At 35.8% G+C, this 109,756-nt stretch overlaps 1 protein-coding gene across 4 annotated transcripts; it reads right to left on the minus strand.

Annotated features, from left to right (window-relative positions):
• Window positions 1-2,328: 2,328 nt before the first annotated feature.
• LOC145686168 (uncharacterized) lies at window positions 2,329-88,752 on the minus strand. Of its 4 annotated transcripts, none has more exons than XM_081759181.1 (10): window positions 88,514-88,751; window positions 79,764-80,243; window positions 73,690-74,323; window positions 69,693-70,121; window positions 62,158-62,316; window positions 50,037-52,835; window positions 40,679-40,959; window positions 38,120-38,211; window positions 31,590-31,762; window positions 2,329-2,639 (listed from the first exon to the last, which is right to left on the minus strand). In XM_081759181.1, the coding sequence occupies exons 2-10, from the start codon at window positions 79,961-79,963 to the stop codon at window positions 2,487-2,489; spliced, it is 4,920 nt and encodes a 1,639-aa protein (XP_081615307.1). In that variant the 5' UTR covers window positions 79,964-80,243; window positions 88,514-88,751; the 3' UTR covers window positions 2,329-2,486. The 4 variants fall into 4 exon arrangements, with proteins under 4 accessions (XP_081615307.1, XP_081615308.1, XP_081615309.1 ...); XM_081759182.1 differs by having other exon boundaries at window positions 88,593-88,747; XM_081759183.1 differs by lacking the exon at window positions 62,158-62,316.
• Between the last annotated feature and the right edge of the window lie 21,004 nt (window positions 88,753-109,756).

The following is a 109,756-nucleotide window of genomic DNA, read 5'->3' on the forward strand; positions in this document are numbered from 1 at the left end:
TCATCTTCACGTTCACTGGACATAGATCGGCGGTGCAATTTTTAAAGGTGACCCTATAATTTTGTGCTTCAAGGTATGTACAGGAGTGCGACATACACTATGTAATCAAAAGTATCCGGACACCCCCAAAAACATACGTTTTTCATATTAGGTGCATTGTGCTGCCACCTACTGCCATGTACTCATTATTAGCGACCTTAGTAGTCATTAGACATCGTGGGAAAGCAGAATGGGGCGCTCCGCGGAACTCACAGACTTTGAACGTGGTCAGGCGATTGGGTGTCACTTGAGTCAGAAGTCTGTGCGCGAGATTTCCACACTCCTAAACATCCCTAGGTCCACTGTGTCTGATGTGATAGTGAAGTGGAAACGTGAAGGAACACGTACAACACAAAAGCGTACAGGCCGACCTCGTCTGTTGACTGACAGAGACCGCCGACAGTTGAAGAGGGTCGTACAGTGTAATAGGCAGACATCTATCCAGACCATCACACAGGAATTCCAAACTGCATCAGGATCCACTCTAAGTAGTATGACAGTTGGCGTGAGGTGAGAAAACTTAGATTTCATGGTCGAGCGGCTGCTCACAAGCCATACATCACGCAGGTACATGTCAAACGACACCTCGCTTGGTGTAAGAAACGTAAACATTGGACGATTGAACAGTGGAAAAACGTTGTGTGGAGTGGCGAACCACGGTACACTATGTGGCGATCCGATGGCAGGGTGTGGGTATGGCGAATGCCCGGTGAACGTCATCTGTCAGCGTGTGTAGTGTCAATAGTAAAATTCGGAGGTGGTGGTGTTATGGTGTGGTCATGTTTTTCTTAGAGGGGGCTTGACCCCTTGTTGTTTTACGTGGCACTCACAGCGCAGGCCTAGATTGATGTTTTAAGCATCTTCTTGCTTTCCACTGTTGAGCAATTCGGGGGTGGCGATGCATCTTTCAACACGATCGAGCACCTGTTCATACTGCACGGCCTGTAGCGGGATGGTTACACGACCGTAACATCCCTGTAATGGACTGACCTGCACAGAGTTCTGACTTGAATTCTATAGAACACCTTTGGGATGTTTTGGATGGTCTAATATAAATTTCCTTTGGGATGATGATCCAATATAAATTTCAACAGGATATGATTATGCAGTAGTTGTCGAAGCTAGACCAAAAAAACACCTAACAGGTGTAATGAAGTTGATTAATACTTATTATATATATATATATATATATATATATATATATATATATATATATATATATATATATATATATATATATATCCAGAATGTAAAAAACAAAAAGGTACGGCAAAATTTCAAGGGTAGATTCCTTATGGGTAGACAAGCAAAAAAGTTTATATGAGCATATGCCGGGAAATACATCGTTACAGAGTTACGGTCATTGAGCCGCCTGACGTTGTGAAATAGTCACATTTTGGTCGCCCATAAATGTGATTCAATAAAAACCTCAATAACTCAACCCATAATTAAGCTAGGAAGATAATTGTGGTGTCAATGCGTTCTTGAAGAATTAAACTTTCCGTCGATATGCATTTTGTGCATGTGGGGCATACCATAGCGGATGGTAGAGGATAAAGTACGTGCTTTTTCATTTTTTGCATCAGGATTTTGATAATGACATTCCTTCCCCCTTGGGAGTACACTCATAAAAATTGGTATATGGCGCAATGAGATAGTCCACTATATGGTAATAGCCTGTATGTGTACTTGTTGCTTATATCGAGGAGAAGGGTAGGGCAAGTTTGGCCATTTTTTTAAAGTCTCAGTTTGAAAATTAAATTCATTTTCAGGACAGCTTCATATGAGACTTCTACGCAACAAGTACACATAAAGGGTATTACCATATACTAGACTACTTCATTGCTTCACATACCAAATTTTATGAATGTACCCCGAAGGGAGAACGAATACTATCCCCAAAATTCTGATGCAGAAAGCGAAAAAGTACGTATTTTAACCTCCCCCGTCTGCTGTGGTACCCCTCACATACACAAAATGAATATCGGCAAAAAGCTTCGTGCTTCAGGAACACATTGATATCAAAATTATCTTCCTAACTTAATTAGAGGCTGTTATTGAGGTTTAAATTGCGTCACATTGACACCGTCAGGTGGCTCAATAGCCGTAACTCTGTAACGATGCATTTCCCGACATAAAGTCATATGAACTTTTTTACTTGCCTACCCATAAGGAATCCACTCCTCAAATCTTGCCGTACCTTTTTGTTACACCATTTGTCAATATTAATGTTTCTAGTGTAAAATAATCTTGGGATAGTATCTGGAATAATGATCATAAACACTAATATGAATTTGTATATATTTATTAATTTATTACCATAATATAAATATATCTTGCACTGGTTAAAAACAATTCCATTGAATACCGCAAATAGGTTTCCAAATTTAATAGTTATAGCTTCACAACCAACTCATCCTGACATATATCGAATTTCTCTTCGTTGATTAGAACTTTTTTCTTCGATTTCTTGCTTTCGGCATTGTACGGTTTTCTTCATTTTCATTTGCTGAACGCTGCGACTGCGTACTTCGCTTTTTCGGTGATCTACGTGATCTTTTGGAATGACGATTTCCCTGGGTAACACGAAATGTGATACACTGGAACGATACATAAATAAAGGCTCTTACTATTAGACAGCAAAACCTCCTTATATTTAAAAAATAAATTAATTAATTAAACATACGAAATAAATAACTAGAACATGAGTTAATCTAATCCTTTTATTATTTTTTATCACTATTAAAATTGCTCTCTTGAAATAAATAACGAATCTGTATGCGCGACCACGTCATGACCTGGAAAACGCGGGGGAGAGAGGGACTGTCTGAAGTTCCCTCTCTCCTAATAGGACCCCAAATTGTGAAGGCAATTTTCTGTCTACCCTTTCTTTCTTTTCATTACTTTTTAAAAAAATCGTATAAGGGGAACAGTCATAACTAAAATTTTACAGAAGTAGGAGAAAACTGAAAATTTATATTCTTGTATTCCTTCTAAAACTGTACTAGATGGCTAACAGTTTTTGTTCTGTAACGTACTGTTTTGGAGATTGTACATTCTGAACACAGAGATAGAAATGTGAATTAAATAAACATATACAATTTTCTTGGTTGTAAAATTGGGCTTTTCTATCTTATATTTGTGATACTGATTTGTATGGAATTTTGGTGAGCTATATCAAATATTTCTACACTCCCCCCCCCCCCCTAGAAGCAACGGTTCCAATACGGAGATATATAACGAGTTTGTTCTTGCTTGTCACAAAACCGAATTCTGAATAACTACGTTTTTTTTTTAAGTAAGTACCGTTTTGAAATAATAATAATGATAATAATAATAATAATAATATAAACAAGTATACTTTTCCTTTTACAATAGAGCGTCGATTATCCGAAGTAATTGGGGGACATGGGTGTTCGCGAAACGATTTGTTCGGATAATCGAACTGTACATGTTTATTTGCCAAAAAGAAGTACTGTACAGTATATTTATTCATAAAAAGAAGTGTGCTGATTGTTGAAACACAGCGACTGGCGGCTTGGCCGGTCAGCAGCGCCTTATGAAGGGCCCATTAGAAGCAATGTTCCGTCAGCGGTGGCTCAGTGCGGCGACTACTGTGGGAAACTTGGTTTGGGAGTGAGGGGGATGATGGACGGTAGGGTGGGAGAGTAACAGGTGCGAGCGAGTACACAGTTCGGTTAAGCGGTCGTTCGGTTGACCGACGTTCGGATAATCGACGCTCTACTGTATTTTTTATTTTTTCACTTCTTTTATAAACAAGTATCCTATTATTTTTTAGCAGATTTTAGCCCCAAGCTGGGGAATATTCACAATGGTATCAAGGAACTACGTGCTAAGCTTCGTCATAATCGAATAATTCTTATGTGGTTTATGTTGGAAAATTGTGTTGCATGTATAAGTTTCAACTCACAACATGAACCGCCACATTTTGGTCGCCCTCATTTTACCTTTTTTTTTTTTCTGGATTGCAACCACAAATAATAGGGTTACAGGAGTTATTGTGGAAAACGGACAGATACACACATGCCGATTAAATCAGTGTCGAGTTTCACAATGTTTACTTCAGGGTTGTAACGAGCTCAGCTCAAACTTAGTGTAAAAAATGAGTTAACTCAAGCTTTTTAAAAGGAACGCGCTCAACTCACGCTCAATATTTTGAGCTAATGCTTAACATAAGGAAAACACGCTCTGATCATTTAATAACTAAAAATACTTACAATGATGCAGATTGAGAACGGTCCGCATTACAGTTAGAAATATTAGAGTAAAATACATTACTTTACAAAGAAACAATAATATTCAAGGAACTCATTTATACAACCAGCAAATCTGTAACTACATTACTAATGACCTCCATACGTATATCCATAAGAGAAGCACTCTACACTTCTTATGTACCGAACACCTCATAAGCCCTTGTCTGAAGTATTGTAAAACTGTGTGAATTCGACGCCGTTACATTATACCAGTCGCTTGTCTTTGTTCCATCGGCACTTGCATTTCCCTGTATGTTATGAAACAAATATCCTTGCCCAATATGTTGAGCGAAATGGCAGTTTGCTAACAGAATAAATATATTAAAGCATCAAGAGATCTGTCTGCCCAGAAATAAATACTATTTTGCAGCCATATTTTGTATGCTGGGCAGTTCTTAACATGTACGAAAAGATTAAATCTGTCTACATTATGCAGTTTCAAGTACCATAATAAATATTTTAAAAATTGATCACTCTATTAATTTTTACAGATTTTTAAAATAAAATACTATTATTATATACATTGGCAGCATATTTTTTTCTTCTTTTTTTACAATTTACATTTTGTGTAGCAAATTTAAATTTTGTATCGCATTTTCTGTACTATAATGAATAATTATAGATTCATAAACGAAGTTCAACAAATACGAAAGTATTTCGTAAATCGATTCATTATGAACGGAATTATGATTTACTAGACAAGCTTTATATTTTTTTATACTATTTGTCAAGTTTAGCGAAATGAGGGTTTTACCACAGCTGCAAATTCAACAATTAGGCCCAGAAAAACAATGCATTGGCTGTTCTTCCTTCAGACACACACACAAAGAGAAAGAGAGAGAGAGTTCCTTTGGTCGGGATGTTTTTTCAGTTAGGTTCGTGGTGTCTCGTGAGGAGAAATCTTGCTAATACTGTATGTTGCTTTTTACAGAATGGGTAAATGGGCATCCGGTATATCAGTAGTTCAAATAAAAAGCGAAAAGAAAAGAGAAAGACGAGTGTATTTTTTATATTTTCGGCGCTGAAGAATACCGTTATTGCATTTTACTAACCATATCCAAGCCCCATTCATGCTACACCATCTATCGGCTAGGTCCAATATAGTTTGAATTTGTTTTCTCTGCTGCCAATGCGCCTTTTTTGCAAGTGACATTTATTTTTATTACACATTCAAAAACAAGGGTAGGATGACCCGAAACCTGAGGTCTGGATGATGACCCATTAACAATAAACCGACAAAGGGAAGAAAAGAGAGTGGAAAACTCTTGTAACTCAAACTCGAGGCATTTTTTCTTGTAGCAACCAACCCTTCAAAGAAAAGTTTCTTGAAATAGTAATATTTTTTCAGCTTACACGGGTCACTATTTATATTTTGAGCCTTGGCAACACTGATTGTAGTTACACGCTCTTTTTTATTTAAATAGAAACGTTTAACATTATTGAACATAACGTACTTCAAATGCTTAGTCAATACCTTATTTGTGCTGTTTACGTTGACCTGAAGATTGCGTGGCAATAGAAAAATGGAATTAACTCGTGAAAATTTTCGTGCAATGATTTATTATAGGGATGCGCACGAGTCGAGTTCAGACAGAATTTTCCTGAGAAAATTCGAGTCGAGACACAGCTCTTCCAATAGAAAAATATACGTTTTTCGAATCGAGACACCACTTTCACAGCACATTTTTGAGACGAGACAGCCTGAAATCTTGTCTCGTGCGCATCTTAATTTATTACGATTTTCGACGTGGATTGCTGCCCGTCTGGTTGGAGCTTCAGTAGCAACAGTGGCGAACATCGTGGAGGTATCGAAAGGCACTGTGTCCAATGTCACGAAGACATACACAATTCATGGGCACAACAGTGGCGGAAAAACAATCCTGTCAGATAGGGACCGGAGGGCAATAAAACGGATTGTAGCAGCTAAAAAGACCACTGCAATGAAAAATACGTCTGAACTCAATTCCGGCCTACAGAACCCGATTTCATCGAAAACAGTGCGACGGGAACTTCATAAAATGAAAATTCATGGCAGGGCCGCTATCGCCAAACTCCTGGTCACAGCAGTAAATGTGAAGAGGCGTATCCAGTGGTGCAAGGACCACAAGGCGTGGACGCATGAGCAGTGGAAACATGCAATGTGGTCCGATGAATCAACCTTCATCTTGTTTTCAACAACCGGTCGTGTTTACGTCTGTCTGTTCCCAACTGTAAAGCATGGGGGTGGTTTTGTTACAGTGTGGGCAGTGATATCGTTGTTTTCTGCAGGTCCCATCATAGCCCTGCATGGAATGATGAATGCTAAGGCGTATGAGGCCATTTTGGGGGACCAGGTTCTACCCATGGCCCAAATTTTGTTCCCTGATGATAATCATATCTACCAAGATGATTTGCACCTTGTCACGTTGCAAAAACGATGAAATTATGGTTTGACGAGCATGACCAGAAGCTATCACACCTCCCCTGAGTCCCACAATCACCAGATCTGAACATCATTGAGCCATTGTGGTCTGGGTTAGAAAGGCGTGTTTGGTCTCATTACCCTCCACCAGCATCCCTTAAGGAACTGGAGCATGTTTTGGAAGAACAATGATACAAAATTCCACACACCACAATTCAGGAGCTGTATACTTCCATTCCACGTCGGGTTCAAGCTGTTTTGGATGCAAATGGAGGCCCCACACCATACTAGGTATGATTTTCACACTTTTGCAAACATTTTAGTATCGAAATTTAACAAATTCTACTATTTAGAGCTGATGTCTGTAGTGAAGAGGTGAAATATTAAAGTAGATTTTTTATTATAATTCCATATGGTACTATATTTGCTATAGCTAAAGTACACTGATACAATTTTTCCTACAATCTATGATTTTTTTAAATTTGAAATTTTGTAATTTTTACAATGATTGATGTATGATACCTTTGATGTGACACAGAATTCGCATATTATATATATATATATATATATATATATATATATATATATATATATATATATATATATATATATATATATATATACAGTGAAACCTCTCTAAAGCGGACAGCCGTGGGGAATCAAAAATTGTCCGCTATAGAGAGCTGTCCGCCTTAGAGAGGTTTCGATATTTTCTTACGTAAAATAGTAAATATGGTGATATGTAATTACAAACTATTGAAGGTAATTTATCAAACCGTTCTATGACTGTGGGCATGTCGACATCTGCGGATTCTCCACAAATCCCTTTGAAAGAAATTTTGTGTCTAATCCGAAACTTCTCTAACCACTCGTTCGAGACCTTGAAATCTGAAACATTCATTTCTGTTGCTACCTCCAAATTCTTAGCTTTTAGCATCGACCCTAACACAGGAATTTTTTTCATTCTGCACTCTATAAAAAAAATTCACTTGCACACCAACTTTGTTCAAAGCAATGAGACACTATTTTCATTGTAATTTTCACACCACAACTTTATTAACTTGTCTTGGTTTTATATTATCTGAGGTGCTTGTGTTTTACCGATAAAAAAAATTTCAGCTATCCTTCGCACACCTCAGTATTCTTCGAAAATTCAAACAATTCGATTTTAACATTGGCGCTTCTCGTGACATTTCGAAAGCTCACAACAACTTACACCTTATTGCTTATTCGATGCAGAATGACTTAAAAAGATTTCCTTCTACAAATAGAGGCACTAAGACAATATGCGAATACGCGGACAAAAAATACCAAACATGTCTTCTGCTTGATTCCAGCGGAACAGTAGAATGGCGTGTCATCCCAAATGGCAGGCAACTGTCAATCACTTTTGATTCTAAAACACGTTGGGTGGGAGTGGAATGCAAGCAAAGGAGGGAGCGGTGTTGTTAAACAAAGACGCTTCATCTGAGTTTCTAAACAGCCAGTTGACGAGGAAAAATGTTATTACAATGCTTCCCTGGTGATATATGTATGCATTTCTGAAAATGTATTTTTTCTGTACTTTTCAACTTGTTTCTAGAGAAAGTGTCCGTAATATGGAGGTAAATAATACCTATAAGAGACAGAAAAGACTGTCCGTGTCCGTACTAGAGAGAGTCCGCTTTAGAGAGGTCTGTCAACATGGTTTTTTCCTATTACAGTGTTTGGGGATTACAAAATATGTCCGTTATGAGAGGTGTCCGCTTTACAGAGTTGTCCGTTAGTAGAGGTTTTACTATATATATATATATATATATATATATATATATATATATATATATATATATATGTGTGTGTGTGTGTGTGTGGCAGAGCCTGTATTTTAATGTAGCAGAGCCCGTAATTCAATGATTAATTTTATGTATACAGTAAAACCTGTCTTCAACGGACCCTTTATTAAACGGAAAACTGTCTTAAACGGAAATATTTCACGGACCCATGAATTTTGGAGAACAAAACGTGTAAAACTCCCTTCATTAAGCGGAAACTGTGTTACGCGGACAACGGAAAGAAAAATAAACATTTAACGGAAAATTCTGAGTTCCGGACTACAGCCTTTAGAAGATGTTTAGACATTCTGTGAGACATATACATTACACTGTCTGCGATAAAATGTTCGTGTTGACCTTCCCCAACCACTACTCATGTTCATCCCCACAAATTGTCCTTAATCCCCGCAACTTAATCAAGAATCATACGGAATGTCGGAAAGAAGAAAACGAGATACAGGAAGAAGAGGGATACGATACCGAGTTCCAAGAAGAGTGTAGAATAAATACATATCAAGATTCTCTCAGAAGTTTAAGAAGTGCAAAAATTTGCCTTACGAAAAAATGATTGATTCACTTAGTATATTTCTCAGGCTAAAGTCAAGCAGCAGCAATATACACAGAAAACCCTGGCTATTAGAAAAATAAAGAAAACGTGTGCATAGCATATTTTGTATTCATTTTAATTTTTTGTGTATTTATTCGTAGAAGAAAGAAGTACTGTAATCGAACAATGTAGTACAGCAATATATTTTCTCAGTATGCCCCTTTATAAGCTTTTTTTTTTTTTTTTTTTTTAGAGAGAGAGAGAGAAAGGAAAAGTCTACCTCCACTAAGCGGAAACCTGACTTTAACGGAAATTTTTGCAAGTCCCGCTCGATTCCGCTAAAGACAGGTTTCACTGTATTTTGAAATATCAGTTTTATTAAAGACTAGCAGCGTTCACCCCGCTTCGCTGGGGTCACCCCGGAACGCAATAAACCTTGTTAATTAGATAATTTTTACTTTTTCGCTTTGAAGTGATATGATAAAAACCATAGTAGATTGCAGTAAATGTTAACATTATATCGCCTGTCATTTATGTTAACCCGCCGAGTGACACGGTCATGCGGGTTGCATATAAATACGTTTATTTTTACCTATGATGAACTAACAAAGGATTTGTACGTTATGGACACTTGAATGGTCAATTATCTCAAGACACTGGTAATTAAAAATTAAAGTGATATGATAAAAACCATCTAGGGTCCAAATCCTAATAACCCCCCAAAAATGAAAGAAATTGGTTCAGCCGTATTAGCGTGATGAGGGAACAAAGGATTTGTGCGTTCTCTTTTATATATAAGACTAGCAGCGTTCACCCCGCTTCGCTGCGGTCACCCCGGAACGCAATAAACTTTGTTACTTAGATAATTTTTACTTTTTCGCTTTCAAGTGATATGATAAAAACCATAGAAGATTGCAGTAAATGTTAACATTATATCGCCTGTCATTTATGTTAACCCGCCCCGCTTCGCTGCGGTCACCCCCGAACGCAATAAACTTTGTTACTTAGATAATTTTTACTTTTTCGCTTTCAAGTGATATGATAAAAACCATTATAACGCCTGTCATTTATGTTAACCCGCCGAGTGACACGGTCATGCGGGTTGCATATAAATATGTTTATTTTTATACCTATGATGAACTAACAAAGGATTTGTACGTAATGGACACCTGAATGGTCAATTATCTCAAGACACTGGTAATTGAAAATTAAAGTGATATGATAAAAACCATCTAGGGTCCAAATCCTAATAACCCCCCAAAAATAAAAGAAATTGGTTCAGCCGTATTAGCGTGATGAGCGGACAAAGGATTTGTACGTTCTCTTTTATATATATAGATTTTAATTTTTGTTTGGTGAAGGAGAAAAACAATGAAACAATGTATGTCAATCTAAATATTCTTACTATTGCAATTCTCACGAAATTTGTACGACTGTATAGTCAGCTTTTAAAATCATTAAAGCACATTGTTCGCTGTCTGGGAATTCAGAACTGAATTCAGAAAATGTGTTAGTGAGAGCAATCTACAGAATGCACTAAGTTGCAATTGTACAATTATTGTGAACAGGAAACACATTCACGGGTATGTAGAAATTGTCTAGAATCATGAGTTCAGAGCATTCCAAGTATTGCACTGCCGTGTCGTGACAAAACGCTGTAACTTTGGCGAAGAAGTTTTGCGAAAATGAGCCTTAAAGTTTTCGTCCGAAAATGTGATCTGTATCGTGTAGAACCAGTGTAACTAGGCAATAATGGTCAACCAATCAATTTTCACCAAATTTAATCACACAACATGCATTTACGTAACATTACATGTAACCACGTGTTTCCAAAGTCAAGATACACTATTTCTACACGATACAGATCACATTTTCGGATGAAAACTTTAAGGCTCATTTTCGCAAAACTTCTTCGCCAAAGTTACAGCGTTTTGTCACGACACGGCAGTGCAGTTGTTCGCGACACAAGGAAGCGACCTTGTTTTCCGAAGAAAGAAGGGCACACGTGCCTGACGTCAGTTGACACAGTCAAATTCCTTGGGACAAGATTTGAACAAAAACAGAGGACGAGAGGGCTCGAGACGGAGAACGACTCAGAACTACGGAGAACACTCAGAACGACTCAGAACTACGGAGAAGACTGAGAACGACGAAGGAGACTCAGAGAGCCAAACTGAGAAATTGAAGAAGTTGAGACTGGAGTCTCAAATAGTTTAAGTTAGCGGACTAACGTTAGTGTTAGTTATCAATTCCATTGGACACAGAGCTTAACCAGATCATCGTCACCAATGACTGTTGTGTCTTAACCAGAGAGACACAATCCCGAAAAGATATCAACTTGGCGATATCTACTACACGGAGACCAGCCCAGGAGAGGACCACCGAGGACCACCAACTGAAGTTAAAACCCAAGGTATGTGTAACCTTATTAACAGTGATCAATCGCTCAATGCTTGGTATGCGTTGCTCTTCTGGTAAATATTCTAGATACCCGAATTTGAACATCACATAATTACACTGCAACACAAGTTATGAGAAATATAACCGTCAAACATTAAATCGATATCTGAGTTGTCATTTCTTGGTAATTTCCTATAAACACATGGTTGAATCATTAACCTCTCGCATTGTAATTAGAAACGTTCCCACTCATTCTAGATGGTGAGTGGAAGGTGATCTTCTCAGTTCAACATTATCATCCCCGTTTCAAAGACACGAACTGAGGAGGTTGTCAATATATATATAAAAGAGAAAAACTATAGTATAAATTTCAGCTGTGATATTTGGCTCTGAACGAAGTTGTGTAATTTTCAAAAATTCCACACAAAACATGTTTATGCTACACTCAACCATATGTTTTTGAACTAAATACTTAACCAAATTGAATTATAGAAAACACTGTTTTAATTTATTATTGCTATTTTACTGATGAATGAGCTTACTACATTCAAATGAAGTTAATTTCAAAAATGAAATAAAACTGATCAGCTAGGGCAACCATAAAGCATAAAGAGCAGTAAAAGCATAATGGAATTTTAAACCTATGCTTGATACCATATCTATGATTTTGATCACTTTACATATCCAAATATGCTAATTTTATAAGCATAATGAAGCATAAATTACAGAAAAAAAGCATAAAGCATAATGTTTAACGCTTTTTATTCCAGAACCTTGTGTATGTGTACAACAAAGAAAAATATGTTAATATATTTTGTACCAAAGAAAAAAAAAATAATCAACAAAGACTGTTATCAATGCCACAAACAATGGAAATCAACTGCCAATTGCATTTACGCGTAACAATGGAAATTTCGAATTCCTCCTCTCTCTCAGCACCTTCGCTCACAAGGATTTTTTGTGTCCTCACTTTGTCTTAAAAGGCAGGCAAGACTGGTTGTGCTTATTCCAAGATACCAAAATCAAAAGTATATGCAACTCAGAGAGTAAGAGAATTCCCAACTGACCATTTCAAAGTAGAAGCGGTAATCTACTTTGTACTCGTTTTTCTGGATTTATTAAATATGAGAAGAAATCTACTGCGCTGCCACATGTTTCTTCTTCGAAACACCGCTTAAGGAAAACTTCAAAAATGAGAATGAAGCAGGAAACAGTGGCAATAGTTTGGATACCACTCTTCCTCAATTGTTGCAGTGCATGGGGACCAATCACGAGAACATCAAGAATATGGTTACAATATTTGTTGCAGTTGGTATCGCTCTTCATGTTTTTAGGAATGAATAGTTCAAAAATTGGATTCAATCATCTACTAACATTATAACAGACCTTAGTGAAAGTACATTAAGAAAAATGTGCTAATGATGATTTGAATGAAACAAAATCGAAGTGTGAAGGAAAGGATGTTTCTGTTGTCGTTGACGACAGTACTGACATTGAAAACAGTAAAGTTGTAAATGTCCTTGTCCGTCCACTTGGTGAAAATACTGAATATTTTCGACTAGTCAGAACAAAAATAGTGCAACGGTGCAACGCAGATGAGATATTAAGACGCTGTACTTGGTGCATTAAGTGACATTGGTGTTAGTAGGAGGCATAGTTCTAATATCTGATAATACCCCGTACACGAACAGCACTTCTATGCGCTTAGCTGCAGTTACTCCTAGATTAATGCATTCTACTTGCTGGGCACATGTCCTCCACTTACAGTGTGTGTGGAAGAGAATTAGAAATAGTCAGAAAGCAGCTGATACTTTTATCGCATTAGTTAAACAGCTTTGACCAAAACATCAGTCCGACGGGAAAGGCTGTTTAAACCTCTTGTGAGAAGCAAAAAAGATTACCAGTTTGCCTCCAGTGCCAGTGATAACTCGTTGGGGGACTTGGATTCAGGCAGGAAAATTTCACAATGCTTATTACAGCACATTGCGAAAGTGGCTAGAAGAGGAAGATGAAGAAGGTAGTTCTGCTGTGACAAATCTCAAAGAACTAATTGGAAATGAAGAACAATGTCTTAAGTTCCAGCTTAATACCATAGGTAAAATTACAGATGCCGTATGTAAGCAGATAAAAGTCTTAGAAGTCATAGTGTGGATGCAAGTCCAGTGTGGCTTATTCTTTCATCAGTTCAAGAAATTCTTAAAAATTCTGGCGTGCATTGCAAAAAGCTTGCAAGTTATATGAGTGGACATCACGCTGTTACCAAATTTTGGAAACATGTTCAGTGTCTGGATCTCACCGCGCAAATCCAAATATGTTTGCAGAAGGTCTACCGACAGAATTGAAGCGTTTCTCTCAGGCGGATATACCTTTGGAAGAATGTGCATGTATCGTGTAATTCTTCAAGACGAAATTCCTTCCATTTCTCTCTTTTCCTTCTGGAAGAAACACCTGGATAAGATGCCAAATTTGAGTACCTTGGCCATGAAAACATTAACCCTGCCTCCTTCTAGTGCTTCAGTTGAAAGGAGATTCTCCACTCTAAACTGGATTTTAAACCCACGCAGTTCTTCGTTTACGAAAGAAAATCTCGAAGTTCACTTGCGGCTTGCTTTTAATAGGGAAGCTAACAGAAACCTGATACCATTAGTGACAGCGAGGATGAAGAAGATTGAACACAAGCAAATAAAACTTTTGCTTTCAAATATTTGTATTCTCTATTTATGTTGGCATTTTACGTGCAATTTGTTTGAATTCTGAAGTATGTTGTATTGATATAACTTTTAGTGGAAGAAATTAATACTTTCATATACACTTTTAATGCCTGTGTAATAAAAACGAGTAAAATAAAACAAATATGTAATAGAAATGGGTAGATATGACGTATAATTCAAGGAACAGCACATTAAGGAATAATTTAGGAGAAAGCATAATGTAAGGAAAAATAAAGCATAATATACAGCTGTATACAGCATAAAGTCGGTTGCCCAATCACACCAACAACGAATAAAAATAAAATAAAGTATTAAAAGAAATAAAAAGTTAATAAGGCATTGGAAAATATGAAACTGATTATTATAATTGAAGTGAATCCTGTCTCTGCACGCTCATTAACTTTTCGGATGGAAGTGGCAGCAAATATAAGAACATAAAATAAAATAAAACATTCGCAACCACAAAACAGACTTTAAACTAGAACCATTTGTTTGCCTTTTGTCATAGGAAGAATGTCTACGATGAATAAGAAGGCACAAAAAAGCGTGAAGTAACTAAAGCCAGCTTGTGAAGAACAACAGGAGATCAAATGCTTAGTGTAGAGAAAATTTCGATTTCTGCAAATAAAATATTAAATATATTACCTATTTTCTTGTTCCACAAGAAAAAATTGTTAGTCATATCGACGTTAAAACCTGCGAAAATACAACCTATTAAAAAAAAAAAAAAGTCATAACGTAATAATGTGATTACATAATGAGTGCTAATTTTCACAAATTGATGGTTAGAATCAGTGGCGGAGTAAGGGTGGGGCGAGCGGTGCCCCCGCCCCGGGCCCCGCTTTGTAGGGGCCCCGGACGGTACCGGTAGGTAAAAAATAATTAGTAAAGGAACTTGTTAGCGTGAGGTTCAAGGGCCGTCAAGGTTTATAATTTACAGCTTCCTTAAAAGTAAAAGTTAATATTGATTAAGTGTCAATCAATAGTACACCAAATAATAGATGAAACAACGCAAACATCTGTCTTATAAAACTAATCTGTGCCCGATTTCCGTATAAGCTAAACAACATATAGGTTAGGGCCTCATTCTCTTGGGGACCTGCAAAGAAATTAACGAAAAACTGAATGTAGATTAAAAATAAAATAACAGTTTTATATCTTGTGGGCTCCCAAAGAAATTTAAAGGATAAGCTGAATGTAGGTGAAAAAATAATAATACAAACGTTTCACTCTCTTAGGGGCCCCCCAAAAAAATTAAAGAAAAAAGCTGAATGTAGGTGAAAATAAGTAAAATCAGTTTCACTCTGTTGGGGCCCAAAAGAAATTCAAAGAAAAAAGTATGTGATTAAAATATGAATAAAATAAGAATTTCACTCTGTTCAATTACTACAGAGAAATTTAAAGCAAAAATCTAAGTGTAGATTAAAATATAGTAAAAGAAAAATCGAAGTATATTGTGTTGTCTACATTCTGCTAGCTTGCTTCCTGAAATTTATTTATTTGCCAGTTCAAGGGAAGGGCACAAAGAGGTGATGAACGTACAGATGGTGATCAGAAAAATGGAAACACCTGAACGAAATTGCAACTTACCAGATTAATATGGTGTCGGGCCACCTTTCGCATTCAGAACAGGTTTGATGCGACGTGGGATGGAGGCATAGAGGTCGTGAATGGTAGCAAGTGGACTTTTACACCATTCCTCGTGCAGGGCGTCGGCCAGTTCTGTGAGAGAGGATGGAGGTGGAAATCGTCGCCGGAGTCGTGTTTCCAAGACGGACCACAGATGTTCAATTATGTTGAGATCTGGGGATTGGGCGGGCCAGGGGAGGTGTTGAACTTCATCCCTTGTTCCTCAAACCACGCTGCAACAACGCCAGCTGTGTGAATGGATGCATTATCATCTTGGATGATGGTGTCATTGTCCGGGAACAACATCCGGACCATAGGATGCAAGTGGTCTCCTAAAATTGCGACATAATCGTTGGCAGTGATTCGTCCGCTAAGTGTGACCACAGGACCCAATGAAAAACCATGATATGTTGGCCCACAGCATCACCGAGCCGCCGCCATGTTTCACAGTTGGGCGGAGACACTGCAGATCATAAGCTTCTTTGGGCGTTCTCCACACATAAACACGGCCCGTGGTTGGGAATAGGATGAAGGATGACCCATCCGACCATATCAGACGTTTCCAGTCCTCAACAGTCCAAGCTGCATGGTCGCGGCACCATTTGCGGCGTGCGAAAGCGTTATGGTCCCTGATGAGCGGTTTGACCCGTGCAACACGACACCGTAAGTTCATATCATGTAATTCGCGGTGGACTGTGATTGTCGAAACAGGGTCGGGGAGGTACTGATTGAGTTCCTCCGTCACTTGCTCCGCAGTGGCACGACGGTTCTGCGTGACAATGCGCTTTAATACCCGACGTGACCTGTCATTCATGATTTTCTTCCGCCCACTGTTCCGCTTCCCCGATGTGGTTTTCCCGTGTGTTGTGTACACTCCTGATGAGGATCTTGGCTAGAAGATCGAAACGTCACGTATAAATGAGTTTTTATATTAAATAAGTGCAGTCTTGTTCAGCAGTGTGTTTATTTTTCTGAAAGATAACCAAGAAAGTTATGTCGCTTTTTGTGGACGTCTGCGTTCAAATGGACCTCGTAAGGTGAGTTGAATGCAAATGAAGATAAGGCAAAGATCAGTTGTTTGTGTGGGGTATATCCAACACACTACCTGGTTGTGGCAGTTCAGTTACACAGTGAACTTGCGTAAGGACAGAGTGAACATGGGACCTTCACAGAGCGTCCTAAGGGCGTATATACTGTACGAGTTCAAACTGGAGTCAAACGCCGCTGCAGCGAGGCGGAAGACATGCCAGGCCTTTGGTAGACTACGTGGTTAGAACAGCAATGGTTTAACATGTTTAAGGATGACGACTAAACATTCGAAGGCGGACCACGTGCCGGAAGACCAAAACATCAACAATATGAAGATCTTCAGGCAGCAATTGAGGCTAACAGTGGCCAGACATGTGAGGAACTGGGACTACAATTCAGTGTGAGTAGAGAAACCATTCGGCAGCACCTGCAACAACTTGGGAAGCACTACAAGTTGGGTCGATAGATCCTACATGATTTGACTCTGGGCCAGAAGGCAACGCGAGCAGACACCTGTGTTTCTTTGCTATCTCGTCTGAGGAAAGAGCCATTTCTGGACAGAATGTTGACGTGTGATGAGAAGTAGGTCCTGTACGAAGCTCCACGGCGCTGTCGTCATTGGTAGCATTCCATGAACCGGTTTCAAAACAGCCGAAACCAGCACTTCAGTGGTACTCCTGTGTGTTTGGTGGACTGCTCGCGGCATCGTGCATCGGGAAATGCTACCAGCTGGTCAATGCATCAATGCAACTGTGCACTGTCAGCAGTTGAGCAGTGTTCAAGAATAACTCAAAACTCTGGAGCCAGCACTTCTGAATCGCAAAGTGGTTCTCCTGTTACAGGACAACGCTAATCCCCACGTGGCTAGGATGACCCGGAACACCATTCTACTCCTTGCATGGGAAACACTATTGCATCCACCATACTCCCGGACATTGCACAGTCCGATTATTACCTATTCCATATCTTGGACAATCACCTTAGAGGACGCCAGTTCAAATCCCTAGTAAAGGTGCAAAATGCACTTGATATCTTCTTCGCTTCACGACCTACCAAGTTCTACCGCGATAGAATCCATGGCCTTCCAGAACGTTGGCGGAAGGTCATCGCTGGTGATGGGGACTACTTTTGATTTTCCAGGTACGTCTTAGGTGACATGTGGATGTTCAGTGTTGTTGGTGAAAAAGTGACAGAACTTTCTTGGTTACCTTTATATTAGGGTACTAGCATTCTGTTCCTAACTAAAAGCTCTTTGGTGGAGACACTATAGTTGCTGATTTGCTTGTTTTCCTTCTCTCTTTTTTCTTTTGTCCTTTAGAAGTGGAATTTTCAACGAGCGAAACTCTTTTTGCTTAGCAGGTTTCTCCTTTTTTGCTCTTGTTTCTTGGCGTACAAGTTTACACTTCAGCCCACAAATTTAGAGTGCATAAGATGTTCAATAAGAAAACAAGTGTTCAAATGTTCAAAAGAAAAGCAAAAACGTGAATTATGTTACATTGGTTCCTTCTATATTTAGATAGAAATAAAATAAAACTATTTTCTTACTTTGCCAACTTTGAGCAGCAGCTAAATGATGAGAGCGAGGAAAGGTTAAAAGCATGTTTGTTGCTCTGATTTGGCTTTGTTCTAACCGAATGACCTGAATGGCATAGAATTGTTTATATATAACCCGTTCACTAAGGTGTGCTTAGAAACCTAAAGAACAACTTGACTTTTCCCCACAAGGTATACTGAAATATGTATTTTCAATGGGGCTTGAAGCTTACAAAAGTTTGGCAACCGCCCTTCAGATTTTGATAACACTACCCGTATCTGTCGCATGATTTGAAAGGTCTTTCAGCAAAATGAAGCTGATAGGACCATACTTACACTCCACTACGAGTCAAGACAGACACGAATCCGGACATTCTTTCTATCGATAATGGATTTTGATAATATAGTTGATACTTTCGCAGCTACTAAAGCAAGCAAGGTAGCATTCTGAATGCTGGCGGACCACAGGCTAGGTAGTGAAACTATTGCTGAAAGTAGTTTCAGGTTTTAACTTAAGACAATAAAAATACAAAAGTATCAAAAGAATAATAAAAAGCCGTCAAGATCTGTCAATTGACTGGTGATGGATGGTAATGAAAAGTAGGATGGCACACAACCCATAGTAGATTTCTGTGCTCACATATTTAATCTATGATATAGCCCTATCCCCAATTATTCAATACATTCAGGATTTTTTGGTACAGTATATTCTAATACTAAGTGTGTTAGTAAGTGGTCATGGAAACAGTCATAAGTGGCAGAATATAAATATGACTGAATTATTAAATACAAAATAACGGAATCATAAAACAAGGGTGAAGTCTGGAAACAATAGTAAAAAGAACAAACAGGAGAGAAAGATTCTAATGCTTAACATTTTACTGATATTTCGGCAAAAGCAGTGGCACTAAATAGATCGTATATTATCACTGGGGAGAAACCTAGTAAAAGATAAATGAAGACACGCAGGAGAGAAACCTATTCTAGCCATTATTTAGGCCTACTAGTTCGGTAAAAAAAAAAAAAAAAAATGTTTAAGTATCATGTATTATCACTAAAGAGAAGATGAATGTTACAGTGAATAGGGCTGATTGTATGAGAAAAATCTAATCAAATAAAACCCGTGTAGCGTAAACTCGAACAGGTGATAGGCTATGAATAAACTTATCATATGAGAAATTGCACAGGACAAACACCAAAGGTGAGAACCGAACAAGAAAATTCTATTGAAAAATGAGAACTTACATTTAAAAATCACAACGGTTATATTATTATTTGCATATTTTTCAATATCAGCTCATTGTTACATTTTGTACATAAATTTGTCTCTAAATGTATTATTAGGAGCATTACTTAAACTATTCTATCTAATTACAGTACGCTTTTAACCTAGAATAGTATACCTTAGGTGTCGGATAAATTCTGGATTCTTTGTTGTTATGTTTTGTTTGTTCTTAAGATTATTTCATTTCTGTCATGGGTTGTAGTTTCCGTTACACTTGTATCCCTAATCCTTTTTCTGTCATGCTCCTTGTTTAAAAATAAATATATACTATATAATTATATATGATACATATGCTGAATGTCACCCCCATTTATTTAACATATCCCAAATTAAGATGGTTTAAACACACACACACCAACGGGAAAGGGGGAGGAAGAGTAAACAAAGAATAAGTATGCAAATGAATGTCAAAAATAGCAAAGCATAAATCATGATTGTTCGAGAAGGGGCCCCGATCTCTACTTCACTGGCCCCGGGCCCCAGTTTGCCTTACGCCGCCACTGGTTAGAATTTCAGAAACCTTATCCTGCGTTGAGTTTGAGTTAAAAGAACATTTTAATAAGCTTGTAAAATGACCAGTAAGAAAATTCATTAAAAAGCAGGAAAAAACTTAAGAAGTAAAAGATAGGGGTTACAGTATTAAACTTTCTCGCTCCAATTTCTTAAACTAAATGAAGTTATGTTGCACTTATTACCGAGACATTTATTTGTGAAACACGAAATAAATTAAAAGACGTTTTCAAAAAGATTCGTTTGAAGAAAATTCACCCTTTCTCGAATTTTTCTAGGTATTACTTATGCCATTTATTAGGATTATTAATGAGATATTTCTTTGTGAACTACAAACAAAATTGCAAGAGTCATGTTTGAGGAAATGTATAAAAAAATCACCACGAGAAACTATCCCTTGTGAATATTTTCATGACAAGCAATTTATGTATCTTCATAGGGCTATTAATAAAATATTTATTTGTGATATATAAACAAAATCGCCTGATTCGTTTTGAGAACATTATCCGAGAAAAATTCACTTTTAAGAGTAGATTATTCCTTATAGATTTTGCAGAAAAAAAATAATTATGTCATACTGTCAGGTTGTTACTGAAACATTTACAAGTAACACTGTGTGCATAAAGAGTATGCGTGTTATCATTACGAAAAGACAATTTGATTATTAACACTGTACTTTGTTACATATACAGTATACAAATAAGCCTATATAATATTTTTTTTTTAGTAAAATAAAACCTCTTAATTATTATTGGAAACAAATGACACTTTTTAGCGCTAAAAAAGTTACTTTCTTTTTTCTCCAAAACTAGGAGTAAGCGTTTTTCGGTGATTATTCCTCGATGGTACATCGGATTTTTGATTTCGACCTATGTTGTCACTCAGCACGACATACTCTATCAGCGTGCTAAGTTTGGTTGAGATAGGCCAAACGGTCTAGGAGGAAGCGTTTTTCGGTGATTATTCCTCGATGGTACATCGGATTTTTGATTTCGACCTATGTTGTCACTCAGCACGACATACTCTATCAGCGTGCTAAGTTTGGTTGAGATCGGCCAAACGGTCTAGGAGGAGTTCGCGGACAACCAAACGGCTAACCCGAGTATAAGAGCTTCGCTTCGCTCAGCTCAACTATACATTAGAATCTACCCTCATGCATATTATCTTGTTCACTCGGTGTATTTATCAATTGTGTATAATTTATATCTAGACAATATTTCAGTTCAACAGAAATTAAAATTTCAGTTTTTATGATAATTTTATGATAATTATACGACAACCAAACGGCTAACCCGAGTATAAGAGCTTCGCTTCGCTCAGCTCAACTATACATTAGAATCTACCCTCATGCATATTATCTTGTTCACTCGGTGTATTTATCAATTGTGTATAGTTTATATCTAGACAATATTTCAGTTCAACAGAAATTAAAATTTCAGTTTTTATGATAATTTTAGGCTATGTTTCATTAACCATACTGTGCTATTGTCTTCCTAGTATTATAGTGAAGAGCTTAATGCGGATATAATTCAGTATCAGTTTCACTTCAATAAGTAGAATGGTTCTCGTACAGCATTAACTTTTAGGTTTACAAATTAATTAGTTTTTCTCCATTTATTTGGAAACTACGTATGTGTTTTCCACTCATATATATTATTTTGTTCAATTCAAATAAATAAATAAATAAATAAAGATTGATAAATGTCTCGTCTTTGGACATTTCATTTTCGCTAAATTCTAATAATATTGTAGACATTATGAAATATGAACGAAATCGGCTGTCATTTTTGAGAAAATCGTGCGAAAATAAATCACCCCGAAAAAGTAACTATTACTTCTTAATTTTTCCGAAAAAAATGGCTTATACTACAATATAGGGTTGTTAATTTGTGTACAATGTATGAAATGTACACAAAATCGTTACAGCCGTTTTTGAGAAAATCCCAATTTTTATTTACATCCTTCAGTAAACTAAAATTAGTTTTGGGGCTAGGAACAAAATAAAAGCTTAAGTTTCAAATTTGGTGCAGATGTGTTAAACAATAAGGCATTTAGGCAAATGTATATACATCGAAATGAACGACCGGACAGACGGACATTCTTTAAAAAAACAATTTTTTGGTATGTAGGGACCATGAAGCGTGTAAATCCGTTGAATTCTCGATCGCCATAGATATTTCCATGAACGCCATAGATTTTTCTCTCCTATTGTCCTTCGAAAGTAAAGGATTATTCAAACAGGGTTTTGGATCATCTGGCAAATTTTTGTTTCTCGGTTGCCGACAGTGTTTTGTATTATTGCTCAAACATTCCGATTGTCGCCTTAGTCTGAATATCTTGCATTTCTTCAGCCTGTGTCTACCCATGGAGCCAGGGTTTGCCCAAGTGGGCCCAGCCCGAAAAAACCCACCGGGTTTTTTCGGGTTGGACCCACCTGAAAAAAACCCACATTAAAACCCACCTGGGTTTTTGAGCTTTTTGTTAGTATATTGTTGATACAACTAAGGTGATTACATTGAAAGCGATTTTTATCAGATTTTGGACTTTCCTGGGCAAATTAGATGCTTTCACGTTAAGGTATACAACAACATAAGACTTTTATAAACTTCTGAATGCACTGAATAAATTTAAAAAAAATAATTTTAAAAAACCTTAGCTTGAGGTAATTATAGAACAAATTAATGTATAGATTATGCTTGTAGCCTGTTTGAAGTAAGATATGCAATTTTATATTTTAGAAAATACTTTCCGTGAAAAGTGTGCTCGCTGACTCGGCGACGCCGAGGGACGTTATCCCTCATCGAGTTTAAGGCCATAGGTGCTGGTACTACCAGTAAATATGTAGTGCTCGGAGTTCCGAAGATTACGTAACTCTTACTATTTCAAATGCTGAATTCAAACTTCCTTACTAGTGGAAGTTTCGATGTACACCAAGAAAAAACTGCATTGCGGTGCGCCGAAAAAAAGGAAAGGAAAAAAAAAGTCGCGAAAGAAGTGCTCGGGAAATTCCTGCAATTCAACGCACAAAGCGTCGCAATTGAATAATTCAACAATAACACTATTTATTTTACGCTGGAAGATATTGAATTTCATTTAAGACATTTTGAAACATTTACTTTATAAAGTATGAATTATGTCTGTGTTAATTGTTTTAAATTAATTTTATGGAAAGAGCCGTCTTGCAACAAGTGTTCGGGAAATTCCTGTAATTGAACGCACAAAGTATCGGAAGTGAACTCCAACCAGAGGCGGCGGTTAGATGTTAAAAGTGGGGGGCAAGACATGATCTGAATATTTGATATTAATTTTAGATTTTCTGGTTGTTTGTAACACTTTGACGAGAGGTTGTATAACTATTAGAATAGTGTCTTTTTCAGTTATACCGTATATCTTGTTTCATATTTTACTAAGTAAATTGACAAGGGCAACGCAAGTAGATAGTAGCCCTTTGAACTCTTAAACAACGAAGGTGTAAGAAGAGATTTGATTCCTTGCTCATGAATATCTGTCTGGAAAATTGTGTGATCAGATCAGGGGCCTATTTAATAACAACGGTGCGAGCGGTCCCGGGTTCGATTCCCGGTGGGGGCACTCGCTCGAAAAAGTGTAAAACGCTTTTTCAGGCCAGCCACCCTGAATGAGGTTTTCCTGGTTTTTCCTCATTCACACCAGGCAAATGCCGGGGTGGTACCTAACATATAGGTCCCAGGCCGCTTCCTTCCTTTCCCCATCCTTTGTTCGTTCCCTTTCCCCGGATTGTGTGCTCGCCGAGGGACGTCATCCCTCAAAACGTGAAGGGCTAAATGGCCTTAGATGCCGAGAGCCCAGAAATCTAAATCCTAACCTATTCAATAACAAATTTGCAAAACAAACAAACAGAAAGGATAATATTAATCAAATAATCATAGTAATGAATAATGAGGCTTGTTTTGCAAAAGTTATATTGAAACTGGAAATTAATGAACAACTTATATTTTTAATTCCACGAATGCTATTGTGTGCTATTTACTTTTAGAATGACAGTGAATACTACAAACATATACAACGACGTTTAAAGAAATACTTTTGAAGCTTCCCGAAATATGTTCGTTCACATAAGGTACAGTTTTCACTTTCTTGGAATACGTCAAAACTCAATAATACTTAGAGTCACTCCATATTCCAGTTATACAAAATAATCCTAAAACCTAGAATTATGCTGAATTCACTAAATTTAGTGTAATTGTATATACAAAACTGCATATGTACACCCCTAAACTCGTATATTACACTGCAAAATTAATATTCCTTACTGAGCTCCTTCGTGGCTAAGCGGTTAGCGTACGTGCCTTAGACGTGTGAGACCCGGGCTCGATTCCCGGGGAGCTCACGTGGTTCGGACTCCACGTTGATCATTAAGTCCACGTGTCATATAACTTCGCTGCTGAACAGGATATTAAACTGAAAAAAAATCAAATCAAAATATTCCTTATTATTAGAAAAAAGAAAATACATTTTAGGAACTGTCGACTTTTGTGCAATTGAAGAATAACTTGTGAAGAACTTCTTTTTATGCGAAATGTTATCTCAATTAGTTCTAGAGCAGCTGACTAACATATCGAGCCCTTGCAAGAAGAAATGAAAGTATGCTGGAATTGTGGCGCTCCAATAGGTTATTTTTGGGCTATTTTTAGTGGCAGTTCAAACACAATTCCTATAGCTTTCTTTATTTCACGGGAAGACAACCAATACGTACTCATAGAACGACAAATACTTTATGGCACCATTTTTATTCTATAAACCAATAATACATACAAAACTTTATACTTCCAAATGAAAATATATACATTATTGGGTAATTTCAAAAAAGTGGAGGGGAGGCAACTGCCCCTCCTAATCGCCGCCCATGACTCCAACAATAAAACTATTTATTTTACATTGGAAAATATTTATGTCGTATAAGACATTTTGAAACATTTATTTTATAAAACACGAATTATATATTTTTGTTTTAAATTATTATATTTGGTCTTCATATTTGGCGAACGTCACTGAGGCTCCTGGGATGATTCGATCTACATTTGTTCGTTCGTCTGCCTGTACCACACACACTACAGGGTATCACTTTCGGTCTTTTAAGTTTAAATTTTCAGGGTACAAGCACGAACCCACTAACGAGAACACTCAATTTCCTGTAAAGATTTTGGCGGCATACCAACGTAAAATTTCAAAATGGCGGCCATTCTTTTTTGAAAATAGCGGATATCCACGCTACAAAGTGCAATTTCTGGTCTTTTTAAGTTGACATGTTCAGAGTAGAAGCACGAGACACTCTAAATTAGCTCTATATACTTTGGCAACAATCCAACGTAAAATTTCAAAATGGCGGCCGTTTTTTCAAAACTGCAGTGAATAGAAAATTGTTGTGACAATGATAATCTTGAAATATAAATCAGATTTTAACACTTTCACCCCAAAAACATTGAAATATTTCGAAAAAACCCAATTAAACCCCAAAAAACCCAATTAAACCCGAAAATACCCGAAAAAACCCACATGGGCCCAGGTGGGTTGGGCTTTTTCAAAAAAAAAAGGGTTTTTTCAAACCCTGCATGGAGCAGTTTACTATAGCGCAACGTGTGCTAATTGTGAAAACTTTTTATCAGAATGGATCGCCTCATTTCGCGTAATGCTAACCAGCAATGGCCCCCGAAGTCATGCAACTTAACTCCTTGTGACTTTTTCTTTGGGGTTCTCTCAAATCATTGGTGTACGTCAATAACTCCGTTCCATCCGTGAATTAAAGGAGGAAATTCAACGAGTCGGTGGCGAAATCTAACTGCAAACTTGTCAGGCAGTCATAGCGAATTTCACGAACCAGGTTATTGCATGCCAGCGCAGTAGAGGTGGTCATATGTCTGACGTCATTCACCATACCTGAAATCGGAATGTGTGATGAACATGTTTATGAATTTTGTTAGTGTGTTTTGAAAAAAATAAAGTTCATAATTTGATGTAACAAAACCGGCATGCTTTTTGAATAACCCTTTAAAAAAGAAAATCTAACTAATGCATAATTTATTTCTTGCAAAAAAATCTAATTCAATTCAGAAGACGCTAAAAACCTCAAATTTACAATGGAAACAAAAGAAAAGAAAACATGTCAAACATCTTGTCCTAGTACTTACATTATGTTGCTACATGGAGAAATTCAAAAAATAATTGATATTTTAAAATACCGAGATAATTTTTATATTTAAAAAAAAAATATGATTAATTCCACCAACTTGAACAAATATCTCTTGAAACAGATGCGCTTTGAGTTGCCTCAAGTTATTTCTAGCGATAACCTTCTGATCCTGCATCATTTGTTTAATAATAAATTAGTATTTGACGTCTCTTCTTAGAGATGGAACAACAGCAAACGTACAAATGGACGTTTACATTTTTTGTGAAAATAACAACATCCGGTGTTGAGCGTGAAACTGAGCGTGTTTTAGCTCAAACTCACCTATATTTCGAGCTAAACTCAACGCTCACATTTTCAAAATGAGTTAGCTCATGATAACACTCACGAAAAACGAGCGCGCTTTAATGAGCTAGTCCATATGTAAATCATGCTCTAAGTAAAATATTCAGTTCCAGCAACACTGATTTTCGTATCAAAGAACTGCGTTCCGTGAGACAACCGCTGATTATGATTTTTAAGCATGTTAAATGTTGCTAACTTACTAAATAAAAATATCAATAAACACTGAATATTCATAAACAACGTGCAAATAAATGTTTTAGTTCAAATAAATTTTGATTAGCATTATTGTCGACTGGTGCCAGTCCGTCTTGGCTACAGCTGATGTTTCCGTGTAAAATGGCTACCTTGCTGTATCTGGAACTTTGGCAAATAAATAAATAAAAAATAGAACTGCAATGAAAAGATGCTTTGTTCCACGACGAACTAAAGGATTAGATTTCTCATCAATATTCACCAACACATAGAAAGAGTAATTTTATCTTTCTTTTGAGCATAAAAAATATATTAAAATGGATTTTCCCTTAAGTTACCTTTTATAGTCGGGAACAAATAAATATACGCAACCGGGAATCGGTTACAAAATCTTTGCGGCTACTGACTTATTGCCAGATTACAAACCATAAACGAAAAACAAGATATACAGTATCGAAAAAAAAAAATCTTAACAAGGCAATGAAACTGAAACCACAAAATGTTTACATTCAAGCATGTCACCCTAACATTTTATATCACCATCTGCCCGTCGTTCGGGCACTGATTCAGCAAAGCTAGCGAAATAGATGGAATCCATGGTTATCCATTGTGTCTTCAGTTCCCTCTACAGATCACTTATGTTGTTAGGTCGTGTCTCTTGCACCTTGTTTCTCATGAAATACCAGGCATCTTCTGGGAGTTAAGGCCAGGGGAATTACCTGGTCACTCTAAAACCTTAATGTTATGACCATTGACAAACCCTGTCACGGCCTTTGCCTTGTGGACAGGGGCCGCCTCATGTATAAAATAATCATACTAAAGAATGATCAAAAAATTAATATTTTAAAAATGTATAAAAATGATACAAAAAATAGTGAAACATCTTACGTTTGCAGTTTAAGAATACCTTTGATGCACTACTACAACTGAAGTTTCAAAAATTATTATCCGTGATGTAGGAGATAAACAAAACTATTGTGCTTTTAATATGTTGTACTCTAAAGCTTTAGAAATGTGTGTGCCGAAGTACACAGAGCAATGCCGTTGATACTGGCTATGGTACTCTGTGATTTGGAGACAGCAAGAGAGTCCGAATTATGAAAATGGAGAAAACTGAAGTGTCCGTAGCAATCAAAACTTTCAGATGAAAGATCTAATACTACCGGAGAGATACACGCTGATACATTTAGTAGTGCCTCCTCCTACCAAGTGATAAAATACTTGTTAAAAAAAAAAAAAAAGTTGTGGTGGGCAAAGCTTGCATATGAAAGTGGTACTGGTACTCCAACAACAGCGTGTACGCACGAAAGCATTAATGTTTTGCATGATTTGGTAATGAGTAACAGAAGAATAACAGTGCGCAAAGTAAGCGACACCACGGGTATATCCAGTAGTACAACAGAAAAAAATTGCATGAAAACTAGGGTTGAAAAATTGTCCAGATGGAATTCAGAAATATTAACTGTGGATCATAATGCCAAAGAGTGCAAGCATCAGAGACCAATTTAGTCCTGCTCAAACGTAATCCTGAGATTTAATTGCAAGATGCGTAACCGCTGATGAGACGGTACATCACTTTGAACTTGACGACAGGGAGCAAAGCATGAAGATACAGCACCACCCCGCAAATTAAAAACTCAACCATCCGCTGGTAAAGTTATGGCCACTGTGTTTTGGGATGAAAAGGGAATTCTCTTCACTGATTATCTTGAACACGGACATACTATCACGGGACACTATTACGTAAGGTTGATTCCCAAATTATAGACAGCAATTAAGGAAAAAGGCAGAGGCATGTTATGCAGATAAGTCCTCTTGCATTAAGATTATGCCCCCGATCAACAGAAGTCACCACACAATGGCAGCAAGTGAGTCTGCAGGGTTTTGACTACTCCCCAATTCTTCCTCCCAGCAACTTCCATTTGTTTCCCCAAGTTAAAGCAGCACATTCGCGAGAAGGGGTTTAAAAACTATGTGGCTTAAACAATGTTCTAGAACATAAGTGGACGAAGTACAATTCTGTAATGAGTGACTTGGCGGAAAAATAAATTTCCTTTTATATCAGGAACAATAATTGTAGAACATGTCTGATATATAATTACTTTTTAAAAATGAACCTGAAGGTTTCCTTTTTAAAATTCTGTAAAGTCTTTACATAATGGACAATTAAACTGATGGGCAAAAAAGCGTTGAAATTTTGTACTATGCAAATATCAGCACGGGGACATTATACAATCACCCACATAAGTACCTGGACCCCAAATAACGGAATTATAACAATCAGGGGTTCATGTACTACGTGGGTGACTGTACGGCATACTCTGTGATACCACAAGATTAACAGTGTTGCTGAACAAACATAAAGTTGTTTTGTTTCAAATGGCACTACATCAAGTTATTGTATGTTCCAAATCAACACGTAAAACATACAATGTCGTATTTGTCATGCAGTGTTGCAAACTATGGGCGGTATAGTATCACAAACATCCAAATTTTGATAATAACACAAATGAGACAGACGGAACAATGCACATCAAAAGTACTTTAATGTCTAATACTGTAATCATGATATGACGGATTTCGAATGAATACGATCCCTTATTTCAAAAACTGCTTACATAAGTACCTCATTCAATTTGCATAGATGGTCTTCAATAGATGTGAAGATCATAATGAGGTTTACAGCAATTTTTAAAATTATGAAATTACTTATTGTTCCGAGAACTTACTGTAATTACACTTACCAAAAAGTATGTTATGGAAGTAAATAAAAATTGAATTAAAACTATATGCCATTTTAAGCAATATATAAAATTTTACCATTGTTTGCACATCTCCAGAATGGTATGAGATATTAAGTTGCCGTAAACTGCATTATGATCTTTATGTCTACTTACAACCATCTAAGTAATTCGGTGTGATAGTTATCTAACACTTTTTCAAAATAAAGTCATTGAAAAAAATCAAACTTTCAATGCTTGTAATTTCATTTCTACTTGTTCGAAATACGTCATATGACGATCGTAGTATTCGACATTAAGATACTTTGGATGTGTATTACCCCAACCGTCTCACTTGCATTATTGCTGTTGAAGAACCCTCCAAAATGTGGTTATTTTTCAATGTCTGTGATACTGTAGTCCTTAGCTTGCAACATTGTATAACAAGTGTGGTATTGTATGTTTCTGGTTTACATGTAAATTTGCAATATGTAATGGCACTGCAATATGTAATGATGTAGTGCTATTTGAAAAAAATACAACTTTGTGTTGGGTTCGCAATATTGTTAGCCTTGTGGTATTGTAGAGCTTTTTGTCTATTAGTTTAAAAGTTACCACAGCGTGTATATATATATATATAAAATCAAACTAAGGTCAGTAGTTTATGTTCTGAATTTTTTATCATTGATTTACAGTAAATTCTTTCTTTATTCATCTAGTTTCCTATCAATAATATCTTCTAGGCGCCGCGATGGTTCAGTGGTAAGAGTGTTCACCTCAGGTGCATGGGGTCCTTGGTTTGATCCCAGCTCGCGCTAAGTAAGCTTTGTGGTGGACAAATACCGTGTATGTGGGTTTTCTCGGGGTTCTCCCGTTTCCTCTCACTTTCTTCATTTCACTATTTGATTCATTTCTCATCATCACTGTCTCTTTTAGCCTAGCCGTCATAATCGTGGGACGTAAAAATTAAAGCTTTCATTTTCAATATCTTGCCAATGCTTTCTAGATGTATCTGAAGGAAAAAAATAATTAATGTGGCTTTCACAGAAAAATCAACCTAGATCACTACAATTCCGAAATTACCTTCGTCACTCCGTTTGCTATGCAGAATAATACGAGGGTCGTTCAAGTAAAATCCGGGACTTCTTTCTTACCAAGTTTAAATGGACGCCTAGGCTGGAGGTTTTGTTTGCAGTAGAAACTGGCACCTGTGTCTTGTTACTGACGACGCTCATTTCCCGCGCTTCTGGATAGACCGTTATTCAAGATGGTGGACAAAAATGTGAACGTCTACGTGGAACAGCGTGTTGTGATGAAGTTTCTAGTGAACGAGGGCATAAAACCTGCTGAAATTTACAGAAGACTTCAGGCTCAGTACGGTGATGAGACACTCAGTTGCAGCAAGACATTTGAATGGTGTAAGCGCTTCAAAGATAACCGTATCTCTATTACTGACGATCTCGGTCGTAGTGGATCACAGCCAACAGTAGTCATTCCTGAGAACATTCAGCGCGTAGAGCAGCTGATCCTGGATGAACGCTGGGATAAGTGTATAACTGTAGCTGGAGGATATGTGGAAAAATAAATCCACTTTCCACATTTTGAAATTTGTTTTTCTATTTGTTTTTTAAAAGGTCTCGAATTGATTTGAACGACCCTCGTACATTTTCGCTATTAAACTCATTAGGAAGATAGCTAAATAACTTTTAAGTAGGTAGTTTTTACTCTTATTACCACAGTAGCCTTTTTCATTATCCTTCCTCTGTATTATTGTCTTTGATGTATCTCACACATTATGCAATTCGAGATTATTACTTTCAAATAATCCAACAGCAGATTCAGTTTCAATACTTCTAGAAAATAACTCATTACAACATATATTGACAGAAATAGAAATATATATAACATTCCAAAGCACGTTAATATGCAATGTTATCACTGGTCGTATCCTTTATTCTACACAGAAAACTTAAAACAATGAAATAAAATCATACCTGTTCATCCAAATAATCCATTAAATCTCCCATTTTAATTTTAAAGCCATTGGTTTTGAGAGACCCGTGCAACTGTTCTAGCCAAATAGGTTCATAATGAAGAATTTTCTTATGAAGCTCAGGGTCTGTCGTTATAAAATTTCGCACGATTGCCGGAAGATTTTCGGTAGAAACTAGGAGAGAGAAAAAATAATAAAATTAAACTTTTTTTTGAATAAGTTACAATCATGTTAATATAGTTATTTACTAACAGCAAGCCTGCAAATTGCACTTTTTTTTCATAAAATAAACTAAAAATAAATTGTGAGGAAAACTCGGACGAAAATCCACTTCGGTTGTCAATGACCCACAAAGTAGATGCCGAACTTACATTACATTATTACATACATCATACATTTGAAAACAACTTACAGTACTTTCAACATAACATCCATTCAAGTTTAAGCACTTATTATATCAGTTCACAAGGTTTAAAACTCATTAAAAAAAAAAAAGCCTTGGAAATGAGCCAGCCTTTAACATAGCCAATCTTAAAGCGAACTGTTATTGTTGAAGTGGAACGATAACAGCTACTTTGCATGTGCCTGAAGAGTTGGTTGTCGCTCGTTGTCGCTGCGCGCCAAATACGAGTTATAAGGGGAACGATAACAAAAAGGTGCGAACGTTTTTGGGTGCATCTAGCGGTAAGCTGAGCAGAATTGTCTTCAACAAACACCACACTAGAAGTCAGTATGCCCTAACGCTTGTTCTGGATAGCTCATCTTTTTGTAATGTTTTACAACAGATGTTTGAAGTAATTGTAGAATCACAGCCAGAACTCACTCTCTTGCGTATTACGTCATTCGCTGAGTAAAGACTTGCCACAGACAAGTGCAAATGAAGGGGTCATGTGAAGGCAGAATTAGTGTGAACGAGACAACCCAGCATTAGTGAAGCCAAATGGGATACATTACAACAAAAGAACTTCAGGACAACACTGGCCAGTATCATAAATCTTGCTCTCAGCACTTTTTTTTTTTTTAATATTGTAAATATTATTTTATATAAATATTTCATCACAATATCTGTTTCTTTTGCGATTGTCAATAACAAAATAGTTTGTGCAAATATTTTACCACTGAGGCAGTTGGTACAATCACATTCACTAGAATACGACGGTTACATCATAGCCAGTCACAATTCTACGAAATTGTTCTCCTTCCTCGGCATAACAGGAAATGAAGTCCAAAACAGAGTCCATCCGGTGTGTTTTGTGCTTCTCAAAAAGAAGTTTCTGCATCCAACGAGAACAGAACTGTCGGTAGCCCAATTTTTCTGTCACCATCGCGTACAAAACACCCTGAGAAATTTTCGAGAGGTACGGCGAAAGTTCAGATGCCATGAGTTATCAGATTTCACGAACCTTTTTGTCAATTTTCTGCACGAGTTCATCACCGTTGACTATCGATGGGCGAACACTTCTTTCCTCATCATGTACATTAGTACGTCTAACTTTAAACATGCGACACCACTGACATACGGCACCTTCACTCATCACGTCTGATTCGTAAACATTATACAGCTGCCGAAAATTGTATCATTCACAGAAAACGCATACTGCACTCACTTCACTTCGCGGGATTTTCTACTATCGCAGCATACATTTTGACCTGCTTTAGCGAACGAACAAACTACAACACGAACTGCTCTTTACACTGCTCACTGCGTAATGACCTACTACGCACAGCGCCACAAGACGAAGCATGCTATCCCCCTACTATTTTTTGAAGATGCACAAACGGAGTGTATTTTTTTAATTGCCTTCGTACTTTAAGAGAACATTACCTAGCTCCATTCTAACCAAAGAAACCCAGAGAAATAGACCATTTTTAGCTTTTCAAAATGTTAATCCAATAATATGTTTAACGTTTTCGAAATATTATACTCCCAACTATCTTTGTATTGTAAGCTGCTGACAATTGATCGAAACTACAAACGTGTTCAAATTATTAGATTCACGCTCGAAAAATGCAAAATTGATGTAGGAGTCCTAATCTCAGAGTTCTAGAACATTTAATTTAATGGTTAAACCACCAATATCAACAAGTTATACTCTGAAGTGTTGTGGTTGCTGTCGTAAGAAGTTAACGACATTCAAAGCGTTCAACAGTTAGAGTTGGAATATCTTTAATAAACCGTGAAGCATCCTACTTCAGTCATGGTCTGAGGTGTGATCTCTATCTTCGGGCCTGGAAGACTGTATATAGTAGAGAGGACAATGAAGCACGACTAATACCTACAAGTTCTTCAAGAAAAACTGCTTTCCCAGACAGCATTCTGGTTTGATGACGTACAATTCATCTTTATGCATGATGAGCCCCATGGCACCGGGTCAAAGCTATGACAAAATTCTTCGAGCACAACGAAATTAGTGTTCTTTCGTGGCCAAGCAATAGTCCTGCTATCAACCCCGATTGAAAACTTTTGGAGCTTTATGAAAGAGAAGCTAGAGAAGAAGCACGTTAGAACCAAACTTCAATTGATCAAGGAAATCAACAATTTGTGGTATCACGATCATGATTGAAGGCAAAATGTGCTAAACTCGTACATAGGGTGCCACAAAAGATAAAAGACTTAATAAAGAATAAGGGTTTTCATAAGAAATATTAATCTTTGAGTAAGAGATAATTTTCTTGTAAGTATTCAATTTCATTTTCTGTTTCTAATTTGGATATACATACTTTATAGTAATTATCTTTGAATGTTACGTACGCATTTGTTTTACAGATATTGAAAAGCATATGCCACACCAACCAGGAATTAGGACAGAGTTACAAAGTAGTAATTTGGACTAAGTTCGAACACTGTATTTTCTCACGTAATATTGTAAAAATAGTAAAATATTCAGAAACTGAATGCTGAGTCTAATAATTTAAACATGTCTGTAGTCACAATCGTAATTTACGATTGGAAGTTATCTGTTATGACAAACAAAAAAAATGGTATGATACAAATCTGTCGACAAGCTTCTTTCCTCTCAAACTGTAATTTTGACAACTGATCGAGGAAAAGGGATTATGGTCATTTTTTTAAATAACGCTGCGAACTGTACATATAATTGATATATATATATATATATATAGATAGATAGATAGATAGATAGATAGATAGATAGATATAGATATATATATAGATATATCCCAAATTATATTTACTGTGTAGAATTAACGATTGCGATTAATCATGTTATCATTAATTTCAAATTTATTCAGCATTATGTTCTTTATAACAGCCAAATAACTGGTATTAAAGGACATTAAAAAACAGTTATTAAGGAACATGAAAGAAATTTAAACTTAATTTAAATAAATGTTCCTTTAGTAACTATTTTTCATTCTTGATGTGAATTGTATAGTATTCTGTGTGTTTGTAAAAATAATACTACTTGACAGAACGTGTCACTGACTTTTTAAGTGATTTAATGTTAAGGTATTGTCAATTCAATCTGGGTATTATAGCCTTGTTTACAATATGGAGACCAACACTTAGTTTTGATGATTATAATCTACGCTTAAGACGTCACTTGGCGATCAGGTTTTACATCTGAATTTCAAACTCATTTCACTTCAAATATTCGAGATACTTATAAAAGCTGTTGCAACTATTACACACGAATGGTATGTTTTGACAAAATGAAAATTGAAGGTAAAGCGCTGAAGAATTCTAAGACAAAGAGTGCTGCGGTTGGCAGACAATGTATCAGCGCATTCTGCCAATGCATTTAAAAGCACTTCAATAGATTCGAAGTTTTACTGCACATTCCCAGATCTGGGACGAAGTGACATTTTCTTCTTTTCGAAAATAAAATGTCCACTCAAAGGATGCCAAATTAATAATAGTAACATCACATACGATGTTGAGCAGCGGCTTTAGGCTCAAAGTGTAGTACTTCAGCGGCTTACAAAAGATAAAAGACTGCTACCAAAACCGTCTGAATAAATAATGAAAGTAAAGTATTATGAATTGCATCACCGTTCATGGAAATAATCATATTGAAGAAAAAATTACAACTTAATAACTAAAACTGAAATATAACTTATCTTCACGATCTTATTACAAGGATGAGTCATAAATCTTCAATATTCTGGTAGCTACACAACATGCCTGTATTTATTACGAAACAATGAAAGCAGGTTAACACTCAAAGTATAGCCCTTTGTGTTGGACTGTCTGCAGCCACCTTTCCTGCCACTTCCTCGATTCCACATCGATACTACATCTTGTCCTTAGGAGTAAAGAAGTCAGTTACTGCTGTTTCCACCTCCTGCTGGTTGGTGAAGCATTATGATTTCAGTAAGTACGCCATGGGCACAAACATGTAGTAACCCGAAAGGACTATCTGCCAGGTGTGGCGTCAGTTCGATGCCATCAAGCTCCTGAATTTTTTGTTGCGTTTTTCGAACTGAGGGTGGTTTTGCGTTATCCTCTTGCACCGGGGCGATCTTTCGGTCCACAACACAAGATATTTTTGGTGTAGTGCAGCATAAATCCGTTCCAACTGTCCAGAATAAAGATCGGCATTGACGGTATGATAGTTAGGCAGGAACTCGAACTGAATTATCCACTCGTAGTTCTACCGCACATGAAGCATGACTTCATGCTTGTAACGGCCCTGTTCGACGAACGGTTCTGGAAGATGCCCCTTTGCTCAGTTACTATTTATGAACATTCAGATTTAGGAAAAAAACACTCTTTTCGTTCCATGTGAAAATTCATTGCAGCAAACGCGCATCATGCAATCGTCGTGTGCTGATATTTTCCTCAATGGCGTGTCATATGACTTCAGAATTTGTTGTTATGGGAGAGCTGGACCTTAGCTGATCTTCATTTTTAGAACCTGCATAAAATTTTGGAACCAACGAATTGCTGTGTTGTGGTTCACTGCACTTACCTTTTCAATTGACAAATATTTTGGGTGGTTTCCAAAAGTTATACCTGAATTCGAGCTCATGCAGTAATAGGTCACGTATCAGACATTGTTAAGCACTCACCGCCAGTCACTAAAAACAGACTGAAGATACTAACGGAGTGGCTGTCTCCAAGTTAAACAGTTCGCTTGTCGCACTATATCTTGGGCCAGTTTGACCTTAAATTTACGGTTGTTCACGGCATATACACGCGCCTGCTGTTTGGGTTGTGGAAATATTACAAGACTTATGACGCGTCTTCGTATATTCATATTCAACATGCAATTATTTTCTAACTTTCTTAAACGATGGAGATAGCGGAAATTAAAATATACTCCTAATGGTACATTCACTCGAACAGAAGACAACTTTAAAGAAATATTACATTTAATTTTTAAAAATACTAAACTCAGCACTTATATACAATTAATATGAACATGAGAACAACTTTTGTAGATTTAGATACATTTAAAATGCATACAGGAAAACTAATGGCATACATTTGTTAAGATTTTACGGTCAATTTTAACGGGATTTTAAAGTTTGTCATTTTACTTGTGTGTTAAACTAATATATTTCTTTATTTTTGCAGGCTGTGAAGAAACCTATCAAAATAAGTTTCCTGGAAAGGTGAGATTATTGTGTCATCAGGTTTCATTTTCACTTGACTTAAACTAAAACTTTTGGAGTGCTAATGTCGGGTGATAGTGCGATAGCGAATCCATCGAGAAAGCAGAGTGCATTATTTGGTTAATTGAAACTAAAAAAGTGATCACGATATAACATACATTTCATCGCGAATATCTAAGATCCCACCAACAGATAAGAGTATTCGTGTATGGCTGAAACAATTTAAAGGAATAAGATCACCGTCCCATTTCAGCTGTCTCGTTCTTGCAGCTATGGACAGAAGGTTTCCTGGCAGATGGATCGACTAAGGATGACCTGCTGGCCTCCTCGTAGCCCTGACCTGACGCCTTTGGGCTTTTTCCTTCGGGGCTACGTAAAAGATCTGGTGTATTCTCAGAAAATTCCCGATTTAGATCACCTTAATCAGCGAACAACGAACACAATCGCACTCATTCCACCAGACATGCTGGGACGAACATGGCAGGAGACAGAATATCGGTTGGATATATTCAAGGTCACCAGAGGTACACATATTAAAATCTACTAGATGCCAAAAAAACCTTCAGGCATAGCCTTTTATGCCATTAGTTTCGTAATCCAATATTACTCTTGTGGGTTGTATGATGAGTACATGAAAGTCCGGGTACCATCTGTATTGATCCTGTAAATATATACTTGTTGTAGCTTGCTCTGTAAGCTAGTGGATACTAGATACCATTGAAAATCCAAGGCAGGTACATTGATTGCTTCCAGAAATCAGATTAACGTCCCTTTTCAATGTCTACAATACATGCAAGACGTACGTCTACAGTCTAACGTAGAATCTGAACCACAAAATGGTAACGGTAACCAACAAAAACAAAGTTCTAAACCGACGTCGGAATACTAATTTTCCGATTGCTCGGAAATCTAACTTACGAAATGAGCTACTTGGAGCTTTTTTTATGAACTTACCCTTCTGAGAAGCTGTGATTTCCTTTTCGGAATCGGACAAATCATGATATAAAGTTTCTTCAAGCATTACAGAAGCATGGCCACTGGATACGCTATCAAGAAAGAAAGAAAGAAAAAAAAAGATAAGTTTTTCTGTATTTTACACATCACCAATGTGGAAAAATATTTAACTAGTACTCTGACGTTGTTTCTCCTATGGAGTTGTGTGTGCTCAGTGTGTTTGTTTTTGGGCTTTATAATTATATGAAATAATCTGTAAACTTTTTCAGTATTATACAGAAATAAACTGCTCATTACATAGTTTTATTTTGTTCTTTCAATAATTTATCTTTGTGTTATGGATGAAGAAGAATCAGAAACATAATTATATGAAATAAAGATAGTGGACCATTCAGGAACCCATTCTACCTTCCTTTTAGGAATGTTCTTTTTATAACGAACCTTACGAGACTTTAAGAAGCATAACGGTTTGAATGAGGTAAAGATACATAATTTCACCCAAATAAAGATAGGGTAGCATTTAATTTTAACATGATTATACAGTGACATAATATACAGAAAAGACTACTACTTCTTTTTTTCCTTCTCTTTCCTAATTAAAATTATGGTATGCTCTCAAATGTAAAAATACAAAATGCCTCCATCAAAGATACAATTATTTGAATGTATAGCATGTTTATCGGGATGTTAGGAAAATAATAGTTTTCTGGATAATTCAACTTTTTTTTTTTTTTTTTTTTTTTTTTAAGGAGTGGAGGTTTGTGTCCAGCAATGCAATATATTTAGCAAGCTATTTACTTAGTCGGGAAGAGTCAAATTAATTAAATTAATTAATTACAAGAGTCGTTCAAGGTTGACCAGGACTTTTATTTCTTCAGAGGAAACAGATAGCACAAGAAGCACCAAACTATGTCAGCTTTTCAAAGTATTCTCCGTGCGCGTCGAGGCACCGTTGCCATCGTTGTGCAGCTCCCTGATTCCTTTGGCGTAGAAAGAACTTGGTTGTTGTCGTAGCCACTGGAGGACATCATTCCGCAGTGGTTCAACTGTCGTGAATTTCTTCCCTCCCAGATGGTCTTTAAGGGGTACAAACAAATGATAATCACTGGGAGCTAAATCTGGACTGTAGGGGTGGGTGGGGCAGAACTTCCCAGCGCATTTCGGTCGGAGTTGTTGTTGTTACATTGGTCGTGTGAGTGCGGTTATTGTCATGGAGAAGAATGACATTTCCAAACAACATCCCAGGTCTTTTCTTGCGAATGGACTTTCGTATAGCACCACTCAACAATGTGGAGTAATACTGGGCATTAATTGTGCTCCCTTTGTCCAGAAAATCCACATGGATAACACTGTTCATGTCCCAGAAGACACTTACCATGATCTTTCCACCGGACGGCATGTGTCTTTTGCTTTTCTTGGGCAGAGGGGAACCTTTATGCCACCACTGCTTGCCGCCATGATCGCTGCAACTGCTGCGCATGCGCCAAATACGTCATGCCAGACGCTAGTTACTCGAGAAGGAATACATTACGTCACCTACAAGTCAATCATGATCTGGATATTCATCGATTATTTACGTACGAAAATCCTGGTCAACCTTGAATACTCTTGTAATTTAAAGATGCAATTCACAAGATGCAATTAGTAGCGCCCTGCAGGGTGTGGTTATGTGGGTTAGTACGTCGCAATACTTGTTTCAATTTGTTGACATGAAAATGAAATCAAATATTTTCCCACGGTTATGCCGACTAGACTAAAGGAGACGGTAATGATGAGAAATGAATGAAATAATTGAATGAAGAAAGCGGGAGGAAACGGGAGAACCCGGAGAAAGCCCCCGCACACGGTGTTTGTCCACCACAAAGCTTACCTGGCGCAAGCTGGGTTGTTTATTTGTTAATTGGTGTTTGAAATAGTTAAGATTAGATTCATTTTTGACTCATTTTCTTCGTCTTCCTGTGACATAGCAGATTGGCTTTAATAGCTTTTGATTTTCGGTCCTTCTTCAGGGATTTGGTAAATTTTGCGCTAATGCCATCTGATGATTAGTTTTTGTAGTTTGAAGTAGCCATTTAAGAACCTTGTTAATGTGATTAAGGATAGGCCTAAAAATTCAGTTGTAGTGGCAAGTCTTACTTAAAACAGTTTCTCACAGAGATTCTTTTTAGTATGAGGTTTCCTTGAGGTCGTACCTTAGGTAAAAGACTTTTTACATATTCCTCCTACTATCTACACACCACGTAAGAATTCACCAACAAACCACTAATTTTTGTTTCTTGACATAATCAGTTTACACTTATATTTGACAGCTAATACAATCTAAGTTTCAGTACTAAATAGTTGATTGATTATGGGTTAATATTGACCCATAAGATATGAAATATTCGATTTTTTAAAAAATGACAGCAGTTACCAATTCAAATTTCAATATTTCTTGTAAAAATAAAGAATGAAGATTGTTCTGTACATTAGACTTTATTGTTTTTTTATTATTATTATACTAAGCATTGTGTCAAAAACCTTCTAGTAAAGAATACTGTGCAACAACACAAAAATTACCTTTCTTGTGACGATGGTATAGTGTCAGTTTCTGACTCATTTTCTTCGTCCACCTGTGACATAGCAGATTGGCTTTGACTAACTGCTTTTAACTCTGGACCCTTCTTCGGTGATTTATCAGATTTTGCACTAATCCTGGCTGGTGATTTGCTTTTGGAGTTTGAGGTAGATGGTTCGGACGAAGTGCTTGTTCCTGGATGTAACTCATGATAAATATGTCTTAAAATCAATTTTGCCTGCTTCCTTTTCAAAGGCTTCAAGCCATATTTCTTCAACTCTTTCTAAAAACAGAACGAATAGTAACAACATAGTTTAAATAGAAAAGAAAACGAAACCATCAAATTGCTCCTTGTTTTGTCGCATGCCTTGTTAAGTTTAAATTTCAACTTCTCCGTTTCGTCATCTGTCCTAAAACTGAGAGATTCTAAACATTAAAGGATGTAATTGAACATGCAAACTAATTTGAGGCCATTACTACTACTGCCAAATTAATGTGTACAGAATAAATAAATAAATAAATAAACAAACAAATAAATAAAAGTTTTTGCAGAGCAGTTCCAAAACACAGATACAACCTTTGTGAGACTAATCATTACATTAAAATGATTGAAATACAATTTATAAATATGGGTTGAAAAACATGTTTCTCAGAATTAGAAATTACAGTTAACGAGAGAAAATATGTGAGTAAAACAACAATTATGAGATGCACGAAAAGATTTTTCAAAAGTTAGTCATAAAGTAGCGGTCACTATATTCTTCTTCTTATCAGGATCGAGCTGCTACAGATATTTTAGAGAGTCAAAATACTTCTATACGTATGTATTTGAATAAAATGGTGTTTAACAAATAAAGCTAGGTTACCGCTTCAAACTCTTTCAATACTAAGCCTGCTTTTTAAAATTCGTTGTAAAAGTTTAAAAATGTGAGAGATGTATGGGCGTTTGTTCGGAGCGCCAAATTTTGTAAAGGTTAAAAAAAAAAAAAAAAAAAGAAATGAGTGGGGTGTTGGGTTCGTGTTCCGACTGCCACAATTTATATTATGTGCACCAACGTTGAAGTCTCCGTTCTTAGAACTAAAATGATGTATGACCCGATACACCACTGTTTCCGATCTGAATACGACATTTAAAAAAATAGGCTTGACATAGAAGTATCGGACTTCGAAGGGTACCGTGACCTATTTGGGTTTCGAACCCACGAACTTCTTAATATAAAAGAAAATGCTTTAAAGAAATGAAGACTGATTTCACGGTAATGGAAATCCTATCTCCCCGCGGTATTCCAGGGCTTTAGGAAAATAAGATCCCCCTAAACAGTGAGAGCAAGCGAAAACTGATCTTATTACTGTAGCGTATCCGTATATTCACATGCTGCAATGCTGAGAAAGAAGTTTGCTCTAATTTCTGGTTTGCATGGACGAACTAGACCGATTTTCACTTTCCATAAAGATTGGATGATGGTGATGATAATGATAATAATAATAATCATGTAATAAATAAACAAATACCTTGAATTTAAAATCTTGATTGAAAGTCATGAAAATCAGTTCAATTCAGTCCATGGTAGATAGAATTGGAAAATTGCCTCATTTTTTTAGCCTAACAAACCTTTGAAAAATAAATGTTATTCTTGAGGTCATGAAAGAAAAAGTTCATGAATTTGGGTTAACAGTATTCTAAAACCTTTAATGAGTAAACGAACAAAAAAATGTTTTTTTTTTTCCCTTTTAATTAAGCATGGCAAAAATTAACAATGAATCTGTAATTTATGATGACAAAGATGCAGAATAAGGCATAAGGCTTTAGCATCAAAATTAAACTAACTAAATTAAATTTTTGTTTTTCTTCTTGACCTATTGCTTGAATAAGTTGTTTTAAGTAATTTGACATACATAAAGTAATAGAATTGTTTTCCATAACCAGTTATAGGTGAATTTTATGATTAGTTATCCTTACATAATGAGCTTTTATTATCCTGTATATTACACAAATGGTTAATTTACAACCTTACATTTGACAGTACTTATTGACTTGATATTGGATGATAAACATATGGTTAACGTTGATCAGCTGATACTTTGTGATTAGTGACATCTCCCAAAAGTTATGAATTTAAGAATGCATAGTTTTATGGAATCTGAATTTAAATACATACGATTTAGGTTGAGTGAAATTTAGAAGATAAGTGGAAGAATCTAGAATACGCGGATTTAGTTGAAATAAGTCATGACTTTGATTGGAGATTTAGTGAGAAATTTTGAAAGAAAAAGGGACTGACCTAATGAAACTAAGTAAGCCAATACCTGGCTTCTAATCGCTTATAATCATAACTGAGATTAGGAGATAATTACACCATATATGAAATTTAATATGAACATAAACAAAAATACATCATACGTACACTCATGTACAAAAGGATTGTCGTATTTCTATAACTGTCTTCTTGTAAGAATATAATTTAATAATGATTTTGCAGGGTACTTTTAATACTGATACTATGTGTATAATCGGGAAATGTGTATTTGTGGTAAATTTCATAGGAAAATAACTATACATACGAAAATTAGAATGCGTAATACAAAATGTTGCTAAATGGACAAGAAAGTTTTACTTTCGTTTTATTGTTCTTATTTACTGCTCTTTTGACATGAAGTTTGCCACATACATGTCTTCGCTGATTATATACATACTAACATTATAAGAAATACCGGGCGAATTCGTTATCAAATTATATTCCTACAATATCATATTTGTAGACATGCGACAATAATTTTGGACATGAGTGTACATATATCAATGCGAGTAGTATTGTTATTTAACCATGCATAACATATATACACATATTGACGAATATGGAAATATACCAAAACACAAATATATATAAAGGATGCATACATAGAGGATAATTAATACTTAAATATTCATATTCAATGCAAAGACATCTTTTAAAAGAATTCTTAGACAAATGTGTCTATGGTTTTCCTTATGTTGCAACAGTAGTATATGTATATAGCCGTAGGTTGTCGTCATTAGTGTGATCTATGCGCATTGACTTCTGATCTCTCTATTGTTTGAACACGGCTTTGCTTAGCCTACTTTCTGGTTACTAGTCGATACATATTCTTCGGAACAGAATATGATACCTGATTTGTCTTATCAACGGATTTCGTACCTCTAACGCAAAAATGTCTGCTTGTGAGATTACTTGCGTTTTCTAATCACTAATTAGCTTTTAAGCTCTATGCGTTAAGTGCTTTTATTGGGACATTACTACAGATTATTCAGTAAGCTCTTATTAGCATATCGATTTGAAGTAAATTCATTTGGTTACCAACTCCTCTGTGAATGGTTTTATAAACATAGCTGTTTTATACAAATTAAACAATACACTGAATACACTTCTCTATAAAATATATCAAGCTTTGTTCTTAATTATTTTACATCCAAAAAGTGCCTGTCAATATCGTAGATGACGCACTTTCATTCCATGCAAATATAAACATTCTAATGTTAATACTTAGATTGCCTTCTCTTATCAAAAATTTCACAATTCGAGCTACTAAAAGTCTACATGTTATTTAATTTACATTTGGTTTATCTTTCTTTATTCACAATTTTGAATCACCACTGACAAAAAGAAAAATTACAGCAATTAATATGTCTTTAATAAGAACGATGCGGTCAATAATATCACATAATATGTAAATAAAATTGCTAAAGTGTCTCTATAGTTCAATGTAAGCCGACTTTAAGGTACAATTTCTACTCTGATATCTAAAGTTCGAAATAAAGTACCTATTTTCGATGCCATGAAATTATTTCCGGCTTTCATATTTTTGTATAGCGAACGTCTTGCATCTTTACTCAATGCCGAAATTCGACCTTTTAACTCCAAGAAATAATTTTGGTGGGTCCTACCTTTCGTTGCCGCCACTGCGCTGAGTACACATACACAGAGGTCCTCGTGTCTTCTTGTTTCGTGCCTGGGCGACAAATGTCCTGAATCCTGGGTTCTCTCATGGGACTTTTCCTGTGCCTTCCTCCTAATCTGCACGGGGCGACGCGCTCTGGTCTGTCCTTGTCCATTAAAACAGGGCTTCCGTCGATCCATCTCTTCAACAACGCACTTTTCTGCACTAGCACTTTCAATTATCACACTGCACCAACATCACTCTTTCTATCGTGAGTGTAGTGTTGCACGGACTATTTTTATTAAGTGTTTTTAAGAAGTGTTCATTGTAATGCAAGGTAGTCGTGTATTCTTAAGGCTAGTCTAAGTGCTTTCTGGAGATATGCAAGCAACTTTTGTTTTCCTGACTCCTTATTAATTTTAGTTAAACAAGTCCGTTGACACTTGTTATCTGGAATGTTTGTAAATATATGTATATGCGTGAAAATGTATCACCCACATAAAAAAAAAGTATGTAAATAGTTTAATGTTTTTCGAAGTTTAAAAGTTCTAGTTTCGGAAAATTTGCGTATAAATGTCTATACTTTAGTGAAGCCGAACACAGTACACTGGGCTGTTTTCTAAATTAGCTAGTCATGGTGTGTGTTACTTAACGCGTTGTATATTTTAGTGTGTAGTGTGAGTTTGATTTGGTGTATGATTGAATGCTTGCGACACACTTCCGATGCCTATTTCCAACTAACTACTACTGACTTGGAATATTGAATTCTCCTCTCGCCGGTCTTTTAGGACACGCTCTAACTGCGTTTTTAATTTCCTTCTATTTCTTTCATTCGTCAAATTACTTTGCATCCTCAATTCTATTTTTTATTCGTGTCCGCCCGTTTACGGTGCTCGAGTGTCGTTTTCCTAAAGTACATGATTTCTTTAAGTTTCACAAGTTGTATCTAAAATTTTTATAGAAGTTCATTTGGAGTCTTCCCGTCTGGTTCGTGCCTTTGGACCAACTTACAAACTTTTTTTTTTTTTTTTAATACAAACCTGTGCAAAAATTTTTTCTAACTTTTACGTGGTGACATCTTGACGGAAATGTGAGCCTAACAAATTCACAAGGATTATTTTGCACTTCGATTCTATTCAATTTGAATAGACTTCGCTATTTTTTCCCCTTTTCCACAGAAGGATGTTAAAAGCTCTTCTGTTTTTTTTGCTCGGGTTCATGAACGGCCCTCTGTATGTGTGGTCGCATGGCTTAGATGTTCAGCGGAGCCTTGTTATCGAGACAAAAGAAGGGTAGTTTGAATTCCTGGTTGGAACGACAGGAATACAAAAAAAAAAGCATCTTACATTTGGATAGGGAGAGAAAATAAAGAATACTGTTTCCGTTCACTTTGCTTTTTTTTAACACAAAATTTAAAATTATATTCCCTGTTGTTTTAATCACATGCATAATTAAATTAAATAAGTTTTTAAAATTAAATATGTTGGGAAATAAGTGCTGCAATAAATACACACATATCAAAATGAAAATGTTTTAAAGAAGATAAAAATGAGACTGTACTCTGTGGATTGTTTAGATTAAAATTATATAGTTTTTGTTATGATGTATTGAGTGTTTGTTTATGGTTATATATTTTATAAATAGTTTTTGTTTAGATCAGCTTTTCATTGGAATTATAGATTGTATATTAAGGTAAAAATTCACATTGACATTTTGGCAATGATTGGTTTAGTGAAATGTTAAATATGTGGAAAAATTTATATGTTGTTAGGCCTAACTTGTAAGCCTAACATTATAAGAGAAGTTTGCGGCTAAAGTATATAATGCAGCACCCAACACAAACAATTATTACAGGTATAACAATGGCGCAGTCTTGGAAAAGATCGACGACTCCCAGATAAGATCATGCGAGGATAGGTGCATAAGTAAAGTTTAGTTCGACTGAATATAGCCAAAGGCGGTATCTGGAGAATCATACATCCTATGCAGATGTCGGAGCTGTGTGCTCGTTTGGAGCTTTGTGCTCATATTAAAGTGAGCTGTGTGCTCAGTGGAAGCTCAGCAGGAGCTTTTAGAGGAGTTGTGTGCTCAGGAGGAGCTTTTAGATGAGCTGTGTGCTCAGTTGGGCTCAGCAAGAGCTTTTAGAGGAGCTGTACTCAGTTGTGGCTCAAGGTGAGCTTTTAGAGGAGCTGTGTGTTCAATTGAGGCTCAGAAGGAGCTTTTAGAGGGGCTAAGTGCTCAGTAGGAGCTGTGTACTCATTTGGGGCTCAGGAGGAGCTTTTAGAGGAGCTGTATGCTCATTTGGGGCTTTCCGCTCTAATTAAAGTGAGCTTTGTGTTCAGGAGGAGCTATGTGCTCAAAAGGAGCTTAGTGCTCATGCATTGGGATGTTGAGGTGCTTCAGAACAGGAAAAGTACGTCAATGAAGAGGTTGCTGGTCACAAAAATTGGACGAAAAGTATTGAAAGGTTATTTACGACGACCCGAGGAAAGTTTTGGAGTTAACTATATTTGCGGAGACCCGGGGAAGATGTTGGGAAATAAGTGCTGCAATAAATACACACATGTCAAAATGAAAATGTTTTAAAGAAGATAAAAATGAGATTGTACTATGTGGATTGTTTAGATTAAAATTATATAGTTTTTGTTATGATGTATTGAGTGTTTGTTTATGGTTATATATTTTATAAATAGTTTTTGTTTAGATCAGCTTTTCATTGGAATTATATATTGTATATTAAAGTAAACATTCACATTGACATTTTGGCAATGATTGGTTTAGTGGAATGTTATATATGTGGAAAAATTTATATGTTGTTAGGCCTAACTTGTAAGCCTAACATTATAAGAGAACTTTGTGGCTAAAGTATATAATGCAGCACCCAACACAAACAATTATTACAGGTATAACAAAATACAAAATGAATATGAGGCAATTGTCACATCGTTATGCAAGCAATTTCACGACTCTGAACACTGATACAGGAGTAGATACAAGTCTGTATGTAATTTTTCAAACAGATATAAATCTGTCTTAACAAATTATTTTTCTAACGTTTTCGACGGCTTACATTTTTAGTTTTGAAAGGACATATTTTTCGATCAGTATTCATTACAATCTTTGTTCAATTTAATACAGTGAATCAATTTGCTTCATCAAATTTGGTTCTATATTTTGAAACCACTTTGTGTACGTCTAGCATAGAAAGATGTCATTACTATGGAACTCTACCAGAATAACTCTAAGAAATTCGAAACTATGATTCTCAAGGAATGGAAAGAATACGTAACAATACAAGAAATAACAATATATAAAATTAAGTCGTTATTCTATGCCTATTTGTACCAAAGTGAATTTAAAAAATTAGAGGAAAGTAATAAAAGCGTACTTTATTTTTAATTTTTTATTAGATCGGTGTGCAAGTTCGTCGTGTTTTGTAAATCAACGTATTTTTATTCACATAAGTTAACTGTACTATACTAATTCATTAAGACAATCATAGGTGGTTAAATAAAATGATTGATAAGTTATAATTCACAGCTTGTGCCAATTCCTGCGTTGTTTGACGGGAATTTAGGTGAAGAAATGTCACTTAACTTATGCCTCAATTTAGTTCTTTTAATTGAATATTTTCCTCTCCACTGTCAATATCTTCAGCACCAGATTTTTGCTGGTCACCACAGTGACCATCAATAGGTAACAACAAATAACCGAAATTAAGTCAAAGAATACTCTGTGTAAAATGTATTTTATAGGATACAAAAACCACAAGTGGAAATGTAAAAGAAAAGATCTGGTGACTCAGAAAAAGCTGGTGCTTACTATGTTTCCAGCGCTGACGAAAATATTCAATTAAATTAAAGCACAAGGTAAGTCACGTTTCTCATTATGAATATGTGCCCTATAGCTTCAATCAGTAGATATTCACGTGGAGAAACTAATTTAAGCGATCTTCGTCAAACTTTGACGATTGTCCTGACCGTGGAATCACATATGTCAAATCAGTTTTTCCGGAAACGAAAATAATTAATAATAATAATAATAATAATAATAATAATAATAATAATAATAATAATAATAATAATAATAAATCATATCATCATCATCCTTCTTCTTGTTCTTGTCCTATTAGCTCCACACACAGAACAAGTTGTTCCTGTCGCTCCTGCTGCATCTGATCCTCAGTTACTTTCGATGAACAGAATGTAGCGGAAATGTTGAATTTTGTTCACTTGATACTCTTGTCATTTTCTTTCGACTTCAAAATATGTAAAATGTGTGCAGAATTAGGATTCATTGTGTTTCTATGAACACAATAAAACAAATCACGCAGTAACGACAAAAAACGAACCCTTGGGAACGCATTGCTACCTACCCATAAACAAAACGCTACCAATTTATGCATTTTTTTTTTCTATTGGAGAAAGTTATCATTCCCAGTTCACTTTGCTTCCTGAGTCGCTAGTTCATATACACCGGAGATGGTTACAGAAAGCAGTACTTACGGCTACGTTTTCATCTTCGAGCATCACGAGATCCAAATATCAAGGTAAGCGAGATAGGCTACTCAAATAGGAAACATGACCTAGATCTGTACAGTTCTATTTGGTACTTTTTCGCATAAGAAATTTTTCTATAAGACATATACAAAAACTTCTGAAATTATACATATTTTTGACTAAAAAAAAGACAAGCAGGCATTAGAATTTTGGCACATAGGAAAAGTATGCTTGTTTAGGAAATGGTTTGGAGGATGAAGGAAAATAATATGTTACAGTATACAAAGAACACATCACCACTAAATGAAATCCCCAGTTTACACTGGTACATACATACTTGAATATAGCTTTAAATAATTTGTCTTCATTTATTTTTAAAGTCTCAGCTCCCTTTATTCAAATGCCAAGACATACTTTTCCTTTCTTAGCGAAATTCTAATAACAGTTTCAGTGTTGTGGAAAGCAGAATATATTAGCCAAAAATATATGTACTTCATGACTGATATTAAGTTGATTTTCATATTTCGTATAGCTGTAACTAGTAGGCGTGAAATAATATAAAACAAGATCTTACCAAGGTGGGTAATAACAATCTTGACTACGCAATGCACGCTTTTGCTTCTGTGGCGATAAACCTCAGACTTCCTTTAGCCCTAGTTAGTTAGTTAATCAACTTCTACGATAATTACACTTATAGAACATAGACACACCATTTACTTTAATCTTTTCGCTACAATTATTTGCAAGATATATATCGACACTATGAAAAAGAAACTGACCTATCCACCAGTCTACGATTTCTTTTTCCAATAATAACAAAAGAAAGATAATGGATACAATAGACAGTAGGATAGAAAAATGTCAAAAAATACTGAAAAAAAACATGATTATACTGATAAAAAAAAAAAAAAGAAATGTAATACAATGATTGATATGAGTGACTTACCCTTAACTCCGGAGTTGGCATGACACTGTAATCCAGAAGAGGAGTTGCATCACCTTTTCTGGTGGGAGGTATAGGAGTAACAGCCTTCGGACTTGGAGGTGTAAGACTCCTATCAAGATTAGGAGTAGAATCACCCTTTCTAGTGGGAGGTACAGGAGTGACAGCCTTCGGACTTGGAGGTGTAAGACTTCTATTAAGATTATTGCTAGTTCCAAACGAATAATCTAACAATGGATCATTTTCGTCTCTCCAAAATATGCTTTCATTTAGAGCTTTGTCTTCGGTTAGTGGTGTCGATGAAAGCTGATTAAAAGAAGTTTCCCTTGCTTTGTGCGGCGAGTTTTGAGAAAGACAAGAACCCGTTGTTGCTATTACTTTATCATCATCGTCGTCACTGGAACACTTACTTTCAACTTCTATAGTTTCCAGTTCAGTTTCTTTCGACAACTTAGAAGTAGTGGGTGGTGTAAGAAATTGTTCGTTTTTTTCTGATACTGGTGTCGTATTTTTGAGCGACGTTTTGAGTCTTTCAGCATCATGTGATAGGTTATTTGAACGAAGTGGAGAAACATAAAAGTCTCCAGGGTCATATTCGAAATCTTGGAAATCATCCCATACGCTACTTATATAAACAGACTGACGTGGTACTTCAGGTTTCAAATACGAACAACTTTCCTGGTTTTCATTGATATAATTTTTTTTCAAAGTGTCATTTTTAGAAACTGGAGACAAACTGTTATTAATAACCGTTTTAGCAGAAGACGGACTCGCATATTCGGTTTCTTCCTGGTTTCCATTAACATTATAATTTATTTTCAAAGTGTCATTTTCAGAATCTGGGGACAAATTGTTATTAATGACCGTTTTAACAGAAGATGGACTCGCATATTCGGTTTCTTCTTCAAGTTTCTTATGATGGCTATCATTACTACTATCGTCCAATATTATTGGTTCAGATTTTCCAACTTCTTTTGGAAGAAATGAAGAGTTATGTTTTATTCTATTTTCAGTACTCGAATTACATCTTTCCTTTTCTTCGTCTATTTCTTCAATATTTATCGGCGATAATTTACCTTCACTTCTATTGGTACTATTGCTGCAATCATCTACTATGATCGGATCATTCGGTGCGTCATTTTCCTCATTGTCTGGCTTTATAGATTTTACATTGGGACCATTATTTACAGTTCTTGCGCTGACGTTTTGTTTGTCATTTAGTTTAATAACTGTGGCTTTTTCATTTACATTTCCCTCTGATGGATTCTCAAACAGATCATCGTCTTCAATTTCTATAATGTCAGCGTCAACTTTAGTAGGGGAGTTGAGAGCAGATAGTTGTTTATTTTGACATCCTAAATTGTTTTCACTGTTGACAGAGGCATCAGTAGCAATATCAAGTGCAAATTCATTGTCTATACGCTTTCTTTTTCTACTCCTGAAATTATCAGATGCTTGTAGTTCCTCGGGTTCAAGCACACGCTTCTTTACGGAATCCTTAGACAAACTCGTTCTTGGTGAGGATTTCGAAAGTGTGTGAATCATCTTTTCCGGTGATAATGAATCACTGCTGTATGACTTTCGCGATCTGAAGGAGTTAAAGGTATGTTTAGGTGTTTTCGGACTTGAAATGGGTGAAGCATTATGAGAATTCGGTGACAAATTAGAACTACTGAGAGAATCGGGTGTAAACTTACTGCTCTTCGGTGGTGAAATTTTACTCGATGGTGACCTAGTATCAGCAAATTTAGCCTTCAAAACCTGTCTTTCTCTAGACAATGGGGATAAACTAGACGGTGTCCGTGGCTTTCCATTTTTCCGTGCTACTGGTGTGAAACTTTTTGATTGCGAAAGAGGAATCGAAGTTTCTGGAGAAGAATTACTTGAAGAGCTAGATACGTGTGACAAAGCACTACGTCTGGTGCTATTTACATTCGCTTTACACGATTTCTTTCCCGATTCTGGGCTTGCATCAGCTAATATTTCACTCTTAGTTACAACACCTGATTTGACTTGTGAAAACAAACTCTTCAACTTCATAGATTTATTCGCGAAATCAGTATTATTTGAAGGTTGAGAATTTAAATGACGAACAGTTTTGCTTCTTCTTGAACTTGTTTCTGTACAATTCCTATGATTTTCACTTGAAGTGTTATTAAGTTTCGTAGCCAGCGCTGCACGTTCGATAGTCTGACAGTTCCTTTTGAATCTTACATTCGTCAAAACTTTAAGATATTGCGAAAGATCATCTATATCGTATACCTGAGTCAATTTATGAACTTGAACAACATTTTCATCACTTAACTGAAGAATCTGTTCGACAGTACCGCAGTAAATATATTCTATAAAAGCTAGAGCAGATGCATACGAAGTATCACACCAATTCAACAGTTCTTCCACATTATTGTTCTCCAAGTGTTCTTCTTTGATTACATCGCGCAAAATTTGAGGACAGCGGACATACAATACTAGTTTATGTGCAGGAATGGTATGATCACCTTCAACGTAAATTGTAATGTCACTCATAGTTTTCTTATTCACTATTTTCTTCCAATCCTTTATAACATTATCTGCAATACTTGTTAAACTTGTTGGCTTCTTCGGAGAAGGGAAGGATAAACTCCTTTTGGCTGAATTTCGTTTAGGACTTTGTAAATCGTGTTTGACTGATTTTGGAGTACTACTGGAGGTCGATAATGGAGAACAATTTTCAGCAAGTCTCTCTAGAACATCTTGTGTACATGGTTCTTCTTCCTTCTCATCATTAATGCTTTCTTCTTTTGGGAACAACTGGGTCTTGTTCTGTAAGACATGAATGACAAAAATAAATACATAATAATAAGATTTTGCACATTTGTCTGTTAATCTCATTTCATCAATGACAGAATTAACTCTTCTCGACCGAATGACAAATATACACGTGCACTTGTTCATTCGAATATCGCTATTACTTCTTCACATTCCTTTTACTTGCAACTGGGTACAATTTCAAAATTATAAGCTAGTAACTACACCTCATTACCGAATATGAATATATATAACAGAACAATAAAGACACACATTCTTTTGTTATGCATTACATTATGAAGGAAAAAATGAAATCTTTCAGTTTAACGTCCCAAGATTATGCCCTTTAGGCTAAGGGAGCGATGACCTAGGCAAGTGAATGATGATGGAAAAATTGATGGAATGGGAATATGGGAGGGAATGGGAGTACCCAGAGAAAACCTACGGACACGATGTTGTCCACCATATTTATTTAGCCGAGGATCGAATCAGGGACCCCACGCACCAGAGTTAAGCGTTCTACCACTGAGCCACCGAGTACCCTACATTATGAAGGATATCAGACAAATTTATTATACATAGGTACTTTTTGTCCTATATCATAAATATAAATATCTTCGCTCGGACATTCAATAACTTGTTTTAGAATATCCCTGAGAGATATTCCCTGTTGTAATAATACAGAGATTTATTTCAAGGAATCATCTAGAGGAAGGCCACCTATTATCTAGGGGGTGACACTCATACACAACCAAACAACTTTTCAGATTACGTACAATGGAAATGAAATCATTGTTTTACGTCCTACGCTTATACCGGCTACGCTAAAGGAGACGGTAATCATGAGTAATGAATGAAATGGTGTAATGAAGAAAGCGGGAGGAAATGGGAGAGCTCCGAGGAAATCTACGGACACGATATTGTTTACTACGAACTTACTTTGCTGTTTATGTCCACCACAAAGTTCACTTGGCGCGAGCCGGGATCGAACCAGAGGCCCCATGCACAAGATCGAACCAGAGGCCTCTACCACTGAGCCACCGCATACACCAAGATGGCTAAGTGTTGAGTATATAATTAGAAATACAGCTTCTGAAAATGAGTTCCAATCATGTCATGGGTAAGTTTTTTTTTCCTATTTTCCAAATAAAAAAGAATGTGGATTGTTAGATAAGCGAAATTCAAGTGTAGGTCTTTAAAAGTATGTCTACATAAAACATTATAAGTTTAAAGGAAATAGTAATATCAAATTATAAAGTTACATACTTTAAAGCAATAGTATCTTATCACTTTCAGTTTTGTCCGTTCGAATTTTTCGAAAATACCCGTAATGACTTTTTTTTCACATTTTATAAATAAATATTTTAATACTACTAACGTTACAATACGGTGCAATCCATACCTTCCGGGAAAGCATAGGAAGGGTGATTTACTGATGAGATGAATTTTGTTCGAAGGAAGTTTCCGAAACGTCTCTCCAGACTTGTTTATATTTCATAAATATATATTTCAGCAATAATTCTACGTTTATGACATGATTCATGATACAATTTTAAAAGTGAGAAAGTTTCATGTGTGTTCCACACCTGCACCTGTTTTAATTCATTATTGAATTCAAAAGATTCAGCTTTTGAAGAGGGAGAATTGAGAGAAAAAAACTGTTTGGATTCTGCCTACTTGGATTACTTCCGCCACCGCAGAAATATAATTCATTGATTTACTTGGAATTTACCGAACCTTTCCACCACTGAAACTATGTAAGGCAAGTTCTACTGTATAAAGTGGGATTGGAGCTAGTCCTGTGTTTGTATTCGAGAAAAGTAACCGCACTGGGAATCGAATCTCGCGTGTTAGCTACTTAGCCCGAAAGGGCATTCAATTGATTTATTTGCACGGAATGTAGGATTGGTACTACTATGTTTCCATGGTGTAGTGGACTTCTTGTTCACAAACAGTATTACATTTGGATAACTTAAAACTAAACCTTTCTATTAAGTTGACATAATAGATAATTAGTATTGTGTTAAAATCTTGAATGGACACTATAATTAAACTTATAATAACACGTAAACTAGCCCCATGAAAGCGTCTCAATTATTTCAATTAAAATTACTGCCACCGATATAATCAGTTGCAGCATATTGTAACGATAATATGTATATGTTACTATGAACAATGGTCTGTAACGTATCATATCATTTTCTTTTATGGCCAGATCTGCCTATTTATGTTGTTTAGTTTGGACCAGACATGAATATCTATGCTTTTTGCACTTAATTTAGAACATCAAAGGTACGCCATTGTGAATTAGTGTATTTTCATTTATAAAGAGGATATTTTGTAAATAGTAAGAAGATAAATGTTAAAGTATTTTCGAAAAATACATAAATTCCATATATCATATTCTGTGTTATGTCATTTTGAACAGTTAAATAGTGAATTACGTTTAAGTGATTCTTGATTACATCAAAACGAATTTAGGGCAAATATACAACAAAGTGTGAACTCACTTAAATGTCATAATATTTAAAAAATAAAGATAAACCGTATCGTGCACACCTGTTATGAGTGAACATATTCACAAGTTACATTTATGAATAACTCAAAATAATTCATGCTCATAGATTTTTCATGAGTGAATTTCATATATACGACTCTATTACACTAAAGAATTTAGCAACATATTTATGACAATTATTATGTTAAGAATTAATTCGCACAATAATGTCTATAATTTCTATAATAAAACAAACAAAATATTTAACGCTAATTATTAGTTATCAATTAAATGGCAACGCATTTCAATATTTTCAGGTATCTATTACAGAAAGTTCCCGATTGTATTTGGGAAGCAAATTTGCATGATGCTGATTTGTATAACTGACGTCTTATTTTTGTATTAAATTATGTGCTAAATCTCATTCTAATTTATTATATTGTAAATTTCGAATGAACATCAATTCGAAATTTAAACATAATACATTGAAATGAGACCTTTGAGACATCCATGAATCAGACACTGCTCTGACTTGCACTGACGTTACACTGACCTTGCATCAAACAACGGAGTGAAACAAACTCTCAAGACAAAAGTTTTAAAGTACTAATTAGATTATTTCCATTTTTGATTGCTACAGATGTTTTTTATTTATTTATTTTTCACATACACACGTACAAAGAGAAAGTGCAGTCAATAGGTTATCCAACAAATCCGTAAGAAATAATAAGTTTGCATTTCACATGAAGGAATGAATTGATTATCAATGTACTGTAAGCCATTTGAAAATCAGCTTTATAAATAGTTCAAAAGATACTTTGATGGTTCTTCTGTATCCTCTTACTCATTTGTTAACAAAATTGTATTAAATGTAGAAATTTTGATGCCTGATATCTGCATTGCCAAAACATATGTAAGAGGTTTTGGCGGGGATAGAATGAACGGGAATTAATTATGTAAGTAATAACTACGAAGGTAATTGCAAAAGTCATGGCAACTATTTTTTTTTTCTCGAAAATGGTAACGATTAAAAAAAAATTCTGAAATATGCAAATGGAAGGTTAGTTCATAATGTAAACATTATATCTAAGGAGATGGATGAACACACACACCATCATAAAGATATAGTACGAGAAAAAAGACGAAAAAAATTGTCGTTTTAAACGTGTTTTAATGTCGATTGCAACAGTACACAATAGTACAGGGCAGGAACACGTACCTGTGACATCTTAGACTCTCTCGAAGTAGTCCCGCAAAGAATCCATCACACACTGCCAACGCTGTGGAAGACGCCGAATATTCGTGGCCTCACCATGAGCGAATCTTTGGATCTCACGCGTCACTGCTGTGGCAATGTCTTTACATGTTCGACAGCGTGTTTAACGCAATGGCTCTTTCAGTTTTAGTATGAGGTCTATGTTTGAGGTTTTGGTACTTCCGGGAACTCAAAGATGTCACAGGTACGTGTTCCTGCCCTGTACTATTGTGTACTGTTGCAATCGACATTAAAACACGTTTGAAACGACAATTTTTTTCGTCTTTTTTCTCGTACTGTATCTTTATGGTGGTGGTGTGTGTTCATCCATCTCCTTAGATGTAATGTTTACATTATGAACTAACCTTCCATTTGCATATTTCAAATTTTTTTTTATTCGTTACCATTTTCGAGAAAAAAAATAGTTGCCATGACTTTTGCAATGACCCTCGTAAAAACATTAATAATCACTTGTAATCACTATGACTTCTTTAGTTTTCACATGATACATTCTTAAATCCTTGTGCTTCTTCTTTGTGGTTAATAACGACGGTGAAGTTGTCAATGGTGTTATTCTAATTTCCGTCCAAAGTGCCCATGTCAGAATTTAATGTATTTCTTCGTTCAAATTAAAAAGATCTTGTATGCCTCTCTTCCTATCAACGATTAAGTTTTCTCGATCACTTCCACGTTATTTGTTGTATTTTCAGGTATTTTGAGAGAGCAGATGTTGGCACATCTTTCTCCCCTATGTCTTGATAACGCTGAAAGAATACAGCTGAGGTTCCATGTTTATATGATTTTTTGAACAAATGAACAACAGAATACAGTAGAGTTACTCGTAGAGATCGTTTTGAAAGAAACAATTCGTACACATTGTATGCATTGTTACCGTCTTCATGTGTTACAAATGCTGCAAAATTTTTGGTGAGGGAGTGGTATTTATCTAGCTATCATTACGAGGATTTTCTAAACACGGAACACGATTTATAAAATCAAACTTGTGAACAGGATGATCACAAGAAGCCTCTGTGAAAAGGACAGTAGTACAAATATTGGAAGCTATATCAATCGGTTAGAGAGGGAAATGTATTGAAAACAAATTACCTTTCTGACATTACTTAATCAATGCATCCATCTACTACATACACTACCAGCAACAGCAGAAATCCAACATAAGGGCCACAACACTACATTCGAAGGATATCAACTTGCACTTTTAATTTTATGTTTGATTACAGAAGACTGTCGTGGTGACCCAGTTATATAGCTGTGACTGCAGATTAGTCTTTCTTACACCGCCTTGAAAGATTACTATACACAAACCTTCACGAAAGACGCATATTATTTTGAGCATTATTTCAGAAAATAATATAAATATTAAAGAAAAAATATTCGTTTCATTTTCGTTATTAAATATTTTTTTTCAGGGGCGCCATGAAGAGGAAGGCGCACCAGGCAACTGCCTGGTTGCTCCACGGGCCAGTCCATCACACCTGCCCACAAGCAGAGTACAAGAAAGGACATTTACTCTTTATTTTAAAATAATCGATGACGTAACTTTAATTTTTAATAAGCTAAATTGGTTGCTTTCATAGACTAGTTTAGATGACGTAATAAGTTTTATTTACATTGTACATACAAGATGTTAACGAAGAATTAATTATCCGTTTATGCAACTTTAATATACGAAACTTTTCTTTAGTTGCAATTATCGAAAAACAAACAATAATATTTGAAGAATCTACACCCTGTTTCAAAAAGAATATACGTATTTTGAATGCATATATTTATTAAACTTTAAGACATACGAATATGAAATTTTACACACATATTTACGAACCTCTCAAGTTCAAATTACAGTTCAAAGTTCAAATTACAAATGTTCAATATGTCCTACATCAGCGACACGAACAATATCACATCGATACTCAAATTCCTCCCATACTCGGTCACGCATGTCCTGCGTCACTGATGTTATGGCAGTACGGATCTGGTTCTTCAACTCTTCCAGGTTCTGTGAGAGTGATGGTACATAAACGTTGTCTTTAACGAAACCCGGCATGAAGAAGTCACTGGGTGTCAAATCCGGTGACCGTGGAGACCAGCTGAGACATGCTAAGTCGCCAGCTCCTTGACGACCAATCCAAGGGTTCGGTAGAGTTTCATTCAGATATTCACGCACTCGGCGACTCCAGTGACGGGGTGCCCCGTCTTGTTGAAAAATGAAGTTGTCTTCGTGCAGCCTCGGAAACAACCAGTTTTATAACATAGCGAGATACTGCTGACTGTTAGAAGAATGGGCCGTAAACAGATGATTGGGATATCGCACAAAACACATTGACTTTGGGCGAATCTCGTACATGTTCAATGACTGCATGTGGGTTCTGTAGGCCCCAAATTCGAACATTTTGTTTATTTACCTGACCACTAACATGGTAAGTCGCTTCAACACTGAACACCATGCGTTGTGCAAAAGTGTTATCATTGTCAATAGCATCCAGAATCTCGTTACAAAATGCCACACGTTTGCGTTTGTTATCAGGATGCAGAGTTTGTAACAGCTGTAACTTGTACGGCTTCATAACCAACCGACGTCTCAAAATACGCCAAATTGTTGTTGTCGGCACTTGTAACTCCTGACTGGCACGACGAGTTGATTTTGAAGGACTACGTTGGAAAGCAGTTTGAATTCGTGCAATATTTTCTTCAGGAACACTAGGGCGGCCAGGACTATTTCCTTTACGTACACATCCTGTATCTACAAACTGTCGATACCATCTGCGAATGTTCCACCCATTCGGAGGATCAATTTGGTACCTCAACCTGAAACGTCTTTGCACTGTAATCACGGAATTGCACTTCGCAAACTCGAGAACACAAAATGATTTCTGCTGCGGAGTAGCCATTTTAAACATATGACGGTTACCAAGCAAAACTGAAGACAACTGACATCTAGCGGCTATTAATATAAACTAGACTATGTATTCGTTTCTGCAGTAGCCGAGCCGAGGTGCATCGATCGATAGTTTGGACAAAATAATTCTTTATAATACGTATATTCTTTTCGAAACAGGGTGTATATTGTAAAAGATCACTGGAATACAAAAACAAAATTTAAAAATACTATCTCTGGGAACGTTGCAATCAATCAATTAACGGTACGTTAGAGATGGTCCAATTGGAGCTAGAACTATTTAATTTTTTGTTTATTTATTTAATGCGCCCTCACCAGAAAAATGAACCTAGAACAACGTGCACAGAAATACACATACTAATTACAAGACTATAATAATAAAGTTGACGTCACGGTGTCCGCAAGCAGCATTATTCAGTATGAAACTTTTAAAAAAAGATTTATACTTTATACCTTATACTTTATATTATTACTTTCTACCTTATAGTGTTCTGATATTTCTATTTCTTTCACGTTTATTATTAGAAAGAAAGATGGTCTTGTGTAGACAGACTCATTTGATTTGATTTGATTTTCAGCTTAGTGTCCCCTTCAGCACCGAGGCTATACGAGAGGTAGACCTATAGCTTTACGTAGGATACGAACAACATGAGCTTCCGCCGAAATCAAACCCGGGTCTCCCGCTTACTAGACAGACTCATAATAGCTTACGGTTCAATATTTGTATATATACAAACTAACAACACAAAATAGTTACTTAGAAGTGTGTATTCTATAAGTTTACATGTGTGTATTGTGCAATTAAATGAAACATACTTTGTTTTACTGAAGAGAAAATTCGCCCACGAAAGTATTTGTACCCAACATCACAAGTTGTATTCGTACCACAAAGTAACCACATTATCCATTATACTAATAATTAACTTTGACCGCTTATTTAGGAGCTATAACAGGCATTTAAGCCAGATTATTTTAAATTATTGGTCAAGTCAAGCATGACCAAAGAACACCCCAGATGCGTTTTGGAACCGGATGGTCAACTCGGCGGCGCCATGTGGGGGCGGAGGGGCGTAACATTTTTTTTCTTTCTTAAGGCAAATTTAAAAACTTTTCACATCCTTAGTTTTCAAGATATCAGATTGAAATTTTGCATACGTATTGTGTGCACCTTTGAGTATTTCTCAATTTTTTCGAGATCACTACGTGAACCCGGGTCCGAGAATGAGGGGTGCAAATATTCCGAGGGGGCGATTTTCAGAAAAATTTCCGGTTTTTCCCGAATTTCCCGGTTCAGATGTACGATACGGACATGTGAGTGGTACCGTTGGAAAGAGCGTGTTATACTGAAGAAAATGGCGTTTGAATAATGACCCTAGGCCAAACTGTAACGACGCTGTAAAATTTTCGTATATATATATATATATATATATATTGGTAACCTTCAGATTTAAAAAAAAAAAAAAAAAAAAATTCTGCCCTTTTTTCAGACTGAAATTCAGACTGAAATTTTGCACACTCATTTTGTACATAACTACGTATTTTTTCAAGAGATGTACAGATCCCTATATGAACCTAGACCCCGGCCAGAAGGGCGAAATGTTCCGAAGTGGTGAGTTTTCAGAAAAAAATCAGTTTTTCCCCGAATTTCCAAGTTCAGGTGTATGATACGGACATACGAGTGGTACCGTTGGAAAGGGCGCGTTATATTGAAGAAAATGGCATTTGAACCATGACCTTAGACCAAATAGTAATGGCGTAGTAGTTTCTTAGAAAATATTTATAATGGGTCACCTTCAGACTTTCAAAAAATTTTTTCCGCCCAGTGTTTTCAAGATACAAGACTGAAATTTTGCACACGCATTGTGTACATAACTACGTATTTTTCAAGAGATTTTCAGATCCCAGGTCCGGACTAAAAGAGCACAAACATTTTGAAAAATTAAAAAAAAAAAAAAAAAAAAAAAAACAGTTTTCCCTGATTTTCCCGTTTCTAGTGTATAATACGGACAAGCGCGTTGTACCCTTCGAAAGGACGCTCTATTCTGAACAGAACGAAGAATGAATCATGATCCTACGATAAATAGAAAGGAAACAATAGCTGTTTGGCTGAAAGTCTAAAATATACCTCAAAAAGTAGAAATCCTAAAAGAGCTATACTATATATTTTGGTTCTGCACTCCCAGCTTCGAGAAGAATATGCTATAAATTACCTGAAATGTGTTTAACACTTGAAAGAAAGAAAAGAAAAAAATCATTGTTTAGGAGAAACTGTAAGTTACATGTATATTCTACTTCTTACTCTCTTAATCCTTTGGAACAGTTGTTTCATCATAAATCACCTATTCGAAATAAACTATAGTTTGAGGCATTGAAGGCACTCTTCTGCCGCATTCAGTATCTATTTTAACTTGTAATTCTCGATTCATTTTAGTTTTTATCTTGGTTTTGGTGGTATACCCTTCAGATTAGAATAAAATAAAACTAAGAATAAAAACGGCAGAATAAAACAATTCCGGCAGTTTACCTAGCCGTTGCTGACAAAATATGCTTGATGACGATGTAATAATTTCTTGCTCACTTTCATTGCTATTTCTTGCTCACTTTCATTGCTATCTAATAATGATTATTACAACACGAAGATGCCAACTTTATGGAAACTCATAATTACCGGTGACTTTTTCCTTCCAGGAATCTGTGAGAGATGTTTCAGTTTGCTTCCTGCAGGAATTTTACACGGCGAAATAAAAGAAGAGAGAGATTGAACGTAGAACTGATCTTGATCGTAGCTTGACGGGGATACAGACGAAAGTTTCCATAATATATTATCCTGCAAGAAAATCAATGGGATGAATTAATCACTTGAAATATTTTCGTTACTTTATCATCGAAAGAACATTTACACTGCTCTTTCAAACTGATCTTAAAATCAAGAAACCTACATAATTATCGGTGACTCTTTAACCCATACACGCAACAGAAGATACCTAACACTCCTCTTTGTAAATTCTGCTAACTGCATGCCTCCCTAAACGGTTTGATACATGAGTGGCCAGCTCGTGATATACCTCATTCCCTTTATTTTCCCCCTTTGGCAGTCTCAAGAAAAACTTTGCAAAAAGTGGTTTCATTTTAAAATTTTGTGTTAAATAGTTTCATTTAGCAACAGCTGTGACAATAAAAGTACCGACATTAGTTCTGTACATGAGAAAACTGGGCAGCATGACATTACTATATTTCAATTACAGACAATAGTGAAATTCTTGAATTAATTCAAACGCTGAAAATTCAGCTAAACAAATTGTTGTAACAATGTGATCGGGCACATCTGTAATCTCAGTATGGATAACAAACTATGAAAGATAAGCGAGGTATCAGGGTAAATGTTCACAAGCAAAACATTTGAAAATTTAAAATTTGGGGAATTGTACCAAGGATAGTTGGAGAATCATTCAGGACTTTGTTTTTAGGACATTACATCAACGAGTGATGCAGAACAGTGCAAAGCAATAACATCTGTTTTGAATATGTACCCCATGTATGCACCCTAGGATTTAGAACCGCCGAAAAAAAACATACACTGTCGCACTCTGTCAGAATTTTCGCCAGTAGACGTTAGATAATCAAACCTTTATGTTATGGAGAATCACTGGGAACAACTACAATACGGAAACTGAATAACGATTTTCGCACTGTTCAGTATCTTCACGACTGAAAGTAACCTCAAAGCATTTTCTTCCACCGTGAGTTCGTACAAAAAGTCCGTCAGTTTGTTGCTCTGAGAGAGACCATTCAACTGAAAACATCTAAACTACGGCCCAAGGACCGTACCCAAGGAAGGAGATGCTTCATCATGACTACCCTTCCTCACCCGACCAACTCCTCGAAACTGAGTCCTAGGTATCTTTCTCTTCCAGAAACTACTTGCCAATTTGTAACAGTAGTCAATCTGTAGTTATTTACATTAATTAATTTCAAAATCATCTAAATAACATTCATTCCAACATGAAATCATAACAATGGAGATTGTAAACGGAGAGATGTAGCTTCCGAATACATTAATTACAAAGAAAAGGTTCGGATAGTTGGGTCACAGACAGGGGCGGTCTGGCCAGGTCGACAGGTCGGCCTCACAATAATTTTCTCACACATAAATGAATAATAATACAAAATATTCAGCATGAGTAATAAACGGGTTCAGCAGGGTACCTGGTGCGTTCCAACATTTGCATTGTCGCTGAATGGTTAGAGTTCATGCCTACGGTGCGGATGGTCCCGAGTTCGATTTACGGGGGACATTCAAAAATGTCGGTGTTGACCCAGCATCATCAGGGCAATTGGGGAGCTAGCTGAATTAAGATGTAGCGGACTCCGGTCTAGAAAGCCTACATTAAAGACTGGGTGTCGTTGTGCTGATTACGCACCGCTGAGTTTAAAGTAGGTCTGCTGCCAGACCAGCCCTCGGGTCTATTGTGCCATGGAGCTCAGAACACTTTGAATTTCTGCTTGACAAATCAAAAAATATGCAATTGCTATGAATAGTATTTTAGAGGATGTGAAGATACAGAAGTTTCACTGGGCTTCGATGAGAAGAGAATTTCGAAGAAGAAAAAATGCCTGGTGAAAAAGCTAAAGACGAAGTTTAGAAATTACTCCAGTTCAGATATTTAAACTAATTTATTTCCGTATTATCGACTGTGCTAGGTCAAGTATCGAAAAAAAGATTTAATCCAAACAATGATATTTTGAGAGATTGTTTATGGCTTCATTCAAAAAATTTCCCTGAAATCGTAGATATTGACGAATTTCCAACAGAAGTCTTACGCACCATTTGTCACCTAATAATAGAGCTGAAACAGTTTGCTGAGCAGTACGAAAGTTTTGTCAAGACTGTATAAGAGCAAAATGATGAAATAGAAGATGTGACTAATTTAAATGAAGGCGAAGAACTCAACGACGTTTCAGAGTCAGAAGAAAGCAAAGAGAACTCTGTTAACTGCTCAGTGAAGAAGAAATGTTCTAGATGCATAGTATGTAACTAACATCGTTTTCGTGTTGTCACAATCTAGAATTTGGAGAAGATGACGTCTATATAGATAAGTATAACGGAGATTTGCTTTAATTTTTATTACTATTTAACTTATAACAATTTTTACAAAGGGCACTAGAAAAGTCTTGCAATACGACCTTATTTCTTATACTATTTCAAAGTACTTTCCACCACACATCATACATTTTACCAGTCTTCGAAGAAACTTTGCCATCTTTCGGCAAAGATCTGGGCCCACTCATCGTCCCAAGCCCTTAATAGGGCGTCATCGCTTGTAAAATGCCTTTCTTTCAGTCTGGTCTTCACATGGGGGAACAGCGCGAAGTCATAGGGAGAGATACCTGGACTGTACGGAGGGTGCTCTAACAGTTTTAGTCCAGCGCTGATCAAATACTTAAATTTTTGAACGGTACGCTGAAGCGTTGGTATGATGAAGAAACCATTTGTCCATCCTTGAGTTCGGGCGCAACTGTTCTGTAAGAACTTTAGGCAGACATTCCTCGGTATACCACTTTCCTGTGACTGTCTTCTGTGTTTCTAAGACAACTCGCTTGACAATTCCTCGCACACTAAAAAATACCGCCACCATTCTCTTCTTTACTGATGTGAACTTTCGAACAGCCACGGGGGTCTCCTCATCTTCGAATACCCACACTTTGTTTTGAGACTTGGTCGGGACGTCATAGTAACAGCCAAGTTTCGTTACTTGTCACAATACTGTTCACAGAGAAAGATTTTCCATTTTTTAATTTTTTCAACATTTCACGGCACCATGAAACATTGTGTGCCATCTGCTCGTCGATCAAGTCATGTGATACCCAAAGGGTACAAAGTTGTCTAACTCGAAAGTGATCGCGGAGAATAGCACGAACTGCTGGTGCATTAATGCCCAAGCACACCTCTATTTGATGGTATGTAAATCATCTATCTGTCTCACGCATGTTTCTTACTGCAGCAATGTTTTGTTCAGTCACACATGAAGATGGCTGACCTGACCCTAGAGCGTCCTCAAGGCTGAAATTTCCTTTTTGAAACTGTCGGTACCACCTAAATATCGTTGTACGATGAGGACAATCCTCTCCAAGCACAGGAGTCATTTCCTCTAAACACTGGTCAACGCTTAAACCACGTGCAAAATTGCCCGGTATTCAGTTTTTGACCATGACAACATCTCCACTTCTTTTCACTAACACAGCTGAAAATCACCTGACACTAAGACAATGAATGACTAGAGCTTCTACAGTGCAGGTTTGGACATGTCTAAACACGTGCTAAGTTAAAAACTCCTGTGATGATCCGTTCTGTTCTATTGCAAAACTTTCCTACTGCCCTTAAACATACTTATTACAATTTAAATATGCTTGACACTGCTTCTCCTCCTTTATTACAATAAAAAGTATGGAAAACAAATCTACTTATAACCGGCCAATCGTCCATCTTGGACGGGTCATTTTGTAAAACAAAATTAAATTGATAACAATATTTAGTGATAAAGTCGACTGGACTGTATGAGCCGCGACTAACAATAATTATTATTATTCCTCGGGAGAGGATACAAGACAAGACAATCTTGAATTTTTACCGATCTATATACAGCTTATAAGTCTATGTTAACTCTGCCTTGTACGCAGGTAACCTACGAAAGGACCTTTTCAAAAATTAAAATTGTTAAAAACAGATAAGGTCTTCGCTAAACCAAGATTTAACGTCTATGCTACTTATTATGAATGTAGAACGAGACTTATTTGTAAATTTAGATAAAAATCTGATTATACGTAGATGAAGCAGCAATAACGAGTGAGGAACTTAGCGAAAAGTTAGTTTAATGAAGCACTTAGGCATTAGGCCTATAGATTTGATCTAGATAGAAGGAAACTTCTTTTCTTTGTTCGTAAATATTGTATTCATACTATGCCAATATTCTTCTTCATCAACAAAATACAGTATTAGATATTCAAACATAATAATTTTACAGGTTGATACAGTAGTTTTGAAATTTTCTTTTCCTGTGTGAATCTAAGTAGAATACGTACACAATTTGTATATATTTCTTTGATTTTATATGATTTTTATACACCTATGCAAAATTACTATTTTGAAGTTAAAAGTAACATACGCATTGTAAGTTTTTCATGTAATGAAGTATGAAAAGTATAAAGTATTCCTAGTACTATTTATTGGTTACTTACCTTATATCATTCATCAAGGCAATGAAATTTGTTTTTAAAGAATTACGGTAGAATTTATGTAATTAGAAAGTGTAAGTCTACTGTAGAGGTTTGCTATTAAAATAAAACCCCTATAAAACAATGTGGTACTTAACTTTACTTAAGTGAGTCACTAATAAAGAGTTTAGTAGTATATGTAAGTGGGCATTTTTCTAAAGCCCCTCCCCCTAGTCCCCTACAGCCGAGAGGCCCCAGCGATGCCAGACCGCCCCTGGTCACAGCTTGGTTGGCCGATTTTGAGTTTAGCGTCACATTCAGCACAAAAGACATTTGAAACGCAGACCTACAACTTAAGTGGGATCCAAACCACGTGATTTCCCAACAGGAATCGAACCCGGGTTTTCCGCACCGAAAGAATGTACATTAAACTATATAGCCACGAGTGAGTTCTTGAGTACGCATCGAGAAAAGTAATTCAAACTAATCTTTACCTAATTCTCCCCTCTCGTCAAATAACTCCTTCCTTATCAGGGAAATATTTCACCATTTCCTATACATCAGTTTTTTTTTTTTTTTTTTTTTTTTTTTTTTTTTTTAATCTTGGATATACATCTGGAAAGCCCTCCTCTATTTTTCATAAAATAACATTGTTTTAATCCTGCATAAAAGCATCCTAACACGAAGCAGAATTCAGAAAGGATTTCGAAAGAAGAAAAGCAGAAGTTAATATTCATACATTCAATACCTTTAATAATAAAGTCGTTTACTGAATAAATATGGAGAAACAAGAACTGGTACGCCACCTTCAAAGATCAGTTAAACACCAGATTCTATGAAACATCAAGAACGATTACACACCAAGTATTTATTCAATCCCATGCAATATGGCCTAACATAGATTGGACAAATGGGACGTATTAAGATCAGAAGTGAGGAGCACATGGGATACAGAATTAAATCAAGCAGAAAAGTCAGCATTGGCATAATATGTATTAGAAAACGAACATACTTTGTTTGAAAATGCGTCAATTATATGCAACAAACCCATGGATATAAAAGGTTTCTAAGAGAAGTAATAAATAAAATTATGTGTTAGCACCTTGATTAGAGGGGGAAGATTTGAAATTAAATGAAATGTGGAAGAATTTATTACAATAAAAATATGAAGAAAAAAGCGAAAGAAATAATTAACAAAATGGTTAATATTATAAATTGGAATTAAATTTAGAACTGCTACAGTATACAACTATAACAATGTAACAATTATAGTTATACCACAGCAATTGCACATTTCCCTAAATTAGTGCAAATCTGACTATAAAGGTAGACAACGTCGGTTAAAATAAATAAAACTAATGGAATATCAAAAGTTTAATTTATTTAATTTAGTTAGGACACGTTTGCCTAACGAACTTAGCCAATGTTGGCGAATATGGCTTGGACTTCCTACTAGTACAAACTTCTTAATACATGTTAATTTTTATAATAGACAATTCGGAGATCACTAAAAAAATAAATAAATAAATAAATAAAAAATAAAAAAAAGATAATTTTAGAAGGAAATTTTTCCTCTGTTACTTCTTTCCTTTAGACATTCTTGCAATAATCTCTACACCGTCGAAAAGTTTACTTCATTACCTTTTGAATGAGATATAAGTTTCGTCTTTACACCAACTACACGGTATACGCAATTAACTGAAACTCAGCAGGTTTCAGGGGATGAAAAGGTAACCACCACTTATCTCGGAAACCAGGGGAAATAGATCATATTTTTATATAAACTTTTTGGCTTCTGCACTTCCTCACCGAACACACTGTAGCATATAAAGAGAATTTAAATGTAAACTAAACCTTAAAACTTAGTTACATGTTTCAAGAACTAGTCACATGTGAAGTGCCATGATAAGCCGAACAAATATTTTTGATACAGTTAAAATCTACAGATGGTCATGGTATATTTATGGTTGTGGTTAGGTAATCCGAACAACACAAATAAGTTAGGTTACATAATTTAACACTGCAAGCAAACAAGTCAATGGCGTTTACAAAATAATTAAAATGGAAAGGCCCTGATAAAATACTTTTATGTAAAGTTTCTGTAGTTGAAGAAAGGAATCACTTAAAACGAAGAACACAAGTGGAAGACTTCCATTATTTCGAGAAAACAGTCAGATTTCCATAGAACCCCGCCCCTAAAATAAATTAATAAATAAATACAAGAATGAACGTAGTTTATGTAATAAGTTATAAATCCATGTTTGATACAGGATGAATATGGATGCTCAGAAATTGTTAAGAATTAGGGAAATACTTTATAATTTAAAAAAAAAAACTTTGTATTAGTTCTTCAGTTCGAGCTTTTAGGCCTGAACGCTATTCAGAAAATCTGCAAAATGCAATTGTAACAGGATATGATTAAAACGGCAAAGAAGTAAACAACAATGTATAAAATGTTTCATTAAAAAACAAATGATGGTTAATAACTTTCACGAAAACCCACGTAAAATACATAAATAAATAAATAAATTAATTAATTAACACACACACAAACACACACACACACTCACTCACTCACTCTCTCTCTCATTCACTCACTCTCTCACTCACTCACTCACTCACTCACTCACTCACTCACTCACTCACTCACTCACTCACTCACTCACTCGCTCACTCACTCACTCACTCACTCACTCTCTCACTCACTCACTCTCTATCTATCTCTATCTCTCTCTCTCTCTGCGATGAGTTAGTTCCTAACAGTTTTTTACATTATTTTTCATTTCATTTCCTCACTATTTAAAACGCTCCATTAGAATATCGTTTTGTAATTTACAGATGATAAAGGATTCAGACCCCATACATGAAGAAGAGCAAATTAATGCAGTATTTCGATAACCAAAAACAATTCTTTGTCACTACTTACTGTATTTATTACTTTATAAAAATAAAATTAAAAAAAAACACACACACACACACACAATGACTAACCTTACGGTGATATCTTTTCAAAGATGATGATGATGATAATTCCGCAGGCTCCACTGGTAGGTGTATGATGTCATCATTCTTTGGCTCATTCTCTTCATCTCCCATCAAAATTATGGCCACCTTTTCTGATATTAGTCGCTCTCTCTCCTCTTTGGTTCGAGTTTCAAGAATATACGTCTTTTGTCTTTTTTTATTCTTACCAGCACCAACTCTAGTTTTCGATGGACGCTCCAAAGAGGTTGCTTCTTCCTTTTCAATAAGAGGTGCACTTTCTAATCGTTTCTCCTCAACTTCCTTCTCCAAACCGATTTCCAACAAGCATTCCTCTTCTTTCAAACGTTCTTTTTCTTTAGCTTCTCGCAATGATTCAGAAAGCGCCAGGGCTAACTGCAAGCTATAATCAGCGCTTTTGTACTCCTGCCCTAATTCCTATAAAGATATATGTTATATTAATGTTCAGACTGTGTAGCCAACTTTTCTCTTAAGGAAAATAATAAAATAAATAATGAAGGTACATATATAAACTTCGTTCATGTCCTCACGGGTATAGAACTGTACAATTGTTTAAGGCTTTATTTCGGTCATCTTTTATAGCTTTAAAATTTAGGTAATACTTTAAATAGGATTATTTTGTCTACCTGACTCTCCCTCCCCCCTTTCTGTTTTCTATATGCAACCGAGCATATAGTCAAAGTAACAGAGTATATAAAACAGCACATACAAATCTAAAACCGTTAAAGAGGTGATGTGGTATTAAGTGTTTTCGATATTTGACGAAAGTTTTACTTAATTTATTATTATTATTATTTTATATATATATATATATATATATATATATATATATATATATATATATATATATATATATATACACAGATAATATTTGCTCTCTTTCACATAACTTAGTACGTTAAAACGTCGCTTATGTATTAGTTTTTAATTACTTTAAGTACGCTTTTACCGTCTGTTTATATACCGTTGTCAAAATATACAATAACGACAATAATAATAAAAGTAGGGTAGAATCAACTAAGAAATAATGAGCATCGATTAATGTAAAGCAGTAACAGACAGATTTCTTTTAAGTATTTTACTATTGTATCACAACTTACAGAAATACTGAATTAGATATTAAAAAGAGTCAGACTTAAAAGGAATTCGTAAGGATCTAGGGTAACTTTTTCCGACTTAGTCTCTGGAAAAGAGTCCCATTTTTTGCGACCAGAACCGTATTACATACTTAACTGAATTGTGTAACAAATCTGGTTTACTCAGAGAAGAGGTAGCTACTGTCGGATTCTCAGTCTTTGTACGTAATGTGAAGGTCTAAGTTATTTTATCCCAACATGTCTTTCTACTCATATTCGTGAATCATAAAGCACGACTGTGCATTGATGATTCAAGGTGGATCCTTAGATTGCTTAACTTTTATAAGCACGTGGAAAATCCATCTGAGCCTTAATAAATTAGAAAAATGCAATTTTCTGTATTTAGATTTTTCATTCAAAATAATCGAATACGAGTTTCTGTGTCTTTTTGATATTTGACCTAGAAGGAAAGATAAAGAGGTTGGAAGAAATGGGGGTCGGGTATTGCAATTATAAGACGATGTCCATATTTCAGAATCCCTTTAGTTTCAAGGCATGAAATGGGTATTTAGACTTTTCGTTTAAAATAACTAAACACGTTATTCATCGTATTCCGACATTTTACCTAGAAATACGAAAGAAAAAAAAGTGGAATGCTTCACTAAACCTACGCCAAAGATCAAAATATGCTGAAGTATGTGTTTACATATTTTAAATGAAAAGTCCAAATAAAATATTTCATGTCTCAAAACTTAAAGAGGTTCCGACATATGGACACTTTATTATTACAAATTTCACATGAAAGAGGATGAAATGGGAGTTGAAATTTTAAAAATAAGATGTCCATATATCCTAATCCCTTCAATTTAGAGAGATAATATTTGGTATTTAGACTTTCTATTTAAAATAAGAGTTTCTGTATAATTGATGGAGGAAGAGAAACAGGAGGAAAGAGTTGAATGCGGGCAGGCCCGCTATCTTCAATTACTCGGCTCTGCAGAAGTTTGCCAATAATGCAGGAAGTGTGCCATGAACAGTTACACACGTGAGGGTAAAAATATAGTATTCATTAAACTTTATTCTCCCCGTATCTCGCACAGGAACTTCTGGTATAAACATGAAATCGACGTTGAATGTCTCATGTCGAGAGAAAGAAAGAAAAAAAAATCAAATGAACTTTAGAACATAGTATCTATCTTGAACTGTTTCTTTATCATGTCATTTTTGAAACTGAAAATGAATGAAATATTAAGTTTAACGTCCCACATTTATGCACTGAGGCTAAGGGAGACGGTGATAATTAGAAATAAATGAAATAGTGAAATGAAGAAAGTGAGAGGAAACGGGAGAACCCACGTACGCGGTGTTTGTCCATCACGAAGTCACTGGAGCGAGCTGGAATCGAACCAAAGACCTCACGCACAAGAGGTGAACGCTCTACCACTGAGCCACCGCGGACCCCATGTCATTTCGATTAATTGCATATCCCAAGGGAGAACAGGGAGTTCAAAATTTATTCCAAAAATAGAGTACCTCAGGAACTCTAAAAAGGAAAATGAAAAATGGTAAATAAACTCATTACTAAAAGCAAGCAAGCACGTCCTCCAGTGTATTTCGAAATTTCATTTTTAAGAGGGTAAAGCGATTATTTCTATATTTTTTTCTCAATATTTAAAAATTATATGGAGATTATCTGTCTCAATCATAGGAGTCTAAATCAATCATACCTTAAAATATGAAACTCGGTATATAAACTCCTCTTAAAAAACACACAGTCACATTTCTAACGTTCTCAAAAATTTCACTTCTAAAGGGGAAGGAGAACTTCTTAAAATATCTTGATTTCCCATTCTGGAAACTTTGAAAAATATCTTGATTTCCTATTTTGATAAAAATGGACAAAGCGAGGAAATATCTGAATCATTCAAAACGAATTTTTGAATATAGTTAGCATTTGGGTTCAACTGTATTTTTATAACTTCACTTTTGAAATGCATGTCCGAAGGCCGGGGGAGAAGGGGTATAAAGAATAATGGCTGAACAGCCCGAAATGAATTTTCGAGCATAGATATCTTATGGGTCGAGCTAATTTCACTTTATTTCACACACGCATCATAAGGGAGATTCAAAACTACCTTTCAAATATTTCTATTCTTCCCGCGCAAAGAACGGGCATTTTAGCTAGTTATTTCATAGTCATTTACTTTCATTAATCATTCGTCTTCTTTAGCCTACAGGGCATAATCGTGGGACGTAAAGCTGAAAGATTTTATTTCAGTTTCATTTCTGAATACTACATATATTTCGCTTACATTATTTTTGCGGCGTCAAATTACTGTCTATATCTAAACATAATCAAACCCGTCTAAGTTCTGAACTGAAAAATTCTTGAAAGGACTGTACTTTAAAATTTTCTGTTGTCGATAAGTTTCATATCTCAATTGAAGATAAAATAATTACTAAAATAAAAAGACTATCTATTAACTAACATAACTGATACATCTCAAACTATCCCTTATATATCTACTTCATCTAGAAACAGTCATTCCTTAAGTTCCAAACAGAACAAATCACTATCCACCTCTTCTCCCACATTACGGAGCTAAGTGCTTGATTTTCCTTAAGTTTAATCGAAAGTACCCTTGTCACCTAAAATGCCATTGATGCTGTTATAAAGAAGTATGTGAATATGTCTTCAACCATATAAGTTTTGGTGTCGTTAAAGCCCGAATATTACAATCCTTCCATATATTCCGCTAATAATCTACACAATATACACTACTGAACATGTACGACTCCAAAAGAAAGCAAGCACATGTATAATAAACTGGGAGTACTTTAAGATGCTTGGTGGCTGCTGGAAGTAACGAAAATTAGTATGTGAAATAAGTAAGTAAATAAAATAATACCTTTCGTCTTACAATCTTCCTGGATTCAGTTTGTTTAGATGGAGCTATTGGCAACCCTAAAGCCTTTCTTTCCTTCGCTTGTTTCTCCTGTAGTTGTACAGCATCTAACAATTGCCTCGTTGAAACTTTATGTTTGATTGCACACGCTTTCATATGAGTGATGTGAGACTCACAAGTCTGAAATGTTTTCCAGCATAACGGACACAACAGTGCATTCTCTTCTGTAGATTTCGAACTTGTTTCTTCTTTCTCCAGCGATATATCATTATGGTGCTGATTCACAGAACTGTCGGTCTTAAGTTTATTTGGAGGGTCCTTCTTTCTATAAACAAACTGATCTAATAATCCACCATTAGCAAGAGACTTTTTAGCTGCGGTTCTTTTATTATTATTAGCATTATCAATATTCTCAAATACGTGGACATTTTGATCCGTGTCAGACAAAAGTTTAGACTTTTGAGAAACAAAATCATCGCTATCTATTGGATTTATATCAGTCTTGAGTGTCTGAACGCCAGCATGAAGTTCTGCAACTGCATTTAACTTTCTTGGAGAAGATTTAGGTTTATTTTCATCATCTTCTGACAAGATTTTCAATCTAGTTAAGTCAGAATCATTGGTACTTGTTTGATCTCTGAAATTAAAAATATACATACATGGGAAAAAATGAAAAACATATTAACATATCATAATATTTCAGCAAGTTATATTAATTATATAGAGGCTGGCATGTAAATGTCATACGCTGAAAGTGTTTAAAAAATCATTGACTTTTAGAGTTTTGATTTCATAATTTTGTCGGAGTAGCCTTGAGTCATGCATAGTTCGATAGTCGACATCATCTGATAATAGCGCATATAAGCGGTGCCACCACCCAGTCAATCTGTGACAGATGGGAGCAAAAGAGTGGCTGACTCGAATAGAAGGTAAAAATAGCGTTACTTACGCCGAAAAGGAAAGTTAAGTTACGAGTACGGACATCTTTGTGTTTACTTCAGTACTGGGTTCCTTTCAGGAAGACAATGCATTCAATGGCAAGATACCTTTTTTAGTTATAAATCTGTTATCATCATCATCACTATTCTCAGGTAAGTGGATATTTTGATTCGTGTTATACATAAGTTTGGGTATCTAAGAAAGAAAATGTTCACTATCTTTGGATGCCAAGAATTTTAGAGCTGATGACAGTGTATTGAAGAAAACGATCTTGTGCCGCTCCACACCATACACCAGAGAATATTGAGATGTTGACAATAGCTGATACATAGCTCCGATATTAATGCCTGCAACGTTTTCTAATTAGGGTATCTGGAGAATTAACTTTACTAGCTAAAACCAGCAATTGTAGTGAAATTAAAAGTTGCCATCGTGACATTCAACATGGAACTGATAAAGGCTTTATGTCGTAAAATTATTACACTGAAGAGTCGTATCCAAATGGTTATACGTCAATAAATATCAATTAATCAATCAGAAGAACACCTCCTGCACAGCACCTAGCCATGCATACTTCTATAATTATTTTTTACGTTATTTTTTTTTCTGGATATTTTGTACACTAAAATTTGTATTAACCATTTTCAGCGTACGACTTTCATGAGCCACCTTGTGTCCTATACATACACCTTCTTCTACGTTCACCAGATTATAACTTAACAGGCGGTAGATCACTTACTCTGGTGCGTGGGGTTTCTGCCCCCCTCGATCCCCTCCCAGATAAATTTGTGGTGGATAACATCGTGTCCGTGGGTTTTCTCAGAGTACTCCCGTTTCCTCCCACTATCTTATTCTATCAATTCTTCCATCATCTTCACCTGCCTTAATCATCAGTCTTCTTAGCCCAAAGAACATAATCGTGGGATTTTAAGATTTTAAACTGAAAAGTTTTATTTATTTTTATATATACCCTTTGCTTCCAACTGAAAAGTACAGCTGTCCTCTATTTTTCAACATAACCGCTAAGTAAATTCAAGCACTTGTTATACCGTGTCACCATTTTTACAAATCCCTTCTGCATAAAACTCGATCTCTTGGAAATTCAACCAACCTGTCACAGCACTATGACTACAGAAGGCCGGTTCTCACGAACGTTATCGTGATTTTTCTTGATGAGATCACTACTAACTATAGAAGGCCTACCATTTCTCGGTTCATCACGAATGTTTATTCCTCCTCCTCCTCTGAAAGATCTGATCCACTGAGCACCTCTCAGAATGTTTGGGCCGTATACAGGACACAGTTCACGATGTATGTCTGCAGCTAACAAATTTTTGCCGAAATCTATCACTCCATGAACTTCACATTTGGCGGAATTTTCTATGGCAATACATACTTTGTGGCGTTATAATGAACACATGCACGGCCATACGATACTCTCACTACTATAGCTGGAAGTTTACTGAATTACAGATTGCGTGATGTAACAACGGTGGCATTCGCCCACTACACAAGCGCTATGCTACACCGGCAGTAGCTTTCCGAATTACCTTCATCCTACACATGTAATTCGGGTACAATCTAAAACATAACGCTGAGTGGTAGAGCGTTCACCTCTGATGCATGGGGTCCCTGATTCGATCCCAGCTCGCACCAAGTGAACTTTGTGGTGGACAAACACCGTGTGCGTGGGTTTCCTCGAGGTTCTCCCGTTTCCTCCTACTTTCTTCATTGCACCATTTCATTCATTTCTCATCATCACCGTTTCATTAGCCTAGCCGGTATAAACGTAGACGTAAAACTCAAAGATTTCATTTCTAAAACATAACATATATATATATATATATATATATATATATATATATATAATACAGGCAGAAGTACATAATAATTATTAGTAACTAATTTTAGTATTACTGCTCTAAAATCATCTTGGTGTTTACAGTTTTTAATTTAGGTTTTATTTACAACATGAAAACAATCACGAAATAGAAAATATTTAATTACTTTTTCAATTTATCCATACCTTTTATTAATTAAATATTGTTTGTTAATTTGCTGTAATCCTAATTCTCATGCATCTCTGATTTTGCTCATGTAATGAAGATTACAAAATAATATAAAGATATAATTTCTTGTTCTGTTCCTAGCATGCTACAAATATTTATTTTAAATCTGAAATACGGTTCAAACTTTCTTTAGTAATGATCAAAATTTAAAGAATACATATACAGGCATGGTCGTGGCATTGTAACTTAGCAGAATATTGAGTTTTACGGAATAAAAATGTGCATTTACTGGTTGTACTATACCCAAAATATTATATTCATATCTAATATCTATATAACTCTGGTGGATCTGAATATATTATTTGTTAGTGTTTCATTTGCTACAGTTTTAACCATGTTAAGAACAACAACAAATGTTCTAATTTCACTCAGTTGGATATGAATGTTTGCTAGTCAAAGTACTCAATATCGTTTAGGATTAGTTTTCATATTTATCAGTTACAATGTGTTTTACAAGATATTTACAAAGTATTTCTTGTTGATAAACTCAGCTGGCGCTGACTGATATGATTACGTAATTTCTTTAAGAAATAATGTCAATTATCATCTAAATCAATAATGGGAAACGCACTGTGGGCGAAGACAAAATAGAAAATATGGTTGAAAACCATTTTCCATTTCCCTCCCTCCTGAGGCGACGGTTCGCTAAATGTGAATGTCACACATTTTCTGAATCTGTAATCTATTTTGCGTATTCTTCGTTTCAACGTATCTAGTCCAAATAGTACCTGAGCTATACACACCTGAAAGTAACTATAATATAAAATCTGCATTTTTTTCTACAAATCGTTCCTGTATCAACAGCTTTGCCTTGCAGAATGGACTTGTTAACCAAAAACTTAAAGAAAATATGTTTACAGTTACAAGTAATCTCGAATCAGGTATACTACGATGTCCAACTATACTCTTCCTGTTACGCATGGAGTCAAAGAAAGTAATAAATTATACAAGTTGTCCTTGTTATTCGCGGGCTACCATTTGGTCATCACTGATTTAAGTAATTTAATTTTCCATTACAATTTGTGGATCTCAGAAAAACTATACACTGAATCACGGACCAAACAGGAAATCAAATCACAGACCCTGTAAAATAATAAAGTTACGCTATTTGCTTGAAGTTGAATGACTTACGAGATTATTTTTCATTATTTAAACTTATTATTATTATTATTCTCATTTGAAATGTAGAGTATGCTCACGAATTGTTCTGCTAATTTACATTTTAAGAATACTTGATCAAGAACATTATTATCCGTTATAATCAGGATCTAAAATCCAATTACATAATGAAACAGAGGCCGGCTTTCATAGTTTTGTCATTTACAGCGTCCGGTTTGCAACGACAAGGTAGAGGATTACCTCTATTATCATCGGAAAATAACCAACAGTTTTAAAAACTGTGATCCAAATTTTTGTCATTGGCCTCTTTGGAAATTGTACCCTCGAAAATTTCTGGTCACATCAGGCACAGACGAAGACATGCGTCTGTTTGTTTATTTACTGAAGTTCAGTGTATCATTTCAGCATTGAAGTACCTTTACAGTATGAGGTGGAATACAAACAACCGTAATTAGTTCAAATTTCAAAGCTTTCCCCACAGGAATTGAATCCGGGACCAAGCTACTAGACCAGCGGCGATGCTGAGTTCCTCTTACTGGATAAGGAATTCGTTTAATTTTTATTTCATTAATTATCAGACTTGATTTGTCTCCATTATCTATAGAAAGTATACACTACAGCTCAAAAGTTTTTGAACATACCAGATTTTTGTAAACATCTACTGTGATCCTATTATTTTGGCACGAGAACCCGAATCGCACAAGTGATTTACTTAGTTCGATTCCCGGTGGAAGGAAATTTGGTTTGCATACCATATTCAACTTTAGGTCCATGTCTCATATTGCTTTCACGCTAAAAAGGAGTATTAACTTCAAACAATCAATCAAGAAATATTTCAAATACGTTCAACACTCAAGATGTCGAATTTACACTCAACAAAATACCCAATAAACAAGATTAGAAAATTGTGTTTTTATAGCTTATTTAGAGCATCTGTTTAATTTACAGAACGGGGTTGGTTATTGCTCCTGCTTCACGATCAGTTTGTTTCAAATACGGCAGCCCGCCATGCTAACAGGTTTTTCTGCAGTTTCACCAGGCAGCTGCCTGGATGATGCATAATGCTTAAAAATAGAAAGTGGAACTAAATCACTTCTTGGAAAATTACCACGTAAATTAAAATATGTAATCTTAAACAAACAAACAAACAATGAAAAAACGTGCTGTAGAGTAACACTATTAATACAATATTTGCTAGCCTCCACAAAGCACATTTCATGATCTAATTAAAATCAACCCTTTTGAGGGTGTCGGAAACTTAAAACTGCTTTCCTGTTAGACACCTTTAGCATTATTTGCTTATTTTAGAGTTGTGGTAGCGTAGTCAGTAAGAAGGCAACTTCCCTGCCAACTGGACGGCACATGGAAATTTTTCTTTTCGAATGGCGTTCACCCCGCCTCTTTAAAATAGATAGTTTTGGCAACTCATAGGAAGTAAAGGAGCTAAAGTAAGGTGCTGACCACATCATTGAAGATAAAAATTAAATCACAATAATATCAAGAACTTTGATAAGCAAACATTAAAATGGCTTCTTTGTAGCTAACTGTTTAGTACTCTCAGCTTTTGACCTAGGGAGCCAAGTTTAATTTCTGGAGGCAGCTTATGTTGCTAGGACCACAGTTTAAACCGTAGATACACCCCTTAAACTTGTTACTGCATGTAAGATACAGGCCAATTCAGCTTTATTTTTACTTGAAGACCTTTCCCGATACAAATACATACTTCTTAACAACTATTAGGCAGAGATAGCTAACTATTCTAAAACACTGATATCTGAATAATAGTTATACTAGTTTCTGTATAATTTTCTAAATGCTTTTGCTACGTCCCATTCTTTTCAAAGCTTAAAAAGAAATCTTTTTCATACTCTCGGACTCATTCAATTATGAAGAGTCCCCCACATGATATATACATACATAAAGTAAAAAATAAATAAATAAATAAAATACCTGTCAGCCTGTGAATGTGATGCTTCTATTATTAATTCCTGTGATCCCGCAGCGTCGTATTTCGAATCTTCACTTCCTTGCGACAATGGAATTACCCTACTCTTCTGAGAATATGATTTACTTGATAGTTTGTTCAACTTTAACTTTCTGGACAACAGTATCTGCTTTTTACTAGCAGCATCACGTCCTTTATGTTCCATAGTATCTCATATTGGAATAAGAAAGTAACGCTACATCACTAATGTATCTGTGCTACAATGTCTTACAAAATGAATGAACTTCACAAATACATTTCTGTAACTATATAACATTTAGTTTGTTCAACAATCTTGGGACTCCTTCAGTTGCCGCGCAATAGTTTCTGCTCGCGTTGGGGCTGGAAATTCCATTAAGAGCTTTCTATCAATCTCTTCTTCTGATAACGCTAGGAACGTTCCGTCCTTTATGCCTTGTCTGATTTTTTGTGTTGGGCCAAAGAAACTGGAAACATAAAAATAAATATACATTAAGGTGCTTCATAGTACCTATAATATAAGTAAATAAGTTCTTTTTACATACAAGGAATTTAGAAAATTTTGGCATCTGAAGTTTCATCAGTAATAATAATAACTGACAAAATAAAATGAGAAAATATAAATAATTATTACTTAAGTCAATTTAAAATATGTATTTAATTATCAATTTATCACCGTGCAAAAAATAAAATAAATAAATAAATAAATAAAAAATAAAAATAATAAAATAAAAATTAAAAAATATTAAAAAAGACATGCAAATAAATGAGACAAGTATTTAATAATTTCTTGCAATTTTTCTTTATCATCTTTTTCTAAATACTGACCCAGATAATATAACGAAATTATTGCAATATACAGTAGAGCGGGTGAAAATGGCATTTTCGAACTTTTTCTCGGAATTTACAATCTAGCATGGAGAAGTTGTACGTAGACGTATATAGTAAACATGCAAAATATGGATCGAATCAGACATCTTGAGGTGTTATTGTCGCCATTTTGGCTCCCATGCAAACAAAGGGATTTTTTTTCGCTTTTTAAATGCATTTCTTCTAAATTTTCGTGAAAAAAAGAGTTATAACCATAAGAAATACCTAAACTTTTCATTTCCTAGTTCTAAACATTCAATTAAAAAATATTTTCAAAAATATTGCCATTTTAACCGTCGAGTTACGTCAAAACTGTTTTCAACTGAAAATAATGAGTTAGGAAGTTGTTTTTTATTTATTTATTTACGAATGATATATCTCTGTACGATTCCTTGATTCGCTTGTCTCTACATAGATACAACCCATAACTCACTATGGGGAGGTGGTTATATGTTGAGTTCCATCGATGCCCAGTCCAACCACCCATGGATCTGACATATCTCATATTTTCGCATACCAATGTCGCAATGAAATCCTCCTATGTTACATACTTCTTCAATTTATTCCTTTAATCAATTTTGCCTCGACCAGAGTTTTAGCTTGATGATCCACTTTGAACAAACGGAAACATCTTATTTAACAATAGTGGTTGTTTCGTATATTTTGTTACTATTGTCAGTTACCGTCTCATTTAAGAGGCTAGACTTGATAACTCGGAACACACATTAGACACCTTGTCAGGATAGACTGAGAACGGCATGAGACTGACTTCTTTCGAATTTGACTGCCGGCAGCTTCTCGCATGACTCAAGCTATTTACTGATAAAGCCTGAAAATAAGTAAGGTCCTGTTAAATGCCCATTTAAATAATGAAGCAAGTGACGGAGAGGAAGCACGTTGCTAATGCAGATTACACATACATCATTGTATTGGTTTCCCAACTTTTCGTCTACCAACTAAATACCATCTTCCTTTTATATTGTGTTCATTACAGTCCCATTCAGACATTATCCACTAACCTTTCAATTTTTATATAAATATCCTTTAAATAGATCGTAATACTTTACCTAATATCGATGAAAATGAAATGAAATCTTTAAGTTTTACGTCCCACGGTTATGCCGGTTAGGCTAAAGGAGACGGTGATTATGAGAGATGAGTGAAATGGTGGAATGAAGAAAGTGGGAGGAAACGGGAGAACCCACGAGCTCGGTCTAATATCGATGAATGTACCTGATCAAGTGATGTAACGTGAACAACGCATTTCGACTGTGACTCTGCAAGAAGAATACATTCTTGAATTACACTCTCTATGTGAAATATTCTTCCAATATTTACTTGTTTAATAGTTCTATTCCTCCTCCTTAACGTGGGAGAGCGGGGTTCGATTCCCAGTGGGAACTCATGTAGTTCGGATCCCACGTTAAGCTGAATGTTCACGTCTTATATAGCCTCGCCGCTGATAAGGGCGTTAAACTCAAACCCAATCTACTCTTTCTCTTCTTCCATTCTAATAAACAGCTTTAAGGTCGATAATTTCATCAAATTATTTTTCACTAAGTTTGTAATGTTTTCTCTGCATCTTTCTTTGTTCTTTACTTTTGTCAATTAATTTCGTTACATCTTCTTTAATCGATGGACCCTGTTAACAACTCGTTTTTTAACACGGAACTTGCAGTTTTGGGTGCATCTCTTCGTCCCTTAGGATACTCATTTCAATGAAAGTGTAATAATAAAGGTCTACAATGTCACCCCTTCTCACACTCCATGCCGATAGGAGCTGAACTTGCACTTAAACGATTCTGTGATTACGGAAACTACGTATTCGACACTAATATCAGTCGTTTTCAATTTTTTTTCTTTTTCTTTTTTTCATGTTACCCCCTATCTGCCGATGAAGGATGAACTTAAGAATTGAATGGCATCAGGAGTTCATCTCAGCGACCCCGAAAACTATGGATTGGATATTAATATCACTCGTTTTTGATTATTTTTACATGTCAGTACCTTTCCACCCCTCATGTCTTCTCATCCTATGCCAGTAATGTGATAGAAATCTTCTCACCCCAAGCCGGCAATGAGGTAAAAATCACTTTCAGTCATGGTCTACTCATGTACTCAAAATCCTAACATTCAGTACAGCGATGTACGAGAAATCGGTCGCCAAACATCGTTACATTTTTGTTTTAAATTTATTTTCTAGAAAATTCCCCTTCCCACCTTAAGACGGAAATTTTCAAAAACGCTGGGACATATGTCCCCTTATTTCTAATGAGTAGTTTATATATCAAGTTTCATCTTTCTAATTTGACAGGCTCGTGAGAAACTACATTTCTGCCACAAATTTTTGAACCCCCAGTACCCTCTTAAGACACGTCCTTCGAGAAATATAAGTGATAAAGACCTAAGTTAAGTCACGGTCCACTCATGTACGAAAAATCATCAAAATCGATCCAGGAGCCTAGAAAGAGTTAGTCGTCAAATATTTTTACCTTCATTTTTAATATGTATAGATTAAAATAATTTCCACGATTCTTTTATGATACATTATTGGTAATGCGTTCATCGATTTTCTCGCTTTTTGATAATATCTCACTAGCAATTATTGCAATACTTGGCTCATTTGTATCTGGAACACTATACTTGAAAAGCTGAAAGAAACGTATCGTGACTTCATATGTCAGTGAACTTAAGGAATTCATGGTTCTTAGTGCTACAAAATTAGGCACACCTCTGATTCTTCTTTTTGTACTTCTTTCTTCAAAAGTAGTATTTATTCTGAAGTAAACTCACTAACTCAGGAAATTAAAATTCCTACAGGAAAAAAAAAAAAAAAAAAACTATACATTAACACTGAAAATTCTACGATTCTCATAAAATCCGTAAGATGAATTCTACTCATGTCCTCGCTAGTCGTGCATCTGATTAAACTATTATTAACACGAATGCAGAATTATTTCCTCGCATCAAGAAGGGAACATAAGTCTAGATAAGTTTAGTACAAACCAGAATTCCCTCGTGGATACACGGTTAACATAGGTACTTTGATCACGATTTCGATTCCAAGTGGGAGGTCATGTGTTACGGATACCAAGTAAAGATGTGGATCCACATCTTATATGGCCTCGGTATTGAACGGGACGCTAAACTCCAATCCAAGCAAAGCAACCAAAATCAACCATTACAGGCGACAAGCTACAGAAAATTTACTCAAATGTCAATATGAAATAATGCTCTAAAACTATGGCTGTTTATATTCCTCTTGAGTGTTGCAATTATTTTAAAAAGATAAAAATAAAAATAAGAAACAACTAATGGAAAAAGTGATTTTATGTAGAAATAACTGTAAAATAATCAACTCTTTAAAGGAATTTTGCTTTAATAAATCACATCTAATAGTAATTCGGAGTTAAGATGATAATATTTTTGAAAATGTTACTTAATCTAAGTTTAGAAAAACGGAAAAGGAAAATTTTAGCGTATTGCTTACGGTTACCTATTCGTTTAACAGAAACATAAAAGGAATTTCTCTGCAATGCATAAAAATCCCTAGTTTTAGCGCAAAAGTCAGTGAGTAACAAAAGATGGCGGCAGTGGTACCTCAACATGTCGATTTGACCCAAATTGTGCACACGTTTACTACATATATCTGTACAGAGCTTTCCTGCACTAGGCAGTTCACAGTTTCAAAAAAGAAATTTGAAAGCGCTATTTTCAACACACCCTAAAATACAGCTCGACTCCCCTGTACGTATATGATTAAACCATTTACAACTTTAGTAGCTTCACAGTTTTGGTAGAACGAATATTTTATTACTATTATTATTTCTTTCTTAAGTTTTGTATTCTTATACCGTAAACAAAACAGTAAAAATGACTTCTTTGCATAACCATAACATCACCAGTAATGTAACTGGCAATTTGGTGAAAATGTTTTAAGAAATAAAATTTTCCCATGGTGTTTAGATCATCAGAAACCAGTTTTGATTTGTTCTTTGTAGTCTTCTGTAAGTATTATTTTTGGGGGTTAAAAGAACCTACGGTACCCAAAACTTTTATGTATACGTTTTCGCACAAAAATACGAATACATGGAGATACTTTTCTCCGTGAAGTTTCTTTTAGACTGGTCATTGTGTTTGAATAATGAATCTGTCGAATTCTAACATCTAAGGCGGAAATCCCATATTTCTATGATTTTGCTTTCTATTTCACTATATCCTTGTAGCCGCTAAACGTACCCACTTCGTGTTTACAATAAATATAGCTAGCTGCAACTGCGGATCTCATGATACCCTCAGACCTCGCGAGGATGCGTGAAATCAGTTATAAAATAAACCTTGAATTATCAGCTTTGGAAATTGAACTAATACGGAAACCTCATAACTCGATCGTGTAACTCTCGTTATTTCATCGTACGTTATCTCGGTAACTGTTAAGTCTATTGAGTCCTTTTCAGCACCGAGGGTGTATGAGACATGGACCTATTAGCTTAGCGTGGAATCCGAACCACATAAGGTCTCACTTTGAAAAGAACTCAGGTGTCTTCCATTTCAATTCAGGCAGAGCATGTGCCATCACCATCTCAGATATTGTTGAAACTATTTTGTATAGCAACTAGACATGTTTTTAAGAGACCCATTTTTTTTTTTTTTTTTTATTTGTCTAAAAAAAAATCCCGGTAGGTAATGGGCCATCAAAGATGCGGAGTACAATTTATAAATTGTAGAAAACATGGAAAATGGTCAACTTCGGAGCCCCACCATTCAGCTATGGAGACAGGTAGAGTTATAATTTTTTGTTGTGGTATGTACATAGGGATATAAATAAACTATATTTTGTTATAGTTTGGTTTGCGCATGCTTATCTTTTTGTACATAAATTAACAAATGAATGTCAGTTTATCTGAAAAGACGAAGTTCGCGAATTTTTTTCGAGCACTTTCGGTTCGAATTTTAAAATTCTGTTTTCACGGTTGGTAAGATGTAGTTACCCGCTTTCCGGGAAAAAAAATGTATCGCTTCTGTGTGCAACCGTTTTATCGTAAAAAATTCGAGAAATTGTAAATTTTTTAAAAAAACACCGTTTTTGGGTGCCATTTTCTCGAAAACACTATATTTTAAAATTCTGAAATTTTGTCAGATGGTTTAACTTTACATGAATAATAAACACACCAAATACAATTCTCGACCAATGTTTCATGAATTAACTACAGCCTTTAATTGAATTGAAAGGCCTGATGGAAGAGTGTACTTCACACATAGTTACGACGTTGTGAGAAGAAAGTAGATTCAGTGATGATGACCTTTCTTACTTTTTTCGTTTGTCTGATGCCTAAACTTCGTATAATTCTTTCAATATCCCCGTAAGTTTTGTAATTTTGCGGCGGGGTCACTTGCGGAATTTAACCCAAACACCATTTATAGTCGTTTGTGGCGGTCACACCTAACTTTATTAACAATAGTAGGGGCTCAATAGATATATTGCCCGGGCCTCCGTGCCACTGAGTAAGCCCAACATGCATTAGATTAGCATTGGGTAGGGTAGGCCAGTTTAGTTTAGTATCGGTTGGGTTCAGGGTTGCTGGATTATTTCCTAGCCCAAAATTCTCGTTTTATTTTTTTTTTGGGGGGGGGGGGTAAAACCCAAAAATCATACCTCCAAAAAAGACTTTGGATTGAAATAATAATCTTAATGTGTTTAAGATTACTTTCTTTAATCGTGTCTTAGTACATGCCTATTTTCAAATATTTGCTTTTAAATATTTATTTATCAAGAGATCAGCAGCAGCATAGAAAACAACTCAAAATAAAAGGTTTGGGAACCTTGCATTAACGAATTTCCGATCAAATTCAATGTAACAATGTTCAAATACAATCTATTATACTATAAAAATACAAAGGACCTTGTCTGTGATCGCATCACGTGGGAAACAGTGAAACACTTTGAAATGAATCTTTGAATATAGTTTGTACCTACTTCGAGCTGACTTTTTATCATATTACTTTGATTGAAGGGCGCATCCTAGGGGAAGGAGCGTTTAAAATTTATGTTAAAAAAAACAGTCTATCACAGGCCAGCCACGTTAAAAAGATGAAACTCTGTACATAATCACCTCATTAAAAATAGGTGGCCACATGTTCCAGTGTTTTTGAAAATTTTTATTTTAAAAAAAGGAGATTTTTCTATAACTCCTATCTTTATTGAAAGCGACGTTGTCTGTTGTTTGTGATCGTATCATGGAGCGAATCCGAATAAAAGTGGGAGATGGTTCAAAATTTGAACCAAAATTACAGTATTTTATGAGCCCATAAAATTAGGAAGCTGAAACTCGGTAAATAAACTGCTCATGAAAAATAAAGGAGCACGTCCCTCCCTGTGTTTGAAATTTTTCCGTTTTAAAGGAGAGAGGGCATTTTCTATAATTTAATTTTCCACATTTAAATCGACGTTGTCTATTGTTTGTGATTGCATCACGGGAAAATGGCTGAACAGTTTGATTTGAGTTTTTAAACATAGTTAGTACCCGCCTCAAGCTGGATTTTTCTTTATCATGTAACTTTACTTACAAGGCGTATCCTAAAGCAGAAGGGAGTTCAAAATTCACGCCAAAACAGAATATGCTATGGAGGTTTTTTTTTTTTTTTTTTTTTTTTTAACATTTTAATTTTCTATGTGTTTTCTGAGGAAGGGAGAAGGGTCAAACAGTTTCATTGAACCATTCTCCCCGTATAAAGAACAGTCATTTCAGCTTCTCTGAAATAAAAAGTAATGCGACAATGTTCCGTTTGTTTTTGTACTACATATTTGCGAATTAGTATCAAATAATAATATGTCACTAACGACAATTAAATCGTGAAACTTCAAGAATTGTTCTTCTGTGTATGGTAGAGTATGTGAAGTTAGTACAATGATCGTATAAATTAAAAGACAAATTCTGACCAAAGCATATATTAACTAATAAATAATAGCGTTACAGTTTCGGCAAAATTATGATAGTAATAATAATTGGGTTTCATATTTCTTGCGGTATTTCACCGAAATTTTGTGAAGAAATGAAGCGATAATGAGAAAAAAAAAACTGCAAAAGTGCATTTTGAGCAGACCATTCATAGAAACCGATGGTCCATGTTCCGTTAAGGGGGTCCAAAACTACACTGGACCTCCTTAAAATAAGGTAACCTAAACTAACCTAATATAACGTTGTATTATGTGATCAAACGAAAATCAATACAAAGAAGTGGTGTCAAAGGTACTTGGACCCCCTTAACGGAACATTGACCATCAAATGATTTTGTTACAAGATGTGGCATTGTTCTCAAACGTAAGATAGGGATAAGGAGAGGGTCGTGTTATCTTCGAGTTTGGGAAGTTTGGATCCATTTTCTTAAAATTAATACGCGTGTAATTTCTCATATTGCTATTATTGTGAATCGGTTATATGAAAGTTATGCTCAAAGTGCACCTTTGCCCATTCAAAGAACAGTGATTTATTCCTCTAATGCCACATTCTGACAAAAATCACTTGTTCTGCTCAAAGTGCATTCTTACCGAAATCTATTTTTTTAACAATAATTTCTAGTGGTGTTTTTAAACTTAATCTGCCATCTCCTTAATTATATACGAATTCACAAATGGAACAAGAAAGAACAAGTTTTTCCTTGAAGCAAGAATGAATACCAAAACGCAGGTGAAGTTCCGAAATTATCCAATAAAACATGAAAATGATGAAATGTAAATATATGAAATAATCTTCTTAGAACGTAACCTTCCGTCTCATGGATGTTCGTCTTTGGAGCTACGCAGAATATTTCTAAATTCAAGAAAGCATGAACATAAATTTGAATATGGAATTCAATGTATACGTACTGAAATAGTAAGCCCGAGGCAACTCCTACTGCTATTCCACACGAGGCAAAGTAATTCCGCGCTCTGTAAGTATATGTACCTTTTGTTCGTCTTGGCTTGGGCACACTTCGATTAGCCATTAAATATAAAGTGCTCGTCCTACGAAAAATTTACCAAATATGACTGTATTTTATACACTAACAATTATCACCAAACAGTACTTGCACTAATATTACGCTCGCCCTTCGTCATTTTTTTTTTCAATGTCACCACTCTCACCAGGCACAAGGAAAAAAGTTCGCCAAGTATGTACCAAAATTATACCAATTTTTTGCCTCTTCCAAAAAATTATTCTTTGTTTCTACATGCAGTATTAATTCTGTGGCTTGGGCCTAGAAGGGCCAATGTCACTTTTTGGCAAAAATGAGATGTTCGTCAAATTTTAATGCCTATAATTGGGTATTTTCTTGTGCAAGAAAAGCAAATGTTAATATGAATGGATATATTCCAAACAGTAGCGTACTCAGGAATATATTTCGGGAGGGGTCCAAACTCGAAGTGAAGGTATTTTATATTAAAATTTCTAACATTGTCCCTAAAATTAGGCTAAATTTACACAAAAGTCGAAGTTTCGGGGGGTCTGGATCCCCAGGACCCACCCCTTGCGTACGTCTCTGATTTCAAACTATTTCATGTTGATATTTGCTCTTCTTGCACAAGAAAACATCCAGCTACAGACGTTAAAATTGAAAAATATCTCATAAATTTGGGATAAATGGGAAAATTTCCCTCATAAATCAACTTTTTTCACATTTGGCGATCCTGGAGTAGGCCCGAAACCAGCCACAAAGATTTGGGGGGATATGAATATGTTAGGGAGCCAAGTCATTAAAAATTCTCTTACAAATATCTAAATTGTGTTTTCTGTATTAATAATTGCATTTTGTATTGTGCTCTGGAGGGGCCATGAAAAGTTTAGGGGGGACATGTCCCCTCTAACCCCCTCTGCTTGCGGGCCTGCCCCGGCTACAAGAAAAAGATACAATCTATGTATTGTATACTATGGTAGCCTATATACGTAATGTGCAGCCGCGTAACAACATTTCGAATATAGGAGGGGGCAAGTCTTTTTGTTGCGCCCCTCTCTCAACAGCGTTCCCCCCCATCACAGCGCGTAATTTCCACTAATCTTTACAGTATTACTGTTTTGTATTTTTTTTTTTTTTCGTGTGTGTGGGAAAATAATTGTAATTTTCGAAAACAGCTATACATTTGAAAAATTAAAATATTAGCCTTACTTGAAGTAAAGACAGTTTCTTCACCCACCCAATGTATTCATTCAACACAAGAGTCGTACATTAGTACAACTAGTAGACCTCATTTGATTTGCGTCGGGATACGTATGAAGTATAGTTTACTATTAATTAATCACTAAATAGTACGACATGATTGTTCCGTATACGTTCGGCACTAAAGCTACATTCTCACTCTCCAGAACTCATAGGCTGAAGACATATCACAACGACAAAAATTTATTATAAAGTGATCAACAGATTCTCACAATACACCTACACGCACACTTTTCTTATTTTACTTTCACACTACATTAATCTTCAAATGTTTCAGTACATAGATTGAACTGCACTTTGTATTGATATACAGGCCCGTATCCAGGGGGGTCTAGGCCCACCCCTAAAATTTTCACGGTAGACTCGCAAATGAACTATAATATGGTTGCATCGGGCCCAACTAACTTCAGCCGGGCCTACCCTACATTTTTGAGCTGTCTACAGGCCTGTTGATATACCGGACCAGAGATGCAAAATAGCCGAATTTTTGAGACGTGCTTTATTTTCATTAAAAAACGGATTTAGGAAAGAAAACGGAAATTTTCGCTCTTTTGACACAACTAGTATCTCATAAGTCCCACGTTGGTTGCCATGATATCAAGCTCTTGAAATTTATACATCTTGAAATGAGTTGTTTGGTTTGCGTAAAGTCAAACTGGCAGACAAGAAAAAAGTATCACCGCCGTTCCAGAAACACTATTGTTTCAGATACTCTTTAATACCTAATATTAGAGCCGAAAAGGTTTCATAATTTTGTTCATATTTCAGAAGAAAATGTTTCACTAATAGCAGCAGCATAACATGATTTAGTTTAAGGAACTGAAGCAACAAAGCTTAGTGCGGTGGCTCTTACCTTTTATTTTTCTTCAGAATACAGTATTTTTTTTTTTTTAAGTTAGACTATGTTGGGAAAAGAAAGCTTGAACACACTGTTGTTTCTTCGCTAAATATGAAATATTAAGAGAAAAAAATCCCAAGCCAAAAAAGCATGGAAAAGATTTTTTTTCTAAAAAGTTTTTCGAAACCTTAAACCACTATTCAGAACAGTTATTGTTCCCACCACTAACTTTTCACTAAAACTTTTTTTGTCGTTAAACATTATTCTAAGAACTGTACAAACAATACGTTCGAACTAGAAATCCCTATACATTAAACCTTTTGAGATTTCCACTTTTTTTTTTAGGTAAATTCTAGACTTTCAGTCAAGCAGCTATTGCGTCGAGACTATTTATCGTAGAATCATGGTTCATACCCCGTTTTATTCGGAATGGAACAGTGCTTTCCTAATTTGTAAATTTCCCTCTTATGTACCTAAGGCAATAAAATTCCTGTCCCAATTGGGAAAAAAGGATTTTTTATAAGTCTCCATTTCCTGCGAATTTCTTCCCTCCGGTACACAACATGAACATGCAAATGTTACCAAAAAAACTTTGCTTCATTCCAAACAAAACGAGGTATGAACCATGATACTGGGGTAAATAGTCTTGGGACTAAAATTCATTTACTATGTTTTCCTAATATCTACTATTGTTATTCAACAAGCTCTAGTGTCAAGACTCTTTATCGTAGGATCATAGTTCGTAACTCTTTGTATTTGTAATGAAAGTATGTTTCCAACTGTACCATTCAAATTTCCCCATTATGTACCAGAAGTAAAAAATCCCGCTCAAATTGGGAAATGATATTTTTGTCAGGAAAAAAATAACCTTTTTGAGAATTTCTTCCCCCAGAATGGGTGTCTAGAGTGAGTGCTAGCACCACGGCAATGGTACTGTTCGAAATGTTACTTCATTACAAACAAAATGAGGTACCAACCATGGTCCTACAATGAACACTGTTGATGCTAGAGCTTATTGAATAACAATACATTAGTAACTATTACCCAAAAATGGGGAGGGAAATTTAGTAAATCAGTTCTAGCACCAAGACTATTTATTCTAGGATTATGGCTTGTACCTTTTTGTTTGTAATGAACCAGCTTTTTAAATCGTATCACTAGCATGTCCCTATCATGTACATGAGGGGAGAAATTCCCGCCCAAAATGTATAAAGAAAAGCGGGAAATTCAAATTTTCAAAAATTAACTTACTCGGAATCTTATCTCCTCAGGTACATGACAGCGCAATGGTAGTGGTACCGTTGGAAACGTTGCAACATTACGAACAAAGTGAGGTGCAGGACCATGATCCTACGACAAATATGGATGACTTGTAGCTACTTTACTAAACACGTTGACTACAAATGTGTAAAAGGGGAAAAAAATCAGTTTAAAAAAAAATCACTATTTACCCTACGAGCATGGTTTGTACCTTGTTTTGTTTGGAATGATGATAGGTTTTAAACGGTACTACTCACATGTCCCTGAGGGGAGGAATTCCCGAAAAAGAAAAAGATCTGAAAAATCCCCTTTTTTCCACTTAGGGTGGGATATTCCCGCTTCTGGTACACAATAGGGAAATTTGAGTGGTACAGTTGGAAATATTTCTTTATTACGAAACCATAACCAACTAGGTATGAACCATGATCCTAGGATTAATAGCGATGTGTTAGATTTTTTTTTAAAAAAAAAAAAAAAAGCTCTAAAATTTATCCTTTTCTTTCTTCCTTCGTCAATGTTTGTGACGTCACTGCCCTCAGGCATCGCAAGCGTGACTGCAAAATGCCCATGAAACACATTCTTTGATACTTCCCCGCTTGAATGAATGAAAAAAAAAAAAAAAAACTGTGTGAAGAGCTTTACTAGAGATTTATAAAGCAAATTCCGAAGGTCGACGCCATGGTTCAGATCTGTACCAAAATTCCCAAAGGGTTAAAATATTTGCCCTTCTTTTTCTTATGAGTGATCGATTATTCTTGATTGTTGAACTTCTTGTATTTATTTTTCTTCAGAATGCAGTAAGTAAGTCTTTTTCTTCTGATAATGGGGAACAATGTTGGAAAGTACTTTCTTCATTAAAGTTGAAATATTAAAAAAAAAAAAAAAAAAAAAAGTTCAAAATTTGACAGACATAAAAACGGTGAAAAAACTTTTTTTTTTTTTTAAAAAAAAGCCGTTTTTTGAGCCCTTGAATACTTAACATCGAACTTTTAATATATTTAACAAGAACGGAATAATATAGTTTCAATTTGATTAAATGTTCAATGTAAAAAATAACGAGCCACGGTGATCCTATAGCTCATTTTGACACAAAAACTGCACACTTCAAAGAGCAGACTTCCACTTTTCCTAAGACAGTTGCACGGCAGGAGCTATTTGTGAATACTCTACACAGTTCCTTCACGTCCAGTCAGTCAAACCTGTCTGGCTTTGCATTAAGAATTGCAAAATGGTTGAGTCTTGCCTGGGTTATTGTGGACCTCAGATAAGTTTTGAGACGCCGCAATATTGAGAAACTTCTCTCGGCAGTTGCAGATGTCGTCAGGATAACAAGCAGGAGACGTGCACTGTCAACACTTCAGGAAACCACTCTCTTGTTACTTTACAGAGTTTCCTGAAGTTCTCAAGCAGGTCTCTTAGATCTTTTGAAGTGGGAATAGTGGAGAGTAACTGTTGTATCTGTAGTTGTAGTCGGTCCGGATTAACATGGTATTATTTTAAAATGTCACTAATGTCGTGAGAAAAGTTACCTTCCAGAATTACATCCTCTATTGCACGATACTTCTTCAGTTCAGGCTGATGGAATCGACTAAATTTTGCAAATGATATTGTCCAGACATTCATAGTAGGTTGTGCGTAATTTCTCTTCTGCGGTGTTGAAATGGTAATTTTTCGCGGATGTCTGCGAGTGTCTAGAGTGAGTGCTCTAAACTGCGATAAACAAAGCCACGTGAAACTAAATCTCGCTGATTTGCTGTTGTCCTACCGACGCTTGTGCTCCTCCGCAAAATAGTTCATGTGATTGCATTATTACTTTTACTATGAAGCTTCATATAAAACTGCTATATTATTATAAACGACAAAAATATAATACGGATTATCTAATAATACTGCAATCGAGTGTGGCTAATGAAACAATAGAAATAAACACTAAGCATGCGCAGTAATTCTGGCGCCAACTCAACTGTGGACTCGTGTTCTGCTTTTAAAGTCTGAAAGATGACTGGCATGAATCCCGGTTCCGTGAGTGTTGTGGTGAAACACCAAGGCCAAACCATTACTCACTAAGCAACAATTATTTACGAGCGAAATTCAAATATTTTTTTTTTAATCTTTCGAGTTTCTTTTCTTTCTTTTCTGCTGCTGCTGTATCTGGACAACACGAGACAGTATTGTCAAAATGCACGTGTATAAATTGCTCCTCCCCGTGGGCAGTGGGAGTGATACATCACTAGCCAATCGTATTTCTGACAAGCGGAAGGATACAAATATTTTGTTTATCGGAGTTTAGAGCTTACGCCGAATAATGTATAGCCTTTTCGGGATCTGTTTCCTGCGCGGTAGCTGAGGAGATACTTGTTTGTTCTATCCAAGCCTCCCCTATACAATCAGGGGTGACAACAGGAATAATTAATATATCTACAGCGCTCTTGGCACAATATTACGTCGTTCTTTATTCTATCGAAGTCACCCCTATACAATCATGGGCGACGAAAGAATAATTAACATATCTACAGCGTCATTGGTGCAATGCTACATCCTTGTTTGTTCTATCGAATATGCCATTATACAATCAGGGGTGACAAAATGAATAATTAATATATCTACAGGACCCTTGGCGCAATATTACATATTTGTTTGTTCTATCGAGGGCGCCCCTATACAATCAGGGGCGACAAAAGGAATAATAAATAGGGTAAAGTAAGGTATGTTCGTGATAAATCACTATAAAGTTGATATTTCTACTGAACGTTAAAATCTAAGCAAAAGGTAAGGCTGGATATAGATAGTGCGTACATTGCTTTATACTGTTCCGCTGTATTGTTTATTCTACGTACAATGTGTAGTGTGTATCAAGTTAGTATATAAAATGAATACGTGCATAGGTAATTTCGTGAGAGGTAAGGAAAGTTCGTGATAATGAGTAGGTATATTCGTGATAACACTGTAATTAGTACAATATAATAATGTTGATTGAACATAGGAATAAAATATCAGTAGGAAAGAAGCGCCTTGCAGTTATAAAACGTTTGATACACAAAATATGCTAACTCTAATCAACAGGACTACCTAGGGCCTCTCCACTATGATGTGGGTATGTAAATATGCCTCATCAATTCTTAATAGCAAATCACACATAGAAACAAACGCACAGATTAGGTCCATCACAAACAAAAACGAAGTTCGTTTGAACAAGTTCGTGTAACAGTCAGTCCTCATCAGAACTTGAAGGAATTGTGGCGCAAGAATCACACATAAACACACCCGACCTGTCGTCCTGCTTTTTACAACGCACATGGTATGGCACTAAACAGAAAGAACATTGGATCCACTTATCCCCTGTCTTATCATGCGTATTGTCTTCATAGCTTTCACCACACACATCTCATTCCCAATCATCATCACGAATTGCCTATTTCTAACGGATAGGCCTAGCTTCATTGTTATAGGAAGATCGTGAAGTCTAAGGTTGATCAGCAGAGTTACTATTTTGCACGTTAGTAGGGTTAGAAACCAAGAGATTTCTCGGTCGACCAACTTGCTTTTTGTCAGTAGTAGTAGGACTAAGTCCGTTCAGACATTTTGCGGATGAATCTCTCTGCTTTCGGCTTTTGGACGGAACTCTCAGATTTAGTCTGTATCTTTTCTTGAACTCACCCCACCACCATTTATTTGCACTTTTACTTTCAATGTTAGTGAAGTTTTTTTGTTCCTGCTGCTTTAGCAAACTTGTACGCAAGACTCCTGATTTTCTTTACCGCAAGTCCAAAGCCAGCTTTCTGCGTATTATCGGTAATGTAGTGATAAACTTTTAATTCCAGTTCAGGTGTCAATGCAATAGGTCTTCCCATTTAACGGCACTGCAGTATATGTTTCATTTTCAATATCAGCTAGGCCTTCTCTCTTCTCTCTTGAGGAAATCGTTTAGGATACTGCACGAAATTTTCATTGAGGCTCTTACACAGAATAACCACCCACGTTCACCATTTTAGCTGCCTTCACAAGATATTTTTGCTCATATGCTCGGTATTTTCTTTTCTTGGGTGGCATCTGAATCAGCCAAAATAGGTCTAGCTATTCACTACGAATAACTGTAAACATAATATTGACAAAATGGGATCATAGATTTTTACTAGGGGCGAAAAGGTCAAGATAAGCAGGACGTTAGTCTATAGACATATTGGAAGGAAAATGGACCACAGTCGAAGTTAGTTGATAGGGCTATAGCCGTATCTAAGCTCTCGGCAATTATTTATCGTTGATGGAGTTTTCAATTGCGTGCGCAATTAATTTAATATGTGAATACTGTGGACGAGGTATTTTTATTGTCACGAAGGACAGGTAATTTCGTTACAGTAAGGTAATTTCGTGAGAGTCTCTACACAAGAATCAGACTGATAATTATACGTGAAATTTATTAGACCACTATCCTGTAGTACGATAACTACGAAAATTTAACCTTCTTAGCAGAAATTAAGCCCTGATTTCAAGCTACTTGGCAACTTGTCCATAGATGCAAATGTCCATTAAGAATTTTACGTGTGTTCTTAAGAGCCTAAATTGTTTAAAAAGCGACACACAGACACACTACTACCGCAGAAAATTAAATTAATATGTCAGTTTTGAAACCAAACACCAATATTTACGTGCCTCGTTATGCTTTCGTTGTTATCTCATGAAAATAACAGGCGTGATATAATCTTTCACACAATGTAAACAATACTCCTTCCTCTGTCTTGTTTGTTTCCCTTCAAACCTATTTGTGCACATGGCCCAGCAGCGCCGGCCTACACATAAAACTGGATCCATACTCGATCTTGTGGCAAGAAGTGGACATGTTACTGGGATAAGTTTCTTTGCTACAGTTGCTTAAAAAACTATCACGAAATTACTTATACCACGAATATACCTTACTTTACCCTATATCTACAGCGCTCTTGGCACAATATTACGTCGTTCTTTATTCTATCGAAGGCGCCCCTATACAATCAGGGGGACAAAAGGAATAAGTAATATATCTACAGCGCCCTTTGTGCAATATTACATCCTTTTTTATTCTATCGAAGGCGACCCTGTATAATCAGGGGTGCCAAACGGAATAATATATATGCAGCGCTCTTGGTGCAATATTACATCCTTGTTTGTTCTATCGAAGGCGCCCCTATATAATCAGGGGCGACAAAATGAATAATTAATTTATCTACAGCGCCCTTGGTGCAATATTACATCCTTGTTTGTTCTATCGAAGGCACCCCTATACAATCAGGGGTGACAAAAGGAATAGTTAATATATCTACAGCGCCCTTGGTGCAATATTATATCTCTTTTTGTTCTATCGAAGGAGCCCTACACATTCAAGGGCGAGAAAATGAATAATTAATGTATCTACAGCGCCCTTGGTGCAATGTTATTTCTTTGTTATTCTATCGGATGCGCCCCTATACAGTTAGGGGCGACGAAAGGATTAATTAATATATTTACAATTCTCCGTCATTGTAACATTATTTCCTTTTCTATTCTATCGAAGTATTATGTCGCCCGTACATAATGAGGGGCGACAAATGATTAAGAAAGTGTTTATATCCCTGCTTGACTGTCATATTAATTTTTATTTCATTATTTTATTGTATCAAAGGTGCCCTAGACAATCGACACAAAAGGAACAGAAAAAGTGTCCATTAGTTATAATAATACAAAGCACTGCCCTCTATATTTTGTCGAAGATTTGGCAGTGCATACAAAACACTGCTTTTGTACATAAACTTTTCATTCTTCAATCGGCTTTTAAAAAAGGCAAAGTAATCACTAGGCGCCATCGGCACCCCCATTAACTTCTACCAGAACTTTGTGGGGGGCAATGCCCCCTTGCCCCCCCGTCTTGTTACGCCACTGGTAATGTGTGCCAAGTTTGATTGTAATATCTAGAATAGTTACGAGGATTTTTTTTTCTAAATCCAAAACACACAATTTCTTTCGAGAGATGCGATCGGAAAAACTAACCGAGTAATAACACTCTTAACCTTCTAATATATGGCACAACACGTCCAAATTACACCGATAAATTACCATTCGCTAATAAAAATAAAGAAACCACGACACAAGCACCTGAAACACTTCTCACTACCTCATTTCTTTTGTAGTATCTGCCCTGTTAGCGAAAACGAGTAAGCAAAGAAATTCAGTGCCTTGACCCGGGGCAAAGATCAAGGATTACATGGGATTGCTCTCTCTAAAATTTGGCGTGAGTATGTTGACTCATTCTCCTCAAATTTCAGAAAAGGTGCATAAGAAAACATGTTAAATTTTTAAAAATTGCCTAAACTAAAACTTTCGTGTGATAGTATGGAAGCTATTGAAAATGTTGTTAGTTTATTTCGCTCCCTCCTATGGATAAAAAGAAAAAAATCACCTCGTCCTCCTATCGAGACTCCGTCTTTTCTATAAATTTGATCTAATAATAGAAGTGATTTTACAAATGTTAATATGATTTATTTTCATATTGAATTTTGACCTCCTCCAAAAACTTAGTCGCCCTTCCAAAAGAAACTCCTGTTTAGGTGCCTGTATCTCAGATACACATTCACTTTATCCTTAAAAATCAGAGATAAGTAAACAATTAATGAATATTTTCAAAAGATGAGGCACAACGGATATCATTCTGAATAAGTTTTTGCAAAGTTTACTTATCGCAACTAGCAATATGACCACTATTGGGATTACCGTATAATAATACGACCATCGCTACGGAATAAGATCCAAAGAGTAGATTATCCATTACAATATTCCTATTAGTTAAATATCAATGATAATAAAAGAAATTATTATTATTATTAATGTTATTATTATTATTATTATTATTATTATTATTATTATTATTATTATTATTATTATTATTATTATTATTATTATTATTATTATTTTACTTTTGTACAAATGATATTTTCTAATGTTCTGAACAGAATGCGATTCTTTTTGAAATTTGGAATAATTTTTTGGGGTTTAGATTATATATATCCGTGACTCACCCGGCTAAACATTGACGTCTGGAAACACTACTCACATTACTATTATGGAGAGTCGTTTTGACATATGATTAGCGTCACACTAAAAAACCTGACTACTGCAGGAAACATATGCTAGTTAAACTCTTTAGTATGGTACTAATCACGCGTCAGAACGGCTCTGCATAAGGCCCAGTATGTTTAGAGTTCTCTCCGAGGGAAATTTCAAATTACCAATGATATAATCGTAATAACTAACGGCAAACGTCGCAGTCTGCACGTCACGTTAATCTTAATAATAAACAGTCATCCAGACGGACATAGCAGCTTGCGCTACTGCTTTCCTTTATAACAAAGTCCTTGACTAATGCATAAGTGTAGTCGAGTAGATTTGATTTGGAGTATAACGTCTCATTCAGCAGCAAGACTATAGCTATAGGACGTGGAGATTCTAATTAACGTGGAGTCTTAACCACATGAGCTCCCGCCGGAAATCGAACGAGGGTCTCCCACGCCAAAGGCGCGTACGCTAACCGCTTAGCCACGAAGGAGCTCTACATAAATATAGTGTGGAATTTGGTATGATTGATGGACAAACCGGGAAAAAGTTACATGAGGTTGTCCACTAAATACATATAATGTTAAGATTTAAATAGTATAATACATTTAGGAACTATTGATATAAAATTTCCTTTAAAGTGTTTATTAAAACTCTCCTCATTATATGGTATATCAGATAGAGAAGTATCATCAGAATTTTTAACGGAGAAAAGAAAAATACACTATTTTATTAATCCAGGTCACAAGTGTAAGGAGCAGATGCCCCCGCCAAGTGAACTTTGTGGTGGACAAACACCGTGCTCGTGGGTTTTCTCGGGGTTCTCCCGTTTCCTCCCACTTTCTTCATTCCACCATTTTCACTCATCTCTCATTATCACCGTCTCCTTTAGCCTAACCGGCATAACCGTGGGACGTAAAACTTAAAGATTTCATTTTGTAAGGAGCAGATGAATCAGTGGCGGCGATACTGGCTTCACCACCCCCCCACCGAAAAAATTGAACAAAAAGCCATGTGTTACTCGAACTTCATTTACAGTTTTTATACTAATGTACCATTTTACAAAGTTAATAGTATTACTACTATGATTACAATTACTACGAATAATAATAATAATAGTAATAATAATAATAATAATAATAATAATAATAATAATAATAATAATAATAATAATAATAATAATAATAATAATAATAATAATAATACAGTATAACCATGGTTAATTGAACTAAAGTAGGGGAGTTATTTCGAATAATATTTTTTTAAAGTCATGGACATCTATCACCGGGCCTGTACTACAGTATTTTTTTATTTTATTTATCTGCAATGTTTTGAAGATCAAATAACTTCAAAACTCTCTTTGTAGGCTACACTTACGTTCGTTATTGAAGTTAAATTAAGGAAATCCATAGCCTAGTGATTAGAGCATTCGATTCATGTCCATGTGGTCTTGGATTCAATCCTTGAATGGAGTACTCCAAATTTTTGGCGTCCGCCCAGCGTCGTAAGGAAAACTGGGGAGTGATACGCCTGTTGGCGGGAGGGTGACGTAATCTGTTTGTCACTCAGGTGGACGTAGGTCCATCAGTCGTTAACATATGGCGTTGAGGCCGGCTCAGGACTTAAGGTCTGTTACGCCAGTGGTTTTAGTTTTTGTAAGTTAAATGAACATTTTTAGGACTACAGTTCATCTATTTATAGTTAGTACTGTAATAGTTTAACTTTATAAGCGTATGAATTAGTCATAGCCTGGCGCACTCTTGTCCTCGAGATTATTCCCGTGCAGTACAGTACATGTTTTATTATTATTATTATTATTTGCTATTTGGGATAATTCTGGTTTCGGTTAATCGTGATTATACTGTAACTACACTCCACACGGAGGAAAATTGAAGTAGAATATTTTGTGTACTCACGTAAAATATAGTACTTTCATTACCTAGAATAAAAGCGAAGCGAAACTTATCTTGTAACGTCACAATGGAACACACAGCACACATGATAAAACTAAAGAGAAGTATTGTAAGCATCACTATCACTATATTTTACTTGGAATAGAACACAAAATGTTTAAAAAAAACTGTTTACACGATAAGCCTTCAGTTTTTCAGTAGGGATGCGCTCGAGTCGAGTCGAAACAGAATTTTCCAGACAAAATTCGAGTCAAGACACAGCTCTTCCAATAGAAAAATATATATTTTTCGAGTCAAGACATCACTTTTACAGCACATTTTCGAGACGAGACAGTTTCAAGTCTTGTCTCGTGCGCATCCCTATTCTTCAGGAGCAAGAATTTCTCTAGCCCTATAACTTTATCCAGTTTTTTTTTTTTTTTCATGTTCAATGCTCAAAATGGCAAGTGCACGCAATATACCTTTTGTCGTGGTGCTTTGTAAATAATTCTTGATAATTTTAACTTAAAAAAAACCTCTCTGCTGCAGCAGTTGACAGGAAGTGTGAGGTACAGCTGTAAGGCAGTAATCAAGCCCGGCAAACTACTTACAAGTAAACCTTACGTTTGGGTGAATCGAGTTGCTGACTGAGACACATATGAGAATATAGTACTAAATGTGGTCAGTATTTCAGTGAAGTTGTAGGTGCGAAGCTCCAGGGGTTTAGGAGATACAGCTACCAGAATATCACATGGAAGTACAGAATAGTCTTCTTACAGTTGGAGGTAAAAGCCCTGTAAGACTTCTTGTAACGACTAAAGGTGAATAACAAATATTTGGGTACATATTAGGACTAGGGGGAAGTCATATAGTAAGGGTATACCTGACGGCGGCCATCTTGAAATCCACTATTTTGAATTAGGGTTAAGTTTTTAAAATAGGAATAAGATCATGTGATACATGATTTAAGGCAAAATTTAATCAGAAGAATAATGGTGACGCTAATTTTGATTTACGCGCAATTGGTAAAAAGTTACAGGGAAATTAAATATTGTTGCAGCATATGTATTAGTCCTTTACCCCACCTTGTAAATTTTGTGTTAATGATAATAATTAAATAAAAAGAAGGTAGATAAATATTAGGTCTATGGTAAGAGTTACCTTGATGGCGGCCATGTTCAAATCCGCCATTTTGAATCAGACAAAAGTTTTAAACAAAACGCATAACATTGACACCTTATTAATAGCAAATTTTACCATAAATGCAACGGTATAACCATTTTTGCTTTATCATTAACCAGCATTTGTTATCGCATAAAGAAGTTGCTAATTTAAGGAAAAATGACCAAAGTGGAATTGAGTCATAATTGAACTTGGGTCTTTCTTCCAGAAAAGTCCTCAATTAGTACAATCAATATGTAATTCAGAAAAGAGTGCATGACTTTACAAGGTGGGGTAAAGGACTAATACATATGCTGCAACAATATTTAATTTCCTGTAACTTTTACCAATTGCGCGTAAATCAAAATTAACGTCACCATTGTTCTTCTGATTAAATTTGCGCCTTAAATCATGTATCACATGACTATATTCCTATTTTAAAAACTTAAACTTAATTCAAAATGGCGGATTTCAAGATGGCCGCCGTCAGGTATACCCTTACTATATGACTTCCCCCTAGTCCTAATATGTACCCATATATTTGTTATTCACCTTTTGTCGTTACAAGAGGTCTTACAGAGCTTTTACCTCCAACCTTATGAAGACTATTCTGTACTTCCATGTGATGTTCTGGTAGCTGTATCTCCTAAACCCCTGGAGCTTCGCACCTACAACTTCACTGAAATACTGACCACATTTAGTACTACTTTCTCATATGTGTCTCAGTCAGCAACTCGATTCACCCAAACGTAAGGTTTACTTGTTAGTAAGCAACTGTTTTCTTCAATTAACAAAGTTGCAATGTCCGAATTGTTTTCTTGGTAGATACTTTTGGCGAAAATAAGCAACGAAATATTAATACTTAATCTAAAAGATTTGCCGAAATGTCGTCCTTATACTTGTCAATCAAAGCTTGAGTTTTCTCTGCAATCTTATCACGAGTCAGTTCTTTTAAGCAGTTGAGTGACAAAAATGAGAAATGTTCAAGTATGACATTCAGACTATTGAATCTGTTTTCAATTTAACTCAGGACAATATCAAGCACAAAGTTGAAAACGGATATTTTGAATATCTTTAATGACTCTGAAACAGTAGAGTCAGAAGAAATTTTGTCATAATATGTTTTTACTTATTGCACACGATTTTGTTTCATGTTACACTCTATATTCTAAGTCTTTGGAATTTCACGAGCTTCATTCAGGAATTCTGGAAAATTTTCTCGTAAATATATTTGATCGACATGCTCTCGTTCCACAAGAATGTGAGCTCTTTCAAGATCAGCATTTTCAGTTTGAAGCAATTTTGAAGTTATATTGATGTTTTCCAGAATATTACTTTGAAAAGTTAGCAATAAGATGAACTCAAAATTTCCCAGTTGTCTTCTGAGAATCGTTGCTTGTTCTTTCTCTTAGCGTTTCGAGCTCCGCAATTGCACTTTACTCAAACATTTCATTAGATTGAAAGTTATTTCTTTATGGCTAGTAGACAATCATAGCGAGATGTCCATCTTGTGACACAACTTCTTCAAAGTTATACAAATTTGATTGTCTTCAGCTAGTTTTAGACAGAAGCATTTATCCTAGCATTTCTCGTAGCAGCTTTGATGCCAAAAAATCTAGTATAATATTCTATGGCATCAAGAGTATAGTGCTTTTACACGGTAGCATTTTGACAAACATTTTATCAAGACGAAGCAAACAAATCACTGGAAAAGAGTGCAGAAAAAAGGGCAATTATGGCTCCGAAACTAAAAATAGAGATTTCAGTCGCTATTTCTTCTAAAGCCCTTTGTCGCATATGCTTATTAGGATACACAGGACTTTTAACTTTGTACAAACAAGGATGATTCTCTTTCTTTTACTCATTTTTCTTTACTATAATTCAATCTCCCACACAAAACAAAGAGCATGGATATTTTGCACAAAATCTTTCGCTTCCTTTTAACACACCACGGCGCTGCAGAGCGGCGGAAATTTTGTCATCGGAAAATCGTCATGGTAATTTCGTCACCGGTAATTTTGTCACCAAAACATTACCGTATAGGTAATTTCGTCACCGAAAATTTTGTCACGATAATTCAATCACCGGTGTCTTTAGAACATAATACAAGTACAATAAACAGGGCCGGATTTCCCAATAGGCCCGGGCCTATGGGCGCAAGCTCCCAGGGGGCGCACGGCCGAGAGAAAAAAATAAAATAATATCTTGAAATAAAAATATATAGCCATAACTTTACATATTTTTTGAATTGATTTTTAAAAATCAGGCTAATAAAGCATTCTGATTTTGAAGTTCATTGGAACAAATAATTGTTGGTAAAGTTAAACTATTTTTCAACATAATGCATAAACTTCGTTACAACATTGATCTCAAACACGGGAGAACTGGCTGTAATTTTTTAATAAAGATTTTTAGGAAAGTAACTTTAACCAGACTAGGGGTGGAAAAATTATTGGGCCTAGGGGCGCCAAAATGCTAAATCCGGCCCTGACAGTAAATGAACTCGAAAAAGATTTTGAAATTGCTTTCCTTAATCTTCAACTGCAGCAAAACTATGCAGCATAATCGAAATATATTATTATTAAATAAAGAGTTTCATATTTTAGATATCGTATTTGAGACAAGACATAAAAGTTTCCAGTAATTCTATCACAAAAATATTATCGTATAGGAAATTTTGTCACGGTTATTTTTTCACCTTTATTGAACTAAATAGAGGCAAAGCAAATGACTGAAACAGTTTGGACCTTCCTCCACTTTAATTGAGTCATGTGAAAAGAGTGACCTTTTTTAGGAGCTATCGAAAGAGGAAAATTATATTTCAACTCTCGGTAAACACTGGCAAATTGTTATTGGATATATGTGAAGAAAAAAAATATATAAAGGGAGAAAAACGTATAAATATTTCTGGAAGTTTCATTTAAATATAGCCTTATGGAGCTATTGAGAAGTGAAACATGAATGGTGGACGGCAACTTTTCAACGACTCCTAAAAAAACACATATATGTTATTTGAGGTGAGACTTCTTTTACTATGTGTACGCCCCTAATGCAGAGCAAGACATAAAATTCATATGAAGAACTGTTTCGTGTGATGATGCATCAGTGCAGTGAATTTACTGAATATCCGCACTCTGTAAATGTGGTGATGCATTTCGAGATAGCAGAAATGCAGGCTGTAAAAGCAACTTTTGGAAATTCAACTCGTGTACAGCATTGCTTTCTTCACCTGACTCAGTCAACATGGGGGAAAGTCCAAGAGCTTGGACCCACAGAACGGTACAGAAGCGATGAAATTTTTCGTCTGTTTTGCGAGAAAATGAACGGATTGACATTTCTTCCCATACCAGATGTACATCGATTAATAAAAGAGGTTTCGGAGGAAGAGCTGGAACTTCTGGACTATTTTGATAGTACTTACGTATCAGGCACGTATCGCTGTTAAAACTCGGTCTGGATTATTCGTTTACGTAATGCGTCCCCTCTCTGTCCCCCAGACTTTGGAATGTTCACCAAGCCACCCTGAACAGCAATTCTACGACAACCCAGATAGCAAAAATGACTTGCAACAAACTTGCAGCAGATTTGCAATTCAAGTCTGGCAAACTTGCAGAAGACTTGTGATGCAAGCCTGCAAGTTTGATGCAAGTTTAATGCAAACTTCCTAGTTGACGCTCTTCGAACTTGCAGCACGCCTGCAGTGCAAGTATATGGTAAGTTTGCAGAGCAAGTTTCTGCAAGGGATTTACTTGCACAGCAACTCTCCTGCAAGTTTCCACTTGCAGTGCAAGTGCACATCAAGTCGGCAGCAAGTTAGTGCAGGTTTGACGCAAGTCCCTGAAAGGATACCACTTGCACTGCAAGTTTACAGCAAGTTTGTAGTAAGTCTTCTGCAAATATATACTTGCATTGCAAGTCTACAGCAGGTTTTCAGCAAGTGAGTGTAGTAAGTCTTCTGCAGGTATATATTTGCATTGCACTTCATGCCTTTTACAAACCGAACATTTACTGTTTACGAATAATCAACAGTATATTTTTCTCAACAACTTTGTCAAACAAGACACGTTTAAAATATAAATTGTCTCTACATACTGGATACTTACGTAATTATCTTAATTATCCATTTGTTTCAATGCTTCACACACTTCGCACTTACTACAAATGGCGGCCTGGTGAGGAGATTTCTAAGGTTAGACTTTGTGCTACCTGTTGGTAGAAACTAGAACTGACATACTTGCTACAAAGTTGCAACAAGCCTCAGAGGCAAGTAAAATCTATCAAGTGAAAATCAAATTACGACATTTGCGGGAAACTCTTTCAAAACACCTGCAGCAGGTGTACAGTGCACGGAAAGTCTAGCAAGTTAAAATCAAATATAGTGAGAGACTTGCTGCAAACCAACATGCTATTAGGGAAATAATATTTCTGAATCGTGGAATTTGAAGTTTCATCATCTGGTAGGAATGCCCATCCAACTTTTTGGAAGTTTATTCATGGCATTCAACAAGTTAAAGCAACGGATTCAATTGTGTTTCATCAAGATGTGGGTCAACCACCACAACAGAAAACTAGAAGAGTGTTTCAGATTTAGCAGAAACGGCTCCAGTCTTTGTGCAAAACGTATAACACTGGAACTAAATGTTTGAAAAAAAATTGCTTATTGTTTCCTATAATGTTATGAATAGTAGAAAATGAGCATGTAAAATACTTAATGCATTATACCAAGTTATGTTTTGTTTGCTATTTTCTGTTCCGAAATTTTGATATTGGCAAAACTTAATATTTGTAAATAGTGATATAAATCCATTAGCTGCCCATTTTGCCTGTGCTTTTAACATTTGCTGAAGCTGACATTATGTTCTCCTACTTATTCTTGTGTCGAGCATTCCAACTTCGATTTTGCAGAGTCCAACACCAACTGAATTGTTTTCCAAGTTTGATTAAGATAAGGTAAGCTGTTTTGGTCGTTTACTTTGTCTCTACTTAGTTCAACAAAGGTGAAAAAATGACCATGACAAAATTTACTACATGCTAATATTTTGGTGACAAAATTACAGGTGATGAAATTACTGTCAAAATTTCCGGTGACGAAATAACCTACATGCTATTGGTGACAAAATTTCCGGTGATGAAATTACCTAAGTTCGGCGCTGCAATCGGACAAGAAATGCTGGAGAAACTGGTACAAAATAGAGCAGGTTCTATCGACAAGAAATGCCATGTCGTGGGAAATGCTATACAATTTGTTACTTTATACGGTAGGATATTGATGATAAATGCTTCCGTCTAAAACTAGTCTTCGGCTAATGTTGTATTCAATTCTTGCCAACGAGGCAAACTTTCACTTAAAAAAAAAAAAAAAACCGCACAATTCTTGAAGAACATCATAACATCACCGAACCTCAACAACATTTGACACAGAGTAATTCAAAATAAGATCTAAATTGCGAGCAGCAGAATGAATAAACTTGGCATTAGCAAGTATTTTTCTTATTCTCATTTGTAGACCATTATATTTACCAGATATATTCGCTGCACCATCGTAACCTTTGCGTCTGCATCTAATAATGTCTATTTCGAGTTTCTTGAAAAAATCGCACTTTTTGTTCAAATGTTCTACTATCCTGAGCTGCTGCTTCCCATAATTCTAAAAAAAAAAAAAAAAAAAAAAGTACTCTTTGATATGAAGTTTTAACCACCCTTCCGGTTAAGTTTAAAAACATAACATACCTAATGACAATGTGTAACTGTTTCTTTTTAGAAATATATTTTTGTAGGATCTACAATCACAGAAAAAAGATCGATAGGTTTATTTCTGCTGTTGTTGCATTCAGTACAATTCTGACAGCAGTTCCATGATCTGATTCTGAATATCGTGATACAGATATTTTATTTGCGTTTTCTCGTTCTTTATATGAGTTGAAAGCAAATCAATAATGTTGAGAGAATTTCCACTTACAGCGGGGGCGTCATTTAGGGGGCAGGGAGGGGCAATTGCCCCCCTTTGAGTTTGAGATTTCTATAGATTTTATCAATAAAACAGTAGTAAATCAGTTTGCCCCCCCCAAGCAAAATCTGAAATGACGCTCCTGACTTACAGGTTCAACTGCTTGTCTGTTTATGGCCACGCACACAAAGCCAAAGTCCGCAAAATGTCAATAATACGTGTTAATATGTCTCTTCATTTGTTCCGTTCTTCGTTTATTCGAACATCATTGTGTCACTTTTCTTCCACGCGGTATATGTTACAGATGCTTCTAAGTGAGATTTGCTGCTTTCGTGAAATTTTATCTTCTTACTGAGTTCTTTCCAGTCTCGAATAACACCATTTCTCCATTACAGTACAAGCCATTAAAGAGTAAACTGGGTTCACAGTACACGGTATCTAAAGTAGAATAACGCAAAAAGAACCTTTCTACTTTTTGTTCAATTCTTGTCTTAGTAAAGTATTATTCTTCACTAAAGGGTCAATAAGTATGCGGATTTGACGGAAAAGGTCCTTTGGATCTACATGGTTCAAGATCCAGAATGCCTCTTTTTGTTTCTGGTGTAAGTGATTCTTGATATAAACCTCTATCACTGCAGGTTAATCTATCACTAGTAGCAGGTTCTGAAAAACTGTTTTCATTTTCAAAACTTGAACCTGAAATTGACGCACTATTGTTTGCGGAAACACAGACTCACTCGCTATCTTTGCAGCTTGAACTCACTATCTTCAGTTTTTTTGCTGCAGAGAAGTATTATAAGAACCTGCTTTACTACTGTCTGTCGGTGTCGAAGTTTTCGTTGTTGGTACGAAAACTGCATAAATTTTCCGTAATCGTTTGCTGGCTTCCCTCTTCTGATGAAGCTTACTTTTCTGAGCCCAGCTTTGATACTTGCGTTTGTCAGACATTTTACTTGAATAAAACGCTGTTGACAATCTCAAAATATATAGGGTGACCCAAAAGTAGGTATACACCCCTGCATTGATCAAGTATAATATTCTAGCTTATAGGTTTATTTGCTTCGGCTGTTCCGAGCTTAAGATATAAATTCCGAGCTCAAGACATTAAGAACAAGTAATAAAGAAACTATGGATAACAATAATAAATTCTATAAAATGCAGTGAGCTGATCAGCACGGGACTGTATACCTACTGTACAAAACAGTACAGGTGTATACTAATGCCACATTGACTTGATCCCTAGTCTTCCGTTGGAAGCGCTGCTATCGGCTGAAGGAATTCCACTCGCTTTCCTTCGCTTAGCAACAGCTAAACCCTTATTGGCTCAACGCGTGGGTGTGTGAGAGTGTGAGCTTTAGTTCGCATTTTTGCCACGGCTCAAGACATTTTGGCAGCACAATAGCTGTGTTTCTGATGAAAATCTAAAAGGCTTCATTCAAAATGACGTAACAATACACTTCGAAAGTGCAAGCTAAAATGAGTCTTGATTGTTTCGCTGTGAAACCCGATAAAATTAAGTATTCGATTACAAACGTCTGAGATAGAAAAGAACAACACAGTTTCTGAACTGTTTGAAAATTTGTGGTGTCAATTTTCATTTTACAAACACAGCTTTGCTGAAGGCTTACATTTCACTCTCCCTCTCTGTTCCTCTCCAGCATAACAATCTAAAGTTTTTGTTTTTGCCCAAGCTGCTGATAAAATGGATTGGAGGACTAGCGCCAAATGTATGAGTAAATCAGAGAGCTTGTCGTAAAT

This window comes from Thermobia domestica, chromosome 5 (genome assembly GCF_964235325.1).
Source record: "Thermobia domestica chromosome 5, izTheDome1.hap1.1, whole genome shotgun sequence".
NCBI lineage: Eukaryota > Metazoa > Arthropoda > Insecta > Zygentoma > Lepismatidae > Thermobia > Thermobia domestica.

Coding starts and splice junctions, on each gene's coding strand:
- LOC145686168 (XM_081759181.1), bottom strand. CDS start 79,963: ATGGAACATAAAGGACGTGATGCTGCTAGTAAAAAGCAGATACTGTTG. Junction 74,324..79,763: donor TCACATTCACAGGCTGACAG/GTATTTTATTTA, acceptor TTTTAATTTCAG/AGATCAAACAAGTACCAATG. Junction 52,836..62,157: donor CTGGAAGGAAAAAGTCACCG/GTAATTATGAGT, acceptor CATGTCTTACAG/AACAAGACCCAGTTGTTCCC.